This window comes from Anolis carolinensis, unplaced genomic scaffold (assembly GCF_035594765.1).
Source record: "Anolis carolinensis isolate JA03-04 unplaced genomic scaffold, rAnoCar3.1.pri scaffold_7, whole genome shotgun sequence".
Classification (NCBI taxonomy): domain Eukaryota; kingdom Metazoa; phylum Chordata; class Lepidosauria; order Squamata; family Dactyloidae; genus Anolis; species Anolis carolinensis.
Genome location: NW_026943818.1, coordinates 4,853,030 through 4,997,208, shown reverse-complemented (window position 1 = coordinate 4,997,208; position 144,179 = coordinate 4,853,030). Strand labels below are relative to the sequence as shown.

The window sequence follows — 144,179 nt, the reverse complement described above, 5'->3', positions numbered from 1 at the left end:
TGAGATCTTGCATTGCCATAACTACGGTGTTAGAGCTCCACCATTGTAGTTATGACTAATGATGCATCCATCCCCAGCACATCCACTCTTGCTATGCTGTAAGAACCCATGCAACAAGGCAATGCTTTTGTTGTAGTTGGGCCAGGGGGCAATGATACTATTACTAGTAGAATTGCTAGTAGGAGGAAAAGAGCTAATGGTCAGTAGGTGTTTGATGAGGAACAGCAAACAAAGCGGCTCCGGGAAATACTTATGGCTCCTTCTGAGGAAGAAACGTTTGAAGTGTTCTCTAGCAATGAGGAGTCAATGCTAGAAGAAGATGGATAACAGAGAGTACAGGAACTAAAAGGACAACTCGAGAGCAAGAGTCAGATGAGGAAAGGGAAAGGAAGAAGATCCGGGATTTACTCACTGCTCCCACGGAAGATGAAACATTTGAGGGCTATTCTGGGAATGATGGGTCTGGGAGTGAGATGGAAAGTGTTGCAGATTGGACTCAAGTAAATGTGGATGCAGAACCAGATTCTGGGGGTGCATCTAGGGATTGGTTACTGATACACCAGGGACATGGGGAGATCTAAGTCTTGAACAGAGATGGAGGGACTGGAGGGATGATGGGCGAGGTTCATGTGTGAGATCAAGATCAGCTGTGGATAATGATGACAGTGCGGAGGCCTCATCATCAGATAACGATGCATGTTAAAAGTGGATTTGGAAGTAAAGACTCCTTGCAGAAGGCAGTGTCATTTTGGACATTAGGTTGTCGCTGCCTATTCTTCTGTTGGGCTTGTGTCCTGGCTGTACAGCTTCGTGTTCCTGAATCCAGTTTGGCTCTTGATGATGGCATAACTCGCTCCTGGTTTGGTGTTTCCTGCCTTCCTCTTGGTTCCTGAATTCGGCATTGCTACTCCCGGTTGGTTTTCCTGGGTCCCTGAATTCGGCTTGGCTCCTGACGACGGCATCGCTTTTCCCGGTTGGTATTCCTTTGGTTCCTGAATTCGGCTTGGCTCCAGATGATGGCATCGCTACTCCCAGTTGGTTTTCCTTCAGCTCCTGAATTCGGCTTGGCTTTTGGACATTGGCGTCGCTTGCTTTCAATACGGATGTGTGTTTGGCTCTCTCTTGGCATCCCGTAACATAGTTGGGGGTGACCACAGTTTCAGTGACTCTTGGCTGAAGTTAAGACGGATTGTCAAGCAAGATAATCCAGATTATTTTTCTGTTCCCACATTTCTTGCGTTTCTTGAAGCAAAAGACTTTTACTAGAAACACTGAAGTTAAGTGTTCCTAGGTTCAGAATATCATTTATTGAACATTTGTTGTTCATACTCCTTGTGTGTGGCTCTTTCAAGGGGGTCTGTGTCCTGACAGCTTTTGAGTACAGAGATGTGTACAAATTGGCCTGGAATAGACATGTGCATTTGGAGGAAACCTTGTTCCATTTCGTCTCCCGGATTTCATTGGGGGCTCTGATCCATTTTTGTAAGCCTCCCAAAATTGGGAGGGTTGTTTTTGGTTCTTTAGTTTCAGGGCCCAAAAGTTGGACCATTATGGGGGCAGCTTTCCACCCCCTGGCTCCCCTTCTTATCTGGAACCTGCTATTTCTACTCTAGAATAAGAGGCGCTTGGCTGGAGTAATGATGCAATAAGATACATTCAACTGAAATAAACACAACACCATGGAAAGGATCTTCATTTTATTTCCTTATCATATTCTACATCCTAAAGCTATCTCTGACAAAATGCCACTAAATCAACCCCTTTTAGGACCTCATGCTTCGAAAATAACCTCCTAAGAAGTCCCACCCCTTGCTGAATTTGTCATCATGCCGAAAGTTCAGTAGTGTCCCTCAGGATATTAGAAGATGAATGGTTGAAAGGATGGTATGACTTTCTACAGGACAGGGGGAGGGGGAAGAAACCCCTCATGGTATGATGCCATACCAGGAAAAATTAATGCGAAACATTAAAAATGTTACTTTGAAACAGGAAATCCATTTTTTACCCACAATGAGACCATTTTGGCGGGCGTCATGGTGTTGATTAATGCACGTTGAAGGTATTTAACTTCACCTCATGCCTGGCTTTTCCCTAAGGGCATGCATTAATCACGTTGGCCCGGTACTTTGTCATGTCCCTTTGCTTAAATAATACCCATAACTGAGCATGAGTAATACAGTCACTCAGATGTAAATGGGTATTTTGTATTTCTTCAAACAAGAAAGTTGGCATGAAGGTGAGGGTTTGGTGGAAGGAGAACCAAAATAACCTTTGAGCTGTAATGTATTTTGTGCAGGGCATCCATTTTCATCAGAACCATAGGTTGGGACTTCTTCCAGGATATGGTGATGGAGGACACATGCGACAGGTAGCTATGGATTCCACCTCTTAGACTCATGAGTTGAAACATTTGTAGACTGAGCTTTAAAAGCGAGAGTTCTGTTTTGGGTTTATTGCTTTTGACATAGATTCAACTCATGATGGGCCCCAACTATTTCCCATCATGTCTATCTACAGTGCTGGGCAACCTTGCCTACAATGATGGCCAAAGATTGCCTATCATGTCAACAAAGGTTTCCCATGGATATCCAAACATTGTCCATCATGCCAACAAAGATTTCCCATAGATCTCCAAAGATTGCCATCATGCCAACCAAGGCTTCCCATGGATCTCCAAAGATTGACTATCATACAAAGGTTTGTCATGAAAATCCAAAGATTGCCACCATGCCAACCAAGGTTTCCCATGGATCTCCAAAGATTGGCTATCATGCCTCAAAGGTTTGTCATGAAAATCCAAAGATTGCCACCATGCCAACCAAGGATTTACATGGATCTCCAAAGATTGACTATCATACAAAGGTTTGTCATGAAAATCCGAAGATTGCCACCATGCCAACCAAGGTTTTCCATGGATCTCCAAAGATTGACTATCATACAAAGGTTTGTAATGAAAATACAAAGATTGCCACCATGCCAACCAAGGTTTCCCATGGATCTCCAAAGATTGACTATCATACAAAGGTTTGTAATGAAAATCCAAAGATTTCCACCATGCCAACCAAGGTTTTCCATGGATCTCCAAAGATTGACTATCATACAAAGGTTTGTCATGAAAATACAAAGATTGCCACCATGCCAACCAAGGCTTCCCATGGATCTCCAAAGATTGACTATCATATAAAGGTTAGCCATGAAAATCCAAAGATTTCCATCGTGCCAACAATGACCTCTCCAAATACAGGTCTGCCTTGGCCTGCCATGATCTCCCCTAATACAAGTTTGCCATAAGTAAGCTTTGGGCTTCAAGTATTCCATTTATCTGAGCCAATGTCGGGCCAGACATCTGAAACTTTCAGGAGATTGTCCTTTGATGGTCCCACCACCTTCACTTGGCAGGGATGCAAGATAGGACTTTCTTGGTGCCTACTTCTGGAACTCCTCTTTGGGAAAAGTAGAATAAGACTTCCCTACTCCCTTTCCATTGGCAAGTGTGGTTGTTGTTATTTTATTATGACACAGCAAACAAGATAGATACGCTGGATTTCGTATCACAAAATCACAAGTCGAACACTTCCCAAGTGTCTAGGACTGTGTGATGTATTTTCGGATGATGCGTGCAGATCCCAGTCAGGTGGCCTTTTGCAGTTGGCAGATCGTAATTTTGTCAATGCCTATTGTTTCCAAATGCCGGCTGAGATCTTTTGGCACGGCACCCAGTGTGCCCATCACCACCGGGACCACCTGCACTGGTTTCTGCCAGAGTCTTTGAAGTTCAATTTTGAGGTCCTGATAGAGGCTGAGTTTTTCCTGTTGTTTTTCGTCAATGCGACTGTCACCTGGGATGGCGACATCAATGATCCAACCTTTTTCTTTTCCACAACTGTGATGTCTGGTGTTTTGTGTTCCAGAACTTTGTCAGTCTGGATTTGGAAGTCCCACAGTATCTTTGCATGCTCATTTTCCAATACTTTTGCAGGTTTGTGATCCCACCAGTTCTTTACTGCAGGGAGGTGGTACTAGAGGCATAAGTTCCAATGAATCATTTGGGCCACATAGTTGTGCCTCTGTTTGTAGTCTGTCTGTGCGATTTTCTTACAGCAGCTGAGGATATGATCAATGCTTTCAGCAGCTTCCTTGCACAGTCTGCATTTTGGGTCATCAGCTGATTTTTCGATCTTGGCCTTAATTGCCTTTGTTCTGATGGCTTGCTCCTGGGCTGCAAGGATCAGGCCTTCTGTCTCCTTCTTCAGGGTCCCATTCATGAGCCAGAGCCAGGTCTTCTCCTTATCAGCTTTTCCTTCAGTTTTGTCAAGGAACTTTCCATGCAATGTTTTGTTGTGCCTATTATTATTATTATTATTATTATTATTATTATTATTATTATTATTATCCTGATCTTTGAGGATGTTTTGTAAAGATAGGGCACATAATAGGGTGTTCCTCTTCCTCACTAGGATGACCACCATAGTTTCCTCCTGAGAACTTTCACCAGACATATGTTGCACTATAGTGGCTGAACACTAGTACACAACATGCTAGAATATTATGATACATTGGGATGGGATATACTATATCAGGGCAGCATCTCACTATGATAGCAGAGCATTTTGCTATGCCAGTTTTCAACACGATCTCAGCCAAAGGTGGCTCATATTACATTCCTCAAGTCTTCAGGATCAAGCAAAGAAGGTATCTGAATACCCTTTTGAAAACACATTCATTAGCGTTTAGTACCTTGGCAGCTATTACCAGACTTGAAAGACCTCCTTTGTGACTTTTCAAGGTAAAACATGCAATATAGTATTGCAATTAACTGAGCATCCTTTGGCCTACTGAACTTGCCAATCTCCCAAAACCAGCCTTTAAAGCTGCCAAATGGCCTGCCAGGGATGACCTTCCGTTGACACCAATTTCCCATTTCAATGTTAGTGTTATTATTATTTAAGAAATACACACTTTTATTTTATTTTGCGCCGGTTGGCTGGCAGGCAGTCGGAAGAGTGAAAAACAGCCACGCACCAGTCACGGCTAAGTGCAAGACCTAATTAAACAAGTATAAGAAAGCCGGAAAAAGGTCAGCTTGTCAAAAATCATTGCCGTATCTTTACCGGCTTGTATTTAGAGACTGATTGCGGCAAAGAAAATAACTCAATAAAGGGAATGAGAGCAGAATAACAAAAAAGCCAGCGTTGGGAACAGGTTCATTTGTTAGCCACCAAAAGGACTGGCAGATAAAAAAACAAACACAGGCGATGAAAATTGTGTGTGTGGGTGTTCGGCATGGACGAATTAATCAGAATCATCATTAATCATAATAAATTTGTTAATCGTAATAAATCCGAACGGGGTTCCGAGGTGGTTTGGCACTTCGAATTTTACCTTCCAATTTGAAGTGCTATAGCCCATGCCTCGGAATAGCCACCAAAAGGACTGGCAGATAAAAAAACAAACACAGGGGATGAAAATTGTGTGTGTGGGTGTTCGGCATGGACGAATTAATCAAATCATCATTAATCGTAATAAATTCGTTAATTGTAATAAATCTGAACGGGGTTCCGAGGTGGTTTGGCACTTTGAATTTAACCTTCCAATTTGAAGTGTTAGCGCCCATGCCTTAGGGTTGAATTAAAACATTTTCTCAGATATATGAGAAAATGTTTTAATTCAACCAATCTCCTGGCTTTGTGTGTGTGTGTAGGGATATTCATGTTGGGGTTATGGGAAGGGGCACAATATAGAGTAAACATCAAGCATTAATATGGAAACAAGGATTGAACTGCCCGAGTTCAAACAGGCACTCTACAGAAAGTAAAGGACGGATCTTGGCTCAGACGGAAGGAGATAAAAACTGGGAACTGAGAAAACAAATTAAGGGGAAGGAAACGAGAGGCCAAAAGTGCGAGGAATTAAAACAACCGCCACACCAGTGACTCAGGGATATAAACAGAAATGAGAAGAAGGCAAAGAAGGATGATCCTTAGCTGGGAACAGAGTGGGTTTTAATTACCTGTTGCCAACCTTGGAGCATTATTACTTACAGTCCCTTTCAAACTGAGCAGAAATAATACACATACTGGGCAGAAGATATTTGGGCTTTGAATTCATTGGAGCCTGCTCACCTAGTTCCGACCTCTACACGCAAACTTGGGCCCCATCTACACTACCATATAATGCAATTTTGAGTTGCATTAAATAATTAGTGTGTAGACTCATATAATGCGGTTCAATGCAGTTAATGCAGTAGATGGGGGTCTTGGTTTGCTCTGACTTTGGAGTTGAGCCATAAATTTGTTTATTACTTATTTATTTACAGTATTTATATTCCATCCTTCTTTTTCACCCCGAAGGGGACTCGGGGAGGATCACAATACATGGCAAACGTTCAATGCCATAAGACATACATTTAATGTTATATTGATATGTTTTTAATTCTACATTTTAATGTTAAATGATGTGGTTTTATGATTTGATCGATTCTTTTATATTACTATTATTGTGTTAGGTCTTTGTATGTAAGCCATTTAATATTGGCATAATTATGTTGGAATGAGGGTATGCTCAATTCCGGCCACAGGGGGAGCTGCTGTTTCATCATTCACTGTGACACTGAGTCCTTGATGGGAGTACTTCTTCATCTTCCACACACATGCTGCTGGACATTTTTATGGTGACGTAAATAAATTTTTATATATAAGTAATTAATAATTATAATAAAGAATTAAATAAATTAGCCTCCCCACATTTGGGCCACATAGTTGTGCCTCTGTTTGTAGTCTGTTTGTGCGATTTTCTTACAGCAGCTGAGGATATGATCAATGGTTTCATTGGTTCCTTGCACAGTGCATTTTGGGTCATTATTATTATTATTATTATTATTAAATAACAGTTTGAAACCAGGAACAGAATTTTTTTCAAATTTTGTTACATAGCGTAAAGAACGATTTAATCTAGTGATTCTCGACCTATATCTCCCAGAATTGCATTTGTTTTCGGCCTCTGTGAGTTGGAGTCCAGTATGGATAGAGGTTCAAACAGAACTCTAGGCAGACCGGAAACAGTCTGGAAACACTGATTTAGTGAGCCAATATCTCATTCTGATTTCTGCGAATTTATAAGTCACTTAAGTATTATCCCACAATTCAGTAAAAACTAGAACCTTGATATTGGCCCAGCATCTGAACCAGTCACCACGTGGACCCTTTGGCTTCAGCAAAAGTATAACAGCTGCTGCCTTTCAGTGTAAACAACACCAACCTAAATGGCTTTGGAAAACATGCCCACAGTCGCATGCAAGCCATTACCAGCAAGACTGCCATTTGTGCCCATTCCTGCCCTGATGCCACTGTTTATTTTGCAAATTGGTGCATCTCTGGTAAGCCCGATGTCACATTATGAGCGTTTGATCCCAAACCTTTGTTTCATAACAGGAAGCATAATTAGCGCTCAGGCAACGCTTGAGCTGTGATGTCAGAGGCAACGCACGGAGGCTGAAAAGATGTTATTAGTGCCAATCCATGGCAAGTCGTCTCACAGAGGGTGTCTCTCTCTCTCCCTGCTCCTAATTTGTCTCTTTGGGATTTTAGTTAAATGGAGCCAAATAACGCAGAGATTGAAAGCGGAAAGACAGCAAGACAGAACTGAATTGCAGCAGGAGAACTCCCTGTTTATTTTCCTAACGTGTAATGCTCCCTTTCTAGTTGAAAAGACAAGTTGCCTTATAGCTTGGGAACCCGGCGATGCCCGGGTTATTTGATAAAGGCATTATTTGTCTTTGTTTGTTAGGTATTCTCAGTTTGGAGTGGGTGAACTACAATCCCCAGAATCATGGGTCAATCCTCCCCAAACCCTGCCAGTATTCAAAGTTGGCCATTTTGGTTCTGTGTACCAAGTGTCGTCCAGATCTGTCGTTGGCTGGTCATCGGCTGGCTGCAGCGCTCTCTGAATGGGAGTGAAGTACTACAAGTCCCAGATTCCCAGTGCAATTGTCCCAAAACATCTGTCAGTATCCACAGCAGGCTATGTTGAGTCTGTTAATGTGGGATTTGTGTATTAATAGTAGCATATGATATGGTCAAAAGTGACTAATCAATAAATTATTGTATTGTATTGTATTGTATTAATAGTGTTTAAATGCAATTTGTGCCATGCTTGTATTGCAACTGATTGCATCATCTAGAAAGTTACAATACAAAGAAAGGATTCCCTGAAATGCACAGGCAAGAGGCCACTATAGCTAGAAATGTAATCCAATAATCCAATAATATGAACTATAAAACAGTAATTAAACCATTCCCTGTAGGTCCACTCCGTCATTGATAATGACATATTGAAATTATATACTTAAAGAACGAAATTGACTACTCTAGGTTCTCCATACCTGCATAACCACCACCTGAGGAAGACTACACAGTCGAAACCGGTCGTGGATGGTGACTAACCTTGGACTTGTTTAAAACTTTGGATTTCATAAAAGGATTCACTTACTTGGACATTTAAATTTGGACTCACAATTAGTGACATACAGTCCTCCATGTGGAACATGAACTCTGGTGGGCATTGGACTCACAAACTCTGAATATAGAGTTTTACTTTCTATGAATGTATGTGTGTTGGTAACACATGGATTATATTTTGGTTTAATTACTGTTTTATAGTTCATATTATTGGATTACATTTCTAGCTATAGTGGCCTCTTGCCTGTATCATCCAGAATGTACCATAATGTGGAAAGAGTTAATTGCCAAGAAGCTATGATGACCTTGATGTGTGGCTGGAACTAGGGAGTACCCAGACACAAGTGTCTGTGCATAACGATTGCATCAGTTCAGTTCAGTTCAGTTGAGTTCTGTCTGCCTAGAGTTCGAGTCAAGTTCTGTTGGAGAACAGCAGTCCTGTGTTCATCTGTTGTCTGCAAGTCTGTTTGTGTCGATTACTGCTGCATACAGTAAAACTTTGTAAATAGTTTTACCAATGTCTCTGTCTCTTCGTTCTGCGCTCCACTGCTTCCATCCAACTACTTCTGCGCTGCGAATACTCTGACAGAGTCTGTGCGCCAAGTTTGATCCAGATCCGTTGTTGACTGGGTTCGGTGCTCTTTGGATGCAGGTGAACTACAACTCCCAAAATCAAGGCCTATTCCCACAAACCCCTGCAGTATGTTCAGTTGGTCATGAGGCTTCTCTGTGCAAAGTTTGGTCATGGTCCATTGTCGGTGGGGGTCACTGTTTCTCTGGATGCAGGTGAACTATAACCCTTTCCCCCAAACTTGTCCAATATGCTATTTTGGTTATGAGGGTTCTGTATGCCAAGTGTGGTCCTGGTCCATCATCGGAGGGGTTCAGAGTGCTCATTAATTGCAGGTGAACTATAAATCCCAGTACCTACTACTCCTAAATGTCCAGGCCAATTCCCCACAAACACACCAGTATTCAAATCTTGTCAAGTCCGATCAATGAAAAAAATGTTTCAATTCTCGTTCCTAAAGTAGGGGGCGCTGGCACTTCAATATAGAAAGTATTTCCAATTTTTTCACCCAAAAAATTCGGATATTTCCGAAAATTCGTAATGATTCTAAATGTTTCTAAAATGGCGGACGCGCATGCTCAATCGCTACACACCGGGCTTGTATGGCAATCTTCCATGTGGACGCAGAGGACGTTAGCCCCCACCTTTGCGTCCATCGTGGAAGCTTCAAGGTAGGTTGCAGAAACAATTTTTTAAAATATTTTTAAATATATATTTTTAAAAATTGGGAGGGGGATTAACAAAACATTAAGAGACAATTAGAGAATGGGCCAACAATGGTTCAAATTACATTGCTGGTTGCGCTGTGAGACAAAGTCTTTGAATGCGTATCAAAAAGCGAGAACAATCCGAAATAATTCCGATATATGATTCAAAACGATTTTTTGGACATGTCTACTGGTCATATCAGGTCTGCATGGCAATTTTGGCCCAGAGCCATCATTGATTGGGTTCATAGCATTCTGGATGTAGGTGAACTACAACTCCTCTACATTCCCCAGCCTTAATCCAAATTCAATGTTTTGAAGACACTGAGCAGCTTGTTTCCCTTTCTCAAGTGCCCAATAGGCTTTCAAAAAGCAGTCAAAAAAGGCAGAATTCCAACTTGTATTTCTTTCCTTTTCTTCCTCTCCATGCAAGGCATGCGAACAATATCATAAATGTCCACCGCATTGCGTATTTACACCACAGCACATAATCGTTAATGTTAAGGACAGTGAATCGAGGGAAAGCTCAGCACACAATGAAATACGAGGTGCCACAAACTGCTAATGTTGGCTTTCTGATGAGACAAAATAGAACTTCACAATCAGTTTGGGAAGGCCAGCTTAATGCGATTATATTATCTCTATCATAGCATCACAATCTCTGTTGGTTTTCCAAACTATATAGCTATGAACACCATAGATCACGTTCCAATTTCTTGACTCACTATCAGGTAGATTTTTTTTTCTACCTTCTTCCTACTCAAACACATGACAAGGAAGACTGAAAGCGTTATCACACAAGTCTGTATGCAAAAAGGATTTAAATCACAAATATACGAAGGATGAATGAAAAGTAATGTCTCCACCTTCATTACTTCGGTTTCGATGGGGATATTTTAATAAATCAAACACAGAAACAATCCTTAGAATGTGCTCTTTAACTATCACTATTCGCTTTTCCACATCATCACCAGACAATTGGATACATTTCTGCCAATGATGAACAAGTTTTCTGAAGCGTCACGGAAGAAGTCGACACTCTGTTTACGCAACCAGTGTCTCACAGGACCCATCATGCATAGATCTTCTGATAGCCAAGCAAAGCAATAATGTGACCCACACGTTTTTGTGAAATGCCGATCATCATCATCATCATCATTTAATTACTTATTAATCGCCCTCTATCCAAGATGCTCTAGGCTATTTACAAGCTAAATTGTAAAGGATAAAAATACTAGGAATTAGGAAAATAAAAATACTAGGAATAAAAATACTAGGAATTTCTCTCTGAGTGATACGACAATCATCCTGAATCAATCTGTCAACCTTTTGCTTGTGAATTTCGGTGGTTGCTATCACAGGACGTCCAACTCTTTGTTTGTCATGCAAGTCAGATGTTCCCACCTCAACGTCTTTAAACTTACTCGCCCAACGGCGCACAGAAATCACATCAACACAATCACCATAAACAGCTTGCATTCTCTGAGGAATCTCCTTTGGGAATCTCCAGTGAATCTCCAATAACTGCACGTTGCTTACGTCACATTGACTGACCATCTGCGCAGGGTTCCATACTTCGCACTTTAACAACACAACTGTTCAGTGCTAAGGCTTCCCCGTCTGCACAGGGTTCCATACTTCACGCTTTAACAACACAACCGTTCAATGCTAAGGCTTCCCCGTCTGTGCGGGGTTCCATATTTCACACTTTAACAACACAACCGTTCAATGCTAAGGCTTCCCCGTCTGCACAGGGTTCCATACTTCGCATGTTAACAACACAACCGTTCAATGCTAAGGCTTCCCCGCCTGCGCAGGGTTCCATACTTCACACTTTAACAACACAACTGTTCAATGCTAAGGCTTCCCCGTCTGCGCAGGGTTCCATACTTCGCACTTTAACAACACAACCGTTCAATGCTAAGGCTTCCCCGTCTGTACAGGGTTCCATACTTCGCACTTTAACAACACAGCCGTTCAATGCTAAGGCTTCCCTGTCTGCGCAGGATTCCATACTTCGCACTTTAACAACACAACCGTTCAATGCTAAGGCTTCCCACCAAATGGAACTGTAGAGGAGAGTCTACTGAGCAAGCCAGTACCTGTAGCATACCAGGACTGCCATCTGTTGCGTTATGAAGGTGAAGGCATTACTTTTCATTCAACTCTCATATGTCTGTGTGTGTGTGTGTGTGTGTGGTTTGTTGCAAACCATGTATGTTTTCATTGGTGAAGAATCCTTACAGCCACCAAGTCAGAACAAACCCAGTATTTATTGGATTGATGAGTATAGCCTCGATTCATGTTTGCTCAACTGAACCCAATCCACAAAATGCTGTCCAGTCCGCTCTCTCTTGCTGTTTCTGCTGGTGTAGGGAAAGAAATAGTTAATACTTCATTCCCCAAAATGTAACAGATGAAGTTAGGAAGGTGGGTGGCTGGGGAAGGATTCTGCCTTCTGTGTCATCAATAAACCCATCAATTAGCTCCTAATTGCCAAATCTTTATTGCCAAGGATGATATATAAGAGGGAGCCCGATTCGATTAGAAGTTTCCAAGTAAAGGCTGCAAAGAAATAAATAAATAAAAGCAAAACGTTGCTTACAATAAATAAAAGAGGCAAAATGGGAACTTCTAAGGGTGTGTAAAGCTGAACAAATCAATCACTTTGCTAAATCAGATTAAGGTGCATGTATTCAATTCCAGAAAGAGCTCGAACTCTGACCTTTGCCCCACCATCGGTTCCCAGCACTTGGAATTCAATGGTGCACCTCTGAAGAAGATGCAGAGTCCATTAAGGTACGTCCATTGTGATATTTTTGGACTGTAACTTCCATCAGGTTCAGCAATGATGCATAGCGGTGAGGAGTGCTAAGAGTTGGAATGCAATAACATTTAGAAGCCATGGTTTTAATGTTTTGATACTTTGTTCTCTAGTCCTCGGGATAAGGAGAAGTTTCAGGGTGCACTCCTTTGAAAGTGGATATATATCCTCCTTATTTAGAATTCTCATTATTTAAATTTATTTATTTGTTTACAGTATTTATTAGGCATGTCCGATCGATGAAAAAAAATTTCAGTTCTAAAGTAGGGGGCGCTGGCGCTTCGATATAGAAAGTATTTCTGAATTTTTCACCCAAAAATTTCGGATATTTCCGAAAATTCGTAATGATTCTAAATGTTTCTAAAATGGCAGACGCGCATGCGCAATCACCAAAAAAAGGGAACCTGGGGGGGCATTTACAGGGCTCTCCCACCCTCATTTCTTGAGCTATCCTCATCAAATTTGGTACAGTGGGAGAACATATTCAACACTCTTAGCTCAACAAATTGCAGAACATTCGCCGTCTCCTATGATTTTTGGCGAATTTTCATAACTTTTTATAATACACTGGACCAGTGACCACGCCAAGCAATGCCCTGGCAAGGAGTGCAAAGATACTTTGAAAACTATAAATTCTCTTGCTATATTTGTAAGCAGAGCTGGCCCTAGGTATTTTTCAAGTGTTGGCGAACAGAATTTTGGCGCCCCCCCAAACCAATCACTGAAAAATAAAAGCGTTGGATAAGCGAAAATGTTGGATAATAAGGAAGTATAAAGGAAAAGCCTATAAAACATCAAATTACATTATGATTTTAAAAAATTAAGCACCAAAACATCATGTTTTACAACAAATCAATAGAAAAAGCAGTTCAATACATGGTAATGTTATGTAGGAATTACTATATTTGCAAATTTAGCACTAAACATTGAACAGGGATATAGGGCAGTGTGAACTTAGATAACCCAGATAGCCCAAAGTATTAAAAAAACCCTCTAAAATCAGGACAATAAATAAAGAACAACACTCTGAAAACAGAAGAAATCCAGACAGTAAACAATCAGGGACAGCTAACACTTCCCAAAAAAAGATTCTCCCAGGCAAGAAGAAGCCAGGCCTTGAAGCCACAGGGCCATTAAATGCTAATCAAGGTGATTAATTACAACATTCACACCTGCTTCAAAGAAAAGTTCTTTCTCCCACCCTGGACCTTCTACAGATATATAAACCCCACATACCTAGCTTCCAAGTTCCTACAGACCTCACAATCTCTGAAGGCCCCAAAGGTGGGCTTGCGTGGTGCGAAGGTGGGTCTGCGCTGGCCAGAAGGCCCAGCGCGGCCGCTGGAAGGCCCGAAAGAGAAGGAGGTGGAGAGTGGTGCCCTCCTCCCAGGACGATGGTGCCCCCGGGACGATGGCGCCACAGGCAAATGCCTATTTTGCCTTATGGTTGGACCGCCTCTGTTTGTAAGCAAAAACTATTTAAAAGCCGGCTGGCACTTATATATATGGCACAATCAAGACAAAAAGGAGAAGAAAACCTTTGGAAACCATATAATAAGAACTTCACTAAACAAGATTTAGGAAAAATACAGGATCAGGATGTTTCTGAAAACTCCAATGTGGCTATCACCACTAGAAGTAATCCAGAAGAAACTCCAAAGAAATATCGTCTGGCCAACATATAAAGATATCTTGATAAGACAAGAAAACGAATATATCTTTAAAACACAAAAACAATAGTTTAGCCTTCTGTGCTAAGCCCAGCCCATAATGACGTATTCTGAGCAACCTAGTGATCTTTCTGAATGATGATACCAATGTTCACCTTCTATGATTTCGCCACTACTACATCTCAAGTAAAGACTTTGAAACTAAGCCCCAACCAAGACATTTTGTGACCTGTGATCTAAATTCCACTAGATAATATAATCTAGGAAGCTAAGCATCTAGTGTTTAGAAGAAGACCATCAATCTATATCAGATGCTCAAGGTCCTATGTCAGAAGATGTCACTGGCGAAACCACCTCTGATTTTCCTTGCCTCAAGAAAATGTGATGAAACATGGTTTCACCATAAGTCAAAAGATGAACTGAAGGAACACAAACAAATATGGATTCCTAGCAGTATTCCAATGTCCTCCACCAGTGGAAAATGTGAGAAGAAAGCAAGTGGTGGTACCATTCCTATAGTTATCTAGGATCAGTAGTGTAGAAGATAGGCAAGTCAAAAGTAAGCGAACCCCAAAGTCCCAAAATATTGAACCTCAACCCTTCTCAAATCAGTCATTTTTTATTTTTATTTTATTCCCTCTATGACTCGCCGGGCTCAGTTTCAAGTGTTGGAAAATCTTACAATGGTGGATCTCACCTAGTTCCTTCCAAGTCCTAGACTTTTTCTGTCTCCATTTTGGCCACCAAGGTTAGCCTCCTCTAACAGGAAGCTTTGTGGCTCGCTTTTTCTTGAACTTCTAGACTTTGTGTATCAAACTAGAAAAAAGGCTGATTGCCTCGAGTAAACTGACTTTGTCAAACACTTCTCCAATCACTTCCTGCAATGTTACTTGCCCATGCATGAAATATAGGAGAAACTTAACGCCGCCTGCAAATGGGATGGAGAATTTTGAGTCCCCATTTTCACTTAGCTCTGATTTGCTCATCTCACATTGCCTTACTTAAGAAAACCTTATTTTAAGAACTGGAATGCAGAGCATCAAAGTCAATAGTGGCATATTAAATAATGCATTTGAAGGAGTTTAACTATAGGGGAGGTGGGAGGACATTGGCTGGCAAATACGAATTCGTCTGCCCAAATAAAGTTTTCCCTCGGTCCCCAAATTCTGCACATTATGGAGAGTGAGATACTGAAAATAATTTGCACATCGAACTCTTATATTTGCTGTATTGCCCTGTGTAAATTTGCCTGCCCCTATTCTTGGGATCCGTCATGTGCTTCAAAGTCTTACTCACGAGCACCAAAGAACTTTGCTCAAGTCCAACCTAGGTTTAGTATAGGGCAGTGTTTCTCAACCTGGGGGTTGGGACCCCTGGGGGGTCGCGAGGGGGGTGTCAGAGAGGGTCGCCAAAGACCATCAGAAAACACATATTTCTGATCGTCTTAGGAACGCCTTTGGCAGAGATGGCTGAAGATCTCTCTGCTTGTCATGGAGGTTTTGTGTGGGAAGTTAGGCCCAATTCTATCATTGGTGGGGTTCAGAATGCTCTCTGATTGCATGTGAACTATAAATCCCAGCAACTACAACTCCCACAAAATCAATCCACCCCCAACCCCATCAGTAATTCAAATTTGGGCCTATTGGATATTTGTGCCAAGTTTGGTCCAGTGAATCTTCACAAAAGTCAACATTGACACTGAAATACAATACTGCCTGAGCTCTGCGAGTGCAGCATTTTTCCAAATGAAGCAGAGAGTGTTTGATGATCGGGACATCCGTAGAGATACAAAGGTGCTTGTTTAGAAAGCCATCGTCCTCCCAACCCTGCTCTATGCCTGCGAAACTTGGACGGTCTACAGACGTCACACTCCTGGAGCGTTTCCATCAGCGTTGCCTCAGAAAAATCCTGCAAATCTCTTGGGAAGACAGGCGGACAAATGCCAGCGTGCTTGAGGAAGCAAAGACCCAGATTGAAGTAATGCTCCTACGCCATCAACTCCGCTGGACTGGCCACGTTGTCTGAATGCCTGATCACCGTCTCCCAAAGCAGCTACTCTACTCCCAACTCAAGAACGGGAAACATAATGTTGGTGGGCAGGAAAAGAGATTTAAAAATGGGCTGAAAGCCAACCTTAAAAACTGTGGCATAGACACTGAGAACTGGGAAGCCCTGGCCCTTGAGTGCTCTAATTGGAGGTCAGCTGTGACCAGCAGTGCTGTGGAGTTCGAAGAGGCACGAATGGAGGGCTTAAAGGAGAAACGTGTCTAGAGGAAGGCCCATCAAGCCAACCCTGACCGGGACCGCCTTCCACCTGGAAACCCAAGTCCTCACTGCAGGAGAACATGCGGATCAAGAATAGTTCTCTTCAGCCACCTAAGAACTTATCCTCAAGACTCCATGACTAGAAGACCATCATCCTCGAACTACAAGGGATCACCTGAGTAAGTAAGTAAGGTCCAGTGAATGAAAATACATCCTGCATATCAGATATTTACATTACGATTCATAACACTTATGAAGTAGCAACAAAAATAATTTTATGGTTGGGGGGTCACCACAACATGAGGAACTGAAGGAGTTGTGGCATTGGGAAGGTTGAGAACCACTGGTATAGGGTTTAGGGTTTAGCTTTAAGGGAATGACTGAAGGTAATGAATGTTCCCCAAAATTGCTCCAGGATCTTGAATAAATCCTTTAAAATTCTGAGTAAAATCCACAGAGGATTCGCCACCTCCCTCTCTTTTGGGCCACTTGCCACCAGTATAGAAAAGATCTAGGATGCCTTCTCTTGCAAGCTATTTAGCAAAAGAGTGGATACGCAACTACTTTGGAATATAGAGCAGTGTGTCATAGAGGGAGCATGTTGTGCTGCAGTGTCCTCAGGGCCCCTCCAGCTGCATGACAGTTCTGTGTCCTCGGTTTCTTTCCCCAGCTTTGATTGAGAGCTCAGTCGAGACAGGTAATTGTTTACTTTAAAGACCATTGGCAAAAAAAAGAGAGACTTGGAAAAGAGAGCAGTTGGTGAGATTCCTTGGTGGGTTAGTTAGAAGCATGCTTCGTTAATCTTACAAGGCAGTTTAGTTAAATAAATTTTGCAGTGTGTTTTGGATTCCATCTGCCCCAGCCTAACAAGAGAGAGAAAGAATTCCTTTTATGAAATAATTTGGCAAGTGCCTGCATCGCGGGGAAAGAGAATTCTTCTTATCTAAATGGGCCCGATTCCAAGAGGCTCAACCCACGGCATTGTTGCAGTTGTTGTCTCCTGTCAAGCCTTATGGCCACCTTTATGAAGGAGAGATCTCCAAGAGCCCTAATTTCCACCTGTCCTGTTCTGTCTTACAAATTCAGGGTAATTATGCCTTCCTTAATTGAAACCATCCACCTGTAGCGCAATTTCTTTCTTGGCCTATTCTCAATCAGACTACCACAGCATCGTTCTTAAGTAGTTTCCAACTCCTTAGTAGTTTCCCCAAAGAGATAAGGCAAGCCCTTTCACTATCCTCCTTCCTCAGGGACCTGAAAACCTGGTGGTTCTGACAGGCCTTTGAAAATGATTAGCTCCAGATTCTACCCTGGCCACTGGCTAGGACACTGCTTGCACTTTGCCCACTTCCCAGTCCTACCACACATCGTTGGACTAGTCTAACCCTCTTATAGCTGCTCAACAGGATGTGAGACCGAGAAACCCAGTTTGCAACTTGAATGCATTCACCTCCTCTGAGGTCTAAACAAGACATCTGCTCCCATTGAAGTCCAAAGATACTGAACACAAAATGGAGTCTTGAGCCTGCACATGCTCAGTATAATCACATATATAACTCCTCCCACACCAAAGAGTCAAATAAACCGGCAAATCAACATACACATAGAATACTAAGAGGAAACATTATAGCCATGTCTAATATTTGGAATGATATCCTATTGTTTTCTGTTCCGTATAGACAAGGATGTGGAACAATGGATTCCAAGTGCAGGAAAAAGAGATTCCACCTAAGCATTAGAAAGAACATTCAGACTGTTTAGCAATGGGCTATGCTGAGTCCAACGCAGTCACTATCTAAAGGCTGGATGGTTATCTATTTGGAATACTTGGACTGTGCCTTCCTGCCTGGCAGGATGGAGCTGAGCTGGATGGCCTTATAGTCTCTTCCAACTCTTCCAACAATTCTATGATCCTATGCCTCTGCTTTTTAACACCTTTCAGTTAGATCTTGGCTGCAATCTGTGTGCTAATGGGAAAGACGGCACCCAGAGCATGGATGTGTCCCAGGCAATGTCAAATGTGCTTCCCCCACACAATTCCCAACACCTTCAGAAAGAAGTGGTTGTGCTTCATGCTAATTTGCAAAGTAACAAATTCAGCATCCAGAGCAGATGCAAATGGCTTGTTTATACCAATGCCAGGAAATGTGGAAAGTCAGGAACAAAAATGTGTTGATTTCCCCCTGCTACCACCACATTTCATCCTAATGCTTTCTGCTTTGATGCTTTCTCTCTCGGCCCTGTTTGCTATAGCATTGGGGCCGATCTCCCCTTCTCTCCCTCCCTGGATCAGACATTCACTTGAAAAGCCTTGTCAAAAAAAAAACTTGGAGGGGATATGTTTTTAAGCATTCGGCATGCATTCTGCTGTGAAGAAAACCACACGTTCTAATGAGCACCGGCGAGTGTGGTGCGGAGCCAAAACTGTTTTCTAAGATCTGTCACAAATGATTTAGTTTCATTAGTTTTAATAGCCTTTAGCTACAGGCGAGCCATATAAGTGAAAATTAAGATATTTTTCACGCGACAGAAATGTGGCTTCGGTCAGAGGAAAAGAGAGAGGCTTTCTTTTCTTTCCTTGCTTTGTCTCATGCTTTCTCTACACCCCTCCTTTCCTTGGTTTTGTTCTTGATGACAGATCATCCTTGTACGAGAAAATTGCCCTGTGATGTTCTGTGGAGGAGGCATAAGGCCTGCTTACATCAGAGGCCATTTTCCCCACTGCACATAGCATTAAGCTGACATCATTCAGCTTCTTTCCATGCAAAAACAGTCCATGGATACGGGCTGGATCAGGAATGGGCAAACTTCGGCCCTCCAACCATTGTACCATCTTCATTGAACGGCACCGTATCCATTAACGCCAGTCCTTTAAAAACAAAACAAAACATGAATGGGAATGTCCCATTTGGCATTCAGATTCACTTACGAGCTACAAGAATGGAAGAATATTTAAACATTATCACCCCCAAAAACTGGTTAAAAGGTGTTCCTTGAGTGTCAGGAAATCCGGACGAGGAAAATCCCAAATTGATGTGAATCTTTGCCATTCAGGATGCATTCTACACAAGTTTCTTGCTTTATTTGCACAGGAAACCTGTTTTTTTCTGTATAAAAGGCTGTTTTCTGCACAGAAATACGACATGTGAATTTTGCACAAAATTTTTTTGAAATTCCGAATATTCTGAAATAATTCCCAAATTCTCAGATTTTGAGAATCTGAAATTCTGAATGCTCTGACATTCTCAAAATGGGAAGAAGACTACCAGAACTACTCATTTCTTCCATTGAGAAGGAAATTAGGGACGATTCTGAGCTATAACGTGGTGGCATTGCATGACCGTGTTTATTTGAGAGTCAATGTATTTTATTGGTTTGAGTGTCATACCAGGATTCTCAGTTTGAATCCTTGCTAATTAGCCTTGAGCAGGTCACACTCTCTCATTATTATTATTATTATTATTATTATTATTATTATTATTATTAGTATTCTGCCCTATCTCCTCGAGTGGACACAGAGCCGATTACACCATACACAAACACAAAGGCAAACATTCAATGCCTAGAAATGACCATAACATAGATAAAGGTAAAGGCTTCCCCTTCCAGTTCTGAGGGATGGTGCTCATCCATGTCTAAGCCGAAGAGCCGGCGTTGTCCGTAGTCATCTCCTAGGTCATGAGGCTGGTATGACTGCATGGAGCGCCGTTACCTTCCCGCCAAGACAGTACGTATTGGTCTACTCCATAAATAACAAGACCAGAAATGCGGTGACCGAGAGGAAGGTGGAAGGAGGGAGTCCTGATGGCTCTTCATCATAGAGAATGAAGCAACAGCATCCCTTTGAATCTGAGCACAACCTCAACCTCCAAGGCACCAAAAAACTGGACTTCAAGACTACATACCTAATTCTGTCTGTCGTATTTTGTTCTATCCTGTCTCCAAACGGCATTGAATGTTTGCTGCGTATGTGTACTGTGATCCACCCTGAGTCCCCTTGAGGAGATAGGGTCAAATATAAATAGTTGTTGTTGTTGTTGTTGTTGTTGTTGTTATGACACAGCAAACAAGATAGACATGCTGGATTTCCCAAGTGTCTAGGACTGTGTGATGTATTTTCGGATGATGCGAAATAATAATAATAATAATTATTATAATTAATAAATATTATTATTATTATTATGACTCATATTTGCATATTTTTGAACTGCTAGGTTGGCAGAAGATGGAGCTAACAGCAGGAGCTCACCTTGTCTTGTGGATTTGAGCCGACAACCTTCTGGTTAGCAAGTTCAGCAGCTCAGCGATTTAACCTGTTGTGCCACAATGACCCCTATATTTTCAGAAAATACATATAACAATTGTGGTTGGAATAAATCTTGCGAATTAAACCCTAGAATAAGGTTTACCCTCAAGCCAGAGTACAGTGAAAGCACGTAGCAACAACAAACCCTTTCTTTGTATATGGATAACTGAAATAGAAGCTCTGCTCAAAGGAAATTTATTCCCTGGTTTTTAGTCCTGAGTGTTGTTTGTTCCCGGATTTCTCATCTCACTAATCCATTCATATTAGACTCCCTTCTGCTTCTCTCCTTGTTTCTTAGTCTCTCACTAGCTCTGTATTTGTCTTCATGGTCCTTGACACCAGACAAGTGATTTCTTCAGGGTGAAATGGGAGATTGAAATGGTACACAAGTATGGATATAGCCCATTATCCACTCCCCCTCCCTCGCCTACCTTTTTCGTTCACTGCAGCTGTTCTCTCACCTCCTGTTTTGTTTTGTTTTTTCATGGCCACGAGTTGAAATAAATTAAACTTCCCAGAGGCAAAACGGCTCTGAGATCAAATTGGAATATATTGATTAGGCTCTTTGAGGGCTGATGGATCGGCCTCGCTAGCTTTATAAACACATTTAACACACACACACATACAGAAAGCAGTTACATAGGCATGGAAAAGAGATTGTGTTTGTCTAAAACTGTGACACACCTGTAACATTTGCAGTGTCCAATGGTGCAATGTCAGCCAATGGCTCTTCCATTGTTAGGACAGTGGATAAAATCTGGGTTTTAATCCAAACAGATTGTAGTAGCTGGTGGTTCCTACGACAGTGGGCAATGAATCTGCTCGAGATTTTAATGTGAAAGGACCAAACCTATTTTAAAAAAGAGTTCAACAATTTGGGTATCTCCTCTAAAGTTCAGTCTAAAACCCAGAGCAAATGATATCTAAGCCACCAGAAGCCACAAAGATGGCCTTGCACCACCTGATTGGTGGTAACTAACAAATAAGACTTTGGGGACATCTACACTGTCAGATTAACACCAATTGTCTTGGCTCAATGCTATGCAATCATAAGAGTTGTAATATTGCCTTCTCCTCCAAAGAGTGTTGACGCTTCACCAAACTACACCTCCCAGGATTCCATAGCACTGAGCTACAGAGATCAAAGTGGTATCATCTGTATTAATTCTACAGTGTAGATGGACCCTATTTTTTTTACATAGCACCAAAGGACGATTCAAGGTTGGTGAATGGATGAAATTCAACCTAATCGAGCAACACCTTGCAAATATCTTAACTTCATGCTGTCATTGAGTTGGTTGGAAAGGGGATGGAAGCAGTGAAGACAAAAGGCAGCAAACAGAGCTGGGAAAGGAATCCCAGCAATGGCTCAGGGTATATTATTATTATTATTATTATTATTATTATTATTATTATTATTATTCCCGTCCCCTTGATCTGGTCATGTAAGTGTGATTTATTGTTATAATTGTATTATTTTACTTTGTTTAATAATGTGTATTACATTGTTATGTAATGTTTGTGTTGCTTTTATGACTGTAAACCGCCCTGAGTCCCATCCAGGAGATAGGGCGGTATATAAATAAAGTATTATTATTATTATTATTATTATTATTATTATTATTATTATTACAGTATTTGTATCCCACCCTTCTCGCCCAATAGAAGACTCAGGGCGGCTTACAATAAAAGCACATATATAAAAATAACAAAATACATTACGAATCAATTAAAATCAAATACATTAAACATTCATAAAAATATAAATATTCAGATAAGCGCATTCCGAGTCTGTAATTAAGTTCCATGTGGTCCATGTGTTGTCCATTGCTTCCATGTATGTCACCTCTTGCTAATTTTGCCTGTCTCAAATTTCATTGGCTGGTCACTCTGTCAGAGAAGCTTCAATGTTCTTCAGATAGTCTGTTAGGACAGCTTTCCTGCCTCCCACCCTAATTCAACTAGTTCAGTGGTCCCCAACCTGTAATCCGTAGACCACCAGTGGCCCCCAAGAGCTAAAATATAGTCCTCGGCCTCACTGTTACTACACCGTTACAATGAGAGCAACTGGTCTCACAAAGCCCTCTGATAGTGCCAAGGAAATGGGGATGTTGGGAGGGGAGAGACTGACTACCAACTAAAGGTGTAACAACAAGCCTCCTGACTGCTGCTTCTCCTCCTCCTCCCTCCCCTCTATTTATCCATGAACCCCCAAACCTGCCCTCAACTTATACATACATGAGGTCAATTTATATATGTCTGTACAAAAACAAGCATCCTGACTGCTGCTTCTCCTCCTCCTTTCTCCCCCTCTGTTTATCCATGGGCCCCAAACTTGCCCTCGACTTATACGTACATGAGGTTGATTTATACATGAATATACAACAACAAGCCTCCTCTGCTGCTTCTCCTCCTCCTCTCCCCCCTCTATTTATCCATGGGCCCCCAAACCTGCCCTCGACTTATACATACATGAGGTAAATTTATACATTAATATACAATAACAAGCCTCCTGACTGCTGCTTCTCCTCCTCCTCTCTCCCCCTCTATCTATCCATGGGGCCCCAAACCTGCCCTCAACTTATACGTACATGAGGTCAATTTATACATGAATATACAACAACAAGCCTCCTGACTGCTGCTTCTCCTCCTCCTCCCTCTCCCTCTGTTTATCCATGGGCCCCCAAACCTGCCCTCGACTTATACATACATGAGGTAGATTTATACATTAATATACAACAACAAGCCTCCTGACTGCTGCTTCTCCTCCTCCTCACTCCCCCTCTGTTTATCCATTGGCCCCCAAACCTGCCCTCGACTTGAAATCGATTTATACATGAGTATATACTTCTTCCTCTTGCTTTCTTTTTGGCACCAAACTTATTTGAAAAGCTAGCAACATATCTCCTAATTGAGGAAGGCTAGAAATGAGTTATCTTCCTCATCAGGGAGGAGGGGCAATAGTTCTGTTCACATCCCATTATAAGCAACAAAACACGCTGGATATCAAAGGGAAATTTATGTAATGTATTCCTGCATTGTTGAGGGCGCACCATCATGTTTTATGCAAGTGGAAGCAGCAAGGAGCTTTTCACCCTCTCTACTTTAATAGGAAGCAAAGCAACAATAAAACAACAAATGGGGAAACTGGCAGAGGATAAACCCTTTATGGGGAGCTGGACTGCAGCGCTTGTTAAGGGAGGCCAACATCGACAGAGCAGTTTTGAAGCAGAAAAAGCAAAACGGAGTTTGAACAGCAATTAATTTACCATTTGGAAATCCCTTCTCAAGCCTGGGGTTGTGCCGGAAACCTTCTGATCTATAATGCTACCTCTGTATCAGCTGGACTTTTACACGTGGCTGACAAATTCCTCTTTCTTTATATACTTTCTAAGTCTTACAGGTGATTTTATGGTATGCTTTCACTAGATGTTGACTGTGGATCATGATGGAGGACCTAGTGATATTTAATGGTCCTCTCTAGGCATTTCCTAGGTCCTCCAGCATGACTCTATGGTAAGCTTCCACTGGAAGTTGTGTGTCCATTTACCATGGTTTTTTGGCAGAGCTCTTTCCCAGCATTCTTCCATATCTTCTTGCGTAGCACTGTGCTGAAAGATTTCTTGGTGTCTAAACTCCGGTGGCTCAGTGTGTTAAAGCGCTGAGCTGCTGAACTTGCTGACCGAACGGTCCCAGGTTCAAATCCGGGGAGCGGAGTGAGCGCCTGCTGTTAAGCTCCAGCTTCTGCCAACCTAGCAGTTCGAAAACATACAAATGTGAGTAGATCAATAGGTACCGCTCCAGTGGGAATGTAACGGCATTCCATGCAGTCATGCCAGCCACATGACCTTGGAGGTATCTACGGACAATGCTGGCTCTTTGGCTTAGAAATGGAGATGAGCACCAATTCCCAGAGTCGGACACGACTGTACTTAATGTCAGGGAAAACCTTTACCTTTACCTAAACTATCAGAAATAATCAGACAGATGTTATGGTTGAGCCTCATGGCTCTGCTACTGGGAGACGTGGGCGTAAGACTCCTCGAGAGTCAGATACTCTCGAGGAGCGAGAAAGAAAGCGGCTGCGAGATATCTTTGCAGAACCATCTGACGAGGATTATTTTGAAGGGTTTACTGAGAGAATGGAGGAAGAGATGGTTAGCTCGGAAGAGGATGACATGGAATGGACTCGTGTAAGGGAGGATTTGGGTGCCACTGGCAATAATAGTATGGAAGGCGATTGGGGACCTTCAGGATTAGATCCATGGGCAAGCTGGAGGGATGGGACGGGATCCACAGCTGGGGATGCTGTGGGGCGTAGTCAGAGGTGTTCCAGTTCTGATGAGGAAAGTGATGAGGAAACGCCCGGGCTAAGGAGGGCAGCTGATAGTGATGAGGACTTGTAACTGGCATAAAATGGGGTTTGGGAGCAATAGCAAATTGCGTTGGGCAAGGTAATCTGGACGAACGCTTGGGATCTGTGTGGGAAGTTTTCCTGAAGACGGGTGTGATTCGTTTGCTGACTACGTAAGTTATCTCGGACATTGGGCTCAGACGGCGGGAGGAATTGTGTGGGGTTTTGTTGTGCAACCTCTGCTTAATCTTAATAGCTTTGACCTTCCGTCGTCTTCTTGACGGACGCCATCTGCTTGTACTGGACATACGGACTGCTTGACTACGGCTTCGGATACTCCTACCTGTATTGGACCTGGTGAACTACAAACGTCTGCATCTACCTTACGACCTTCGGAACGGATTGGGACCTCACTGACTGCTTAAGCCCTCGTCTGCTGTGTTTGTATTGGGAATCTGCCTGCTGTGTGGAGGAGTAACCTTTAAAGTTACTCAAAACATAGTTTTGGCAGCAGAGAAGCATCTGCTGCCAATTAGTTGCATTCCTTTGAACTCTTTGTTCACCAGCTTCTGTTTTGTTTATTCCCAGGCTGAAGCAAGCTGTTTTGATTTTACCCGGATTAAACTCCGGTTTAATCCGGTTTATCTTTTGAACGTTTTTCTTGCCTCCTTTTACTTTTAAGGCCAGTGTTTGCCTAGCCCTTGTCTTTTACGGGCATTTTGAGTGCTGTAACTCCAATAAACTCTGTTATCTTTTATCTTGTGGCGTTCTGTCCTTGACAACAGATGTCAAGCTATTTAACTACAGCAGACTGAAAGCCAAAACTAAGGTCACAACATCTGTTATAGAATTCCAATATGCCGATGATAAAGTATTCTGTGCTCATTCAGAAGGAGGATTACACCAGTGATTGGAACTGTTGATCGTTGACTTATCTGTACAATCAGGAACCCATGAATGTGGCAGATATGTTCTACAACTTTCCATGGATATATAAAACAATAAGCAATAGTTCAATTCAAACTAGGTTGAATTGGTTGAGACTCGATCAGATATTCACTAAAAAAGGCTATAGCAAAATATGCTGTGGGATGTCCCCTCTGCAAAGACTAAGTTTTTGCAGTTTAATATACTTTCTCCATGTTTTTATGATAGAACCAATTAGGACATGACATTTATAACCCAGGAGCAAAAACCATATGAAATAGTGTAATCAAATCTGCAAAGGTTTTATTTATTTATTTATTTTATTTGCAGTATTTATATTCCGCCCTTCTCACCCCGAAGGGGACTCAGTGCGGATTACAATGAACACATATATGGCAAACATTCAATGCCAACAGACAAACAACATACAGTGTAGACAGACTCAGAGGCATTTAACATTTTTCCAGCTTTACGATTCCGGCTACAGGGGGAGCTGTTGCTTCACCGTCCACTAGTGGCTGTGCTTCCTCATTCCTTTCCTTGTGTTTTGCTGGCAGTTTTATGGTGTTGTAAATTAGTTAAATTAGCCTCCCGCATAAAGTGTACTTAAATTTCCCTACTTGACAGATGCAACTGTCTTTCGGGGCTGCATAGGTCAACAGCAAGCTGGGCTATTTAATGGTCGGGGGCTTAACCCGACCCGGGCTTTGATCTCATGACCTCTCGGTCAGTAGTGATTTATTGCAGCTGGTTACTAGCCAGCTGCGCCACAGCCCGGCCCTATTATTATTACATACTTTGCACATAACTTGATCTAAACATCTGTGGATTTTGGGATGGATGTCCTGGAATCAACTCCAGTGGATACTGTGAGTACCCTGTATATAAAAGAAGAAAAAACATTGTGAGAGAGGATATAAAAATCATCAAGAACTTAGTTCTATTTGTTTTGAACCTCTTCTTGAAGCAGAGTGTTCATTTAGAGTTTGACAAAAAATATTTTTTTTTTGCTCTTTCACCAATTTAGGGAACCACTCTGCTTGCTAAGAGAACAACAGGGATCACCTTCATGCTGAGAAGTTTAGGTATTCTTTTTTCCATGAGTGGATCGTAAGTGCTTTTATTTTTTGAACGTGGTTCTCGTTTTGATTCCTTATTGTGTGCAAGGGGTGCTACACAGAAGTGGCGCCACTACACCTGTTATTATTTCCTGCCAATCTAAACCATCACCCACCACACAAAAAAAAGCACACGTGGAATTAGAGACAAAGGGGTTCCATTTTGTACCAATGATTGCTGCATCTGAAAACCATGGTGACGGCATCATGCTTCTTCCTATTGAGTGATGAATTTCCCCCAAGAAGCCCTTGAACCCTCTTTCCTCTTGTTGCTTAGAAGCTGCTATAAAAAAAGAGGAGAAAGGAAAGAAAGTAAGTCACAACTGAGTGCTTAGAAAGAGGGAGCGTATTGGCTTTAAAGTGCACATTTGGCAGACCTGGAATGGCCCTGTGGAATTGGCAGTGGGCCGGCTCCTTCTCTGCTTCGAATTGCATGGCAGGAGCTGAAAACGGGAGAAAAGCAAAGGCAAAAGGAAGGGGTGGAAGGAATCATGTGATGCAGGTGGCATTGGTAAATAATGGTCCCAGTAAGTGGCATGTGTGAGGCCACCATTTAGTGCACAGTGGATGGCGTAGTAGCAGGACTCTGTGTTAACACACCAACACCTAATGAGGGAATAAGCCTCTCACCCACCCGCTAAACCTGCTTTCTTTTCTCTCCTTTGCACACAGCAAGACTGCATTAGAAGGGCCTCGGCACCAGCATTTCTAATTTGAGAGTAAATGACCTAATTAGGATTTCTGGAGAGAGTCAGAAAGAGAGAGAAAAGCCATTGTGCACCATAGGCACGGATAACACCGACCAATACACATTTCGATACCTCAAACGTTAGCAGCTTCAGGGTATATTTGACCTGCTGATTCTGAAATTGGCAGTTTTCCCCTCACTAGTTTTTGAGATACAGAATATATGCCATCTAACAGGTTGCCATCTCCACACCCATAGAAAAAACATTGAATCATGATAACACCCCACTGCAGAATATTTATAGGACTCCACAAGAAATACAGCAGAGTCTCACTTATCCAAGCCTCGCTTATCCAAGCCTCTGGATTATTCAAGCCATTTTTGTAGTCAATGTTTTCAATATATCATGATATTTTGGTGCTAAATTCGTAAATACAGTAATTACAACATAACATTGCTGCACATTGAACTGCTTTTTCTGTCAAATTTGTTGTATAACATGATGTTTTGGTGCTCAATTTGTAAAATCATAACCTAATTTGATGTTTAATAGGCTCTCCCTTAATCTCTCCTTATTATCCAAGATAGTCGCTTCTCCAAGTGTCTGCCGGCCCGTTTAGCCTGGATAAGTGAGACTCTACTGTATATAATCCCCCCCTTGTTTCAAGTTTCAAGTTTGAGGCACCAGGAGACAAGGAGTGGACCAGCGGCATCTTCCCACCTACCCCTAAGACTCTATTGTTTCCAATCTTTTAATACATTGCATCCTTTCTTTATAGTTTTCTATATAATTTGTATCTTTCTGTCTACTGTATCTATTTCATATATATATCTATATATATAAAAGGGTAATGAAATTTCCTAGACAAAACAACAAAACTACACATCCCAGAAACACTAAACTTGGCAACACAACTCCTCATCCATGCCTCTGCGTTCATACAACAAAAAGAAAAGAAAAATAAAGTCCTAATTAGAGGGAGAGGAATATTTGTTTTTATCCAATTGCTGTCAGTTAGAAGGCTAGGCTCCACCCACTTGGTCTCCTAGCAACCTACTCAGCCCAACAGATGGCCACCCAGCCTCATAATAATAATAATAATAATAATAATAATAATAATAATAATAATAATAATAATAATAATAATAATACAATCCTAAGGTTAGCAGATACCCCTAAGGATCATCCAGTTCAACTTCCTTATATCATGCAGGAGGACACAATCCAACCACTCCTCACAGATGGCCATCCAATATCTGCACAATAATAATACACATCGAATCATAGCATCAGACAGTTAGGAGACACCCCTAAAGGCCATCCAGTCCAACCCAATTCTGCCATGCAGGACACAATCCAAGCACTACCAACAGATGGCCACCCAGCCTCTCAATACTACTACTACTACTACTACTACTACTACTACTACTAATAACAACATCATCATACAATCCTAAGGTTTGGAGTGACCCCTAAGGATCATCCAGATCAACTTCCTTCTACCATGCAGGAGGACACAATCCAAGCACTCCTGACAGATGGCCATCCAGCCTCAACAAGTTCTCACCAACACCACCAGACAACGCCACAGCAACGCGTGGCTGGGCACAGCTAGTAATGTATAAATTGTCCTATAAAATGTACTTACATTCCTTTGGGCAGAAATTAATGTGGCTTGTCTTCAACCAGGTGAGTTGTTTCTCTATCCTGGCCCATTCAGTTTAGCATATGCTTGCCAGGCATGGACCTTCTTATCCATGGTACAAGTTTATCCCACTAATATTATTATAATTATACCTAAGAAACCAGGGCTGATGTGATCTATCTAATGCATTTTTATGAATCAACACTCCAAATAAACCCAGGAACAGACCTAGAAATGAAGACACCAAGATTTTGTTGTTGTTAGTGGACTATGTAATGCACAAGGCAATGGAGAGAAGCTGTTCATCTCACTCAGGAACAGAGATCGCCATGAAGCAGTAGGGGAAAGAGTGGAATCTCCCCTGTCTATAGTAAAGCTGAAATTTCCAAAATCTTTACAAAATAAGATCCAGAAAAGAGAATTGGAGCTTATCAGTGCTGCCAAATAAGGAGGCCTCCTTGACATACGTTTTCTGCCCCATAATTGACACATCCACCCCATCTCCCATCTCCTGCTGCGATGTCCCTACTCACAAAAGCCATAAAAATAAAACCTCCTGGATATGTCTCTTTACTGCTTCGTTTTCTCCCAAATCTGTCAGCTTTCTCCCTCAGGCAATCTGCAGCCTCTGACAAGTCTTGTCCTCTTCCGTTGCAGCGAACGCAGCAGCCCCCCCATCTCATAACCTGCTTCTCATTGCTGTGTTTCCACCTGTCCTCATGGAAATTATTATTGCATTAGCCGCACACTCAAGGTACAGAGCTCCCCGGGAAGGGACAGGGAACGCCTTAACTTGAATTCTTTTGCAAAGTTGTCATCTCTCCTTTTATTGTTGGGTAGCATTGCAGTTTGGCCCACTCTTAGAAATGTTAGGTGTCTTCAAATTTTTGTGCATTATTTCGTTCAGTAACCAGCATTGTTCACTTGAGAAGACATTTATGGATTGAATTATTCATCAAACACTCTGTTGGATGCAGGGCCAGCCCTAGGTAATTTTCAAGTGTAAGCTAACAGAATTTTGGCACCCCCCAAACCAATCACTGAAAAATAAAAGTGTTGGATAAGTGAAAATGTTGGATAATGAGGAGGGATTAAGTAAAAGCCCTCTATTCCTCGCCAGCGCTGGGAGCAAGCTGCGGCCACCACGCCCGAACTTGAGTGGCCTCCTCCTCAGGCCACGTCCCCAGGGAGGAAACTTCAACTCCCAACAGCCTCACTGCTTTGGCTGATGCTCGGGGTTGGTGGGAACTGGAATCCAAAACATCTGGGTCACTGCCGAAGCTTGGTAAGCACTTGAAGGAAGTGATTCTGCGCCTCTGTTTTAAAGTGAAGGCACCTCAGCGCCACTTTTAACTGCCATGGCGGCCCAGCCGCCGTGGAGGTTAGGCCAGGCCGTGGCTACAGAGGCAGGAAGGCCACACCTGGGCGGAGAAGCCTCAACGGTGCCCCCTAGGCTCCCCCTAGAGAATGATGCCTTCAGCAACCACATACTTCGCCTAAAGGTTGAACCGCCCCTGGTTGGATGGGATTTGAAAAAAACGAATTCTTCTCAAGTGAACGGGGATTTGAGCCCTGGTTTCCTAAAGTTCTAGCACAACAATGGGACCACCAACAATGCCGCCTCTTGGTACCTTAGGAGAGGCATTCAAACCAATTTTTAATGGCAATGAGGAAGCAATATAAATTAGGAAACAGATATTCGGGAAAGACTCAACCAGAGGAAGCAGAGAAAATTGCAAAGAACATAGAAATCTATCTCTAATGCATCTCTCTTCATTGGTGAGATATGTAGCACCCTTGATTGAGGACCATCCTGCTTCTGTTTCAATGCCTTCGTCGAATTCTAGTGTTCATACAAATTAGAGAAAGATCCTTCTCTCCTTCCTTTCTCCATGTTACAAATAGTTTTGTAAACCTATAGCATCTCTAACCTCAGTTGCAGTCTTCAAAATGAAGAAATACATGTATTTTGGGAGGAAACGTGGAGAGCGCTACTAAAAAAGGGAACATCTTGCCAAGTTGCAATGTCCTTCTCCCAAAGCTCAGGGAGCCTGGTATATTTATCCACGGCACACACTCTTCTCTGAGATGTGCTCTGTATCTCCCACCTGGTGCTCCATGATCTTCAAACGTTTGGCATCGCACACTCGGTTCTTTAATTCATGGTGAGTACCAACCGTTTGCCAAATAAATGGATCAAAAATTGGGAAAAACATGAAACACAAATACAACAGGGAGTCCAGCTTTATTCTTGATCTGACTTTAGATTGTTCTCCTTCCCTTCCTCCCTTGTTTTTTTTCAAGTTTGTCCTTTTTTTGGTGAGTTAATCATTCATGTGTGGAATTCTTTAATCTTCTGACTCCCCAGCTCCAGACTTTGCCAGGGTTTGAAGTCAAGGAGGAGTGGGATTTAGGAGAGGCAAGTGTTGTGGAAAATATACCTTTCAACATCCATTAATTGATTTTTTTTAAAAACAAAACACCTACCCTTAATTTCTATGAAAGAGAGAATCATATCCACAAAGGTGGGAGGAAACAAATATAGCTCCCATACGTCCCGTTTCTATGCTTCTCCATAAGCAAATATATAGACCTTAGTGTAAGCAACATTCTGCAGGTGGAACTATCTCCTCATACTTCAGATTCACTGTTTGGCCTCTGCCACCTCCAATGGGTATTCATTGGAAAGCATGGAGATTGGGGAAGGGTCTGGGTATCACTCCAAAACATGTGGGATTATCCACTGAGACCTCTTGGTGTCCTCAGGAGGTCCCATACACATGTATGGGACATAGCCAGGTGCCTTTCCATCTTCCTTTACTATCATACTGAAGCGCTGGCTCCTGTCTTGGTCATTGTGGATGGATAAAGAATCATAGAATCATAGAATCATAGAATAGTAGAGTTGGAAGAGACCTCATGGGCCATCTAGTCCAACCCCCCGTTAAGAAGCAGGAAATCGCATTCAAACTCCATTGACACCCTTCCGTTGTGTGTGGCTGTATGAAGTCCTCATGCTTACGTATCACGCTAACACGATACCAGACTTCTGTGTTCTTCACAACGAGAGGGACACACTTCTGAAGAAAAGAGAAGCCGAAGCCCAAGAAAATGTAATTTTGGCTAAGCTAGTAATATATGGGCCAGACAATGCTACTGTTTGGTAGATTGGGGATTGGTTAACTAGCAGAAACCAAAGGGTACTTCCCAACGGTTCCTCTTTGTCCTGGATAGAATTGGCTTTTTTGGTGTCGTAAATTAGTTAAATTAGCGGTACCTAGATTTTCTACCCAATAGATGCAACTGTCTTTCGAGCTGCTTAGGTCAACAGCAAGCTAGGCTATTAAATGGTCAGGAGCTCAATCCGACCCAGGCTTCGATCTTATGACTTCTCAGTCAGTAGTGATTTATTGCAGCTAGCTACTAACCAACTGTGCCACAGCCTGGCCCCAACACAGGATTACACCCCAGGCCATCATTTTTGTTGATATTCCACTTAACCAATTGATACCATCCTCTTTCTTGTGAATGATGGTACTATTTTAGTGTTTTTTGTAAGAAGATTGACCCACATTTGAAGAAGAAATCAGCTATTATGGGAAACTGTGCATCTTTACTGTAAAGACCTATGCTTTAGAGCCATTTCATGCACTGTCTTTGCTAGTCTGAACGTTGTGCAAACTGGATGTTGTGCAGCAGGAGGGGGAAGAAACCAGGCTGCCCGGAGACTCATTTTTCAATGCAAAGTGGAACAGAACATCTAAGGGAAATGATGCTCAATTCATAATGCATTAGTACATTATGAGCCAGACAAATTCATTTTCTGAATCAGGTGATTACGAACATGGGCAACTGCTCTAATTCCCTTCCCTCTGTTTCAGTGATAAAATGGATTGTAAGGGGAAAGTAATTTAGTACTGAAGTACAACTTAGTCAGGGAAAATCAACGGATATATTTCACTTTAATGTTGTTCTCGAGATGCAAACCTTCCTAACTTCCATTCCTGCAATCAACAGCTAGTAATTGTGTTACTTTAATCCCCATTGAGAGATCTGAGAACATCCAAAAAACTGGAGCCCATTCATGAGCCAAAACCTATTCCAGGTAAAAAAAAGTTACAGCCAGTTTCCAAGTTACAAACAAGAGGGGTTCTATGTGTTGTCGAAGTCTTTCATGGCTGGGATCACAGGGTTGTTGTATGTTTTCCGGACTGTATGGCCATGTTCTAGAAATATTCTCTCCAGACATTTCGCACACATCTATGGCAGGCATCCTCAGAGGTTGTGAGATTGTCATAGCTCACAACCTCTGAGGATGCCTGCCATAGATATGGGCGAAATGTCAGGAGAGAATACTTCTAGAACATGGACATACAGCCCGGAAAACATACAACCAGTGAGGTTCTGTAGGTTTGTTCTTAAGATGAATGTATATATAAGCTGGAACAAGTACATTTTTAAGTGTAACTCCAGCCAAAATAATACATTATTTAGTTTTGGGTTACATAGGGAAGAGTCTGTGACCCTGTTCAGATTTCACCTCACTTTCAGTCTCTGTGGTCATTGGATGTTGAAAAAGATTGGCTTGTTGTGGGAACAAGAGTTGGTGATAAAGCCTCAGTTGAGATATCTCTTCCGCACAACCCTAATAGCAATTAGGGTTGTGTAAAACTTTGTTTGCAATTAGTTTTCATTCGTAATTCATTGGATTCGTACATACGAAGTGAATCTTACATATGTAAGATTCAAAACACTGACCCATGAGATTTGGATGAGTTATGTAAGTCTCGTAAATGGCACCGAGTCTCCATTGAGGACCAAAACAGCTGGGTTTGGTTCCCTTTAACATACATATTTTGTATGCAATTGTCCCTTAATATACATGTGTGTGTGTGTGTGTTTGTGTATATATATATACATACACATATACATTGGGAACCAACAATTGCATTGCAAGATTTGCCTAAGTGTGCATTCCACGATCAACATATGAGAAATCAAAATTGGGTCTGTTCACTTCAAAATGTGGATCAAACAAAAATCCATCTCTGTCTAAAAAAAAAATCCCTGGTGAAAAATGTGCCCATCAGACACATTTCTTCCTTTACATATATTTTGCTTGTAAGTAACAAAGTTATCTTTATTAGCCAGCCAGGATCCCTGTGCTGGGTATTAGCCCTGCCTCCTTCTTTCTGCCCTAGAGGAGAGATTTAGCTGCTGACAACACATACATAGCAACACATAAACAACCCTTCCATGTTCCATATATATATATATATATATATATATATATATATATAAAGCTGTTGACATCTTAGGTGTGATTGTGATATTTTTGTTCATTGTTCCCTGCCAAAATCAGAGGTGCCTGTAGCCTGTAGCAGGTAACACAAGACACTGTTGTTGTGTTTGTGTATATGGGGGGAGGGAAGAGAGAATTTCAGCTCGAGATAAGCAAGCTTGACCAAATTATGGATGTTTTTAAAACCCAGTGGCTAAAACTCTTATATGGGGCGTAGGAAGAAACATCATGGACCCAACCAGGGTCTATTTCTCAGGGTTGCAAAGGCCATTGATCCCCCATATTGGTTCCACTCTCTATATCTTCATGAAATGTGCTTTGGATACCTAGAATCATCAAGTTGGAAGCAGTAATCAAATTGGAAGCCATGCAGGAACACACAACAAAGCACTCCTGACAGATGACTGCCCAGCTTCTGCTTATCAACCTTTAGAGAAAAATATTCCACTGAATTCCGAGGGAGTATATTCCACTGTTGAACAGCTTTTACCACCAGGAAGTTATTCCTAATGTTTAGATGAAATCTATCTTTTTTCTGCAAGTTGAATTCATTGCTCTACATCAGTGATTCCCAACCTGTGGTCCATGGACCATCAGTGGTCCTCAAGAACTAAAATATGGTCTGGAGCCTTATCATTGCTACTATGGATAATATCTCAATCACTCCTGAAGGCCATCTTAGAGAAGACTTATCATGGTGGTGGGATCTGAAAAGACCTGCCCTTCAGATCCAAAGCTGGGTCAATCTATTAAGGGAGTATTTTTTCCTAGATAATTAGGACCCAAGTGATCATAAACAACATTTCAATCACTCCTGAAGGCCATCATGGTGGTGGGATCTGGAAAGACCTGCCCTTCAGATCCAAAGCTGGGTCAAGGGAGTATTTTTTCCTAGATAGCCAGGACCCAAGTGGTGTATCACTGGTGATAGACAACATCTCAATCACTCCTGAAGGCCATCATGGTGGTGGGATCTGGAAATACCTGCCCTGCAGATTCAAAGCTGGGTCAATCTGTGAAGGGAGTATTTTTTCCTAAATATCTAGGACCCATAGACAACATCTCAATCACTCCTGAAGGCCATCTTAGAGAAGACTTATCCCAAAGCTCTTTGCTCCACCACTTTGCTACCAGTTACCCCATTTGACCCAAGCAGTAAGAAAAGCTCCAACTTCAATGATAACAGATGACTCTAAGGTCCCATCCATTCGTCTGAGACTAATAAGGCCTCCGATGCTGCTCTTCTTTCTCCTTTCTCACCTTCAGCTCCTTCAGCATCTGAGTCCCTCTTTGCTATTCTTTGCAGCAGAGAACTTGAGCAACACCTGACTTTTAATAAACCAGGACAATGCACTATCAGCTGTAGGCACTATAGATCAACTTTGTGTGGATAACTGACTCAATTTCTGGGGATGATGAATCACGGGGGAAGCGCAGATATGAAAATCCTTTCAGTCCATACAAATAAAAAGAAGATGTGATTTTTAAAGTGCCGTGTTTGGGATGTATGAGCCACACTCGTGTAATCAATCATCCTAAATAAACCAGTTTTATTTAGCAACAACGTGACAGCACAGAAGACCAATATGTGGGGGAATTTACACAGTGCAGAGAATGGCGTTTCTCACTCACTCCACTCCGCCTCTCAGCTATCTTTATTTTTATTTTATTTCAGGGTTGGGTGGGATGGGTTGGGTTGGGTTGGAATGGGAGGATGATTCCCTAGGAAGATATCATTTTCCCCATCAAAAGCTTGACAGAACAGTAGGAGAAAATCAAGGTAATAACCAGAATGCCAGTTGCTCTTTATTACTATATATTTTATGACTACTTCTATTTTAATGTTTATTTGCATCTGGTTTGAACTCATACATTTGTTACAGTTTTTTAGTGTTAGCTGCTTTGAATCTCCTTTGGTAGAGAAAAAGCAGATTATAGATATATTGTCATCATAATCAGAATGCCAGTTGCTATTTCTTAATATCTTTCTATGTTAAATTTTATTTTAATGTTTATATGTGTTTGGTTTTAATTCACACAAGGTTAAATTTTTTAGTGTTAGCTGCTTTGAGTGTCCTTCCAGGGTCAGAGGAGCAGATGGCGAAAACAGAAGAATGGCCAGCAATGTTCAACATTTACTCAAATGACCATAGATTAAACCAGAGAATTTAATCTATGCTGATGATCATGCTATCACCGCTCAAGCAGGAAGTTTTCAAATGATTGAATAGAAGCTTTCTGAAGCTGTAGGTGCTCTTACTGCCTATTACAGGGAAACCGACTGATTTGTAATCCGTCTAAAATACAGTCATGTGTTGCTGTGAGCCTTTCGGGCTGTATGGCCATGTTCCGGAACATGGCCATACAGCCTGAAAGACTCACAGCAAGCCATGAAAGCCTTCAACAATACAGTTATGTGCTTTTCATCTTAAGAACAGACAAGCATCTCGAGCTCTGAGGATGACCTGGGAAGGAATCCCACAGGAGCATTGCAGCACATCAAAATACCTGGAAGTCATTCTGGGCCATGCTCTGACTTACAAGAAGCACTATCAAGCAAAAAAATGGTTGCTAGAGATAATATTATACAAAAGCTGACAGGCACAATGTGGGGATCACAACAAGACACAGTGAAGGCATCTGGGCAACCTGGAAGGCGCTGAACAGACTGCTCTGGCACCATGAGATGCAGAGCTAACCTTAAGAAATGGGGCTACAAAGTGGAGTCCACAACATGTGAGTGTGGAAAATAGCAAACCACAGACCACTGACAGCAATGCAGCTGGAGCCCTGCCACATGCACAATGGAGGACCTTCTTACAGTGACACCAACTTCTGGTCAAAGGAAATCTAGTACAATGCCAAGTTTTTAACTTTGTTTGTGTTTTTAAATACTCTAACTGTATCCTCAATTCACTTCTGACATGATAAATAAATAAATTATAAGGATGATGATGATGATGATGATGATAATAACGTGTTGTCGAAGGCTTTCGTGGCCAGGATCACAGGGTTGTTGTATGTTTTCCCGGCTTTATGGCCATGTTCTAGAAGTATTTTCTCCTGACGTTTAGCCCACATCTATGGCAGGCATCCTCAGAGGTTGTGAGGTATATGGAGAAACTAAGCAAGGAAAGTTTATATATACAGTAGAGTCTCACTTATCCAACATTCTGGATTATCCAACGTTTTTTTGTGTTTTCAATACATCATGCTATTTTGGTGCCAAGTTCGTAAATACAGTAATTTCTACATAGTATTACTGTTTATTGAACTACTTTTTCTGTCAAATTTGTGGTATAATAGGATGTTTTGGTGCTTATTTGCAAAATCATAACCAAATTGACGTTTAATAAGCTTTTCCTTAATCCCTTCTTATTATCCAACATATTCGCTTATCCAATGTTCTGCCGGCCCGTTTATGTTGGATAAGTGAGACTCTACTGTATCTGTGGAAAGTTCAGGGTGAGAGAAGCAGAGCACTTGATGAACCAACCTGGACACAGTATATTGTTTGACGACACAGAAATGCTTCACCACTCCAACAACTATCATGTCAGACTCCACAGAGAAGCATGTGGACAACTTCAACAGAAAGGAGGAAACTATGAAAGTGAACAAAATCTGGCTACCAGTATTAAAAAAACTCAAAAATCTGAACAGTAAATAAGAAGCAACACTCTGAAAACAGAGGAGTTCCAGACATGAATCAACCAGGGGCAGCTAACGACTCTGAATAAAGGATGCCCCCAAGCAGGAAGAAGCCAGGAGATGAAGCTATTCAATGCTAATTAAGGCAATTAACTACAACATTCACACTGGCCTCCAACTTACAAGAGCTCTTCTCTCACCCTGGACTTTCCACAGATATATAAACCTTCCTTGCTTAATTTCTCCATACTTCACAACTCGTAGATGTGGGCGAAATGTCAGGAGAGAATACTTCTGGAACATGGCCGTATAGCCCGGAAAACATACAACAACACAATAATAATAATAACAATATCAACAACAACAACAACAATAATAATCAGAATGTCGGTTGCCATTTCTTAAATAAGGTATTTTCCTCACACTGATTCAAGTGCATCTCTACCCATTTTTCAGACATGCCTTTTTTATTTTCGCCCACTGCAATTTCTTCTTGTATCGTTCGAGAGGGAAAAAAAAGGATCTGGGGGAGAATTGGATATTTGCCCTGATAGCAAGAAACCGAGAGATGTGCAGGTGCTTTCATTATGAGTCTCCCAGATCACAGATCAGCTAAAAGTGTTTGAAAAGTAGACGTCTGTGCAAATTTCTTTGCCATCCGTAAATGCGGATGAAGCAAAATGTCTTTCCAAACGTCGGCAGTAGGAATCTTGGGGCAGGAATCTCCCTCTCTTACCGCTAGATGGTATCAGAGTATCTCTTTCACACTGCTTTGATCCCTCCCCAAACCAAGGGGGAAAGCACACATATTTTTCCCACACAAGGAAAAAAATAAAATCAAATCATAACCCTGTTGTGCTAAGGTCCCTTTGCACACTCGCAACCAATGTGTGCCACAAGTGATTTCTACTAAGCGGATACCTTGCCATTCTCTGAAGAATAGGGACAGGAATGAGGCAAAACATAAGTCACAACATGTATAAGACTCCTGTTGGGGAGGTCTAATATAAATGAATATTAGTCATCAAATCACAATGTATTTGTCTCAAATTCTGTGGTTGTCTCACACAAGCATAAATTCCCCTATGAAAGGGGTTGTGCCATTTCTTTGGATGCATTACACCAGAGTCTCCAAACTAAGGCCCGGGGGCCGGATGCGGCCGATTGAAGCCATTTATCTGGCCCCACATGGCACAAGGGCAGAAGGGGGTTGGGCTAAATGACCTAAGGGGTCTCTTCTTCTCTTACAACCATATTATTATTATTATTATTATTATTATTATTATTATTATTATTATTATTATTATTATTATGACACAGCAAACTAGATAGATATGCTGGATTTCGTTTCACAAAATCACAAGTCGAACACTTCCCAAGTGTCTAGGACTGTGTGATGTATTTTCGGATGATGCGTGCAGATCCCAGTAGGGTGGCCTTTTGCAGTTGGCAGATCATAATTTTGTCAATTATTATTATTATTATTTGAAACGCAACAAGATGAGTCCACAGCAGACATTCTGCTGGCTGTTGTATTGGATCACATGTTGGACACTTCCCAAGTGTCTAGGACTGTGTAATGTATTGTTGAATAATGCGAGCAGATCCAAGTAAGGTGGCCTTCTGCAGCTGACAGATGGTAATTTTGTCAGTGCCGATGTGTTTAAGTTCAGGCCAAGGTCTTTAGGCACTGCAGCCAGTATGCCAATCACCACTGGAACCACCGTGATTGGCTTTGCAGTTCAATCTTTAAATCCTCATATTGTGGATTGTCAGCTTTTCAAAATTGTTTCTCCTCAATCCTGCTGTCCCCTGAGATTGCAACATCGACAATCCATACTTTGTCTTTTAATTGGGAATTATTATTATTATTATTATTATTATTATTATTATTAACATTGAGGCTGGGTGGCCATCTGTCAGGGATGCTTTGCTTGTGCTTTTGATGCACGAGGCTGAAGGGGGTTGGACTAAATGGCCCAAGAGGTCTCTCCCAACCCTCAGTATTATTATTATTATTATTATTATTATTATTATTATTATTATTATTATTAACATTGAGGCTGGGTGGCCATCTGTCAGGGGTGCTTTGCTTGTGCTTTCGGTGCACAGAAGGGTGCGCAGAAGGGGATTGGACTCAATGGCCCAAAGGGTCTCTTCCAACCCTCTTTTTATTGTTTTTGTTGTTGTTATTATTATTATTATTAATTATTATTATTTTTTCTTCGACCACTATAGTCCGGCCCTCCAACAGTCCGAAGGATCATGAACTGGCCCCCTGTTTAAAAGGTTTGGGGACCCCTGCATTACACAATGCTCATATTTGATCCAAGGTCTCCGAAATGAGGTTGCCCATGTGGCGTTATTGCACATCGTTGTGTATACACATTGTATATTAAGGTCCACTTTTATGCAGGAGTGAAACAAATTGGTTTCTGAAAAGTTGCACAACCATAGCTCCATGCCACTCTGTCTCTTTTGTGTAGGAGCTGGGTTTAGGTGCAAACTCAGCTGTGAACCAGCTATACAATAAAGTTTTTCAACAGCTCATCCTGTTCTGAATACTGACTACTGTCCTCATGTGGGTCTACATCTCTCTTACATAAGTGTATTATTTCATTTACATAGTGTAACTTTATATGTGAGAGGCCAAAAGGGAAAAAAATGGGTAGGTTATGGGTGGAGTATTAACGGGAAAATGATGATGAAACCATCCTTTTCCTTGTGGACACTTCTATCACTTGTTTGCTATAAGTCTGATGGGCAAGAATTCTTGCTTTCAGTCCTAAAGTACTTACTATGGACTTCATCACATGGAAACTTTCCTCCATTTTCTCTCCGTTTTAACATTCTGGCAAGATGGAGTCCAACGGAGGCCATGGCATGAGGCCACTTCCAATGGTCAACCATTTTCAGAGTTTTAGTACACTGGCAAGACAGATTCCCATGGTCGACCATTGGAAGAAACCATGTGTCATGGTCTCTGATGGACTCCATTTTGTCAGCATGCTAAAACAGAATGAAAACGAAGGAAAACTTCTATGTGATTAAGACCATAACACTGTAAGACTCAAAGCAAGAAGTCTTACCCATCAGAGTTACAGCAAACAAGTCGTATAAGTGTTCACAAGGAAAAGGGTGGTTTCATATTCATTGGAACAAACTTTAGATAGAGCTAGTTTGTAGATGAGTGGTTTGAATCAGGGGAGCGGAGTGAGCTCCCGCTGTTAGCCCCGGCTTCTGCCAACCTAGCAGTTTGAAAATATGCAAACATGAGTAGATCAATAGGTACTGCTCCTGCGGGAAGGTAACGGTGGTCCATGCCGTCATGCCAGCCACATGACCTTGGAGACATCTATGGACAACGTCGGCTCTTCAACTTAGAAAAGGAGGTGAGCACCAACCCCTTGGACTTAATGTCAGGGGTAAATCTTTACCTTTACTTACACATCTTAAGTTATCTCTCCAAGGTGCTGAATGTATTTGCGGAAGAGCATGGAGAACCTTAGAGAGCTTGAAATGGGAAGATAGACCAAAACATGACGATTACTTATTTCCTAGATTTTTATGTATGCTTTAACATGCAGATATCACATCCTCCTTTGGATCAGGCAGGAAGCTGTATATCTATTTTGTTGTGGTAATCTCTGAGCAGTTAGACTCAATTCAACCCTCTCTGGGGGAGATTCCACCAAAAATCAGCAGAGTAGCAAAAGCAAAAGCTTTCAAATGCAGCAGTTACTTACACGGGGTGAGCAAGAGAAGCCTTTGACCACTTAGGATTGCAATGGACTGCAGAGTCTCAGTAAAAGTTCAAAAAGTAAAAAGAACTCCATTGTAGATAGAAAGGCTTGGGAGCTGTCTGGTCTACTCTAGACTGGTTTCTAAGGAAAAATAAGAAAGGAAAAATAACAAACATCTAAATAGTTACATCTTGCCAGGAAGATGGTGAGATGCTTCTTGTTAGCTAGAAGAACAAAGGGAGAAGAGAGAACAAAAATGGTTCCAACCTCATGGTCCAGTTTATTGGGGCCATAAAAGACATTCTGGCCAATGAGAAGTTAGTGTCCCTAAAGATTCACATTTCTACTAACTTCAAAGTAAGGGATGTGACGTAAACAGGATAGAGTGAAACGCAGTAAAGCCTGTCTAAGCATGCTTTGGAAACAGGGAAAGGATTCCCTCAATCTAACTCTATCATCTATCTGACTACATTTAGACTTGAGTAGTCCAGGATGATTCCCAACATATTTACACTGCCTTCCACTGCACATGTTTACATAGGAAGAAACCCACACACATATCAGACTCGAGCTTGCTTTTATGCTGGTTCCTCTCTCAACATCTTTTCCCTGACAGCCAAAATCATTTGGGAGAGGAAACAAATGGAAAATGGAGACTCAAAATGCCAGGAATCCCTTCTTTTTTCTTGGACCCGCTCACGATGGCACTTGGCAGCGGTGTGACGCTCTCCGACATGAAGCATCAAGTGTCCCATTGGCAGCAGTGTGTCCAGGCTCATTTGCATTCCTCTCGTGTCACTCTCCTTTCTCAAAGGAAAGACAACAAAATGAGATGTCTTCTTGCCCTTGCCTGCTAGCTTGCTTTGTTTTCCTTTTATCCCACTTGTTGTGCAAAGGGATTGATTGGAAAGACATTAAAATTAAATTTGTATTTCCAATGATGATGATGATGAGGATGAAGGGACATAAATTAACTATATTTTTGCTCCTTCTGCTTTCTTCTTCTTCTCAAGGAGGTTGTATTACTATGCCAGGATGTGCCATGAATGGGCTTCAGAAACAATTAATGTTGGAGAGCAAAGATAACATTGAAAACAATGAGGTTTTGGCATACTAATGGGGAAGGGACTGCTGTGTGTTAGGCTGTGGAAAATTAAGAAATAAGACATTTCTTCTGAGGAAGCCACCAATGGCACCTGATGGGATGGTGAACCTACTCTTGGTTTCATGCTGAACTTTATGAGAGCAAAACCTTCTTCCTAAAAATGGAATTTTTCAGCATTTTCGATAGCAGTTTCCATGTCTGGACTAAAAAACAGAGTGGATTCAACGTGTTGTCGAAGGCTTTCATGGCCGGGATCACAGGGTTGATGTATGTCTTTCGGCCTGTGTGGCCATGTTCCAGAAGTATTCTCTTCTGACGTTTCGCCCACATCCATGGCAGGCATCCTCAGAGGTTGTGAGGCATGGATAAACTAGGCAAGGAAGGTAAATATATATCTGTGGAGAGTCCAGGGTGTGACAAGAGTCCTTTGTCAGTTGGAAGCCAGCGTGAAAGAGTGGATTCACATTCCGAAATGATGTAGGAGGTGGACGAGAATGGTGAAACTGGATAACTGAGAAGAAGAGCATCCAAAAATGGTCAATGTCTCTACCTTGAAGTAAACACAGGAATATGCCAGGTACCAAGTCAATTTAATGGCCCATCATCTTACTCCCACTTGTTTCTCAGAGTAGAATAATCCCAGCATTTGGGACTTTAAGTTCCAGAATTCCAAGACATTAGCCATGGTGAATTTTCATCTGCTGGTCTCCTTTATTTAGGACAATGGTTTCCAGTGTTTTTTTTTTTAACCAGGGACCACTTGACCAAGGACCACTTTGACCAGAGAACACTTTGACCAGGGACCACTCTCCAACATTAGTACCAAAAGAATTACTAATTAGTTTTTGTCCAACTTTAGGTTCAGTTTCATTATCTGGGGTGCTGATTCAGAAAATTGCATTGGATAGACCACATCAGCTCTAGTTTCTGATACAGAACATATGCCATCCAGTAGTCGCCATCTGCTTGCCCACCGAAAACCATATTTAATCATCTAGACCTGATGTGGTCTATCCAATGCCATTTTCTGAATCTGCACCCCAAATAACCCCAGGAACAGGCCTAAAAATGAAGACACCAAGGCTTCCAAGCGCCACATGGAAGGGCTCAGGGGACGGGAGGAGGAGGAGAAGCAGCAGTCAGGAGGCTTGTTGTCATGCCTTTCATGGGTAGTCAGCCTCTCCCTCCCGACATCCCTGTTGCCTTGGCACTATAAGCTGGTTTTGTGAAACTTTTGTTGCAACAGTGTAGTAACATGAGGCCACAGACCATATTTTAGTTCTTGGAGACCACTAATGGTCCATGGACCACAGGTTGGGAACCACTGATTTAGGAGCATCTGATGGGGCTTCCATGGCAATGGAGCAGCAAATCCTTTCTAACTTTTGGCTGAAACTTCAAAGGCACTTTACAAAGTGCTGACAATATTTGGGGATAGATTTCAGAATCTAGGCTACTTCCTTTAATGGAAGACCTGGAGTGTATTTCCTGCCATGCTGAAATGGAAACCATGAGCTACTGCTATCTATTTTTTTTTAAAAAAAACTTGGCATGCATGTACAAATATATCAAGGCAACTTTTGCTCTGAACTTCTTCTCTAGTTCTTGCTGCTTGGTTTTCTAGTTGCCTAGGAAACCTCAGCTCTGGATGATTCCCTATGATGTGGCTCACCATTCAGATTCCAATCTTTAGAGCCACCCTCTTCTGATTTGAAAAATCATATGGCTATGCGTCAGTTCACTAGCTGATTAAAATTTCTACCCATTTCCACAAGCGAAGAAGTATTCATTCTGGCCTGAATCAGGTATCCATGCTTCAGTCCCACTGATTTCAATGGGCTTTAAATTAGCCACAACTAAATTATCCTATTGATCTTATTTAGAGGGGTCATCTTGGCATTTTGTTAGGAGCCCAACAAAGCTGTGGGATAGCAGCTTCTTTTGATACAATCTTAATTATGCTAAGTAACTCTTGTGCTGAAAGTCAAATCAAGATATTATATGTGGAAACGAATCAAAAACAAATGTCCATGCATGACCATGAGCAAGGCATTAAGCTTGTGCATGGATTCGGAGTGGTCAGTTTTCTTCAGCCAGTCCAGCTTTTTTGGCTTGGCCGAATGGCTGTAATGGCATCATGTTTTCCCATCTGTAACATGGCAGCGGATCACTGCTCCTCCTCCTATTTGGCATCACAGTTGCATCCTGGCTTCAATGTATTTTTTGCTTGGCTTCCAGCTTGGCCTCTCTCTTGAATCTTTTTGATTTTCCTTTCTTTTCTTGATTCCTTTTATTTAGTGGGATTGACTGGGAGTTGGGAATGTGTGGAACGCTCCCTGGACTCGAATTCTGACCTGTCAGTCAGCGAGTTCAGCAGCTCAGCGGTCTAACCCACTGCACCATGGGGGGCTCATAAGTAAACTTACATAATTGAACATACGAGGGCTATCCAGAAAGTACATTACGTTTTGGAATTAAACATGAACAAAGTATAGGAGAAAACATTTACCATATGCAGTTGAAAGTCAGACTTAAATGCCACTTCTCAACATAGTCCCCATTGAAATCTAGGCACTTCTCATAGCGATAAAAGAGTTTGGAAAGTCCACCAAAGTTTGCTGCTTGGCTTACGTCCTCAACCAGACGGGCATCCCTTCCTGCAGCTGCGCATGTGCATATCCTCAAATTTCTCCCACGCTCGTCCTGGATCACTCTTCTGTTTTGCAAATGCTTGCAATGAAGGTTATGGTGACCGTCTTTTGGGACAGGAAATGTGTGTTTCTTGCAAAACCTTAGAAAAGCGATCCAGGATGAGCGTGGGGGAAAGTTGAGCACATGCACATGCGCAGCATGGGAAGGGACGCCCGCCTGGTTGAGGACGCAAGCCAAGTGGCAAAGTTTGGTGGGGAAGGACTTTCCAAACTCTTTTATCGCTATGAGAAGTGCCTAGATTTGAATGGCGACTATGTTGAGAAGTGGTATTTGGGTCTGGCTTTCAACTGCATGTGGTAAATGTTTTCTCCTATACTTTGTTCATTTTTAATTCCAAAACGTTATGTACTTTTTGGATAGCCCTCGTATTTATGTTTAAGACACCAAAAGTCTGTTTCGCGATATGGTGTTGGTTTTACTCTGTTTTGTTTGAGGGAAAGCATAAATGAAACACAAAAAGCATTCCATGGATTGTGCAGCTCACAGGAGGCTGCTTCTCACACAGGAGACAAGGTGAAACAAAGCCAATCGGATCTCAGACAATGAAAGTGGTGGATCTTATTGCAATGGGACGCTGCGACACAAACATTTTTCTTTTGAACTAATAAGGAGGACAGGCCTTTTCCCACATCGAAAGACTGCCGATTCCAGAGTGGAACATTTTCGACGGAGATGACAGGACAAAGTACCAACAAAAGAAAGAGATATTCATTAAAAACTACTTTGATTGCCGTAGGCTGCAGGGTGGTCAGCTGTTCTGACTCTCTCTTTAGATAAAAGCTTCAGCGAGTGATCAAGAAATTAGATTGGTTTACAAAGCTCAGCTTCAATTGTGCAAAAGATAATAAGGAAAGGGGTTGGAGCCATTGAGTTGTCTTGCCCTCAAACATAAAGCCCAAACCGGCAGGACATCTCTCATCGTGAATCATTCTGGCATTAGTTAACTGTTTTAAATGTGTTTCCTTTCTCTCTCTCCTGCACAGGAGGCTTGCTGAATGTGATTTATTTAGATTCTCTTTCAATAAGCTTTCTATAAAGTGCCTCACGAGGAGCTATTAGGGGAAGCCTGGTAGGTTGTCCCAGGGCAAGAGGTGAGGTCCTTTCCAGATTAGAACAGAAAGAAACAAAAAAGACTTATTATATGATATGAACGGCAAAGCAAGAATTAAATGTCTCACTCCCTGCATGGTTAGTTATTAAAAGGAGGATAGTAAAGGGAAGGGGAACACCAATAGCCAGGTATCTATCCATCTGTCTCGCTATCTATTCACTGGGATGGCTGATTGGGAGCGAACTCTGTGATGCCAACCTTTCTCCAATGTTGTTTGAAGTCAAGAACCGTGGGCATTTGGTGAAGAGCCAGGGGTGGAAATGAGCAATCCATAGATAGAACGGCACCAAATAAAGCCAAAATGGCACATCCCAAATTAGACATAACCTTTGCAAGATACGTGTTGGTGGGGAGATGATGGCAAGAGCAAAAAAAGAGAGAGAGGAGAAGGGAGGGACATTTTAAAAAGGTGGAGACATTTCCCCAACAAGCCCTGGTTGTCAAAAAGATGGAATAAAACATCCCACTTTATAAAGGAGTCTAAGGTTGCGAAGGAAGAAAGGAAATATTAAACGGTGACATTTATAGAAATCAATGGCTCGTCTTCAGCGCGGAGCCTGAATTTCCTTACACGCGTCGGCCTCAAAAGGTCTGGGATAACAAACCAAATGTGCCCAAAAGCGAGGTAATGGTCCTAATTAGGGAAATGATGGATGGGAGGGGAGCACTTTATCCTTTTTTATTGCCAGTTTGTTCAGGATTTTTGCAGTAATAGGCTCCCAGGTGTTCGACGAGATGCTGGACTTCATCGCAATATTGCTTGAACTTGTGCATGATGCGATCGGATTATATGGGCAAGGAAAGGTTGAGAACAGGAACCAAGGAGGACCGACTATAATTGGAACCAACTGCATCAGCTGGAAAGGTTTCATTGCAAGCCTAAGGTTCGTTTGGATGAGGAAAGACTTAGGGATCTGGGCCAGGGCCGGTCCAACAATGAGGCGAATTTAGCGATCACTTCGGGCGCAAAACATACAGGGGCGCAGTCGAGTGCTTTTTCTGTTGATTTCTTGTAAAACATGATGTTTTGGTGCTTAATTTGTAAAATCTTAATGTAATTTGATGTTTAATAGGCTTTTCCTTAATCCCTCCTTATTATCCAACATTTTTGCTCATCCAACGCTTTTATTTTTCAGTGATTGGTTTGGGGGAGGCACCAAAATTCTGTTCGCCTACACTTGAAAATTACCTAGGGCCGGCTCTGATCTGGGCGTGCTTAGCTTGAAGAAGAAAGGGGGAAGAGGTGACATGATAGCCATCTTTTTTAATTGATTTCTATTGAAATAAAAATAAGAATTTTCTTTACATAAAAAGTGGGGGAACAATGGGGGTGTAGGGAAGTAGGAAAAAGAGGTTGAAGAAAAAAGAGGGGAAAAAAGAAAAAGAAAAGAAAAATATATAAAAAAGAAAAAAAATGTTGGTAGATTCCTTTTTTCATAATAGTGGTGTTTAATATTTACTTCTTATATATATATTTACTTTATATAAAGGAAAAATGATTCGTCGTCAAAACTTGTCTCAGTTCATTTCTCTTCTTGTTGTCATGAATTTGGTTTTTTTTGCCCTTTCCAATTATCAAATTAGTATCTTTATTTTGTTTTCTTTAAGCCAATCTTTGAAGAGAGTCCAGTCTGTCATTTTAACAATCTTTCCTTGTGATTTTGATAATAATGCTGTTCATATATCCATATTCATGATGTCCATCATTTTTTCTATCCTGTCCTTTTTGTCCGATATCTCTTTCTGTCTCCATAGCCTAGCAAAGACATTTCTGGCTGCTGTAGTAATATATAAAAAGAACTTATCAATACTTATATTCCAATTCGTATTTGTCATGCCTAGTAGGAAGATTTCAGGTAACCATCTTTAACTATCTGAAGGGATGTCATGTAGAAGATGGAATAAGGTTTTTAAGTTTGTTTTCTGCTACTCTAGAATGGTTCTCTAATGAATGAGAACCATCCAAATTGCAAGATGTTGGGGTTCAGCAGCCAGATGCTGGGGATTCCTGGGAGGACAAGGGGGATGATGGGTTTCCCATTGACGAGTATGTGTTTGATCAAGGTGATTTGCTGGCCTTTGATCAGAGAGAAATGTCAGCAGTTGCAGAGAAGACAGGGGATGTTTGGGATTCCAAATCGGAGAAAACTGTTTTTCTTGGGAATCGGCCTTCAGGGCTTTTTTCAGGTGCAGATGAGGAGTTTTCCCATGATATCAGATTAGGTCTGCGCATTGAGGTAGTCAAGGATAGATTAATTAGGCATTGTTGTATGTTTTCCAGGCTCTATGTCCATTTTCCAGAAGTATTATCTCCTGATGTTTCGCCCACATCTATGGCAGGCATCCTCAGAGGTTGTGAGGTCTGTTGGAAACTAATGGGTGCCTGCCATAGATGTGGGCAAAACGTCAGGAGAGAATACTTCTGGAACATGACCATACAGCCCAGAAAACATACAACAACCCTGTGATCCCGGCCATGAAAGCCTTCGACAACACATTGATTAATTAGGCATTCAGAAAGACTGTGAAAAGTCCTTGAGACCCAGGTCTCAAAGGCATGACTTCATGGCTTCTTGGTTGGGCCTGAGCTGAAATCAAGGGCTGTTTACTTGTGACTCCAGAGCAGAAAATGTTGCCATAGAATCAAGTTCCTATTTCAACTCTCCTGCTCATGATTCAAGACTCCTGTGTTTGTCTTCCTCCTGAATGAGTTTTTGCCTTGGAACATTTCCGGTTTTCATGCTTATGTTCTTGACTTGATGGATTTCATGTACCTTGCAATTTTGGACTGCTGATCTTTTGCCTATATTTATTTATTTATTTATTTACAGTATTTATATTCTGCCCTTCTCACCCCGAAGGGGACTCAGGGCGAATCACGTTACACATATAAGGCAAACATTCAATGCCTTAACATAGAACAAAGACAAAGACAAACGAGGTGCTCCGAGCTGGCCTCAAACTCATGACCTCTTGGTCAGAGTGATTTGTTGCAGCTGGTTGCTCAACAGCCTGCGTCACAGCCCGGGCCCCTGCGCCACAGCCCTATGGACTATTGCTATTTCATAGCACCTTTTCTACTGCTTTTGGGGAGATGCCCCTTTATTTCCTTTTGTACAGGCTTTGTAAATTGCCCCCACAAAGAAAATGCAATGGAAAAGGGAAGGGAAGCATGCTTGCAACTCTAGGCAACCTCCACCACTCCCTCCCTCTCATGCTCTTAGAACTTAATGGAGTTCTGAACTTCTTCCCTGCTGCATGTTCCCTCCACGCTCTTCAGAGTTTGTGGCAACAATGTTTCGAGACTTCAATTCGGCAGGACAAGCCATCCGTGACGGCTGCTTTCAAAGCCAGATTTCCTTGTATCTTCTGCCTAACAGAGGAAGGGAGAGATAGGGAGGGAAAGAGGGAGAGAATCAGCAGGGATGTATCAGCAGTAATTTTCAGTTCTGCCTGTGTCATCTGTTATGTCATTCTGATAGGCAGGTAGCCTGGAGGAAGAGCTCCAGCCCTGTTGGATGGCGGCTGCCCCATGCCCTCCCCTGCCTTTCCCTGTCAATCCGGGGAACAGCCGCTCCGTCTCTCCTTTTCTGTTCCCATCAGTCAGAGGTCAGTTTCCTTGTGGGCATGGCCCTGTTGAAGGAAATTGCACTGCGCCGTGTGCTTCAAAGCCAAGAGAAAGGCACACACTGAGAGGTGCGCCATGTCTGTGTCAGGTTGGGCCACAGGTAAAACCTGAACTCCATTTGAATGACAGGGTCTGGCAGGAAGGCCCAAACTTGGGGATCCACATGAGATTGTCCTTGGGGAGAAAACTAGGATATACAGGTGCCTGTGTTGGAGACTAGCCCGGAGGGGAAGTAAAGGAGAGAATTCCTGCTGCTGCTGCTCGGTCATTTAGTCATCTCCGACTCTTCGTGACCTCATGGACCAGTCCACGCCAGAGCTCCCTGTCGGCCGTCACTGCCCCCAGTTCCTTCAAGGTCAAGCCAGTCACTTCCATATATATCGCCCTTGGTCGGCCTCTCTTCCTTTTTCCTTCCATTTTCCCCAGCATCGTGATCTTCTCCAAGCTTTCCTGTCTCCTCATGATGTGGCCAAAATACTTCAACTTTACCTCTAATATCCTTCCCTCCAGTGAGCAGACATTGGGCATTATTTCCTGGAGGATGGACTGGTTGGATCTTCTTGCCAAGGTCCAAGGCACGCTCAGGATTTCCCTCCAGCATCAAAGTTCAAAGCGTCTCTCTTCCTTCGCTCAGCCTTCCTTATGGTCCAGCTCTCGCAGCCATAGGTTACTATGGGGAATACCATGGCTTTGACTATGCGGACCAACCTTGCCAGTGTGATGTCTCTGCTTTTCAGTATTTTGTCAAGGTTGGCCATTGCTCTCTTCCCAAGAAGGAAACGTCTTCTGATTTCCTGGCTGCAGTCTGCGTCTGCAGTGATCTTTGCGCCTAGAAATATAAAGTCTGTCACTGCCTTCACGTTTTCTCCTTCTATTTGCCAGTTATCAATAGGTGTAGTTGCCATGATTTTGGTTTTCTTGACGTTTAACTGCAACCCAGCTTTTGCACTTTCTTCTTTCACCTTGGTGATAAGGCTCTTCAGCTCCTCCTCGCTTTCGGCCATCAGAGTGGTATCATCTGCATACCTCAGGTTGTTAATGTTTCTTCCAGCAATTTTAACTCTGGCCTTGGATTCCTCAAGCCCCGCATGTTGCATGATGTGTTCTGCGTACAAGTTGAATAGGGAGGGTGAAAGTATGCAGGCCTGCCGCACTCCTTTCCTAATCTTGAACCAGTCTGTTCCGTGATATGTTCTTACAAAACAAGCCTTTTATTGTTATCACAGCTGATGATAAGGCAAAACAGCCGTAGGTACCCACTCTAGTGAGTCCGTACCATGCAAATGGCTGTCACAACATGTGCGTAGCAAACAAAGAATTTTATATCTCAGCTTATCTACAATTGACCAATGGCTGAAGGTCTTCCTCACCTTCCACACCCACTTTGGCATAAGTGAAACCAATGACCTAACTTGTTTACTCTGAGATTTCTTCTCTCTTTGGAACTTCCTGGAGAAAGGTACCAGCTCACAGGAAGGGAGGGGCATATGCACAGGCAAAGCTACATAAGCAATACCTCACAACCTCTGAGGATGCCTGCCATAGATGTGGGCGAAACGTCAGGAGAGAATACTTCTGGAACATGGCCCTACAGCCCAGAATACATACAACAACCCTGTGATCCCGGCCATGAAATCCTTTGACAACTACATAGGCAATAGTTTACTATTTTCTGGCTTATGGTCCCTACACCTGCGAGCTAGTATTGATAGCAAATTGCTCTTTTAAAAATAGTTTCATAGTGATCCCTATAGTCCCGTTTATTCTATCAAGAAGGCCAAACGCTTTTCTGAGGATTCAATGCTATGAAAAATGAGTGAGGAATCACTTCCACTTCCCTCTGTGATATAAATCCAATTACTAGATTGGCAACTAGAGCAGACTCATTACCTCTGCGGGAACGTGTTTAGGCAACACTTGTGAAAGTTTCATTGATCCAAGAGGTCTACTCTAGCCGAAACTAACAGTTTGATTTAGACTGGTATGACTTACTATTGAGTGAATATTTTTTGGGAGTGAACAGTATGTTGCTCCCGGTGGAATCGATGCAATTTTATTTTGTGGTTTGTTTTTAACTCGAGCAGGATCATACTACCGACAGCCTGTACAGATGAAATTAATACTTCGCCTTTGATACTGAGATAGGGTAGACACAAAGTCAATTAACTAAATCCAGTCTGCGGGGTGAAAATCTCCACTGGTGCAAAACAACATCATGGCAAAGTAGTTGTGAAATAAGTTGTGTAACTGGATGTGAAACAAGTCAAGTGGCCAAAGAGATGGAGTGGCTTTCTGGTTGCACAGACATTTTGGATATCACTACAGTGTTACCTCATTTATCGTGGGGGTTACGTTCCAGGACCACCCGCAATAAGTGAAAATCCGCAAAGTAGGGATGCTATATTTATTTTAATATTTATACATTATTTTAGTAGTCATACACTATTTTAAGTCTTTATCAACCAATCGTGTGTTGATAAATTGCCTCCTTCTCCTCCCGTTGCTGCTTGGGCTCCTTTTCTCTCCCTTTGGCTTCTCCTTCCTCCCTTCCTTAGGCTGTAAATTGTAATTTTTTATGATTTATAATAGTCTTTGAGAGTTTATTGAAAAACCGCAAAACAGTGAATCCACGAAAAGTGAACCGTGAAGTAGTGAGGGAACACTGTATTGTGCTAACTCTTTATAGGGGAAAACACTCATGCAACAGACCCATAACTAAAAGTTATGATACACATACTTTCACAAATACATCTTATGTAGTTCTTTCACAAATGCAGTTTTTCCTATAGGATTCTTTGGATTTTCTGCACTGGAAGACAAAGGGTAAAAGATTAGTGTCTATTTATGGTAACCAATTCCACTTCAAGCTACCATCAGCCGACTTCCATTGTCCGTCACTTGCTTGGAACTTCATGCAACCGCCTGATAAGAACCACACAAAAAGATCCACTCTAAAAAATTTGGCCATGTGCACCGTTCTTGGCAAGAAAACCTTTACCGCTGGCAAAACATTAGAGCTTTATCTCACTCATGGTCAATTGAATTGATCAGAAGAGACAGGGAAGGGCCAAGAGCACTGTTGGCTATGACACTTTGCCGGTTGCACAGGGCTTCTTTGGGAAGGAATTTATGCAGAGCTAGAATGGCAGTGTTGGACCAGGAGGGAGACAGAAGAATGTCCAAATTACAATGACCTTCAAGTGGAAAAAAAGAATAGAATCTTGTGTAAGAAAGCCAACAAACTCTCTCTTGCAATGTTGTTGTCTTTCTCCCAAATCCACCCATGTATCCATCCCACCTTTTGCTTATCTATATATATAAAAGCGTAATGAAATTTCGGACTAGGACAAAACATCAAAACTACACATCCCAGAAACACTAAACTTGGCAGCACAACCCCTCATCTATGCCTCTACGTTCATACAACAAAAAGAAAAGAAAAATAAAGTCCTAATTAGAGGGAGAGGAAGAATTGTTTTTATCCTATTGCTACCAGTTATTTGTTTATTTATTTTATTTATTTACAACATTTCTACCCCGCCCTTCTCACCCGAGGGGACTCAGGGCGGCTTACAACAACCGGCATCATTCAATGCCAAACAGATCAATAAAACAGCAACACATTTAACACCATTAACAACTATTCATAAAATACAACACATAAAATACATAAAATACATTAGTCAGCTAAAACATATAGTTACTTAAAACCACTTTTCCAAGGAACCATTGCACGTAAACCTAAGTGCAGACCTAAGTTAGAAGGCTAAGCTCCACCCACTTGGTCTCCTAGCAACCCACTCAGCCCAGGGGACAGGCAGAGTTAGGCCTCACTTAGGCCTCTTCCACACTGCCTATAAAATACAGATTATCTGATTTGAACTGGATTATATGGCAGTGTAGACTCAAGGCCCTTCCACACAGCTATATTACCCATTTATAATCTTATATTATCTGCTTTGAACTGGATTATCTTGACTCCACACTGCCATATAATCCACTTCAGAGTTCATTTTATACAGCTGTGTAGAAGGGGCCTCATATAATTCAGTTCTAAGCAGATAATACCCATACCATCATACGTCGCCACAGCAACGCGTGGCCGGGCACAGCTAGTAACATATAGTATCTACACTGAAACTTTCCCTGCTTACTTTTTAGTTTGATTCCTGTTCAGATTTATCTTCCCTACCTGTTGTATCTATTTGATGTATGTCCTGTTTGTAATAGACGCTCCCTAAATCAGTTTTGATTATCACCCAGATGTTATCCTATATTGGACCTTTAATGCCTGGATGATTGTTTAACATTTTAACTATGTCGATTTTAACTATGATTTGTTTAAATTGTTTTTAAATTGTGCTGTCTGATGTCTAAATTGTTATTTTATGATTTTATGTGATTCTATTGGGCTTGTTCCCCGTGTGAACCGCCCCGAGTCCCCTGCTGGGGAGATGGAGGCGGTATACAAAAATAAATTATTATTATTATTAGTATAATAATAATAAATAGTATAATAATAATAATAAAATAAATAATAAAAATAAATAATAATAATTATTATTAGTATAATAATAATAAATTAGTATAATAATAATAATAATAATAATAATAATAATAATAATAATAATACTTTATGTATACCCCGCCACTATCTTCCCGTGGGGAGATTTATTATTATTTCATAGATAATACAATAACCATGACAATCCCATTTCTGTAACACCTTGACAATTAAAATGTTTTTTTTACAGCATGAGCATAAGGTTTTGTGAACCATAAGACTATTTTATCAGATGCTTGGAGGGCTGTCTAGAATTTCAAACAAATATACAGAATCCTGACAAGACAGAGGCCCTCCTGGTCAGTCGCTCGTCGGATCGGGGTATTGGGTGGCAGCCTGTGCTGGACGGGGTTGCACTCCCCCTGAAATCACAGGTCCGCAGTTTGGGGGTCCTCCTGGATTCAGCGCTGACGCTTGAAGCACAGGTGTCGGCGGTGGCCGGGAGGGCTTTCACACAACTCAAACTTGTGCGCCAACTGCGACCATACCTCGTGAAGTCTGACTTGACCACGGTGGTCCATGCCTTAGTTACCTCTAGGCTGGACTACTGTAATGCGCTCTACGTGGGGCTTCCCTTGAAGACGACCTGGAAATTACAGCGCTCGGTGGCCAGATTAATAACGGGGGCGAGTTACAGGGAAAGATCTACTCCCTTGTTCAAGGAGCTCCACTGGCTGCCGTTCATTTTCCGGTCCCAATTCAAGGTGCAGATTATCACATATAAAGCCCTAAACGGTTTGGGACCCTCCTACCTTAGTGACCATATCTCCTATCATAAACCCGCCCGATCTCTTCGATCGTCAGGGGAGGCTCTCCTGTCGCCTCTGCCTATATCTCAGGCCCGCCTTGTGGGAACAAGGGAGAGGGCCTTCTCTGCTGTGGCCCCCCAACTGTGGAATTCACTGCCCATTGAGATTAGGCAGGCCCCCACTTTGCTAGCCTTTAAGAAAGACTTAAAAACATGGCTCTTCCGGTGTGCCTTTGGAGAGTAACTCATAGAATCATAGAATCATAGAATAGTAGAGTTGGAAGAGACCTCATGGGCCATCTAGTCCAACCCCCCGCTAAGAAGCAGGAAATTGCATTCAAAGCACCCCCGACAGATGGCCATCCAGCCTCTGTTTAAAAGCTTCCCAAGAAGGAGCCTCCACCACAGTCCGGGGGAGAGAGTTCCACTGCCAAACCGCCCTTCTCACAGTGAGGAAGTTCTTCCTGATGTTCAGGCGGAATCTCCTTTCCTGTAGTTTGAAGCCATTGTTCCGTGTCCTAGTCTGCAGGGCAGCAGAAAACAAGCTCCCTCCCTCCTCCCTATGACTTCCCCTCACATATTTGTACATGGCTATCATGTCTCCTCTCAGCCTTCTCTTCTGCAGGCTAAACATGCCCAGCTCTTTAAGCCGCTCCTCATAGGGCTTGTTCTCCAGACCCTTAATCATTTTAGTTGCCCTCCTCTGGACGCTTTCCAGCTTGTCAACGTCTCCCTTCAACTGTGGTGCCCAAAATTGGACACAGTATAGCAGGTGTGGTCTGACCAAGGCAGAATAGAGGGGAGCGGGACTTCCCTGGATCTAGACGCTATTCCCCTATTGATGCAGGCCAGAATCCCATTGGCTTTTTTCGCTGCCGCATCACATTGTTGGCTCATGTTCATCTTCCTCCCCACGAGGACTCCAAGGTCTTTTTTGCACACACTGCTGTCAAGCCAGGCATCGTCCCCCATTCTGTATCTTTGATTTCCTTTTTTTCTGCCGAAGTGAAGTATCTTGCATTTGTCCCTGTTGAACTTCATTTTGTTAGTTTTGGCCCATCTCTCTAGTCTGTCAAGATCGTTTTGAATTCTGCTCCTGTCTTCTGGAGTGTTAGCTATCCCTCCCAGTTTGGTGTCGTCTGCAAACTTGATGATCGTGCCTTCTAACCCTTCGTCTAAGTCGTTAATAAAGATGTTGAACAGAACCGGGCCAGGACGGAGCCCTGCTGATGGCACTCCACTCGTGACTTCTTTCCAAGATGAAGACGATGCATTGGTGAGAATCACCCTTTGGGTTCGTTCGCTTAGCCAACTGTCATATCTTTCTTTGGTTATTCCCTTGGGATATCTATCCTCTAGACTGTTCCACTATTTTATGTCCCTGCTCCCCGTGGTTTTATTCATATGTCTTTCTCACCGAGTTTTAACTTAGTGGTCATGTGGCCTGCCCTGGTTTTTATTGCTTTTTCTGAATTTTGGGTTGTAATGTATGTTATTATTTATTGTATTGTTAAATTGTGTTATGATATGTTGTTTTATATTCTGTCATATTGTATGGTTTTGGGCATGGCCCCATGTAAGCCGCCCTGAGTCCCCATTGGGGAGATGGTGGTGGGGTATAAATAAAGTTTTATTATTATTATTATTACAGAATACTCCCACAGTTAGCCCCAGCTCCTACCAGCCTAGCAGTTCGAAACATGCAAATTTGAGTCGATCAATAGGTATCACCTCAGTAGAAAGATAACAGTGCTCCATGCAGTCATGCCAATGTCCACATGGCCTTGGAGGTGTCTGAGGACAGTGCTGGCTCTTCGGTTTAGAAATGGAGATGAGCACCAACCCCCAGAGTCGGACACGACTAGACTTAATGCCAGGGGAAAACCTTTACCTTTACCTATACAAAACCCATTTCTGAGGGATGGTACTGTAGATGTGCTAGTCTTGCAGAACTCACAAGGCTCCTTTGCTGTTATTGTGAAATAGACTGGCACAGCAACTCCATGGAAAGTTTAATACCCTGTTTCCCCTAAAATAAGACATCCTCAGAAAATAAGACCTAGTAGAGATTTTGCTGAATTGCTAAATATAAGGCCTCCCCCGAAAGTAAGAGCTAGCACCGTTTGTGTTTGGAAGCATGCCCGCCAAACAGAACACCAGAGTATGCAGGTTTGGTAAATGTACGTACCATAGATTGTTGTACATGGAAGTAATGGTAGTAACAAGAAATTCTTGATAGGATTCACAGTTTGTCTGGTTATGCTTGTTTGTGATGACAACTACTGAACAGTATATAATAAATGTTCATTTTTTTGTTCAACAATAAATGTGAATTATTCTTCATGGAAAAATAAGACATCCCCTGAAAATAAGACCTAGAGCATATTTGGGAGCAAAAATTAATATAAGACACTGTCTTATTTTCGGGGAAACACGGTACTTGGTGGTTCCTGAAGACATCTCTCCATGGTGCTGAAATAGTATTGTACTAGAAGAAACAAATCACGGCTGGAGAAATTATACTGTTTAGCCGGTATTGCACCAACTGATATCCTCCACCAAGTAGCAGCCAGCAATGAAAGGACCAAGGCATTGACATCTCCAGCCCATCCTCTGTTTGGATGTCAATCAACATGCCAACCCATTCTATGCTACAAAGTGGAACTCCATTTTTGATCTAAGGCCTTGGGTGTAGCTAATCTCATCCCATACTCTTCGTGGAGAAACTCTTCTCAAGAACCAATACAACTTTGCAAAAAGAGGGTGAAAATGCACGTAGCGCATATGTCTTCTGGTGGCATTTTCCGACGGGAGAAAATTAGGAAAAAGGATGAGTGGCACAAGTGAGACAAACCCCCGCTGAGAGCAATTTCCATTTCTTTCCAGATACCCAGCTCACTTGCGAGGCAAAGGAGATTTGCCGCAGATTGCATGAATTAGGCCAATTCTCTCGCATTTCTGTTCAGGTTCACATGCCATCTTAACTAGTGATGTTGCGCATAAGAACGTCACCGCCATGGCAGTCACTTCCGCCATCATCTCCTTTCCATTTCGCTCTCCTTTAATTCCCTTATAGACTCTTTAAACCTCAAGAATATAATCAAATGTATGCTTGTACATTACATGGGTGTATCCTCTTAATCGTTCTCTCCTTTCTCCATTCCCGATGAGTTTTTATCCTTCTTAAGAAAATGAGTGAGCTTGTTGTTGAAATATTGAACTTGGCTTTCTTTCCTTTCTGTCATGACTCTTAGAAACAATGATAGAGATAGATTAAATCAGGGGTCCCCAAACTAAGGCCCGGGGGCCGGATGCGGCCCTCCAAGGTCATTTACCTGGCCCCCGCCCTCAGTTTTATAATATAATATTTTTATATCATTTTTATAATATATTGTATATACATATAATATTGATAATAATATTATAATGTTATACAATATAATATTAATAATACCATATAATAATATTAATTATATGTTATATATCTATATATATAAAAGAGTGATGGCATCAGGGCAGCGGACAAAACAACAAAACTACAGGCCCCCCAACCTCGAAATTTGACAACACAACCCATCATCCACGGCTCTAGGTTGATACAACAAAAGGGAAAGAAAAATAAAGTCCTAATTAGAGGGAGAGGAATAATTGTTTTTATCCAATTGCTGCCAATTACAAGGTTAAGTTCCGCCCACTTGGTCTCCTAGCAACCTACTCAGCCCAGGGGACAGGCAGGGTTAGGCCTCACTTAGGCCTCTTCCACACATTATCTAATTTGCACTGGATTATATGGCAATGTAGACTCAAGGCCCTTCCACACAGCTATATTACCCATTTATAATCTTATATTATCCTGACAGATGGCCATCCAGCCTCTACATAATAATGATGAAGAAGATAATAATAATAATAATAATAATAATAATAATAATAATAATAATAATATTAACAATAATAATAATAATAGAAGCATAGAATCCAAGAGTTTGGAGAGACCCCTAAGGGCCATCCAGCCCAACCCTTTCTACTATGCAGCAGGACACAATCCAAGCATTCACAACACATGGACAACGTATAAATACTATACAATACTACACAGGGACATAGACCCCCTCTACCCTCACCACTTTCACAGTACACAAACAACCCAATGCATACTAAACATAAAGACAACCATAAAACAGACACTCAATACCACGACTACCTCAACAAGTTCTCAACAACACCACCAGACAACCCCACAGCAACGCGTGGCCGGGCACAGCTAGTTACATATAATATTACAGTATAGTGGTATAGTTCAATATAGTAATATATAATGATAATATTGTGCTATGCTAATAATATAATATATTGTATGTACATACAGCTGCTCTGAGTCCCCTTCGGGGTGAGAAGGGTGGGATATAAATGTAATAAATAAATGTAGTAAATGAATAAATAAATAATTTTAGACTTAGGCTCACCCAAAGTCTGAAATGACTTGAAGGCACAACAACAACAATAATCCTAATTAACCTGACTATCTCATTGGCCAGAAGCAGGCCCACACTTCCCATTGAAATCCTGATAGGTTTATGCTGGTTACAATTGTTTTCATTTTTAAATATTGTATTGTTCTTTCATTGTTGTTGTTATTTTGCACTACAAATAAGACGTGTGCAGTGTGCATAGGAATTTGTTCGGGTTTTTTTTTCTTTTTCCAAATGATAATTCGGCCCCTCCACAGTCTGAAGGATTGTGGACCGGCCCTCTGCTTTAAAAGTTTGAGGACCCCTGGATTAGATAGATAGATAGATAGATAGAGATGATAGATAGATAGATAGATAGAGATAGATAGATAGATAGATGATAGATAGATAGATAGATAGATAGAGATAGATAGATAGATAGATGATAGATAGATAGATAGAGATGATAGATAGATAGATAGATAGATAGATAGATAGATAGAGATAGATGAATCATTTGAGGAAAGCAGAAGTTGAAAAGTCTTGTTCCTGAGGATGAGCAAGGATTCACATCTTGCCTTCCAAAGCATTAGAGAGACTTTTAATAGGCCTTTAACTGCCTCTCATGAGTTCAGCGGCTGATCCAAACAAAGATCTCTCTTTGAAAGGCTTAATCCCGTTTTAGTCCTGAAAGATCACTTTCTGCAAGAGCAGCTATCTCTCAGGATGGAGCTGAAAGTGGAAAAGAGCAGAATTGGAAAAGGCAAGAAATAAGAGCAAAAGGCAATATGAATTTCATTCAAAACGAAGTGTGTTTGTAGGCATCCAAATGTGTATTTGCATCCGTTGGAGCCTGAAGAGCGATAGCAAGGCTTTAGTCCAGTTGTTCATTCTAACTAGACCCACATAGGAGATAATTCATTACTCAAAGAAAGGAATGTGCAATTTTTTTAAAAATAATTTTTATTGCTTTTCAAGTGTTATTTTACAACTAAAGCGAGGAAAACAATTCCGCGGGGGGTGAGGTTAGGTAATGTGGGGAAAAGGGATGGGTAGAGAAGGTGTAGGAAAAAGGAGGGGAAAAATAGATAGAGGAAGAAAGGAAATAATAAATAAATAAATAAAAAACAAAAAACAAAAAAAGAAGAAGAAAGGAAGACTTCTTTTTGTCCTTTATATTTTCATGATTTATCTATATATATAAAAGAGTGTTGGCATCAGGGCAGCGGACAAAACAACAAAACTACAGGCCCCCCAACCTCGAAATTTGACAACACAACCCATCATTCACGGCTCTAGGTTGATACCACAAAAAGGAAAGAAAAATAAAGTCCTAATTACAGGGAGAGGAATAATAGTTTTTATCCAATTGCTGCCAGTTAGAAGGCTAAGCTCCACCCACTTGGTCTCTTAGCAACCTACTCAGCCCAGGGGACAGGCACAGTTAGGCCTCACTTAGGCCTCTTCCACAGATTATCAGATTTGAACTGGATTATATGGCAGTGTAGACTCAAGGCCCTTCCAAACAGCTATATAACCCATTTAGAATCTTATATTATCTACTTTGAACTGAATTATCTTGACTCCACACTGCCATATAATCCACTTCAGTGTGCATACTAAACATAAAGACAACCATATAACAATACCACCACTACCTCAACAATTTCTCACCAACACCACCAGACAACGCCACAGCAACGCGTGGCCGGGCACAGCTAGTTTAGTTATATTTTTGTGATTTCCAAAGTCCGTTTCAATGTCCAGTTGACCTTTTCATAGTTATTGTCTTCCATACCTCAGATAAACCAATTGTAAATATGTTTCCATTCTTATGTATAAAGTCTCTGAAGCTTGACCAATCTGTTTTTATCTTTGCATCTCTTAACTTCTGTGTTAAAATGTTCATTTGTATCAGATCTAGTAATTTCAAAATCCATTCATTTATGGAGGGTATCTTATTTTGTTTCCATACTTTAGTGAGGATTATCCTAGCAGCCTTTTGGCTAACATCAAGTGTAGAATCTGTTCTTATCATAAAGGAATGTGTAATTTTAGCCATTTTCTTCCTGCTGCGAAAAAGTCTTCACAATCCATGTGATTTCTGAAACATATTCTGTGCAAAATCGCAAATGGAGGTTCTGCGGACAATAGTATTTTCTCCATTGACGGCTGATTTTTTAAATTTCCTCTGTCTCAGTCATCAATGAGATGGATAGATTTTGTTTTCCTCCAACTCATGTGGGCTAAGACCACTTGCCTTGTTCTTTCACAGAGAAACTAGTCAGCAAAAGCCTACCTGGGAAATGGATTTTCTCCTCCCTCTCCTTCCCGCAAAACAACTAGAAAGTTGATTAGCCTTTTGTCCCTTTTCTATTACAGGAATTCAATTTCATCTTAGCAGGAAGATGGGGCTGGTATGTGCACATATATTGGAGGGGGCTCTGTTTGCTTAATGATATAGCCGCAAATGGAACAGCGTTGCTCATTCTAAGGCTAACCCAATGCACATCCTTGTTTTGCTCAGAAACAGCCAAAGATAAAGAAGGAATGGGCATCAGATTGCTAGAAGGGACCAACTATGTAACATAAATAAAGCTATGTGTAAGGTGGACCCCAAAGCCCATCTTTTCCTTTTCAATTCAAACATTGGGTCAGATCCCATGTTTAACCTTACATAGTGTCGACCTGCTGAATGCACTCTGATTGGCACAATTTTAAATTACTTTCCCATTGTCTGGTTTTTGATTGGTGAATGACGTAATATATTTTTTCGTCTTTTAAACATTATTATTATTATGGAAGGAACCAGTCATCCCGATTCAAGAAGAACGACTGATGAAGCCTGCTGAGATGGACAAACTAATGATGCCAACCAAGTGGAAATCTTGGATTTAGCCTTCAATTGCTGCTATTTTTTTATATTTGTACCATGTTTTTTTGTCTATGTATTTTATAGTGGTACATTTTGATATATGTATTCTGTTGAAGTTCCATTTCCCTTGAGAAAAGGCTTTTGGGCTGATGGGAAACTAGATTAGGCCTGAGAACACAAGGAGTGAAAAATAGACAAACGAGATATTCCCAGAGAATCTGAAATGAGACCGTGAAGACCAGGTGTCTTCGGCATGATTTCATGGGTGCCCGGATGAGCTTAACTTAATAATAATAATAATAATAATAATAATAATAATAATAATAAGGCCTGATCCTTGCAGCCCAGGAGCAAGCCATCAGAAAAAATGCAATTAAGGCCAAGATCGAAAAATCAGCTGATGACCCAAAATGCAGACTGTGCAAGGAAGCTGACGAAACCATTGATCATATCCTCAGCTGCTGTAAGAAAATCGCACAGACAGACTACAAACAGAGGCACAACTCTGTGGCCCAAATGATTCATTGGAACTTATGCCTCAAGTACCATCTCCCTGCAATAAAGAACTGGTGGGATCACAAACCTGCAAAAGTATTGGAGAATGAGCATGCAAAGATACTGTGGGACTTCCGAATCCAGACTGACAAAGTTCTGGAACACAACACACCAGCCATCACAGTGTGGAAAGGAAAAAGGTTTGGATCATTGATGTTGCCATCCCAGGTGATAGTCGCATTGACGAAAAACAACAGGAAAAACTCAGCCGCTCTCAGGACCTCAAGATTGAACTTCAAAGACTCTGGCAGTGCAGGTGGTCCCGGTGGTGATGGGTACACTGGGTGCCGTGCCAAAAGATCTCAGCCGGCATTTGAAAACAATAGACATTGACAAAATTACGATCTGTCAACTGCAAAAGGCCACCCTACTGGGATCTGCACGCATCATCTGAAAATACATCACACAGTCCTAGACACTTGGGAAGTGTTCGACTTGTGATTTTGTGAAACGAAATCCAGCATATCTATCTTGTTTGCTGTGTCATACAATAAAATAATAATAATAATAATAATAATAATAATAATAATAATAATAATAATAATTTTATTTTTATACCCTCGTGCTTGATAAGGCCAACTGGCCCGGGGCTGTGGCGCAGACGGGAGAGCAATGAGTCACTGACCAGGAGGTCATAAGTTCGAGGCCCGCTCGGAGCTATGTTTGTTTGTCTTTGTCCTGTGTTAAAAAGGCATTGAATGTTTGCCTAATATGTGTAATGAGATCCACCCTGAGTCCCCTTTGGAGTGAGAAGGGCGGAATATAAATGATGTAAATAAATAAATAAATAAATAATCAATAAATTGTTGTTGTTGTTGTTTATTTTTATACCCCACCTCCATCTCCCCAAGGGGACTCGGGGCGGCTTACAGATATAATACGAACATACAATAATATCAAATACAGAAAACTTAAGTGGTATGGACTTATACACAGTGAGATTTATAACTATCAATGAACATAAAAACAAAAAAACACACTTTTGAAAACTGAAATGGAATTAGTGTGTCTCTGTGTGTAAACAAGAGATGGCTATTCCCTTACACCTTTCTCCATTCAGTCACCTGGATTCCATCCAGCAAGGATTGTTGGAGCTCTGGAAAGAAAACAGCACATGAAGCAGCAGGTTGTATTGATCGGGATTCTCCGCTCTTCTTTCTCTTGTTGCATATCTTCTCCTGCCGCAGTATTAATTGCCAAGCCTCTGGCCCTGCCGTATCGTTTGTTATCCAAATATAACCATGCAGCAGACTGTCATTGGGGACCCATTTTTCATTAACACGAGTGACCAATCCCTTGATAAGCTGCCTTCCAGCTTTGGGATGACGTTCTGTTAAACACTGTCTCCTCGATCGTAAATCATTGCCATGTTATAGAAAATTTTCCTCCGCCGAGCAGCGGGGAGCCCAGCTCTGTCGGCAGGTTTTTAATTGAGTAAAACAAACAGAGATGAAACCCTCTTTAGATACTCTCAAGCCATTTCCACCGGATCAAACCGAAGCTGCGGTATTTGCAGGCCAAGCTGAAGAAGGAGTAATGCACTATGTTTTCTCTTTTTTCTTCAACAAGAACATAAGAATCTTGCTGGGACAACACAAACATTTTTCTATGCAATGTCTTGATTTCTAAAGTGACAGGCTAAAATCTCTTACACTATGTAGCACAATTTTTATTCCTAGGTTAGTGTGGTCCAACCTTTAGTTACTCGAGGGCCAATCAAACTTTATATTTTTAGGTATTTTTTTATTAATTTATCAATCAAAATGTATAAGTTTACATTCCTCATTTTACAATATCTTAAACATATATGATCTTATTTGTTTTATGACTTGCTTTATTGTTGATTGATTTGTTTTATTGTGTTTTATATTGTCTGTTTTGCCTGGGCTTGGCCCCATGTAAGCCGCCCCGAGTCCCCTTGGGGAGATGAGGTGGGGTATAATAATAAAATTATTATTATTGTTGTTGTTGTTGTTGTTGTATACAATTTGACAGTAAAAAAAATTTAAGAACATCTTTAAGCATATTTCTTATCAATTTTTAACTTTTCCATTACAACTTTACTACATATCTCTCTACTACACTTTTTTATCTACTTATACATGTATTATTATTATTATTATTGTTATTGTTATTATTATTGTTATTATTATTACTATTAATTTATGAATCAAAAAGTATAAGTATATATTCTTCTCATTTTACAGTATCTTAAACATATCATATTGTATCCGTCAATAAAGAAAAATCAAATCCAAAAACATTTTAAAGCATATTTCTTATCGGTTTTGGACTTTTCCGTTACAACTTTACTACATATCTCTCTACTACACCCAATCAAACTTTAGTATAGGAATGTGAGGCTTCAATATGGCTGTTATATGGCCATTTCTTAAAAACTTAAAGCAGTAAGAAGGGTAAATTATTTTTTTTCCAAATGTTAAATTAAAGTATTTTTCCAATAAGAAGAGCAAGGGACAACAAAAATGAATTGATGGGCTGCAAATGGCCCACGGGCCGTGGGTTGGACCATACTGTCCTAAGCTATAAATTTCATTTCCTGATGGGATCTATCATAAAAACATTTCATTTCCTGGTGGGATCTATCATAAAAACATAGGGAAAGTTTATTAAACTGCAGAAATAAAGGGAGGAAGTGAGGGAAGTATGAAAGGGTGGAAGGGAATGGAGGGAGGGAGGAAACAGAGAAGGAAGGAAAGACAAAAGGGAAGGAAGGAAGGAAGGAAGGAAGGAAGGCGATAAAGAGGGGGAAGGAGGGAGGATAGCGAGAATGAATGAAGGAAGGAAGGAAGGAAGGAAGGGCAAAATGGCTGAAGGGAAAGGGGGAGGGAGAAAGAGGGAGGTAAGGAAGGAAGGGAAGGATGGAAGGAAAGAGAAGGAAGGAAGGATAGGATGGCAAGAAGGAGAAAAAGAGGGGGGAAGGAGGGAGGAAAGTGAGAAAGAAGGAAGGACAAAATGGCGGAAGGGAAAGGGGGAAGGCGAAAGAGGGAGGTAAGGAAAGAAGGGAAGGATGGAAGGAGGAAGGAAAGAGAAGGAAGGAAGGATAGGATGGCGAGAAGGAGAAAAAGAGGGGGGAAGGAGGGAGGAAAGTGAGAAAGAAGGAAGGACAAAATGGTGGAAGGGAAAGGGGGAGGGAGAAAGAGGGCGGTAAGGAAAGAAGGGAAGGATGGAAGGAGGAAGGAAAGAGAAGGAAGGAAGGATAGGATGGCGAGAAGGAGAAAAAGAGGGGGGAAGGAGGGAGGAAAGCGGGAAGGAAGGAAGGAAGGAAGGAAGGAAGGAAGGAAGGAAGGAAGGAAGGAAGGAAGGAAGGACAAAATGGTGGAAGGGAAAGGGGGGGAGAAAGAGGGAGGTAAGGAAGAAAGGGAAGGATGGAAGGAGGAAGGAAAGAGAAGGAAGGAAGGATAGGATGGTGAGAAGGAGAAAAAGAGGGGGTGAAGGAGGGAGAAAAGCGAGAAGGAAGGAAGGAGGGAAGGAAGGACAAAATGGTGGAAGGGAAAGGGGGAGGGAGAAAAAGGGAGGTAAGGAAAGAAGGGAAGAATGGAAGGAGGAAGGAAAGAGAAGGAAGGAAGGATAAGATGGTGAGAGAGAGGAGGGCCGGAGAAAAGAGCTCACATGGCTTCATCTGCCCCCCAGGGCTTTTTTTACCCATACCTGGTCTATATTGACTATATTGTCTCTATCCACAAGCACTACAATCCAACTGGAAGCTGGATTGGAGTTGGGGTGTTTACAAAACATTCAACCTCGAATGCAACCTCCAACATGGATCCACCTGGAAACAAAAAGGCTCATCAGAAATTCTGGATTATACAATAAAATGCTCCAAAGTTGTTGATCACTGCAAAACATAAGAAAGCAGGGGTCCCTTCTGCAACTCAAGAAGGGATCAAGCCTATTGAAGGGCTGCCACGGTTCTCCGCTTTGCTCTCGTATCTCTGCCTCTCTCCGAAAACCTCTTTCCTTCTTTGCCGTAATCGAAACCTACATCTCTGAGAGGAGCGTAATGGAAGCCATGGCTAGGAACAGCAGTCCCCTTTCTGAAGTGTCATTCAGCAGCAAGAGATAACTATGGCTGGCTGCTATGACAGCCTCTTTCTTGCACAGGCAGGTAAACTACATAGCATTGTGCCGAGGCATCAGGAAAAGTCGGAACGAGCAGAAATACTATTAGAGGGGTGGGGAGAGAGAAACCACTTTTTCCCTCCTTTTTATGGCTCAACTCCCAGCTAAATCGTCCCATCTCATGCATTGTAAACCTGCCCAGAATGGTCATTGGTTCTAAGTGCTGTAATGGTTGCATATATGGACATTTCGAGGCATGTGTGTGTCCCCCCTCTTGCACCTTCCCTTGCCAAAGTGAGCCGCCCTTTGATTTTCTAGGACTCATGAAATGAGGAGGGATGAGCAGAAAGGACAGAGGTTTCTGGCTTCCATGGCATAAAAACAGCAGGTGACATGTTGTGACAGATGCCTTTTGTTGTGTTGTTTGTCCAACACAATGCCTTCCCTCGCTTGCTGTGTGTTTCCAAAACTGCGCACAAGCTTCCAGTACTAAAGAAGGAGGCTGCTTTTCAATTGGTGATGTTCCAAATGGGATACACAATAGAACCACAGAGGCGACATCCGGACCGGGTGAAGACTGCGGCCTGATTCTTTCTGGTGTGCACATCTGTTGGAAGAGAGACTGCTAAATCCGTAGTGATCCAGCTTCCAAAAAGACCCCTTGAACTCTGTGATTCCATAACATCATAAGCCCTTCCATAGAGACCCTTCCAGTTGTGGTGGCCCAATGGGTCAAACCCTTGTGCTGCTGAACTGCTGACCTGAATGTTGGCGATTCGAATTTGTGGGATGGGGTGCGCTTCCTCTGTTAGTTCTAGCCCAGTGATTCCCAAACGTATTTGGCCTGCCACCCCTTTTCTAGAAAAAATATTACTCAGCACCCCCTGGAAAGGGGGGCGTGGCTTAGAAGGGTGGGCGTGGCTCCTGCTCAAGAGGGCGGGGCTGAGCCTCACCCCTAGTCCAAGATGCAGGGCTGCGAGGGAAGGTGGGCGGGGCCACAAATGGGCAGCCAGGACCGGGATGGGCGGAGTTACGAGCTCTGAGGCAGGGCTGAGCTTCTATCCCTGTCCTGCGACGCCTGCCAGGACACAGGGGGTGGGGCTAGAGGAGAGGGCGGGGCCTCTTTCCAAGTGCCTGATGGGGCTCAACCTCTATACCCCGCCCCCATATTCTAACAAGTGCCTCACAGGAAGTATACAGAGGCTCAGCCCTGTCTCACACACTTGGGAAGAGGCCCCACCCCCACCCCTAGCCCTGCCCTTTAGTCCTAAAAGGCCTCTCAGGAGAGGTATAGAGGCTCAGCCCTGTCTTGGGCTCTTGGAAGGAGGCCCCGCCCCCTTCCCTAGCTCCGCCCTCTGTGCCCCAACAAGCGCCTCAGGAGAGGTATAGATTCTCTGCCCTATCTCGGGCTCTTGGAAAGAAGCCACGCCCCTCCCCTGGCCCCGCCCCATGTCCTAATAGGTGCCATCACTGCAGCGCACACCAGGGGGGTGGTAGTGCCCACTTTGGGAATCACTGTTCTAGCCGGAAATGAAAGGAGAAGCCTTTGCCTTTGTTTGCGTATGTGTATCTCATTGTAACAAGGCATTGAATGTTTGTCTGTGTTTGCTTATACTGTAATCCACTCTGAGTCGCCTAGGGGAGAAGGGCAGGATATAAATAAAGTGTATTATTATTATTTGAAACACAAGATGAGTCCACAGCAGACACTCTGCTGGCTGTTGTATTGGATCACACGTCAACATCGGACACTTCCCCAGTGTCTAGGACTGTGTGATGTATCAGTGAATAATGCGAGCAGATCCCAGTAAGGTGGTCTTCTGCAGCTGGCAGGTGGTAATTTTGTCAATGTCGATTGTGTTTTAAGTGCAGGCCAAGGTCTTTAGGCACTGCACCCAGTGTATTATTATTATTTGAAACACAACAAGATGAGTTCACAGCAGACACTCTGCTGGCTGTTGTATTGGATCACACATCGGACACTTCCCCAGTGTATTATTATTATTATTTTATTAAGACACAGCAAACAAAATAGATATGCTGGATTTCGTATCACAAAATCACAAGTCGAACACTTCCCAAGTGTCTAGGACTGTGTGATGTATTTTCGGATGATGAGTGCCGATCCCAGTAGGGTGGCCTTTTGCAGTTGGCAGATCGTAATTTTGTCAATGTCTATTGTTTCCAAATGCCGGCTGAGATCTTTTGACACAGCACCCAGTGTGCCCATCACCACCGGGACCACCTGCACTGGTTTCTGCCAGAGTCTTTGAAGTTCAATCTTGAGGTCCTGATAGCGGCTGAGTTTTTCCTGTTGTTTTTCGTCAATGCGATTGTCACCTGGGATGGCAACATCAATGATCCAAAACTTTTTCTTTTCCACAACTTTGATGTCTGGTGTGTTGTGTTCCAGAACTTTGTCAGTCTGGATTCGGAAGTCCCACAGTATCTTTGCGTGCTCATTTTCCATTACCTTTGCAGATTTGTGATTCCACCAGTTCTTTGCTGCTGGGAGGTGGTACTTGAGGCATAAGTTCCAATGAATCATTTGGGCCACATAGTTGTGCCTCTGTTTGTAGTCTGTCTGTGCGATTTTCTTACAGCAGCTGAGGATATGATCAATGGTTTCGTCAGCTTCTTTGCACAGTCTGCATTTTGGGTTATCAGCTGATATTATTATTATTATTATTATTATTATTATTATTATTATTATTATTATTATTATTATGGATGGCCCTTGAGGGACTCTTCCAACTCTGTCATTGTCTGATTTTATGTCATCTTCTTTTCTTTTATCTAGAGATAGTAAAGAACGAATCTCTCAGAGCTTAGCTTATGCTACCAGGAAATGTAACCTAAGCAAAGACTGTGTTGTATATCACCGAGTGAGAGGACAAGAGAGCAAGCCCATGTAAGATCCATTTAGACATGTAGAGAAGCAGCAGCTTGCTTTGAGTAAATGCGATATATGCCCAAGACCTATGCCAAATTAATCAGCAGCATCATGATCGGCTCCAGCAAAAAAACAATTTTTTTTTTAAAAAGGTAATAAAAATCATGGAGTATATTACTCAAAGCAACCTGAGTAATACATTCATCAAATCCTGCTCAATGAACTCTAGTGCCTGGACTTATTTCTGTTTTCTCATCTAATTTCCTCAACAGGAAGGCTGCCAAAAGTGGTAAATGATGCTATTAAACAAGAGTGGGGAAATAGGAAGGTGTTGTTGGGGTGGTGGCCATATGGATGAAGGGAAACCAAAGCATCTACAACATCAATGTGTAGTCGCTTAGTCGAAAGTTGAATCCAAGAATTTGCTTTTGTTTTGTTTGATTTGTTTTTTTCCATCCAGGAAATGATGGTGTTAGATTGGGATGGGGGGAAAGGGCTTTGGCAAAGGGTGGGCCTCGGCCTCATTAAGACGGATGGATGGGAGGTGGCAGCTCCTGTATGCCGAGCGATTCAAAGCGAAAATGGGATAATTGCCACCGTTGCAACGCGGCTGATCAAGCTGAGAGAAACAAGGTTGAAATTGTACCAATCACTCCTAATCCGGCAGAGTTATTAACAGAGCTCTACCCTGGTGAGACGGCATCTGCTAACTTGAGATAATGATTTATATCACAATTTATGAAAGTCCCAATTTATCCTAATTCAATCAGGGAAGAGTCGGCAAATGCAGAGAGTTGGGAGAGGGGCAAAGATGGAGAAGATTCAGCCTCAACCTGGCCGCTCGCCTTCCAAATTCTCTGAAAAAGAGGAAGAAGGTCTCCATCGGATTCATTCTAGAATTCACCAATTTGTGTTGGAATGAAAGATCATTTGACTGCTTTGACAGGGATGGGATGCAAAACTCTGCTTTTAGGTCGTAGACGAAGACATTTAGGTTGGCATGCTCTTAGAATAACTACTGAGCTTGCTATGGATTTGTTGTTCCGATGTCAAGCCAAACAGCCATCACGGGCAACCAATTTTCTCCTAACGTAGGTTTCTGCATCTGTAGGAATAAAGTGCACAATTTGAAGGCTAAGTGAACTATGCTATCCGTTGACCCCCCCTCCCCCCCAAAAAAGTGCTCAATTTCCTTGCAAATATGTTGAAGACTAAACAAAATATGTCCTTGGTTGATCACCCAAATAGGGAGAGAATCATTTTACCTGTCTGTAGGAATGTGTGGAATTTACCCTGGAGGTGACTTTGTTCTCTTATTGGATTTACCCAGTTTACACTTCCTACAGAAGAACATACTTGCTGTAATCAGAAATGTGTAAATGGTGGGCATCCCATTAAAATGTATATTTACTTATTGTTTATCTCAATATGGGACTTAACACATCAAATTAATACAAATTCAAGCTGTTGGGATTCATCCTGGACTACTCAAGTCTAAATGTAGTCAGATAGATGATAGAGTTAGATTGAGGGAATCCTTTCCCCATTTCCAAAGCATGCCTAGATAGGATTCACCATTGTTTCCTGCTTCCCATCCTATTTAGGTCAGCCCACCCTTTGATGTTTCTAGAAATGTGATTTCTCCTAGGGCTTTGCACGTAACTTCCCCAATTTGGTCCTTTGGAATGTTTATGGCCCTAGAGAAGAAGAGACCCACAAGGTTGGTCGCCATTCCAGCTTCCTGCTTTGTTCCAGAGAGGACGCACCTCTATTAGTCAAGATATAGTTTATCTAGAGCTTTGTTATTTTAATCCGTCTATGTGTATTAGAACAGGATAGATTAGATAGTTAGCTCCAAACCTTTTCTATCTATCAATGGATTTCCTTTTACCTTAATAAATGCTTTTAAACTTTAAAGCTGACTTTGCATCCCTTTGCCTTCCTGATGACACAGAGGCCTTGCAAAACTCACACCGTGTAAGTCTCACGCTGCTGCAATTTTTACTCTGCTATTTTAATGGGAATTTACCTCATAAAGAGGGTGATTAGAGCTTAACAGTTCGTCCATTCCCAACACAAGCAAAATACAGTATGTCTCCTTGAGCACTTCCAGACAGGGCCCAAAATGCGGGCCCTGTTGGACTTTTACCGGAGGTAAAATATAATTAATTTAGGACAAAGCTCCCCCCCCCCCGCCTTATGGGTCCCTCTGGGGGAGAATATATATATATATATATATATATAGAGAGAGAGAGAGAGAGAGAGAGAGAGAGTCATTTCTATGCTCCAGGAGGCTTCCAGAGAAGTATCACTACCCGGTAAGTTTTTTCTTATTTTAAGGGTGTTCTTTTAGGGGGGGGAGTTGGGGTGACCCTATGCCATTGCAGTACTTACCACGAAGGCCACTTGGGAAAGCCAGGTTTTTGGGGAAGGTTCAGGGACAGAAATGCATGTCAAAGTGGATTTTTAAAACACGCTTTGGTGCGCATTTCTGTCAAGTTTGGAGGCACCCCTTGATAATATGTTCCAAGAGCTCCTGCAGATACCTGAGACTGTGATGATCCAATGACTATTCTTCAGCCCAAAGCACACCATCAAATCTCATCATTATACCACATCGGTTCCCAATGTAGAATACTATGTTAATTTAAAACAATGTTGAAAATCTGTTAATATGAAGATCTTCTGCATCAAAGGGTTAACATACAAAGCTCAGAGTAAACAGAAAGATGTTCCATTGCTGGTGGAAACAGAGTAGAGATGGCTCCAAAAGACTGTCTTCTATGTTGGGTTGTTGTATGTTTTCCAGGCTGTATGGTCATGTACCAGAAGCATTCTCTCCTGACGTTTTGCCGACATCTATGGTAGGCATCCTCAGAGGTGTGAAACATCAGGAGAGAATACTTCCGGAACACGGCCATACAGCCCGGAAAACAAACAACAACCCTGTGATCCCGGCCATGAAAGCCTTCGACAGCACATGTCTTCTGTGTCCTCACCAAACGTGTCTTTAATGGTACTGGGATCAAGATAAAATCTCAGGATCTCATAACGTGGTTAGGCTTATATTGGGAATTGTTGTCTTTCGGTTAGTCTAGGCTTGGGTTTTATATATAACACAAAACACTTTGGATTTTACCAGACTGAGGCTGTCTTCGGGATGCACCCATTTGGAAAGGCGGTACGAACCTACCTCTCTTTGCTACTCCCTTGAATATTATTTTTTCCCCTCTGGGTGACCGTAAGGTGTGTCTATCTAAACAAAACATATCTTTGATTGCACACCCTCTATCTTTGAACTGAACTGCGCCAAAGCCTTAACTTCCCAAGGTTCACGGAAGGTCTGCTGCTTTTTCTTTCCCTTGATAAGCCCTTCTTCCTCCCTTCCCACCTTCTCCTCTCAACTCTCTCTCCCGTTCAGTTCGAGATTTCATGTAATTGCTTCCAGTTCCTTGTGTGCCAGATGTCACCACTGTTAGACATTCAATCTGTAACAATGAGGGAGACATTAAAAAGAGAGAGAGAATGCTGAAAAAACCCTAGCAGCTATTAAATATTTATCAAGACTATCTTGCTGACCTTTATTTTTTTGCAACTGTTTGCACACTCGCAAGGTGCCAGCGAAAATAGAGTAAGGGAAAGAAAATGCCCCTGAACCTTATATCCATCTATTAAAGTCTCTTTCTCTCTTCCCAAATTTTCCATCCTCTTTTTTGTTTGCACATGGCTTATGTCCATCAGGCTACTCCATAGTTGCCATAGTTAGCGACGACAGAGCAGATGGAGCACTAAAGTTAAAAGAGCATTAATTACGACTATTACTTTTAGCGGTAACATATTGGAGGAGCAGAGCAAAGAGTCCTTTATAGCAGATCTCCATAGGGCTTCAAGGGAGAATGGGATAGTTGGTTAAGCAGAGCGAGGTTCCCCACATCTTCCAGATGTGTGTTTTTCCTTGGCATGCCCTTGAATAAAAATGCCTCCTCTTTCAGACCTATAGATAATTTTTTCTGACTCCCCTTTCCCACAGAGAGCGAGGACAGGAGATGTTTCAGTTGACCACCCCTAGTCTCCACTTCTGCCTGACCGTCATACTTCATTGAATTGCCTTCAGTCACTGCCTGACTTTGATGGCTGCTTTAAGAACATCACTGACAAAAAAACAAAGAACGACAGCTGGGTTTTGCAGATGATTCTAAACGAGGGGACAGGTCAATGCAAAAATGAGCTGGCGCTTGAAAATGACCAAAGCATAAGTTTGGTGCTCGTTTATACACAGATTGTCTTGTTACTGCTGTTGACACTCCCTCTTCCATCCCATCATGTCTGGTGGAGTGTTTACCTTCCTTTTTGGAAACCACTTCCCAACCATGCACTCCAGAATGCTGGTGTGTTTTTCAAACCAGCATGGAGCCTTTGCATGTTTGAGTGATGTTTTCTTTAAAAGCTATATGTTGGGAATCATCCTGGACTACTCAAGTCTAGATGTAGTTAGATAGACGATAGAGTTAGATTGAGGGAATCCTTTCCCTGTTTCCAAAGCATGCCTAGACAAGCTTTACTGTGTTCCACTCTATCCTGTTTACGTCACATCCCTTACTTTGAAGTTAGTAGAAATGTGAATCTCCAGGGACACTAACTTCCCATTGGTCAGAATGTCTTTTATGGCCCCAATAAACTGGACCATGAGGTTGGAACCATTTTGGTTCATTCTTCTCCCTTTGTTCTTTTAGCTAAAAAGAAGCATCTTGCCATCTCTCCTGGCAAGATGTAACTATTTAGATGTTTGTTATTTTTCTTTTCTTATTTTTCCTTAGAAACCAGTCTAGAGTAGACTAGACAGCTCCCAAGCCTTTCTATCTACAATGGAGTTCTTTTTACCTGAATAAATACTTTTTGAACTTTTGCTTAGACTCTGCAGTCCATTGCAATCCTAAATTTATTTATTTATTTATTTATTTATTTATTTTACAGTATTTATATTCCGCCCTTCTCACCCCGAAGGGGACTCAGGGCGGATCACATTACACATATAAGGCAAACATTCAATGCCTTTAACATAGAACAAAGACAAGACAAACGTAGGCTCCCAGCTGGCCTCAAACTCATGACCTCTTGGTAATTTATTACAGCTGGCTGCAGCTGGCTGGCTGCTCACCAGCCTGCGCCACAGCCCAGTCAAAGGCTTCTCTTGCTCACCCCGTGTAAGTAACTGTTGCATTCGAAAGTTTTTGCTTTTGCTACTCTGCTGATTTTTGGTGGAATCTCCCCCAGAGAGGGTTAAATTGAGTCTAACCACTCAGAGATTACCACAACACTATATATCAACATTCACACAAAATCCAGCATTCTCTTTGTGGAATAAAGTAATGTTGTGTAATGGTGGAAGATAATTCTTTAGTATTTCTTTATGGTAGGGTGTACTATTAGCACCTTCCCAGTGCTTCTACAAGAGAGGCACCATCAATAATGGTGATTAGGCTTGTGCAGTTTGGGTAAATAACTATTTGTTTCTGCTTGCCTTATACAAGAAGCCCTCCATATCAATTTCTTGTGATGATGAATAGGAAAAGAGGAGTTGAGATAGGCTCACACTTGCTTTGGTTGTGGGCTGGTTTTCATACCAGGAGGGCCGTTACTGTTATGTGCTCCCTAAGCTACTAGAAGTACCAAAGGAAAACACATCTGTGCACAACTCTAATGGGGATATGAGCTTGTCTAAAGGTGTCCTTTTTTTTTTTGCATTTTTTATTGTGAGATACACACACACACATAGAAACATACAATCATGATCTTCCACAATCAAAATACCAGTATATTTCCCCAATCCCGCCACCTCCCTATTATCACCCATGAACTTATCCTTACGTAGTACGAGGGTGCAAAAATACTATTGAATATTTATACCTAAGTATACCTGTCCATCCCTCCCTCCCTCCCTCCCTCTTCCCCCTGGGAACAGTTTATTACTCTTGCTATGCTTATTATAGTTGTTCAATCATGAGGATAATCTTATTTAATTCCTTATATTTATCTTTCCACTTTATCCTGGAAATGAGGTCCTCCAATTTTGCCTCCCAGGTCTTTCTGGTTTGGCCCAACTTATAGTAGCTTTTCCTTTCACTAATATAGTCTTGAAGTAGGTAGTCGGGTAAATATTTATACCAAGTTTTTGTATCCCATTTTTTTTTGGTCCTTCCATCCTAGGGCAATGGAAGCTTTAATTGCATCTAGCAAAGGTGTCCTGACTGACCTTAGGACCTTGGAATCAACCTGATCTTAGAACCTTAGAACCTGACTAATCTTAGAACCCAACCAGCCATGGTAAGCACTTGGATGAGGGACTCTCAGAGAAGAGTAGATTCTGTAGGCCACATTTCAAAGGGATAAGCTGGCAAAACCATATCTGAGTGTTTCTTGAAAACCTTGGGAGATATGTAGGGTCACCATAAATCAACAAGTGACTTGAAAGAACATGCGCACACACCACATAGCCTCAGTGTTCCAGACAGCTATTGGTATTCTGGGCCCCTCTCTTTTGCCTTTGATTCCTGTGGAATATAGTGCCTGAAAACTGTTGGGAATTGATGAGCCACTAAGCTCTAATCACCCCCTTTATGAGGTAAATTCCCATTAAAATAGCAGAGTAAAATGCAGCAGTGAGACTTACATGGTGTGAGTTTTGGAAGGCCTCTGTGTCTTCAGGAAGGCAAAGGAACGCAAAGTTAGCTTTAAAGTTTAAAAGCATTTATTGAGGTAAAAAGAAATCCATTGATGGATAGAAAAGGTTTGGAGCTAACTATCTAATCTAATCTGATCTAATACACATAGACGGATCAAAATAACAAAGATCTAGATAGCTACATCTTGAAAAATAGGAGCGGACAGAGTGCGTCCTCTCTCTGGATCAAAGCAGGAAGATGGAAAGGCGACCAAACCTCGTGGGTCACTTCTTCTCTAGGGCCATAAACATTCCAAAGGCCAAATTGGGGAAGTTACGTCAACCCTAGGAGAGATCACATTTCTAAAGCATGAAAGGGTGGGTTGACCTAAATAGGACAGGAAGGAGGAAACAATAGTAAAGCCGAATCAAAGTATGCATGGAACTGGGGAAGGTGTCCCTAACTCTTTTCTAAGCTTCCTATCTAACCATAGAGACTTAAGCAGTACAGGATGACTTTTTTCCAACAAAAACTTCTCTGGCCTTCTCTATTGACCTTGGGCTGAAAGCCTTGTTGTAATGTAGGCCTGGTAAACATGTATTCTTCCTGATGTTGTTGGACTGCAGTTCCTAGCAATCACTGAGGAATAATGAGTCAATTCATATGTAATTCCCATTGATTCAGTGGGTCTCCTTTTGCTGAGTTTGAGCAATAGGTATGTGTGTGTGTTATGATTATGATTTCATGTTGGCTATTCAACTGCCCAGCCGCTGAACTGGGCTCTGTCATCCGAAAACACTGCTGCTAAAATCAATTGCAAAAGCCATTATGCGTCTATGGTGAATACATAAATATATTTAAAGGAAGTATGCAGTGAACTCCCCGGCTAACCCCATCCATTCCCATTTTCCACAATAGCTTGTTCTATTGGCTCTGATCCTCCAGTTGGGACTCTATATCCGGAAGATCCATTGGCTGCAGCCAGGCATGACAAAACCAGTCACCTGTTAAATTTAGATTTCTTGAATCTGCCAACAGCCTGACACATTGATAAACAGCTGCAGTGTTTGGCAAAGGTTGGAAAAGCTCACTCATACTGCTGTTAATTGCTTTGTGGTACTGAACCATAAAAACGGCATTGACTCCATTCAGAGCCGTCTCCCCATAACAAGAGGGAATGTCTGCTGATCGTAATGGGAGGAAGGCCTCTCCATCACTCTCCAGAAGGTGGGCAACTGACCTCGCTCAAAGCAAAGGCAGCGTAGATTTACTGGCGGCCCAGCTGTTGTGTCACAGAAAAAGAGGAGCAATGGTGGGTAATGTTGACAAAAAAAAGACGTCCCAGATGGTGGCCACCAAACTGTGACCCATGACAAAAGAAAGGTGACTTCTACAATTCCTGCCACATGGATGAGGTTGTTAGAAGGAGAATCAGTCAAAAGCTTTGGGTAGCTGCATGCAGTCAAGATTAGGGAATTGTTCCCAATTTTTTTCATCTTTGGGGGGCTGGGATGGAGAGACTCTTTTCAAGACAACCTGCCCAAAGAAATGGGTTTTTTTTTTTATATGAAACATTCTGTTTTATACAAATACAATTTCATTTTCATCTTCACCAAATGTTACAAATGTTGGTAAAGTTCAACCGGAACTGCATTGAACCCATTTTTCCCAGCACAGACACCTTCTTCTAGCTCAGTGGTTCCCAACCTTTGGTCCTCCACTTGATCTGGACGTCAACTCCCAGAAATCCTAGCCAGCTTATCAGCTGTTAGGAATTGTGGGAGATGAAGTCCAAAACAACTAGAGGAGCAAAGGTTAGGAACCACTGTTCTAGCTGTATGCCAAAGCAATGGGGGGAATGAGAAACTTCTTGGGGGGGGGGGGGAATAAAATATTGGCAACTCTTATATAGACACTGTTGAACAAGTAAAAATTCAACTTGAGACCTGTTACTCAAGACCTGGGACTTGAGAAGGTTTTGGCTACGATAATTTTGCTTAACTAGAGTAGAACTATTTAAACAATGGTTGAACAATGAATAAACATATAGACAAATCCTATTGATTCCATCTTGTCTACTAAAGTTAGGGTGTTGGGCATATATTCGTACAAAATTTGGACATGGTTGACTTAGAAAAGAGCATTTTCAGTGAACAAAAAAACAGCTTTTTTCTGTACCATAAAATGAAACAAATTTTTCATTCCTTCCTAGCTCAGGTCCTGGTTTTCCTCTATTTTTCCTATGGTTATTGTAATATGGAGTTTGGTTGAGATGTACCTTGAGACTTGGGAAGTTTGACAGAGAACTATAAGGGAAAAAATTGCACTTAATATTCCTTCCTAGTCAGGTTTCACAGACTATTTAAAAAGCCCTGGATTAAGTTAGAGAGTCAATCATGCAATTCAGTTGATGATAAAGTACAATGAGACCTGGATGGACCATTTTTCAATGTGACACAGTCTTTCTGGATGGAAAAAAAGCAACAAGTGACAGGGAGAATGCAGCAAGTGACAATGGGCTGATTCATTGTCCCTCAGGGAGTTTGCCAAGGTTACTGCTCTTATTTGTGAAATTTAACCTCTATGAAGACATTTGGGGGCTGAGTGAGAAGATCAAGACCCTTCCACAATAACAACAATTAGAGATAATTTTAAAGGTAGTGTACACATAAGGGTCCAGCACACACTTTCCCTCCGTCATTCATCACACAAAGACTTTTCATGCATTGATTTACTGCCAAATCGCAAGGAAAGTTGATGGCTCAGTGGAAGAAGGTCTAGGTTTTGAATGCTAAAGCAGTTGTGTCCAATCTTTGATCCTCCGGGTGTCTGGGACTCCAACTTGTCCAATGGTCAAGAATTCTTGAAACTGAAGTCCAAAACACCTGGAGGATCAAAAGTTAGAAACCATTGTACTAAAGGTTCCCAATTCAAACATCAATAGCCATAGATAGATCTGGATTCCAAAGCAGGATTTTCTCCAAACAGGGGAGGTGTTCTGCCTCCACGCTATCCTAACTACTTGGAAGGTGAACTGGCTGTGCAGGGAAAAGATTGGAGACTATATAGTTGAATCAAACAAGAATTTATTAACTGACAAGAATTTTAGAATTTCTCTCCTCCTGGGTTTCAATACGAAGTCTTTATGATAAGAGGTAAAGTCTTTGAGAGATAGAACTAAGGCTCTTAAATCTTTATTTCTTATTATTATCTCTTTCTTGCATGGTGTTCGACTGTGTCTAAGATGGTCCCAAAATTGAAGGCACACAACAGCAATAATTGTTGTGACTCAGGAGCAGTTCTAGAGTGAAGATGAGGAAGGGGATTTTGGATTACAGATGCAGATGTCAGATGATGGGCTTTTATGATGAGTTTCAGGATGATGCTGTGGGGAATTATGGAATTCAGACACAGGCTGGTTCAGAAGTGCAGCCTGTTGATGAGTTCCAGATGCAGCCTGTCATGGATGAGAACCAAGGAAACATTCCCATGGGAAATAATGAGCTTGATCTGTCTCAGGCTCAGGTTCAGGTGTGAGATAATGATAATGGGGAGTTTGACTTTGATGGTCAGGACGAGTCTGAAGGCCCGTTGTTCTCTCGGGCTGATCGTTTACAATGGAAAGGAATGCCACGACAAAGTCTTAGATTAGCTGGGAAAAGGGAGGCCAGTGAAGGGAAAAAGAATGCATTTTTGGGTTGCTTTTAAAACAGTGTGTTGAAGAGCAAATCTTAGTCAAAGCAAATTCTCGCTTCATCAGGGTGGATGGTCTATGTTTTCATGCTACTTCTGCTTTGGATATATTCTTGTTCATGAATCCTTGTAACCTTTGGATTTGTGTATCTTTGGGAATTGACTATTGCTTCTTGTCTATGGATTATTGGATTTACTGACTCTATTTTGCATCTATATTTCTGCCTGCTTTGATAATATATATATTCTGCTTTTGCTCAATAAAATTACAAAAGACTATCTACTTTGTGCTGCCTGGTGTCTACAGCAAGGTGAACTAGTCTGAGGTGCGACAATAATAACAACAAATCCATTAATAGTATTCTGTTGTGTCCCTACAACAAAACCATGGATTTCTATGTGATGTAGTATCTCGGCCAGAGTTTTGCGGACAAAGAAGCCACTGCTGTGGAATGGAGCCATGGCAATGAAAGCACTATTCAACGGCTATAACTGTGCAATATGGCCAGAATCCAGGTCTTATTCAACCCTCTATAGTGCTTTTATCATTCTACATCTCTGGGAAATGTGCTGTACAGTTCTTCAAACAGTCTTCCTTTTCCATTCACCTCTCTGGCTTCTGTCACCTCCTTGGCACCAAGACCTATAATTCTACTTCTCTCCCTGCAATGATGGATGGCGTTTTAATCTCCCCTCTGTCCTCTCTGCCACTGTGCCAGGTCAAAGACTGTGTAAAGACCCCGGTAATTAAACCCGATAAATAAAATCACATTGCTTATAATTACTGGGGACAATTTGGCTTAATTAGATGTTAAGCTCGCTAGCCTTTCTCTTTTACGGCCCAAATAAATACCTGAGCCTCGCCTTGGAAGGAGAGCGCTTAGAAATGTAACGGCTTTGTTGCTCTTTGTGTAATTAATGACCATTATAACCACTAATTAGGCCGTAAGTTTTAAATAAGTTGCTCTAATTATCTCTGGGTACACGGTGTGCTGATCTGCTGTGGAGAAGTCCTTCAAAATATGAGGAATGCCATTCAGCACCTTTCAGGGTTATTTCAACTTCGTTATTTATAGGTTTCTAATGGGGTCCAGAAGGGCAGGGTTTGTGTTTGCTCTGAGAGGAGGAGTGTTTATGTATCTCACAAAGAAGAAAAATGCTAAGACATAGGATGTTATGGGCCAGGACTTCCTATTCATTCTCTACCAAGATGGAAGAGGTGTATGAATGGAGGAAAAGTTGGTATCTGACAGTTGGGAAGACACCAAATGATGGTGGCATGGAGAAGGTTGTCATCTCAGATGGACTGGGATGGTATGGAAACCAGATTCTACCAAAACTGAAGATTCCCCACCATGGCTAAAGTAAAAAGGAGCATGATAGAGGATAAAAATGGAAATTTTGGGGCCTCAGAAAGTGATATAGTTATAGGACCATCCTGGTCTGAAAGCAACTCAGGAAACTCTTCTTCCTCTCATAAGGAGCAGAGGAAGAAATTGCACCTATCTCTCAGGGCAGGACTACAGTTTGAAATGCTTCTTAGGAGAGTAAGAACCAATAATTTCACATTATTCTCGTTGCTGACACAAAGTTGTTGCAACTTGTTTCTGAACACTATTTTTGGATTTTAAAGAAAAGTGCTTTCTGCATGAAAAAAAAATCCCACATGCATATTTTGTACAGAATAGGCACTGAACTATGAAGATTCCTCCCTGTCCTATTGGGTTTTTTTTTTCTATACTTGATAAATCTATATTTTTCAACCATTTTTAAAAATTATTATCTGGCTTCCAAACAGTTTCTTTTTTTAGGTACCGTAGTCAAAAAAGTAACTTCCCCAAGTTCTGTCAGGAGCAGAGTTTTAGAAGATACCACAATTATCTTCCATAGTACTAAAGATCAATACCACTTGAGAGGTACACAAGTCAACAAGACTTTCTTTGACTCTGCCTCATTCCCTCCAGTAAACAAAGCAATCTGCACTGCCATATATTGTGTGTCTTTTCCAGGACACACAGTCAGAACATCCTTTTCTACCTTGGGACCACATTGGGTATTTCATTTTGGGAAGAAGCTGCTGCCAGGAGAGAAAATGGTTTTCAGAAAATCTCTCTGACCTTTCAGAGGGGTCCCTGGGAGCCAAAGATGTTTACAGGCGTGAGGAATTCAATTACTTGCGACGTGATACTTTCAGAAATAAGACTGTATCTCAAAGAAAAAGATTGTTCAAGCTCCTTTTTTTTAACCACAAAATTATATCATCACTTAAATCTCACTTGGAGGCTCCCAGCTGAGATCAAGACTATAACAACAACTGGATAAATGGTGAATTTTCCATAGATAAGATTGTGTAGTATGCGGGTAGGAGTGTATGTCATATATATATATATATACACACACACACACACACACACACACACACACACAAGGCTTATCCAGAAAGTAGATTACGTTTTGGAATGAAAAATGAACAAAGTACAGTAGAGTCTCACTTATCCAACACTCGCTTACCCAACGTTCTGGATTATCCAATGCATTTTTGTAGTCAATGTTTTCAATACATCATTATATTTTGGTGCTAAATTCATAAATACAGTAATTACTACATAGCATTAATGTGTAATGAACTACTTTTTCTGTCAAATTTGTTGTATAACATGATGTTTTGTAAAATTTGTAATTTGTAAAATCATAACCTAATTTGATGTTTAATAGCCTTGTCCTTAATCTCTCCTTATTATACAACATATTTGCTTATCCAACGTTCTGCCGGCCCGTTTATGTTGGATAAGTGAGACTCTACTGTATAGGAGAAAACATTTACCATATGCAGTTGAAAGCCACACCCAAATACCACTTCTCAACATAGTCGCCATTCAAATCTAGGCACTTATCATAGCGATGAATGAGCTTGGCAACTCCTTCCCCACAAAACTCTGCCGCTTGAGTCCTCAACGCAGGTTTTGGCAATGATGCGCAGCTGCGGGAAGGGGTGGCAGGCTGGTTGAGGACGCAAGCGGCAGAGTTTTGTGGGGAAGCAGTTGCCAAGCTCATTCATCGCTATGATAAGTGTCTAGATTTGAATGGCAACTATGTTGAAAAGTGGTATTTGGGTGTGGCTTTCAACTCCATATGGTAAACGTTTTCTCCTATACTTTGTTCATTTTTAATTCCAAAACATAATCTACTTTCTGGATAACCCTCGTATGTATATATATATGGATGTGATTCAGTAATTTGAGTGTTAGATTATAATTCTGGAGACCAGGGCTCAATTCTCTGCTCAGCTATGGAAACCCACTGGTTGACTTTCTGCTTCAAAACATCCCTTGATAGAGTCTCCATAAGTCAGAAACATGCTGAACTGGGGTCATGCTTTTTATTCTCAATGCTTGTTTGATGCATCACATCTAAAAGGGGGAACAGAACTAGTTTTTTTTCCCAATGTTGGGATTATATTTCAGCCCCATGGTTTTGGAAGTTTTTAAGATTATACTTCATGCAGATACCAATGTATGTCATTACGAGGGCTATGGAAAATTCTCGTTAGTCCCGTAAGTTGTTAGTAATTCGTTAGATTCGTGCAAATGCATTGCTATTAAAAAACATGCAAAAAAGGGGGGGATTAAGAATCAAAATATTCACCAATAATTTAAGATTCCGTAACATTCAGAAGCCTCCCAAAGTCAGTTTAATTTTCAGTATAAGCAATAAGCAACTTTGGTAAAGCCAAAGAAGCCATTGCTAGTTTCCTGATGAACAGCATGTCCTGATGCGGAACAGGATATTTTGCATGGTTCCTGTCATGCTCTTGAAGAAGTTAAGAAGCATGAAAGAAATCCAGTAATAATCTGAGGTCAAAAAGCCATAAATCAGAATGAAGTTCAATTAGAGAAGCCAGTGAGCAGTCAGAGGTTCATAAATCCAAGATGAACAACAACAGGTTGTTGTTCAGAGGTGAATTGGAGATGCTTCCCTGCTTTAAACAACACCCAACTCAACCCATCCCCAGCAGGATTTAGAGAATACACCTCACAGCTGTGGAATGTAGTCTTTTGCTGGATCTAAGTGGCTACATCTTCTTAAATATTTTTCACTCATGAAGGCTTTAGAGGTCTTTGTTCCAGCTCTACTTCTTGCTGATCTGTGGGGGGGTGGGGGGGGGGGGTGGGGTGGGGGGTTCTGCTGCTCATCAAGCAGAACTTCTGAAGAAAGACTTGACTGCTCTTAAGTCTACTTCATCTTAGGCATCATCACAATTCATTAGCAGGGTAGTGCATTGTGTCAGTCAGGCAGCTCTCTCACCATAAAACATCTGATCTGGGATCACTATCATACAGTTGAACAAGGTTTTGCATACCATGTCATGGAATGTGTTCCTCTTCAAGCTCTATTTGTAACAAAATTTGAAACATTTTCTGTTCCTAGTTTGACAGTGTTATTTCCCATTTAGTTGTGCAGTAATTACTAGGTATGTCAAAAAAATCATTTTGGATCTTATATCGGATTGATATCGGATTGTTCTCGCTTTTCGAGATGCATTCCGATACGTTGTCTCACGGCGCAACCGGCAATGTATTTTGAACCATCGTTGGCCCATTCTCTAATTGTCTCTCCTAACATGGCTGCTGTTCCCCGGGCAATCAGAAGCTTCCACGATGGACACAAAGGTGGGGGCTAGGGTCCTCTGCGTCCACATGGAAGATTGCCATAAAAGCCTGTTGTGTAGCCCAGGCAAGTGATTCTGGGCTGGGCTTTGTGCAGAGAGGGTGGTGGTCTGCAAATGGAGAGCAAGCAAGCCTCTTGAGGGAGAGAGAGGGTGAAGGGGCCCGGTCTGGCTGTTCCCACAGAGGGGTTTGGAGGAAAGGTTAGGGTTTTGTTGCTGGTTCCTTCTCTTAGCAAGGGAATTTCTAGTTTTCAAAGTAACTTTGCACACCTTGCCAGGGCATTGCTTGGCGTGGTGGTCACTGGTCCATTTTTAATTGAAGGCATTGGGTTGAGGCTTGTGGGATCACATAGCCAGAGACAGCATCGATTTCCAATGTCCTTCTTGCTTACAAATATAGCAAGGGAATTTCTAGTTTTCAAAGTATCTTTGCACAACTTGCAAGTGCATTGCAAATTTGATCAGGATAGCTCAAGAAATGAAGGCGGGAGAGCCCTGTAAAAGTCCCCCTCCCCAGGTTCCTTTTTTTTTTTTGCGATTGTGCATGCACGTCCGTCATTTTAGAACATTTAGAATCATTACTAATTTTCAGAAATATCCAAAAATTTTGGGTGAAAAATTCGGAAATACTTTCTATATCGAAACGCCAGCACCCCCCTACTTTAGAAATGAGAATTGAAACTTTTTTTCATCGATCGGACATGCCTAGAAATTACTTTGCAAGTAGTCGTTATACCCCATAGACTTCATTTTTGTGGCTGCCACAAACTAGGTTGAGTTGGATGTATTGCCGAAGGCTTTCATGGCAAGGATCACAGGGTTGTTGTATGTTTTCTGGACTGTATGACCATGTAGGTTGACTTGGTTGAGAACTAGAGCAAAATGTACCACGAAATGTCTGGCAAGAACAGTGTCGCAATGGGTTAAACTGTTGAACTGTTGAATCTGCTGACCTGAAGGTTGGTAGTTTGAAGCCTCAGGTCGGGGTGAGCTCCTGCTGATAGCGGTTTTGAACCTAGCAGTTCAAAAACATGCCAATGGGAGTAGATCAATAGGTAGGTGGGAAGGTAATAAAGGCGCCCATGCAGCTATATTGGCAACATGACTAGGAGGTGTGTACAGACAACAGGTGCCTTTGCTTGGAAATGGAACAAGAGCACCTCCCCATGGTCAGAGTTGAGCATTACCTCCAGAAATCCAGAAATGAAAGGAGAAGCCTTTACCTTTGTTCTGTGTATTTGTATGTTTTCATTATTCCACTGTATTCAAGGCATTGTATTTGCCTATCTCTGTATGTTGTAATCCACTCTGAATCCCCTCGGGGAGATAGAGCAGAATATTAATAAAGTATTTTTTTATTATTAAACTTTTTGCAGTTTAATGAACTTTCCCCATGTTTTTATGATAGAACTAATTAGAAAATGCAATTTATAACCCGGGAACAAACATTGTGTTAGATAGTGTAATATCACACAGAGGTCTCCCCTACCCCTTTGTTTGGTTATTCCCCCAATCAGGATGACATTATGATGGAAACTGACATTACAATGAGAGGTTAGGAAGGTAAATGCTAATCATATTTGAGTGCATATAATTATTTTGGTGTCTTTACACCGATTGCTTTAACTACTTGTTTAACAGGAGAGGGACCTTTCCTATCAAATATCAGCATCTATGTCACCTTTACTCATAAGCAGGGATGGATTATTCAGGCTTAATTCAGACTGAGACTGGGATTTATGAGCAAAAATTAGGATCATGCTTCTCCAGGGTTCTGGTTTGCTCATCAGATGCCCAGACACCCTTTGATTTCTCACTTTCATTTACAGAATGCAATGATCTGAACAGGAGCAGAGAAAGGGAGCCTTTGTTTCTATTCATCTATTTCAGAAGCACAAACAGATTTAAGGTGAATTAAATTCCAATGGAATGTAGGGAATCAAATGAAAGAAAACTGAAGCTTAGATTTTAAAAAAAGAGAGACTATAAATTGGAGTCGAGAAATGTTCTCAGAGGTGAGCTAAATCGAAGCCACTGAGAAGGATAGTGAGCATTCAAATCTGATTTTGTAAATTGGAATCTTTCTTCCTTATCGAATCTCTGGAAATCAAATCCACCTCCAAGATTTCCCTGCTTCCTTCAAACTGCTCACCCTGGCCTCCCCTCCGTGCACTCAATATATTTATTTTCCAGAAACAAAGTGTAACCGTTTCCAGTAAATTCCCTTAATTAGTTAATGCTTGCAAAGTGCGCTGATCAACTGCAGTGCAATATAATTGCAGAGCACTGCTAATATAATTGAGTGCAATTGTGTTGCTTCTTCGGCTTGCGTGGAGCTTCGGGGAGAAAAATACCTTTCAATATAAAATTTCATAGCAGATGGAAGAAGGACAACAAGGGGGGAACCTGTAAGACCCCAATATTAATTACATGGGTCAATATTTCCTGCTTAGGGATGTAAATAACTCTTGCAGATTTTCATATTCACTGTAGGGTAGACTTGTGCATTTCAGGTGAATTGCTATCCATTTCCATTTCCAGGCCCCCAAACATGTGTGCATTCACCCCACCACCATCTCTCAGGTTCCTAACTCTGTCAATCTCACTAAATGAAAAGAATCAGGTAAATAATGGAAACTCAAAAAGATTCAACTGTGATGCCAAATAGGGGAGGAGGAGCCGAAATTGTCTCCCGCTTGCTTTCGTATTGGACGGGTTTTCGTACCTTACCATTACGGGCTCCTGAAGTATCGAAGGTATCGAAAGAAACGTAGGAAACGAAAACCATGCACAAGTCTACTGTGGAGTATCTGGTTGGAAAAAAATTGTCAAGAACTCTGAGCTTTCATATTTTTTAAATTTTTTTATCTGCAGGAAAAAGACAATTTTCCATGCAACCAAAAGTTTTTATGCAACAAGCAACGATTAAGGATAAATTAATATCTTTAAAAGAAAAGTCTGAAAGGTGAAAAATCATTGAAAAACTGCCATTCAGTGTGGAGAAAACTTTTTAAATTCCTTCTTACATTAAAGAACAAAATAAGACTTGCATCCTTGGTCCCACTGGCTTCAATTATTTTGCTTTCCCAACAAGTTTACACAGTTATTGATTCATCTCATACCTCAGTCAAAGCTAGATATTGCATTTTACATAGCTCTTCTCTCTATATGTGTGACATCTCGCTGTTGCCTTCCTTGGGTGTCATGTGCAGAATATTCCCCCCTTTTCCTCCTGACCCAGCTGTTTAATCATTTAAGATCATTTTGAATTCTGATCATGTCTCCTGGAGTGTTCACTATCCTCCCAATTTGGTGGCATCCGCAAATTTGATATACGAGGGCTATCCAGAAAGTAGATTACGTTTTGGAATTAAAAATGAACAAAGTATATGAGAAAACATTTACCATATGCAGTTGAAAGCCAGACCCAAATACCACTTCTCAACATAGTCCCCATTGAAATCTAGGCACCTCATAGCGATAAAAGAGTTTGAAAAGTCCTTCCCCACCAAACTTTGCTGCTTGGCTTGCATCCTCAACCAGGCGGGCGATCCTTCCCGCAGCTGCGCATGTGCATGCACTCAACTTTCCTCCACGCTCGTCCTGGATTACTCTTCTGTTTTGCAAATGCTTGCAAGGAAGGTTATGGTGACCGTTTTTTGGGACAGAAAAGGTGTGCTTCTTGCAAAACCTTAGAAGAGCGATCCAGGACACCCGCCTGGTTGAGGACACAAGTCAAGCGGCAAAGTTTGGTGGGGAAGGACTTTCCAAACTCTTTTATTGCTATGAGAAGTGTCTAGATTTCAATGGGGACTATGTTCAGAAGTGGTATTTGGGCCTCACTTTCAACTACATATGGGAAATATTTTCTCCTATACTTTGTTCGTTTTTAAATCCAAAAAGTAATCTACTTTCTGGATAGCCCTCGTATATATTTTGTAGGATGCCTACATATAGGTCACATTTCCCCAAAATTGGTGCCCTTGGATGGTTTGGATTGTAATTCCAACTACCTCCAGCCAAGACAAAGATATTGGCTTTATAGTGTAAAGACCATTTTGTTGTTGTTGTTGTTGTTGTGTGCCTTAAAGCTGACCCTGAAGTAGATGGTCCATTCATAAGGTTTTCTTGGCCATTGTGTCCCAGTGATAACAAGAGAAGGAGACTTGTCCACACTCACTCAGTGGTAAGAATTTAAATATTATTGGAAAATACCCAAAAATATTTCCTCATAATTCGCTCATTGATTCTTACGTCAACGTCATTGAATATTACATCCCTGCACAGTGGGTTTCTCTTCTCTTTGAACCTTTCTTCCCTGGAGTCCTAGTCTAACACTCAAACCACCACAGACACAGTGACACTTGTTGCCAGTGACAAAACGGCTTCCTGTTCTATTACCTTCTGAAAAAGAAAGATGTCTAACAAGACTGCTATCCCGTTCCTGTTTGCTGAATATTAGCCGGAGCCTAGAATTAGCATGCCTTCGGCAGACCAGAAAGACATAATGAGGCCTTCAGGTATTAGGTGCAACCTTAGCCTATTAAATATTATATATGCATAATACAGACATGCTTCTTTGGTGTCGTTTCATTCTGGTAATGCTTATGTGGGGGAACGCAGCAAGAATCCACAATGAGCAGCAGCAAGCCGTGATGATGATGGAGAGGAAATCAAATTGCTCGCTCTCATTTCTGTTTCCCCCGTTGTTATCCAAACGGCAAATTCGAGTTATTAAAACAACCAACGCAAGTTTGAAACCACAGATGGCCCAAAGGGCTTTGGGGGAAAAAATCCTCACTTTTCTAAAGTTTTCAAACTTCTCCATTGACGTTGGAGACTCTGATAAACCTCACAAATGACCATGAGAAGGGAAATAGAGCAACAATGTGGTTTTGCAACATTTATACACAAGTGGAGTGGCCCGTAACTCAATTAATATTGAGTCTACTTTGTCTTTGCTCTCTAATGCAAGGCTTTGCTATTGACACATACAGTCTGTGTAGCTAAATATATACAGTAGAGTCTCACTTATCCAAGCTAAACGGTCCGGCAGAACCTTGGATAAGCGAATATCTTGGATAATAAGAAGGGATTAAGGAAAAGCCTATTAAACATCCAAGTAGGTTATGATTTTACAAAACATCATGTTATAGAACAAATTTGACAGAAAAAGTAGTTCAATACACAGTAATGTTATGTTGTAATTACTGTATTTACGAATTTAGCACCAAAATATCACGATATATTGAAAACATTGATTACAAAAAGGCATTGGATAATCCAGAACCTTGGATAAGCGAGTCTTGGTCAATTGAGACTCTACTGTAGTTTGTTTTCCGCCTAGAGTAAAATGTTGGAACCCATACTGGGCTGGTTGGAGTAAGCTCCGATTTCTTAAAAAATTTGAACTGTTTATGGCAATTTATTCCAATTTCAGGGGCCAATTAAGCTCCTGCTCCATGCGGGAACATGAGAAAAACCTTCCACAAGGATGGTAAAACCATCAAAACATCCGGGCGTCCCCTTGGCATTGTCCTTGTAGATGGCCAATTCTCTCACACCAGAAGCGACTTGTAGTTTTTCAAGTCATTCATGACACACACACAAAAATCCCAGCCACCCCATTCCAACCATAAATTCCAATTTCAGGAACCTATTTATATTTGAAATTGGAATAAATAGGCATAATTGAATACAGTGTTCCCTCATTTATTGCGGGGGTTAGATTCCAGGACCACCCGCAATAAGTGAAATTCCGCGAAGTAGGGACGCTATATTTATTTTAATATTTATACATTATTTTCGTAGTTATACACTATTTTAAGTCTATCAACCAATTGTGTGTTTATAAATCGCCTCCTTCTCCTCCCGTTGCCGCTTGGGCTCCTTTTCTCTCCCTTTGGCTTCTCCTTCCTCCCTTCCTTAGGCTGTAAATTGTAATCTTTTATCTTTATATATAAAAGGGTAATGAAATTTCGGCCTAGGACAAAACAACAAAACTACACATCCCAGAAACACTAAACTTGGCAGCACAACTCCTCATCCATGCCTCCACGTTCATACAACAAAAAGAAAACAAAAATAAAGTCCTAATTAGAGGGAGAGGAATAATTGTTTTTATTCAATTGCTGCCAGTTAGAAGGCTAAGCTCCGCCTACTTGGTCTCCTAGCAACCCACTCAGCCCAGGGGACAGGCAGAGTTAGGCCTCACTTAGGCCTCTTCCACACTGCCTATAAAATACAGAATATCTGATTTTAACTGGATTATATGGCAGTGTAGACTCAAGGCCCTTCCACACAGCTATATAACCCATTTATAATGGACGTAATGTAAGGTAAAACCTTTACCCTTTACCTTAACTACCACCTCAATATTTTATTTCCCATACCACCATACTTCACCACAGCAACACGTGGCCGGGCACAGCTAGTTATTTATAATAATCTTTTGGCATTTATTGAAAAACCACGGCACAGCGAATCCGCGAAAAGTGAACCGCGAAGTAGTGAGGGAACACTAGGCTCCTGAAAGGAATGGGAAGGCAAGTGCCTGAGAAATGATTTCATGGGAGGGATTCTGGTTTTATAAAAGTTGTTCATGCTGTTATAATCTTTGTGAGAGCGACACTGCATTCAGGTGACAATCTCTTGGTTTCATGGGCCTTGTAATTCATGTATTCAAGTTTGAAAGCTGTTTCTGTGTTCTGGTCTTGTGAGGCATAGTTTTGCCTGTATTGGATTCATGTACCATGTTTTGGAATGGTTTTAGAGACTTTCTTTGAATGGATTTTTGGACCTTTGGCTTTTATGGAAATAATCTGTTGAACTTTGATTCCCTTTTTGATATTTGCTTGCTCTTCATATATTGAGCTTTTGTTATACTTCGCTTTTAATAAACTCTTACATTGGATCACCTGGATCCAATGTGGTGAAAAGAGGCCCCAGGGCCCTAGTCCAACAATGGGCACATATCTGATTTGAAGAGATCTTTGTGGAGATTGGATTTCTCTTCCACCTTCCTCCATGACCAAAGTCCACCCTATTGACATACTTTAGTCTCCCGACCATTCCAGTGAGTGGAGGCATTAGAGAATATTTTAACTGAACAGCCACTTACATGTAGTTATTGGTCACCATGAAACTCATAGGCATATAGATGTACTTGGTGTTCTTCTGTGTCTCAAGTATTTTCCAACTTATGATGTCCTTATTATAGGGTTTTCTTGGGAAGACTTGTTCAGACAGAGTTTGCCTTTGCATTACTCTGAGGTTGAAAAAGTGTATCTTGGCTAAGATCATCATCAATGGGGTTCCATGGCTGATCCAGGGTTTGAACTCATGCCTCTTGGGAGTTGTAGTCCAATACTCAAACTATATCATGCTGGCTTCTGTATATAGACACACCCTGGGTGATTAAAAAAAAGATCCTGTAATATCATTTGCACCAACCTTCGGTTTTGTTGTCGGACAACTTAGTTCCACTCCAGCTCCTACATTTAAGCTGTTAAACAAATGAAAAGCCAAAAAAAGTCGCTTTCAAAGAGAGTCTGCTCATAATCACATTTTGAAATGGTCCTCTGTTGCAGGAAGACCCAGTTATGAGCATTATAATATTGAATTTTAAATAATATATTACATAAAACAGCTTCAAATTTGATTTGGGAGGGGGAATATATTTTCATGAATTATTGAAGACCTGATTATTGCAGAAGGCTCTCGCTATCAGGCACGGAGCCTGCCATTCTCCGATGCCCGTGATAGACGACTTGAGCTATCAATATTTAAAGCAACGGTCATGCCCATGAAAAGGGCTACAGACACAAAGAACTAATTACTCGTCTGGAGTGGATGCCAGGATGAGCTGCGAACAACTCGGGAAACTACAGCTCTCACCAGCAGAGAGGTAAATAACAATAGATTATGGGAGCTGTATTCCATAAGGAATATCCACCTGGTACACTTGAGCCAATATTACAGCCACCTTGTAAAGAACTGGAGATGATTCCCCCCCCCTTTAATGGCTGTGTAGAAGAGGAGGCAGCTCTTCAGTTTTCCTTCTGGCATACACACTTAGCTTCAGAAAACCTATAATAGTCCATCTTAGCCTCAGGACACCAATGATAGATCCACTTTAGCCTCAGAACACCTATGATAGGTCCATGTTAGCATCAGAATACCTATGATAGGTCCATCTTAACCTCAAGACACCAATGATAGATCCACTGTAGCCTCAGAACACCTATGATAGGTCCATGTTAGCATCAGAGTACCTATGATAGGTCCATCGTAGCCTCAGGACACCAATGATGAGCCCACCTTAGCCTCAGGACATCTATGATTGGTCCGCCTTAGCCCCAGGACACCTAGGATAGGTCTTTCATAGCCTCACAACACCTATAATAGTGTCATCTTAACCTCAGGACATCTATGATAGGTCCATCATACAACACCTATGATAGGTCCCTCATAGCCTCAGGACACCTAAGATAGGTCCATGTTAGTATCAAAACACTTATGATAGGTCCACATTAGCATCAAAACACCTATGATGTCCATCTTAGCCTCAGGACACTAATGATGAGCCCACCTTAGCCTCAGGACACCTATGATAGGTCTGTCATAGCCTCACAACACCTATAATAGTGTCATCCTAACCTCAGGACATCTGTGATAGGTCCATCATAGCCTCACAACACCTATGATAGGTCCCTCATAGCCTCAGGACACCAATGATGAGCTCCCCTTAGCCTCAAGACACCTATGATAGGTCCGCCTTAGCCCCAGGACACCTAGGATAGATCTTTCATAGCCTCACAACACCTATAATAGTGACATCTTAACCTCAGGACATGTATGATAAGTCCATCATAGCCTCACAACACCTATGATAGTCCATCAAAGCCTTATAACAACTATGGTGGGTTCATCTTATCTTCAGAACACCTATAATAGGTTCATCTTATGTGGTTGTCTGCCTTTTAATGGGAATTATCGGAACACCATATCCTGGGAACACAGAAATGTACCTCATATGGAAGAACCCATAACTGCTTAAATACTTTTAATATCAATTTGGGTGGAGCACCAGAATGGATCTGATATTGAAGATCCCATCCTTTCCTCTATCCCTCATTGCTGGAAAAGCAGCACCCATCAATTAAGTGCTTAACAACAGCTTGCCCTTTGAAAATGTCTGTGATAAGTTGCCTCAGGCTTTGCTCTGCCTAATAGCCGGGTTGGCCCTGGTGTACCTGAATGTGCATGAAGGTCAGAGAAAACACCTCCTGACCTACTCAACGGGGAAAGTGACTACTGTATAAACAAACCAAGCTCTTTCCTTCTCTTTCTGTCTTGCACACAGATACAGATATATATATATATATATATATACACACACACACACACACACACACACACACACATACACACACTCTCTCTCTTCCCCCACCTCCCTGGGTTTTTTCTTTTTTCTTTTCTGCTGACTCCACACCTTAGCACTAAGTTGCTTTTTCTCCCTCATTGCCGATTGAAGCTAAGTTCAGGAAAGTTTAAACGCATTGCAAAATGCCTTGGTTAATGACTCAGAAAACCGTGGAATGGACAGGATAGAAATGTGGCAAAGTAGGGCCTGGTTTGCCTTCTGCATAAATTCTGTGTCACTGCTCCTGCTTTGCGTCTCTCTCTCTCTCTCTCCCACAACTGCCACCCACCCTGCTTCGCCATCCTTTACTTATACATCAAGTGGATTTATTTTATGACTAAGGTCAACTCTGCCGGCTTAATTTGCTTGATTTGCATAAACCCATCGAGAGCCTGGGAGCCAGGGGGAGGGCTCCTTTTCTATTGCAATTTCTCAAATAATTCATACTGTTAGCTGTGAGTGGCCTTTGGGATGGGGTGGTGGGAGCGGAGGGGGTGGCAACCTTCCAGCTGACATACTATAATAATATGCACATAGCTTTAATGGTGAAAAATGCCGAGAGGTGGATTAATGTCATCACGTGGATCAGCGGCTCAGTCAATGGAACATGCCATCCCATGCTGACCTGAAATAAAGAGCGATGGCTAAAAAAATACCTTCTGTTAAAAAGACTATAATTTCTTTATTAACTCTTTGGGCAAACCACTTTATTCTGTGGATTCTTTTTCTGGGCAATTAAGATGCATCAAGGCTCTGCACCACATGTTCAGTTTCAAGGTGCAAATACATTGCCATTAGAGTTGTGCACAGATCCCATTTTCCTTTTTCCTTACTTTCGTTACCTTGGGGTTACATAACGGGAAGCCCCCTCCCGGTACGAAAATCAGCTCAACACAAAAGCAAGCAGGAGCCAATCCTGGCTCCTCACCTGCTTTTTGTGAGCAGCTTCCTTGCTTTGGAAAAAGAGTGTGTGTGTGGTATTCAGGCCCAGAAAGTGCCACTCCTGCCTGCAGCCAAGCGCCTCCTCTAGAGCAAGAAACAGAACTTGCCTCCTTGCCTTGGAGTGTGTGTGTGTGGTGTGCAGGCCCAGAAAGCATGCGTGCCTGCCTGCAGCAGAGTGCCTCTCCTCTAGAGTAGAGAAACAGGTAAACAGCCTCCTTAAGGCCTCCTGGTACGATCCCAGTTCCTCATCTGCTTTTTGTGAGCAGCCTCCTTGCTTTGGAAAGAGTGTGTATGAGTGGCATGCAGGCCCAGGAAGCGCTGCTCCTGCCTGCAGCCGAGTGATTCCTCTAGAGTAAGAAACAGAACTTGCCTCCTTGCCTTGGAGTGAGTTTGTGTGGCGTGCAGGCCAAGAAAGCATGTGTGCCTACCTTCAGCCGAGCGCCTCTCCTCTAGAGTAGAAAAATAGGTAATAAGCCTCCTTAAAGTACAGTAGAGTCTCACTTATCCAACATAAACGGGCCGGTAGAATGCTGGATAAGTCAATATGTTGGATAATGAGGAGGGATTAAGGAAAAGCCCATTAAACATCAAATTAGGTTATGATTTTACAAATTAAGCACCAAAACATCATGTTATACAACAAATTTGACAGAAAAAGTAGTTCAATACGCAGTAATGTTATGTTGTAATTACTGTATTTACAAATTTAGCACCAAAATATCACGATGTTTTAAAAACATTGACTACAAAAATGTGTTGGATAATCCAGAACATTGGATAAGTGGGTGTTGGATGAGACTCTACTGTGTATGCCTACCTGCAGTTGAGTGTCTCTCCCCTGGAGTAGAAACAGCTGAAACACCTATAATGGGAAGGGGAGCCTGGGACGCCCAATTTCAGGAGGATCCCAAAAATGGATTATGTCCCTCACTGAAAGTCAGAACATGAAATGGGTCAACGTTTACCCAAATTGCCACCAGGTAATAACAAAGCTAAGTTTCGCCTACCTCTAGAGCTGAGATGTCAAACACATTTGTTCCATCCTTTGACCTGAATGACCCACCATAATGGACAAAAACAAAGTCCAGTGACACGGTGGCAGCATATAGTTATTTCTGATCCTTACCAATAAAATTCAGTTGCAGCTGTTTTATGATGTGTTCTAGGGCAACCTAGGGTTTGAACTGTAACCCGAACCTCACCCTTATTGAAAGCATTGATAGAACTTCTCCATCTAATAATAATAATAAAAAGCATTCAAATCACTTCACATCATTCATCTGCAAATGGACTTGTAACCATAATACCTACCCAAGCTCTCCTATTGAAGGATTGTCTGGGGTTGAAAGGTTGAGAGCGGGCGGGAATGCCCTGTGCCATTAATTCTTAGTCACTCATTAATAGCCAGGAAATGATCCTGATCATTAATGTTTAAAGGATGTCAATCTCTTTAAAATGCCATAAAGATACATAAAGGCAAGGGACTAGCTAGCCAACCAATGTCTTTCCTTGAGCAGGAATTGAAAACATTAATGTTTTATACCATTACTTGAATAATGACTACAAAAAACCCAAAGTATCAACATATGTATGTAGAAGATCTCCAATGTGCTCCAAAAATTTCAGAATGTCATAGCTAGGTACCTAATATAGGGCATAACAGAAAGACCCAGAGGCTGAGAAATGAGCAAAAAAGAATACAGAGAAACGGGTAACACTTCCACCTAAGAGGTACGGCTTCCTTGAGACATCACGGTATAATATGTTAGTGTGTTTATGTTATTAGATTGAAATGTTATATGCTGTTGGGTGTTTGCAACTGTGTGTTTTCCAGCAAAGCATTCCAGCAGCGCAAGGGTTAAGCACAAGTCTGCTTGATTGATTGCCCACAGGACCAATAGGTCAGGGCTTCTGTTTTGAACTGTCTAGCCGGAACTCATGAACTCAGGAATGTGGGCGGTGCCAGCTTTGTAGAGATAACAGCCAAGCCGAGAGGAGAAGATGCACCATGTCTCCGGAGAGTTATGGCTCTGAGTAACTCTGTATATATGTAAAATAAAGTATTTAGACCTGCTGGGATCAGCAGTAAATTGACAACTCAACTGTAGTTTTGTTGGTGCCACTTTGCAGCTGCAAAAAGTGGTCCTTCGGGTGAGCAGGCAGAGAGAACTGACTCACCAAGTCAGTCAGGGTGATGGAGGAGAGATTCAACTCCCTAGCCCAGCATCCACACACTTCACTTCTTCACTTCACTTCACTTTATTTCTTAATTAGTCGCTCTCCACCAGAGTGCTCCGAGCGACTTACAATTTAAAATATCATTCCACAATATAAAAAACTTTCATCATAAAAACATTCAACATAAAAACATTCAACATAAAAACATTCAACCTAAAAACATTCAACAGTGACTATTTGGCAAATTAGATCTGATTTACTTAAATGCACAACCAAACAGCCAAGTCTTGAGCGCTTTTCCAAAAGGTCGCAACTCCGACATTGCTATAACATATGGAGGCAATGAGTTCCACAGAATTGGAGCATAGATCGAAAAGGCTCTACGCCTTGTAGCTTCCAGGGGTACCTCCCTAGGGCCCGGTACGTATAGGAGATTTTCCTGGGAGGGTCGAGGTGACCACTGATGGAAAAAAGGAATGAGGCGGTCCCTAAGATATAATGGTCCTTGGCCATTTCGAGCTTTAAATGTCAGGATCAGTATCTTGTAAGAGATCCGATGTTCTATTGGTAGCCAATGCAGTTGTTTCAGAATCGGTGTAATATGGGATCTTATAGATGATCCCGCTAGCAGCCTGGCCGCCGCATTTTGGACCATTCGGATCTTCTGGGTTTTTGTCTTCGGAAGGCCGGCATATAAGGCGTTACAATAATCCAACCTAGTGGTGACTGTTGCATGGATTATCGTTGCCAATGCTTCTGTCGAGAGGTAGGATGCCAATTTCCTTGCCTGGCGAAGATGAAAAAAGGCCTGCTTACTTACTTACTTACACCCTGATATAATGCCCCCAAGCTTGAGATTTCCATGTCATAACCCAGACCAGATCAATCATGTGATCAACCTTTTTCTCCCTTGTTCCTTTTTGTGGCACTTAAGTATGACTTTCTACCAAGCAAGGCATATCGGAAAACCAATTTGTTTTCTAAGGGGATCCTACATTCCAAGAAGAACCATCTCCAAGCAACCCTTGCACTCTAAGAAATGACCTCCGAGGAGTTTCCCTCCCCTTAATAAAGCAAAGTCTTGATCTTTTGGCGATGCTCATCTGGCAGGAGGCCCAAGCTCTTCCCTCTCCTCCTTCAAGAGGCGTCATCGTCGTGAAGGAGAGGCGGGCGCTTGACAGAGTGGAGTGGTTGAGTCAGATGCTGAACTTGGAGCTTTATTCACTGGCTAAGTACTGAGTGCGCCATCAATCCACCTCTTGTAGAAGCCTTGAGTTATTAATAAAGAGCCCAGTAATCTAACACCTGCTCTCAATCTTCCTTTCGGAGGGCATAAAAAGCCACAAGATCAGCCTCAGCAGTTTTGAGCATCTCCAGAACTTGTTAAATCTATTTCCCCTCGGCTACTCCTCCCCCTCCATTTTTATGTCCACCTCCCCAAATCTGAGCCGTTGATGCTTTATGCTCGGGATTGGAAATGAAGCCTGTTATTATCATCGAGGCAGTGTTTTTATGGCATAAATAATGAACCGGAGCAAGAAGAAGAACAGGCGTCACTTGGAATTACAGCCTGGTCCAGGCTGGAAATAATCAATATGGCCTCACTTACTGATCTCATCTGCATGTCGACTCCATCTCGCGGCCTGTCTCTCTACAAATTCATTTCGCAGGAGACCCAATAAACCATGTTACTGGCATTGATCGGGTTTATTCATAGCTGGGCATAGAAAATGCATCATTTGAAATTAATAGAAGGGCTTGTGTTTATCCCATGAAAAGTAACCTGCTCCCAGAGAGCTTAAGTGAATGGGTAAAGAATAAGAAGAAGGGAGGGGGAAAAGTTAGAAGGGCTATGCAAATACACACGGACGCATACAAGCAGGCACAAAAGTCATTGCTGAGTGCGGCACAATCTGAGTACATGGAAAGGGACATTATTTTTTATATATAATATATTTTTTATTTTATAGTGGAATGTAATACATTGAAAGTGGTAGAACAATATATCGATAGGAAAGTGGCGAATGCCAGGAAAAAAAAGAAGAAATCTTAGGGTTGTTGTATGTCTTTCGGGCTGTGTGGCCATGTTCCAGAAGTATTCTCTCCGGACGTTTCGCCCACATCTATGGCAGGCATCCTCAGAGGTTGTGAGGTATGGAAAAACTAAGTAAGGAAAGGAAAGAATATATATCTGTGTAGAGTCCAGGTGTGGCAAGAGTCCTTTGTCACTGGGAAGCCAGCATTAATGTTTCAGTTAATCACCCTAATTAGCATTGGAAAGGTTTTTGTCTCTTGCCTGGGGGCATCCTTTGTTCAGTCATTACCTGCCCTCTGCCCTCAGAGTGTTGGTTCCCATCTACTGTTTTGATTTTAGAGTTTTTTAATACTGGTAGCCATATTTTGTTCATTGACAAAGGACTCTTGTCACACCCTGGACTCTACACAGATATATATTCTTTCCTTTCCTTACTTAGTTTATCCATACCTCACAACCTCTGAGGATGCCTGCCATAGATGTGGGTGAAACGTCAGGAGAGAATACTTCTGGAACATGGCCACACAGCCCGAAAGACATACAACAACCCTGTGATCCCGGCCATGAAAGCCTTCGACAACACAGAAGAAATCTTAAAAGTAAATAAGGACAAACACAGGAAAAAGGAAAATAGTAATTAAAAAAAGGAGGTGCCATTTGACTTCCCATCTTGGCTTTGGAGTTTTCTCCTTTCGTTGACTATGTATTTGTGTTTTCTCTTTATCTCTTCTCGTTTGGTCCATTTCATATAATAGACAGGTTTATCGTGAAGTCCATTCTTCCTTTTATCAGAAATTTTGTAAAGTTTGTCCAGTCTGTTTTATTTTTTCCCTCTCTTATTTTTTGTGTTAGTTTGTCCATTTGTACTATGTCCAATATTCTGATTATCCATTCCTCGGGACTTGGGAGTCTTTTCCCTTTCCAGATTTTTGCTACTGTTAATCTTGCCGCTGTGCTTATGTAGAAAAATATTCTGTCTTCGTTTTTTTAAAACTTTGAGTTCGTAAAACTTGATAAGTACATTTTTGGTTCTAATCTGAATTTGATTCCTACAATTTCCTGTGTTATTTGATATATGATCTTCCAAAATCCCTCCAGCCTATTATGGGGGGGGGGGGTTCCCACAGACTTCCCTTCCATAGCCTTCATTAAGACCTGGCTTTAATAAAGCATCAGAGTTAATGCCACAAACTTTCTGGATTCTTTACCTTCTGTTTGTAGAGAAGGAGACTGGGTTTAATGTCTCTACTCTAGAGGAGAGGCAGGCACACACATTAGCACTGTCAGCATGCCATGCAACTTTAAAGGCATTTTAAGGAGGCCCAGGGAAGGACGAGCAATGACCTGGAACTCAGTGAAGCTATCCTTCCCAGACTACCTTAAAAAACCCCTCTGTTTTTTCTACTGCACCTGCAATCTCCTTTCTACTTAGTGTGATGTCTCAGAGACCCTCGAGTCATGACCCCGCAGCCATTATAGATCAGACTGAAGAGGATATGGGGTTTTCTCCAACTCAGCAAGATTCTGCTCCCTTCCAGATGTTCCCTGTTGACAGCTTGGGTCCAACGCTAATTACAAAAGCCCTTGAAACAGAGCCTGGATCCCCGGAAAGTGCTCCTTTTGATAGGAAATTGTTTCTCAAAACATTCCGCTCTGAGAAGGAGATTCGGAGACGAAGCGCGAGATTAGCGGAGAGAGAGGACGCTAATTAAACCATTTCGCTTGGGAGTTTTCAGGGCGTGTTGCATCTGGCAAAGTTGTTGTCTTCAGTCCGTTCCCCTTGGGAAAATGTGAACTCAGGCACCTGGTTTGGGGAAGATTTGAAGTTCCATAAAAGTTCTGGGCACAGCCTAGCCATCGCAGTGTCAACGTGTCAGTTGGAAGGTTAACATCAACTCTAGTTCCTATGGCGCTCTACTCTTGAGTAGACCGGGCGCTGCGTCTCGTCTCCCTGCCAAGACTGGACTGCGTTTCAGTTCCACCACGGCCAACTTTGCCTTGTCTTGCTTCCTTGCCTTGCCTTGTTTCCCTGCCTTGGACATTGAACTTGGAACTCTCTTGAAAGACCTTGCTTTATTCCCCACTCAAACTGGAAGTTTGAGTGTGTTTCGGTTTGGATCTAAAAATTTGAACTCTAATACTGGACATTAAACTTCATATTACTGGACTATATTTGACCTTTCCTAAAAGGACTATTGCTGAACTATATACTCTGCTTATTTTTGTTTGATTCTTTTATTGCTTTAATAAAGATATTAGATTGTTTATTGGCCTCCATGTTGGTTTCCAGTGCTCACGCAGCTTAGAAGCGTCACACTTAGGGTTTTGCTTCCTTAAAGCTGTTTCTACTTCTACTATTAGGCTTCTCTTTTTGTTTGCTGGGGTTACTCTTCTTAATAATTATTATTATCTTTTAAAAGTATTTTCTGAAAGAGAAGAAGGGAAGGAGAAAAAGAAGGTGAAAAGGTGACTCTCTGTCTCTAAGTCCCCAAACGTAGTCGTGCATACACCCACCGTCCCTCAGGTTCCCAACTCCCAGTCCCACTAAATTAAAAGAATTGGGAAAATGAACGAAAATCAAAATGATTCAACTGTGATGCCGAATAGGGGAGGAGGAGCCGAGATCGGCTTCCGCTTGCTTTAGTGTTGGGCAAGTTTTCATATCAGGAGGGCCCTTACCATTATGGGCTCCTGAAGTACTGAAGGTACCGAAGGAAACAGAGGAAACAGAAGAAACATAATCCATGCACAACTCTAATCTCCAGCTTAAATTCAAAGAGACCAGGACTCAAACCCCAGCTCAGCGAAGGAAACGGGGAAACGAATTCTGCACACAACCCTAATTATTAGCAAACAGATAGTAGGGCCACCCAATAGCAGTTGGTTGTAATGGTGAGGCAGGAAAACTCTCCTAGAATTCTGTAGTGGAGTCTTCAAGAAGTTGGAGCTGCATCATTTTGCACACTGTGCCATGAAACCAAACCAGTGCGCTTGGCATTAGCAGCCAACCTTTTGAACACTCTGCTTTTGGAAAGTCTCATTGAAACAATGCATTGAGGAAAGGAAGCCTCTTTTGTCTGAGACTGAGGGCTGCTTGCACATTGGCTTTAACAACCCAGGAGAGGGTAGTAAATAGCTGAGCCTTACCACACTAGTCAGGACTGAGTGGAGATAAATATACTGCCTGCTGATGGCGCATCCTTTCAGTATCTTTAAAGTTTAAGAGGTAAGCTTTGCTTCTGTTTACTGCCCTGGGCCTGCCGGCAGCTGGCTCTCAGTATCTGTTATTTATTCCTGGGCCTGGATTCCTAGGCTAGCCATCTTTCTTTGGGGAGCATTGCTTTCTTGGCAATGTTGAACCCTTTTCCTCGTTGTGTAAATTCTCTATGACAAGTGATATCGGCTATGATAGGTCAGGGTCCAATTTGCTGCCCTCTTCTGTGTCCACATGGAGGGCGAAAAGAGTCATTTAAAACAATGGAGAGGCTGGAAGACCATTGTTAATTTTGGAAACTACATGTATTTATTTTATGTTAAAGAACAAGAGTCAGTGTACTGTAGCGCTTTGAACTTTGGACCATCTCCTCTTAGTTGCAAAAGCCCACTGGGTGAAACACACTATCCCAAATAATAATAATAATAATAATAATAATAATAATAATAATAATAATAATAACAATAACAACAACAATAATGACAATAATAATAATGCCTAATGGCCAAACAATAAAGTGTCACCAGCCCGAGGCCTATAAATATCTGGGCATATTACAGCTGGACAATATCAAGCATGAACATGTGAAAACTGTGGTCAGTAAAGAATACACACAAAGGGTCAGAAAAATTCTCAAAAGCAAGCTCAATGGAGGCAACACCATCAAGGCCATAAACACCTGGGCCATACCTGTCATAAGATATACTGCTGGCATTATAAACTGGACACAGGTGGAACTGGACAATTTGGACAGAAAAACAAGAAAACTCATGACCATTCCTCATCCACTGCACCCTCGCAGTGATGTTGACCAGCTGTATCTTCCTAGAAGATCAGGGGGCAGAGGACTCTTACAAGTAAAACAAGCCGTCAAAGAGGAAGAACATGCCCTGGCAGAATATGTAAAGCAAAGTGAAGAACCTACTTTGATTTAAGTAAAAAATCAGAAACTTCTCAAAACACAGCAGACCAAAAAATCAGTACAAGAAACTACAAACTAGAGCTGACAGCTGGCACAACAAAACATTGCATGGAAAGTTCCTTGACAAAATTGAAGGAAAAGCTGATAAGGAGAAGACTTGGCTCTGGCTCACAAATGGGACCCTGAAGAAGGAGACAGAAGGCTTGATCCTTGCAGCCCAGGAGCAAGCCATCAGAACAAAAGCAATTAAGGCCAAGATTTAAAAATCAGCTGATGACCCAAAATGCAGACTGTGCAAGGAAGATGATGAAATCATTGATCATCTCCTCAGCTGCTGTAAGAAAATTGCACAGACAGACTACAAACAGAGGCACAACTATGTGGTCCAAATGATTCATTGGGACTTATGTCTCAAGTATCACATCCCAGCAGTCGGGAACTGGTGGGATCATAAACCTGCAAAAGTCTTGGAAAATGAACACGCAAAGATACTGTGGGACTTCCAAATCCAGACTGACAAAGTTCTGGAACACAGTTGTGGAAAAGAAAAAGGTTTGGATTATTGATGTCGCCATCCCAGGTGACAGTCGCATCGACGAAAAACAACAGGAAAAACTCAGCCGCTATCAGGACCTCAAGATTGAACTTCAAAGACTCTGGCAGAAACCAGTGCAGGTGGTCCCGGTGGTGATGGGCACACTGGGTGCTGTGCCAAAAGATCTAATCCGGCATTTGGAAAGAATAGACATTGACAAAATTACGATCTGCCAACTGTAAAAGGCCACCCAACTGGGATCTGCACGCATCATCCGAAAATACTTCACACAGTCCTAGACACTTGGGAAATGTTTGACTTGTGATTTGTTAAACGAAATCCAGCATATCTATCTTGTTTGCTGTGTCAAACTATGTCATTGTGTCAATAATAATAATAATAATAATAATAATAATAATCTGCCAACTGCAAAAGGCCATCCTGCTAGGATCTGCGCGCATCATCCGAAAATACATCACACAGTCCTAGACACTTGGGAAGTGTTCGACTTGTGATTTTGTGATATGAAATCCAGCATATCTATCTTGTTTGCTGTGTCGTAATAAAATAGTAATAATAATAGGCTATGGAGAACAGTGTTAGGATCTCCTCTTAGACACAAAAGCCCACTAGGTGACACAACACACACTCTATCTCAGATAATAATAATAATAATAATAATAATAATAATAATAATAATAATAATAATATACATCACACAGTCCTAGACACTTGGGAAGTGTTCGACTTGTGATTTTGTGATATGAAATCCAGCATATCTATCTTATTTGCTGTGTCATAATAAAATAATAATAATAATGGTGGTAATTTCTTACTCGCCTCTCCTCACAGCTCAAGGCAAGTTACAACATTGCTAACAGTGCCCAACAAAACACCACAATAGGTTCACCATAAGTTGGAAATGATTTGAAGATACGCAACCACATTGAAACAAGGAGTGTGGAAGCTATTTAGAAGATGGTTTGCATTACCTGGATGCTTCAAAGAAAAGCAATCCATCCTTTATCGCAAGGCCAGTCTTCGAAGTCTAGAGGGGACAATAAAACAGATGCCTGGTTTGCCTCCTACTATTCTTTGGCTTCTGTCTGTGACCTTTTAGAAAGCTCTTTAATACTACCTATGCACTGTCAAGCTTCTGTGGGTTTCTTGCACAATCGTTGCCTCTGCAAAAACAAGACAATTGTTTGTCAAATACATATGCTTGGGTTGTGTGTCTTCTGGGAGGATTTTCTCCGGCGCAAGCCCCAGAGAGATGCTCGCCCTTGAAGCATCCTCAGAATGATTGCTTGGGTTGAAAATTCACAATATTAACTTGACTGATGGCATGAGTTAAAAGAGAGTCCGTAAATGGACAATAAAAGAATCTAGCAATTGACAGCCCTGTTGCAGAAAGCACGAGAGAAAAGGAATCGTTATTTTAAGAGTTTTGACCATTTGCAGGAGAGAAGGTCAGGCAGAATGGGAACTAGATGTATGATTTACTGTTCTGAATGCAACCATCGAAAAGACCATGGATGGAAAAAATGAAGAAAAGGTCTCATAGGCAGGTTTATCATAGGATATTCCATCTATGTACTAGCATGGGATATCCTACAAAATTCATGAAGTTGTCATAAGTTGGCAGGAAACTTCAAGACACATAAAAACACACACACACATCAGAAACAGGTATCTGAAGTTGGGATAGGCAACCTTGCTGGACCCAGGAACCAGTTTTTTGAATAGGACCCATTGGGTCCACCTGGATTACCAAAAATTGTTGGGAAATCATCCTGGACTACTCAAGTCTAAATGTAGTTAGATAGATGATAGAGTTAGATTGAGGGAATCCTTTCCCTGTTTCCAAAGCATGCCTAGATAGGCTTTACTGTGTCTCACTCTCTCCTGTTTAAGTCACATCCCTTACTTTGAAGTTAGTAGAAATGTGACTCTTTAGGGACACTAACTTCTCATTGGTCAGAATGTCTTTTATGGACCCAATAAACTGGACCATGAGGTTGGAACCATTTTGGTTCCTTCTTCTCCCTTTGTTCTTCTAGCTAACAAGAAGACCATCTCTCCTGGCAAGATGTAACTATTTAGATGTTTGTTATTTTTCCTTTCTTATTTTTCCTTAGAAACCAGTCTAGAATAGTCTAGACAGCTCCCAAGCCTTTCTATCTACAATGGAGTTCTTTTTACCTGAATAAATACTTTTTGAGACTCTGCAGTCCATTGCAATCCTAAAGGCTTCTCTTTGCTCGCCCTGTGTAAGTAACTGTTGCATTTGAAACTTTGCTTTTGCTACTCTGCTGATTTTGGTGGACTCTCCCCCAGAGAGGGTTAAATTGAGTCTAACCGCTCAGAGATTACCACAACAAAAATAACCTTTAGGGTAAATGTAGTTTCTTGCCTAAGGATTTTTGTCCTTGTCATATTCTTAAGTAATGCTTCTGTGAGGCTTAAGGAGATCGAGATGAGTTACTTAATCAAATAGCTTGTGATAAAACAGGGACCATTATGTCCTGTTTAGAAAATTCTGCATCCCGTGCAAAACAACCACAGGCAAATTTTGCACAAAATAAGTCCCAAACTAAAAAAAAATCTCATTGGTCATTGATGCTTTTTATCGGGTTTTACAGCACTTATAAAACACTAGTTGTGCCCGGCCACGTGTTGCTGTGCTGTAATCCTAAGTGGGGTTTTCTTCATGGTATTCAAGGTGGCCTGACAGGATTCCCCTCGGTATGAAGCAGCCAGGCTTTGAAGCTGCAAGGATATTCAATGCTATTTAAGTTGGGTAACAATGGAGTCCCCTAGGTATGAAGCAGCCAGGCTTTGAAGCTGCGAGGTCACTCCTTGGAAAGTGATGTATTGTGGCCAAATTTGGTGTGATTTGGTCCAGTGGTTTTGTTGTTAACTCAGTCCTAATTATACACATGACATTTTATATAGATAGATTTTGGGCCATTTTCTGAATATTTCTTCTCTCTGTAATTCTTTCTGATCTCTCTCTGACTTTGCCGGACTGGACTGCTCTAGGCTACAAGGCTGATTTGTTGTACCCAAAAGAACATGTTCTGCACTTGCAAGACTGAATGGCTTGGTCTGACTTCCTGAGTTCTTTTCAAGCTCCCATAAAACTTTTAGGTCAGAACGAAACGCACACCAGGGAAGTCCGTGACGAATGCTTTGCACACAATATCCCAAATGATATCCGGACATGAAAACCGCAAGGCAAGAGGGAACAAGAGCAAACAAAAAGGAGGTCATGGCTGTGAGATCCAAATGATTTTTTAAAAGGACTTATTATTATTATAGTTGAAGGCATGTCAGATAGCATCTATACAGTATGTGGTGGAGTCACTTAAAGGGCAGCTCACCCAATGGATGCCACGAGAATGTCTCCTCTTCCAGCCACTTAAGGCAGGCAAATGATGGATAAGTCCATTAAGAGGAGCCAAGACCCTGTTTGTGGAAAGCCAACTGCACTTAGTTGGCTTCCAATGTTCTGTATCATTCAAATTAAGGAAGAAGAGGAAAGGCTACAGAGAGCTTTCGTCTGGTCTGGTAGACTGTTTAGTCCAACTGTTTCTTGTTTTGTTTTGTTTACAAAGCTCTTATTGAAAGGGAAGAGTCATCGCAAGGTGACTTCCTCCATCAGTGCTGCTACAGTGGATCATAATGTAGTCTCTTTCTCTCCAGGTTTTAAGCCGAGCCTGGATTGCCATCTGTCAGGAGTAGGGTTGTGCTTTCGGGGTGAACCTTGACTCATTTCATGCCCCAGTTTTTTGTGGGAGCCACGAACCATTTTTTGGCAGCCTCCCAAAATCGAGAGGGCAGATATCTGTTTTCACTCTGGGGTGCTGAAAGGTGCGTTTTCTATTCGCACATTATGGAGGGGGCTTCCCAGAATCCCCTTCTTGTCATTTTAGGCATTGAAGCTCTTTTACTCTAGAGTAGAGGCGCTCAGCTGCAGGCAGGCATGCACTCTAAGGAGGCTTCTTACCTGTTTCTGCTCTAGAGGTGAGGTGCTCAGCTGCAGGCAGGCATGCACTCTAAAGAGGCTTCCTACCTGTTCCTACTCTAGAGGAGAGGCGCTCAGCTGCAGGCAGGCATGCACTCTAAAGAGGCTTCCTACCTGTTCCTACTCTAGAGGAGAGGCGCTCAGCTGCAGGCAGGCATGCACTCTAAAGAGGCTTCCTACCTGTTCCTACTCTAGAGGAGAGGCACTCAGCTGCAGGCAGGCATGCACTCTAAAGAGGCTTCTTACCTGTTCCTACTCTAGAGGAGAGGCGCTCAGCTGCAGGCAGGCATGCACTTAAAGGAGGCTTCTTATCTGTTCCTACTCTAGAAGAGAGGCGCCCAGCTGCAGGCAGGCATGCACTCTAAGGAGGCTTCTTACCTGTTTCTATTCTAGAGGAGAGGTGCTAAGCTGCAGGCAGGCGTGGGCGCTTTCTGGGCCTGCATGCCACACACACACACACTCTTTCCAAGGCGAGGAGGCATGGAGCACCACGTGCGCATTAAAAGCAACCAAGGTGCTGGGATCAGCTCCTACTTGCGTTTGTGTTGAGCTGATTTTCATACGGGGAGGAGCCTTCCCCTTAAGTGCTCCCGAAGGTAACGAAAGTAACGAAAAATGGATGAAACAAAGGAAAACAGTTGCGTGCACAACTCTAATCAGGTCTGCTTTGACTGTATTTCCCTGCTTTTCCATATGGGGTTGGATTGGATGGCCATTATGGTCCCTTCTAACTCTATAAGCAGAGCAGCTGCAGGATGCTCACAGCATCATGTGAAAAGGTTTACATGTGTTGTGTAAAAAAGTCTGTTACAACATTAAAAGCACAACACCATGCAGCCTGTTTCAGTTATAAAAGCGCGTGTACATGCATAAGAAAACCAGGCCTTGAGTTCCTTTAACAAAGTCGATGGGTGAATCTGAAAAGCCCTCTTCCTTTTGGCTTTATTCTTATTGTGTTCAGTATGGATGAAGAGGGAATTGAGAGTGTTTTCTCTTTGAGAGTGTTTTCTCTTTCTCTTTTCTCTCATCCCTGGAGCTCATTGGCGGTATTAAGAAAAGCTCTTCTTGCAAATATGTTTGAAAAGGAAACCATTGCATGCATGTTTTTCAGCTTCTAGTTATGCATGCTCCGGGTGGCGTTATTGCTCTCTGAACTTCTGCTAATGTCGGATGGAATTAGGCATTCTTGCCGAGGTCACCTGCTCTTTCCACTTTTCAGAACCCGATTGCTTCATTGCCTCCCTTTTTCCGACAATGGAATCTGGATTCCGTCAGCATTTCTTCTGACGAATGTTTTCCTTGCTGGTGAGATCAGGCGAGAAGCCTTAATTGTTGAGCGGGGCTCTTTAGGAGCTCATTTACAATGCTACAAATTCAAATAATATGCAAAAGTGAAATTAAAAAGTGTATCAATTAACATACAAAAGCCGAAGTGTGCCAACCCGTTGGTTAAGCAGCTCCACAGAGGATACAGCAGGCAATGGAAGGAAATTGGTGTTAAGCAGGCGAAGCAAAACACTCCCTTGAGGGAAAGCGGGCAGGAGTGGCCCAAAAGAGGAAAACAAATGGAGGACTCCAACTAGAGGTTCAAAACAGCGTTTCTCAAAACAAAAAATTAAAAAAAATAAAAATCAGTTGGACTTCCCATCTTGGCTTTGGAGTTGTCTCTTTCCTTAATTGTGTCTTTATGTATTCCCTTTGCCTTTTTCCATTTGGTCCGCTTCATATATCAGACAGGTCTATCATAAAATCCATTCGTCTTTTTGTTAGAAATTTTGTAAAGTTTGTCCAGTCTGTTTTGTTTTTCCCTTCTCTTCTTTTTTGTGTTAATTTGTCCATTTGTACTACAGTAGAGTCTCACTTACCCAACATAAATGGGCCGGCAGAATGTTGGATAAGCGAATATCTTGGATAATAAGGAAGGATTAAGGAAAAGCCTATTAAACATCAAATTAGGTTATGATTTTACAGATTAAGCACCAAAACATCATGTTTTACAACAAATTTGACAGAAAAAGTAGTTCAATACAAATGTAATGCTATGTAGTAATTACTGTATTTACAAATTTAGCACCAAAATATCATGACGTATTGAAAACATTGACTGCAAAAATGCATTGGATAATCCAGAACAAGGATCCCCAAACTATGGCCCATGGGCCAGATGCGGCCCTCCAAGGTCGTTTACCTGGCCCCTGCCCTAAACTTTAGACTTAGGGTTTGTTGGCTGTTGTAGTGTAAATAAATAGAAGCTTTACCATGGCTTCTGAACCAAAGTTTACCCTGCATTGTAATAATGTGCCACTCAGGTTTGTGAAATAAGTAACAGTAATGTTACTTCAGTTCAATAGTTCTAACAGAGCAACAATATATACAGTAGTCTCTCTAACTTCTTACAGAGAACAGAAGGAATAAACAGTCCTTTTAAAATAGCCTTTAAATATGCCTTATTGCCTTAAAAATTATCAGGCTTCAGAGAGTCGGTAGCCATTAATTCCATAGCTGTTACCTCTTTGCTCTCTGAGGTAAAAGTGCCTGCTCAAATTGTTTCCCTCATCAGCAAGCCAGAGACAGTAGCCAATCAGAATGTTTGAACCCTGGCACATTTAGCCAATCAGCTGCTGACACATGTCTTTCCAGTCAACCCATTTCATCATGGTGCCGTTTACAAATCCCCAATTGTTGACCTAAGTCTGAAATGACTTGAAGGCACACAACAACAACAATTCTAATTTTGTACTATTTAACCATAGTCTGGCCCCCCAACAGTCTGAGGGACTGTGATCTGGCCCTCCACTTGAAAAGTTTGAGGACCCCTGATCCAGAACGTTGGATAAGTGAGTGTTGGATAAGTGAGACTCTTCAATGTAAATGTGCTTATGTATCCTTTTAATAATGATAGAGTAAAATAATACATGTAATAATAATAATAATTAATAATAAATACAGGAAAATAATACATGTAATAATAAATAGAGTAAAATAATAAATGCAATAATAATAATAATAATAAGAGCAGAGTGAAATAATAAATGTAATAATAATAATAGTAATAACAATAATAGAGTAAAATAAATGTAATAGTAGCAACAATAATAGAGAAAAATAATAAATGTAATAATACCAATAATAATAGAGAAAAATAATAAATTTAATAATACTAATAATAATAGAGAAAAATAATAAACGTACGAATACCAATAATAATAGAGAAAAATAATAAATTTAATAATACCAATAATAATAGAGAAAAATAATAAATGTACTATATATTCTCGAGTATAAGCTGACCCAAATATAAGCCAACCCTCACCCGAGTATAAGCCGAGGGGGGCTTTTGCAGTCTTAAAAAAAGGGCTGAAAAACTAGGCTTATACTCGAGTATATACAGTACATTACTGTTCATAACAGTAGCAAAATTATAGTTATGAAGTAGCAACTAAAACTAAAATGTTTTGGGGTCACCACCACATGAGGAACTGTATTGAAGAGTCGAGGCATTAGGAAGGTTGGGAAATACTGTCCAAAAAGCAAATGGCTTTTCTTTAACATATAGCTCCTCAAGAGCACAATGTGGGAGCAACCCAACGGGTTTCTAAACAACCTACTGGAAAACGAATTTGGAGATTAGCAAGATATTGTGGGTATAAATGCTGCAGAAAGAAACTATAAATCAGATATGTGACAATCATCACCATTTATTCCCCCAATGGAGTTTTGAAAAAAAAAAAAGAAGAAATATGGAAGGACAGGAATGAATGGCAGGAAAGGAAGGGAGTCCCACACTGTTTTGATTCTTTGTGGAGGGCAGGGAGGGAGGCATAAAGAGAGTGCTTTCTCCTTGCCAATTTTCTCAAATCCTCCTGATGAATGTCTCCTTTGAGCCTTCCCTTCATACCCAAATTGGTCATTGTGAGCACCCAACTGGATGCTGAGACAGTGAGCCCATTCTTCTTCTCATGCACATTTCTGCTTTGGGAGGGAGAACCTGGCGTCAAGATGGTGTCAAAGCTTACCAGGGTCATTGGCAAATGGTTCGGTTCTCCAAAGGAGGCATAGACCACATTTGAATGCAATGAGTGAGAATCCAAAACAACAGAGGTAAGAAATATAGTAGAAGGTGGCTCCAGTTCCTGCACTGGAATCATGGAAATAGCCTTCTGGATAATTGCAAACAGAAGAATTCAGCACTTCTGTCCATCTATTGCTCTGAGGGACAACAGAGCATGTTGGGAATCATCCTGGATTACTCAAGTTTAAATGTAGTTAGATAGATGATAGAGTTAGATTGAGGGAATCCTTTCCCTGTTTCCAAAGCATGCCTAGACAGGCTTTACTGGGTTTCACTCTATCCTGTGTACGTCACATCCCTTACTTTGAAGTTAGTAGAAATGTGAATCTTTATGGACACTAACTTCTCATTGGTCAGAATGTCTTTTATGGACCCAATAAACTGGACCATGAGGTTGGAACCATTTTTGGTTCTCTCTTCTCCCTTTGTTCTTCTAGCTAACAAGAAGCATCTTGCCATCTCTCCTGGCAAGATGTAACTATTTAGACGTTTGCTATTTTTCCTTTCTTATTTTTCCTTAGAAACCAGTCTAGAGTAGACTAGACAGCTCCCAAGCCTTTCTATCTACAATGGAGTTCTTTTTACCTGAATAAATATTTTTGAACTTTTATTGAGACTCTGCAGTCCATTGCAATACTAAATGATCAAAGGCTTCTCTTGCTCGCCCCGTGTAAATAACTGTTGTATTTGAAAGCTTTTGCTTTTGCTACTCTGCTGTTTTTTGGTGGAATTAAATTGAGTCTAACCGCTCAGAGATTACCACAACAGAGCAGTGGTTCTCAACCTGGGATCCCCAGATGTTTTCGGCTTTCAATTCCCAGAAATCCTAACAGCTGGTAAACTGGCTGGGATTTCTGGGAGTTGTAGGCCAAATACATCTGGGGACCACAGGTTGAGAACCACTGGTGTAGAGTGAACTTGGGTGGGCAGAACTGTCCATGGTGTTGATCTAGGCCAGTGATTCCCAAAGTGGGCCCTACCACCCCTTGGTGGGCGCTGCAGCAAAAGGTGGTGATGGCATCTATTAGGACATGGGGGCAGAGCTAGAATAGCGGACATGGCTTCTTCCCAAGAGCCCGAGACAGGGCTGAGAATCTATACTTCTCCTGAGGTGTTTGTTGGGACACAGAGGGCGAAGCTAGGGAAGGGGGTGGGGCCTCCTTCCAAGAGTCTGAGATAGGGCTGAGCCTCTATACCTCTCTTGAGATGCCTTTTAGAGCTAAAAGGCGGGGCTAGGGGTGGGGGCGGGTCCTCTTCCCAAGAGCACGAGACAGGGCTAAGCCTCTATACCTCCCCTGAGGTGCTTGTGAGAACACAGGGGTGGGGTATAGAGGTTCAGCCCCATCAGGCACTTGAGAAGAGGCCCTGCCCCCTTCTCTAGCCCCGCACCATGTGTCCTGGCAGGTGCTGCAGGACAGGGATAGAAGCTCAGCCCTGCCTCAGAGCTCATAACTTCGCCCATCCCAGTCCTGGCTGCCCATTTGTGGCCCTGCTCACCTCCCCTCGCAGCCCTGCATCTTGGAATAGGGGAGAGGCTCAGCCCTGCCCTCTTGAGCAGGAGCCACACCCACCCCTCTAAGCCACGCCCCCCTTTCTAGGGGGCACTGAGTAATATTTTTTCTGGAAAGGGGGCGGGAGGCCAAATAAGTTGTCCTTCAACTGCCAGAAACCCCAGCCAGTTTACCAGCTGTCTGGATTTTTGGGAGTTGAAGACCAAAAACATCTGGGGATCCCAGGCTGAGAACCACTGATCTAGACCCTGTTCAAGTGAGTATGAACTTCCACCGTTACAAGACTGTGAACCTGAGATGGACAGCTGAAGAAAGTAATTTTCGCACTGGACTTAGGCAATTATGCAGATTGGAACTGGCAATTTCTCTTTTGGCTGCGAGAAGCTCATTTGCTTGCTGAATCATACATCTTGTGCCTTGAGATGGAGAGGTGAATGCTGCAGAGGACAGAAGCACCTGGGATGGAATGAAGTACCTGAGGCAAAAAGGTATTTATAGATCTGCTCATTCAGCCACTATGTAAAATTTGGGGACTCAAACTATTGAGCAACAAAAATCAGTCCAAAACATTTTTATCTTCTACTCTTTTTCAACTTGTGACAACCTTGTCGTTTGTTTTCCTTGACCCTATTGAATCCCTCTGCATTTCGAAATATATTTCAGACAGCGTGACTTGGAGAAGTGAAGTCCCTGTCAAAAATGAATTAACCACTGCCCTTGTTTTATTCCTAATCTATACCTGGCATCTTCTGTCCTGTTGGAGCGAATTCTCATTCCCAAACTAGAGAAGAAATTAAGACGGGGAGTGATGATTGATTCATTATGAACCCTTACAGTACAAGTAAGAAACACATATATTTCAAACCAGGCAATTATGAATTTCAGTTAGATCGATAGTTGTTGGATTCCATGACTATTTCAGTCAAGCCATCTTACAAAATATCAGAATTTATATACTTGGTGTTGTCAGCTTCACAAGTTGACAAGGAGGATGGAAATATCACCTGTAGAACCCATTTCTGTTTACAGTGACTCTAGATCAGTGGTTCCCAAACTTATTTGGCCTGCTGCCCCCTTTCCAGAAAAATATTACTCAGTGCCCCCTGGAAAGGGGGTGTGGCTTAGAGGGGTGGGTGCGGCTCCTGCTCAAGAGGGCGGGGCTGAGCCTCTCCCCTAGTCCATGATGCAGGGCTGTGAAGGGAGGTGGGCAGGGCCACAAATGGGTGGCCAGGACTGGGATGGGCGGAGTTACGAGCTCTGAGACAGGGCTGAGCTTCTATCCCATTCCTGAACACAGGGGGCGGGGTTAGAGGAGGGGTGGGGCCTCTTCCCAAGTGCCTGACGGGGCTGAACCTCTATACCCCGCCCCCGTGTTTTCACAAGGGCCTCAGGGGAGGTATACAGAGGCTCAGCCCTGTCTTGTGCTCTTGGGAAGAGGCCCTGCCCCTAGCCCCACCCTTTAGTCCTAAAAGGCCTCTCAGAAGAGGTATAGAGCCTCAGCCCTGTCTCAGGCTCTTGGGAAGAGGCCCCGCCCCTCCTCTGGCCCCGCCCCGTTTCCTAATAGGTGCCATCACCGCCCCCCTTGATCGCTGCAGCACCCACCAGGGGGCGGTAACGGCCACTTTGGGAATCTCTGGTTTATAGTGACTCTAGATCAACCATGGAAGTATTAATTGGACCTCCAGACCAATTTCTAAATAGACTCCCCTGATAGCATCTGGGAGTAGAAGCCCGACATTTTAATTGATTTTTGGTTTTTCCCCTCTCCTGTGCTATTTAACATTTAAAATGTCCATTTTTCAAAACTAGAGGTGATTTCTGCCTACTTCCTGTTTTTTTAAAATTCACCTTTTGATCATCTGTGTAGCCCCAGAAGTATCCAACTGGCAAGAAATTGGCCTCTAGTTCACCACCGCTGAACCGTCCCTGCCATAAAAGAAAGCATGTTGTCATTTGAAAGAATAAAACATACACACCGTAAATGATATCTCCGTGTGCTTATGGAGAAATGTCTGTCTAATAACTGCTAATAAGGAGCCTGTACGAGCATTCTGCCTGAAAGCCTGCCGTTCCTTCTGTACTATTTCTAGAAACCGTTGGCTCTGCATTTTCTCTTAGCTTTGATTGTTTGCACAAAGGCACATGTTGGCACAGTTTTGTGCATGACTGGGATAGCTTTTCTCTGTGCTTCCAAATGTGTCCTCTGACCTCTACTTAATATAAATTCTTGGGTGTTTTGTTGTTGACTTTTCTCAGCCATTGCTAAAGAGGGATTTCGGAATGATTTCCGAAATTGCCAAATGAGAGGTTAGCAGCAAATCTGATTCTGTTTAGTAGGATTCAGGGTAAACCTCGACCCATTTTGTGTCCTGCCTTTCAGTGGGGGCCCCAATCCATTTTTTGGGAGCCTCCCGAAATTTTTGGGAGGTCAGATTCTGTTTTTGCTCTGGGGTGTCGAAAGATCCATTTTCTTTCAACCAATTATTGGATAAATTCTTACTCTAGAGGAGGTGATCAGCTGCAGGAACTGGCAGGCACCCACGTTTTCTCTCCCAGGCTTCACCATGCCAGCCAGCCACTCTTTCCATTCCAAGGCATTTTAAGAAGGCTTCCCACTTCCAGATAAAGAAGAGTGATGCCCTCCTGGAAGAGGAGAGTAGTTTTCAGGGAATGAGGGTTTACTTTTTGTTTGCTGTGGGATTAATTAAAAATATTAAACTGTGATGCCAAAAAGCAAGCGTGGAGCTGGGATAAGCTCCCGCTTGCTTTTGTGGCAAGCTGATTTTCATACCGGGAGGATGATTCTCATTATGTGCTCCCAAAGTACCGAAAGTAACGAAAGAAATGAAGGAAATGTGAGAAACGAATTCCATGTACAACTTTACTGTTTAGTAGCTAAGATCAAGGTTTGTTTTTCTATCATGGGTGTTAAGTCAACAGAGTAAAACCAGAGTAAAAAACCCCTAAATTTTAAAAAAGCTTTAGTTTCAAAAAAGTGGAGATAAAATAAGAGAACCCTATATCACCATCTACTAATATACGAGGGCTATCCAGAAAGTAGATTATGTTTTGGAATTAATGTTAGAGATGTCATCCTGCACTGCTCAAGTCTCTATCATTAGATAGCAAGCATAGAATAGACTGAGGGACACCTCTCTATAGTCCCATGCATGCCAGATAGGCTTTATTGTTTTTCTTCTTCTTCTTCTTCCTGTTCTGTTTAGATCCACCCATTTACTTGTTGATTTAGCAATGTGATCTCTACTAAGGATGTACAGGATGACATTTTTCAACAGTAACTTCCTCAATTTAGATTGGAATTTTTATGGCCCTGAGCAAAAAGGCACAGACCATGCGGTTTGGTGGCCATTCTGATCCTGATTCTCCTTTTGATCCCTTTGTTTCATCAAAAGGGATGCATTTTGCCTCTTCTCATAGGCAAAATGTGACTATCTAGATTTGTTTATTATTTTCACCAGCTTACCTATCTTAGACCTAGCTAAGATAAGCTAGTTAGCTCCAAACTCTTTCCTATCTCCAATGGATTTCTTTTTACCTCAATAAATGCTTTTGAATCTTTAAGCTGACTTTGAGATCCTTTGCCATCCTGAAGACAAAGGCTTTCCTGAAACTCACTTCACATAAGTTTCCTGCTGTTTTGGAAAGCATACTTCCGTACTCTGCTTTTTTCCTGGGAATCTACTTCTCAAAGGTGGGTGATTTTGAACCTATCTGCTCGCAGATTCTCAACAATTAAAAATGAACAACGTATAGGAGAAAGCATTTATCATATGCAGTTGAAAGCCAGACCCAAATACCACTTCTCAACATAGTCCCCATTGAAATCTAGGCACTTCTCACAGCGATAAAAGAGTTTGGAAAGTCTTTTCCCACCAAACTTTGCCGCTTGGCTTGCATCCTCAACCAGGCGGGCATCCCTTCCCGCAGCTGCGCATGTGCATGCACTCAACTTTCCCTCACGCTTGTCCTGGATCGCTCTTCTGTTTTGCAAATGCTTGCAAGGAAGGTTATGGCGACCATTTTTTGGGACAGGAAAGGTGTGCTTCTTGCAAAACCTTAGAAGAGCAATCCAGGACGAGCAAGCCGAGCGGCAAAGTTTGGTGGGGAAGGACTTTCCGAACTCTTTTATCGCTATGAGAAGTGCCTAGATTTCAATGGGGACTATGTTGAGAAGAGGTATTTGGGTCTGGCTTTCGACTGCATATGGTAAATGTTTTCTCCTATACTTTGTTCATTTTTAATTCCAAAATGTAATCTACTTTCTGGATAGCCCTTGTACTACTACTTAGCTATGTAAAAGAGATGCTTAAGAAACTTTTTAATTGAATTTCGAAGAGGCAAAAGTGACCCTTGCACATTGGTGATGTGATGTGCATTAGGGATGATGCAATGTGCATCAGTCTCATTACGAAAACGTCACTTTGTCAACTAACCTTCACTGGATAAGAATGCTAGGGAACAGTCTGACTGTAATGGTCACAAAGTTGTATCTACTATCTTCCAACAGCCCAACGTGTCTGTTCTCATGGGCTGAAAATTGCCCAAAGTTGTGACTTAGATGGATTTAACTTAGGACAGATATCTCTGCTCTTAGTAATTTCCCCAGTTAAACGAGAAAGAAGAAGCAAGGGAAGGAGAAAGCAATATAAATGGAAACTGATTACTATGTACGTAATTATAGCACTATGGGGGATGAAATCACATAGTATAATATTTGTCACAGGAGTGGAATTGCATGAATTTCATTCCAACGGCAGAAACAAACTAGCACCAGTGCTCTTGGGATCGTTTTACAGTTATCCTGGGGTTAGGTAAGCAAATTGTGGGATAATAAGTACTACAGGATGGTAACATACACATAGAGTTGGCTGTTATCCTAAAGACATTTCTCAGCAACTACAACTCCCAAATGTCAAGGTCTAGTTTCCCTAGTGTTCACATTCGGGCATATTGAGTATTCATGCCAAGCTTGGTCCAGATCCATCATTGTTTGAATCCGCAGTACTCTCTCAGTGTGGGTGAACTACAACTCCCAAACTCAAGGACAATTCCCACCAAACCCTTCAAGTATTTTCAGTTGGTCATGGGAGTTCTATGTGCCAAGTTTGGTTCAATTCCATCATTGGTGGAGTTCCGAATGCTCTTTAATTGTAGGTGAACTATAAATCCCAACAACAATGACAAAAGCATTTTCCCCTCAACCCCATTAGTATTCAAATTTGGGGTATTTGTGCCAAGTTTGGTCCAGTGAATGAAAATACATCCTGCATATCAGATATTTACATTATGACTCGTAACGGTAGCAAAACAACAGTTATGAAGTAGCGAAGAAAATAATTTTATGATTGGGGGGTCAACATAACATGGAGAACTATATTAAGGGGTCACGGCATTAGAAAGGTTGAGAACCACTGGGCTAGATGGTCATGGGGCCGGGCTGTGATGTAGGCTGGTTAGCAGCCAGCTGCAATAAATCACTCTGATGAAGAGGTCATGAGTTCGAGGCCAGCCCATGTCGGGGTGAGCACCCGACAATTAAAAATAAAATATAGCCCCTGCTCGTTGCTGACCTAAGCAACCCGAAAGATAGTTGCATCTATCAAGTAGGAAATTTAGGTACCACTTACATGTGGGGAGGCTGATTTATGATACCATAAAAATCATCCAGCCGCCGTTGGAATGAGGAAGTTGCCGTCGCAGTGGATGATGAAGCAACTGCTCCCCCTGTGGCCGGAATCAAGCATACCCTCAGGAAGCTGGAAGCTGGAGAAGGTTTAAATTGCCTCTGCGTCTGTCTCTGTTCTATGTTATATTGAATGTTTGCCTTATATGTGTACAATGTAATCCGCCCTGAGTCCCCTTTGGGGTGAGAAGGGTGGAATATAAATACTGTAAATAAAATAAATAAATGCATAAATAAATAAATAAATAGTGGTCTTTCCCAAACCATTGATTTATTAAACCACTGCAAACCGTTGACAGGCAAAGAGAATGCAAGCAGGGATGGAGGAACGTGCAAAAAGAAATGGAGTCTTCCAACATGAGAGATATTATTTATTTCAGACCTCAACCATTACCTAATACCCAGCTTTTGTAAATACAGTGCAATTAATATTGATTTTAATATGCGATGAATTTTCTTCCTGCTCTAATTGACCTTCTGGGCGCAACGGCGGAGACGTTGTGTTTGCAGAAAGTTCTGCAGCCGCGGAGTTTGGCGAAGAGGTGGGGGTGGGAATCCGTTGTTTGCATTGCCAACTGTTTGACTAGGATCTCTTTTGGAGCAGGGAGGAAACCATTTTGAGATCATTAAAAACAGAAACGCCATCTATTTTCTCAACCTACTTCCTGACCAGGAATGTACTATTTCAGGGAGCTCAGCATGGCTGCGGAGACATCAATGGGATGATAAATGGAGCACAGAAGAGGCAATTTTCACCGGAATCTCTAATGAGATCGTCTCTTTGCTTGCATCAACAACAGCAACAACCAAATGCCATAGAGAAGCACAAACACACAGCCACTGAGAGCTCTGTGCTGTCAAAGGCTTCCATAGCCGGAATCATTGGGTTGCTGTGAGTTTTCCGGGCTGTATAGCCATGTTCCAGAAGCATTCCCTCCTGATGTTTCACCCACATCTATGGCAGGCATCCTCAGAGGTTATGAAGTCTGTGGGAAACTAGGCAATGTTGTGGTAATCTCTGAGCGGTTAGACTCAATTTAACCCTCTCTGGGGAGATTACACCAAAATCAGCAGAGTAGCAAAATCACAGAATCATAGAATAATAGAATAGTAGAGTTGGAAGAGAGCTCATGGGCCATCCAGTCCAACCCCCCGTTAAGAAGCAGGAAATCGCATTCAAAGCACCCCCGACAGATGGCCATCCAGCCTCTGCTTAAAAGCCTCCAAAGAAGGAGCCTCCACCACGGCCTGGGGGAGAGAGTTCCACTGCCGAACATCCCTCACAGTGAGGAAGTTCTTCCTGATGTTCAGGTGGAATCTGCTTTCCTGTAGTTTGAAGCCATTGTTCCGAGTCCTGGTCTCCAGGGCATCAGAAAACAAGCTTGCTCCCTCCTCCCTATGACTTCCCCTCACATATTTGTACATGGCGATCATGTCTCCTCTCAGCCTTCTCTTCTGCAGGCTAAACATGCCCAGCTCTTTAAGCCGCTCCTCATAGGGCTTGTCCTCCAGACCCTTAATCATTTTAGTCGCCCTCCTCTGGACGCTTTCCAGCTTTCCAGCTTGTCAACATCTCCCTTCAACTGTGGTGCCCAGAATTGGACACAGTATTCCAGGTGTGGTCTGACCAAGGCAGAATAGAGGGGGAGCAGGACTTCCCTGGATCTAGACGCTATTCCCCTATTGATGCAGGCCAGAATCCCGTTGGCTTTCTTAGAAGCCGCATCACATTGTTGGCTCATGTTTAACTTGTTGTCCACGATGACTCCAAGTTCTTTTTCGCACACACTGCGGAAAAGACCTTGGAGTCCTCGTGGACAACAAGTTAAACATGAAAGCAAAGCTTTCAAATGCAACAGTTAATTACACGGGGCGAGCAAGAGAAGCCTTTGTCTACTTAGGATTGCAATGGACTGCAGAGACTCAATAAAAGTTCAAAAAGTAAAAAGAACTCCATTGTAGATAGAAAGGCTTGGGAGCTGTCTTGTCTACTCTAGACTGGTTTCTAAGGAAAAATAAGAAAGGAAAAATAACAAACATCTAAATAGTTACATCTTGCCAGGAGAGATGGCGAGATGCTTCTTGTTAGCTAGAAGAACAAAGGGAGAAGAGAGAACAAAAATGGTTCCAACCTCATGGTCCAGTTTATTGGGGCCATAAAAGACATTCTGACCAATGGGAAGTTAGTGTCCCTAAAGAGTCACATTTCTACTAACTTCAAAGTAAGGGATGTGACGTACACAGGATAGAGTGAAACACAGTAAAGCCTGTCTAGGCATGCTTTGGAAACAGGGAAAGGATTCCCTCAATCTAACTCTATCATCTATCTAACTACATCTAGACTTGAGTAGTCCAGGATGATTCCCAACAGGCAAGTGAGGTTTACGTCCTTGATGGAGGATCTCGATCAATTGTGTTTCTCCTTGGTGCTTGCAGAGGGCATGAAATGTGAAGAAAATATCTTGAGACAGTGTGCATATGTGTGGTTATGAGGACTGTTGTGCTGGACCCTGCTGGTGTGCGAAGAAAGGCAAGAGGAAGTCATCGGTGTTTCTAAGGCTGTACAATTTGACCTGGAGGAAAACAGAACAGAGATGTTGGGATGAGGAAGGTGACAGAACAATGGCAGGTGTGAAAATCGTTTCCTGAAGTAAGTGTTTGTTTTCTCAAGCTTGTCAAAAATCAACACACATTGCAGGTACGAATGAATTAACACACGAAGACACACACAGAGAACACAAAAGCGAGTCCCCACTGCAATAAAGGGTTTATTAACAGGTCACTGCTGCTGTGGCGGCTCAACACACAACTTGAGCTGAGCTGGCGAAGTGTGACATTTGATTAATTAACGCTTCTGCGGCACTAACGAAAACATGAGCAAAGCGCTAAACTCCATTAGATCAGGAGGAAGATGATATTTATATCCTCTCCCATTGCTGGCTTAGGGACATCAAAAGGTGTTTCATTGGCTTCCACCAATAAGATTCATGCTCGACCTTAAGGAAATTTTCCAAGGCGATGGAGCCCTTTTCCAGACTATGTTGAGCATCCTTAAAAGTCTTGAGCAGTGATTCTCCAACTCTAGTCTTCCAGGACCTTGACTCCCAGAAGCCTCAGCTGCCTTGTAGGGGAAAGCAACTCAAGGACTCCCAAACCATTGACTCTTTTGCTCATAATTCCAATCTCTTCTATGATTCTATTATTCTTCCCTTGTTTTTGTTTATTTGTTTAGTCACTTCCTGTTGCACCTCAGGTTAGCTTCACCTTGCTAAAGACACCAGGCTGCACACAGAACGTAGTCTTTTATAGTTTATTAGGAAATAGGGAAAAGAAAGTTCATAAAAGGTAAAAGTTCAGTTCCAAAAGATGGTTACAAAAACAAGACTGTAGCATAAATCCATGGAAACATTAGGCATGAAACAAGGTCCGTAAAACGAAGCCAAAGTCCCAGAAACAAGGATACAACCAGGCTACAAGATAATACAGGAGAGCAGACTTGGTTTTTGAGTCAAGCGAGGAAATTGCTTTGACGAAGATTTCCCTCTCAGCAGACCGTTTTAATAGCATAACATAAAGGCATTTCTTTGCCCTTTGTACTCTCTCATATTTGCTATTCTGAGACTTCTGCGCAACCCACGAAATTCCAAACGACTAGCCCGATCTAGAGAAATGGCCTCATCGCTTTCAAGGCCACAGGACTTGTTAGTGTTATCAGGCTGAGGATGGGAGCTGCTCTCCCTTTCTGCTTCTTGCACCTGAAAACCATCATCAGAAACAACATCATTTCTTCCCGTGGGAAAGTCTCCCTGCTCCTCATCTCCCACAGCAGGAACACTCTGCACCTGAATCCCATAATTCCCATCAAAGTCATCTTGAAACTCATCCTGAACCTGAATCCCATCATCCTGAAACTGCATCCCAGAATCCTCATCAGAGTTACACAAAGGCTGAGCCACAACACTTCTGACACTTTGTGACCTCATGGACCAGCCCACGCCAGAGCTCCCTGTCGGCCGTCACCTCCCCCAGTTCCTTCAAGGTCAAGCCATTCCCTTCAAGGATACCGTCCATCCATCTCGCCCTTGGTCGGCCTCTCTTTCCTTCCCTTTTCCCCAGCATCGTGATCTTCTCCAAACTTTTCTGTCTTCTCATGATGTGACCAAAGTACTTCAACTTTGTCTCTAGTATCCTTCCTTCCAGTGAGCAGCCGGGCATTATTTCCTGGAGGATGGACTGGTTGGATCTTCTTGTGGTCCAAGGCACTCTCAGAATTTTCCTCCGACATCACAGTTCAAAAGCGTCTCTCTTCCTTCGCTCAGCCTTCCTTATGGTCCAGCTCTCGCATCCATAGGTTACTACGGGGAATACCATTGCTTTTACTATGCGGACCTTTGTTGTCAGTGTGATGTCTCTGCTCTTTCCTAGAATATTCTATATTGCATGTTCTGTTTTTTGACATGCAGCCATAAATGTCACCAATATAGAAAGCCCACATATTAAATCTGCATGCTGTAAACCTCTCCACGGCCCCTCAAAGCAGAAACACTGGACGCCAGAGGCCCAGCCTACCAGGATAAGCAGTTATACCCACTTGTGCTACCTTTTGCCATCTATCTTCATTTAAAGCTATTGGCCCCTGCACTTTCCCCGCACAAGACTGACTAGGCCTGTCATATCCACCTGCTGTTTGTGTAAAAACAATAATAATAAAAAAGGAGGTTAGGAACAGTTCACTGGCTCCGGTTGCTGATAGCAGCAAGGAAGCTGGTGCTGTAGCAGCATCAGAGAGGCACGTTGCTGAGTGGAATTGTTGGTCTCAGATCAGGTATTCATCTACCAGCAAGGGGTCACACCCAGCAATTTCAAGGCAAGCAAAAAGAGAGATCAGATTCAGCCGTAGGAACAGGGTTAACTTGCTACTTTTGCCTACTTTGTCTTTCAAACCCACAACCAAAAATGTAGATGTCAGATTTGGGAATGGATATGTTGGAATATACACTGGCAACAAAGGTCCACATAGTGAAAGCAATGGTATTTCTCATAGTAACCTATGGATCTGAGAGCTGGATCATAAGGAAGGCTGTCGAAGGAAGAGACATGCTTTTGAACTTTGGAACTGAAGGAAAATCCTGAGAGTGCTTTGGACCGCAAGAAGATCCAACCAGTCCATCCTCCAGGAAATAATGCCCAACCACTCACTGAAGGGCAAAGCTGAAGTATTTTGGCCACATCATGAGGAGAAAGGAAAGCTTGGAAAAGATCATGATGCTGGGGAAAATGGAAGGAAAAAGGAAGAGAGGCCAACCAAGGGCGAGATGGATGGATAGTATCCTTGAAGGAACTGGCTTGACTTTGAAGGAACTGGGGGAGGTGACGGCCGACAGGAAGCTCTGGCATGGGCTGATCCATGAGGTCACGAAGAGTCGGAAATGACTGAACGAATAAACAACAACAATAACATGTTGGCTTTGGGCACAGAAGTAAGTCCCTAACATTGGCTGTCTACTCAAATAAATAATATCAACTCAGTCCATGATTCTGTTGATGTCCTACAAATGGGTCTCCACTCAACAGTGGCCATTGAGGTGAAACCAAGGTGCTGGACAAACAGAACAGTTGTGCCACCCAATGGATGTAGATGTGGTCACAGATCAATACCCGTTGTCTAAGCACCAGCAACCCAAAATCTGATATATGTTAGTATAACATGTTAGTATAATGAAACTGATCAAACATACAAGCGATAAGCTCTGGACCTTGATCTGCCCAGTGCTTGAAGCTTGGTAGAATCGTAGCCCAAGGCTGCTGCTATTGAGGCAGCACCTATACGAATGGAATGAGTTCGAAATTTTTTACCTTGTGATGTAGATCTTTGATGTAGACCTTTTCCACACTAAGGACAGAGGTGTCCAGCAACTGATAGCAACCCTTCCAGAATTAAAACCATCATCTTCATCTTGAGTCCTCCACTGGTTTGTGAAATCCTATGCAGCCATCATTGTGTGTCAATGCTTCCGAGAAGTTGTCCTTGATTCCCTCTGGAATTGTTCAAAATAGAGGATCAGCCAGTCATCAAAAGAAAGCGAGCTACAATGGAACCGAAAGAAGCCAGTTCTACATACTGGGGCGTGAAATATATACAGAACAGTTCAAAAGGAGGCTGCACAACATGAAGAGGCTCGGAAACAGATGGCGCAGAAAAGATAAGGGGTTTTGCCACCTCTCTGGGTGGTGAGATGTTAAAAGAGGGGAAGGACAACATCAGAACACAGATCTGCTTTCCCCCCCTCTCCATTTAAAACTATTTCCCTTGAGGGAAGGTTTTATATAGAGGTGATGGAGTTTTTTAAAAAAATGCTGCAAACTGATTTACAAATTCCTAGTTCTTTCCTCATCTCTCTTTTAGGTACATAACAGAAAAAAATAAGCAATTCCATCCTACATACCACAGGTCACCAACCATTAGCCCAGACAATCCTCAGGCAATGTCTATGTACAGTACAAGTGAGAAAACATCCATCCTACAGCTATTGCAGTTCCAGTGTCCATAATTTCAACAAACATAAATGTAAGTTATATATTCTCTTCACAGGAAGCAGGCTTCAAATGTGGGGTGGAGGTATCTTGCCATTTCTAAAGCCTCCATAAAATGATGCCTTAAACCCAGGTGCTATTGAAGAATATAAGGGGAAAGGATTCCAGAAAAAGTGATTTCTTAACTCTGATGCCTTAAACCCAGGTCTTATGGAAGGATCTGAGGAGAAACGATGCCAGAAAAGGTGGTTTCTTAAGTCCGATGCCTTAAACCCAGGTCTTATGGAAGGATCTGAGGAGAAACGATGACAGAAAAGGTGGTTTCTTCAGTTTGATGCCTTAAACCAAGGTGCTATTGAAGGATATAAGGATCCCAGAAAGGGTGGTTTCTTCTGATGCCTTAAACTGAGGATAAACGATGCCAGAAAAGGTGGTTTCTTAACTCGGATATCTTAAACCCAGGTGTTATTGAAGGATATGATGGAAAAAGATCCCAGAAAGGGTGGCTTCTTAAATCCGATACCCTAAAAATGCTGGAAAGATCTGGCGCGTTGCCGCCAATGGGCCAGATCTTCCCAGAGCAAAAATAGAGCTTTCAGCTGCTTGATTGAAAAATGGATTTTGCCCACCATAATTCAGGAGGTTCCTGAAAAACCAGATCACCGAAAATGGCACAAGGTTTAGCCGTATTGCACACCCCAATAGGCACCAACATGTGTTATATATGTATATACTAAATGAAAGGGATTTATCACCCCTCAACTAGGCAGGGCACTTTTACTTCATATATCCATTTTCTGTTTCTACTGTGCCTCATCACCTAAACTTCCATCAGCCTTGGAAAGGCTTCTGTGTTATTGCTCATTGCTCTTTTGCTGGCAACCCACAGGCTCCAGGCATCATGCTCTCTCCCTCAGATGTCTCTCAGCATTGTTTTAACCTCCATTTCAGACAGATGCCTTGCTGTTAATGGCTCCCTGCTGTCCCTTACAAGAGGGGATTTGTATTCAAGTGGTACATTTGGCAACTGTACTTTTAACGGCTCTTGGATCTTTGTCATCAGAGCTCACCTGACCTGACTAAATTTGGCAAGAGGAGCTTAGCGGGAACGGCTTTACTGCATTCAGTTGCCTTTCCCTGGAGGAAAAGAACTGGCCACCGGCCCCTTGGTGACAGATGCACTCGCTTGGGTTGATTCACCAAGCTTGTCATGTGTCGTATTAATGTTTGCTGTTACCTACATTAGGAGGGAGCACATGATTCACTGAAGCAATGAACAGAAGCTGCCATGAGAAGTGAGGCATTCTCAAAGTTAGGTGTGTATTGGGTAGTGCTTTAGTGTTTTATATATTTTTTTACATATGAAAGAGTTAAAGAACGGACATTATTGAGAACATTATGATTTTCCTAAAGTCACCCATTGGGTTTCTATGGCCAAATAGGGGTTCAAATCTGTTGTATGTCATCCTGGATTGCACAAGTCTCAACTAGTTATGTAGTGGATAGGATTAAACTGAGGGAACCCTCTCTGTATTCCCAAGCATGCCTAGATAGGCCTTTGCTGTTTTCCCTCTCTTCCTTTCCTGTTTACATCCACTTCCTCACCTTGTTGTTATAATAATGTGAACCCTTTAGGGATGAGGCAACTTCCTCTATCTAATTGGAATGTTAATTGTCCCAAAGGCTTGGACCATGCGGTCAGCCATCTCTCTTCCTCCTTTTCGACCTGAGAAGGTTGCATTTTGCCTCTCTCCTGGGAAAATGTAGCTATTTAGATATTTTGTTCTTTTTACCTACTTACCTTCCTTAGTAGCTAGCCTAGAGAGCTAGTTAGCTCCAAGAACCTTTTCTATCTACAATGGATTTCTTTTTACCTCAATAAATGTTTTTGAACTTTCAAGGAGACTTTGTAATTCTTTGCCATCCTGAGAAACAAAGGCTTCTCCAAGCTCACCACACGTAAGTTTCTGCTGCTTATGAAACGTGGTTCTGCCACTCTGCTGTATTTTTGAGGAATCACCCCCAAAAGAAGGTTATTTTTGAGTCTAACCGCTCAATAGATTCCCAACAAAATCATGGTCTCCAGAGTCATAGTAGTAGACCTTTCTCTTCTCAAATCTCATGGCTTCTGATCACCCTTAGTCTTTGATGTCCATTCATAAACTTATCTTCCTTGATTAATTTCATGATCCAGATTAATTTGTGGGTTCACATGCTGTTTTCTGTGGCCATCCTTTCTATATCTATCATATGGGAGAGAAATTCCTAGATATTCCTATTTTCAATCAGATGCTCCAGGAGTCTTTGGGGCCTGCAGCTTGCTTGTTTATCGCTACTCCACTGAGAACAAAATATTTGCACTGAGCATCTGATTTCTGAGCCGTGTCTGACAATGGACTAATTCTCCTCTCGCTATTCAAGCATAAGCTTTTTCGGCAACACTGGGAATCTGTATTCCATTAAGGATGTCAGAAAATAAACCTCCATGATTGCACTGCTTCCACCCTTTCCTTTCTTGTCCATCAGCTGCTGAGCAAGCATGACCTTGTTTTCATTAGAACAGAAACACCTTGAGAGCTAGTAGAGCAGCTGGGTGGAGATGCATGGAGGTGAGGGCAAGGAATTCATTAGCTAGCCCAGGGTCTGGGTTTGCTCTCCAGGGAGCAGCTAGTCACAATTAGGGATGCTTGAGGGATCCTAGCATTATAAATTACAGGGCAAACTGACCTGATCCACACCTCTGGGACTAAGGTATGGCTTGGAACTTAGCTATCTCCTGGGCTTTGCAGTATGAGCTGAAAGAAAAATATAGAAGAATACATTGTGAGGAAACATACTTCCAGGGTCATGCCAGTGCAGTGTTAAGTGGAGAGAGATGCAGCAAATCCAAGGCCTCATTTTCTACTCATGAAATCACATGAGTCACATCTTTTCAGAATCATAGAATAGTAGAGTTGGAAGAGACCTCATGGGCCATCCAGTCCAAAAGAAGAGAACCTTTACTCTCTTTGGCCCGTCTAAGATGTCCGATGGGGTTGAGGGCCACAAAGACAACCCTTAAGGCCACACCTTGCCTACTTCTGGTGTGAAGGAAGAAAAGAACACTCCTTCCTCTCATAATACTCCAACAGCTTTCTTCCATTTCTTCAATTTCAGTGCCAGGGGATAGCTGAGAGGGATAGCTAACCCCCTCAAGGAACACACAAGCAAAGCACCCACAAAAGATGGCCATCCAGCCTTTCAATGAAGAAGATGAGTAATTGGGTCAAGGCATGATGGAGCAGTGCCTGGCTGCTCTTCCCTTCCTCAGAGACCATGCAGTGGCATTAGGACTTGTAAATATTAGGCTTGAACGATCCATGAAAAAATTGATTCTAAACTCGTTTCAAAAGTAGGGGGCGCTAGCGTTTCGTTTCTGATGTCATTTCTGAATTTTGCCCTCTAAAAACTTGAAATTTAATGAAAATTCGTTAGTTTCAAAAGTAATTCGTTAATGGCGGATGCGCATGCGCAGTGGCCCAAAACAGCCCGGGGGGGGGCTTTTACGGGGCTCTCCTGCACTCATTTTTTCAGCTATCCTGATCAAATTTGGTACAGTGGTAGAACACAATCCACCCTGCTTGCTCACCAAACTGCAGAGTGTCTGCCCTTTCCGCAGATATATTGCGCAATTTCATAGTTTATATAAAAAATGTGCACTGCAAGAAAATAAAAGGCAGAAATACAGCCTCCCTTTTTGATCAAGTTCTATTTCTGTGGATTATGGGTGCTGCTGCACCGTTTGCCTGACTTTACAAGCGTTGATAGGAGAAAGATACCCAAAGTGCAGTGCAATAAAATAAAAAGGAAAAATACAGCCTCCCTTTTGTCCAAGTTGTATTTGTGTGGATTATGGGAGATGCAATGAAAAGATTCCTAATAAAAAACCCCAAAAAGCTGCTGAATTAGTAATCCTTTTGCCACCAGCAGAAAAATTGCAGTGCTGGTGGGAAAATGGCAAACGCCAAGCTGGTGGGGGAAAAAAGCCCACATACAGGCCCTTTTTAAAAACACCCTCCTTCCTCCAGAAAAACCCACCCTTCTTTCCCTCCTCACCCACCCTTTCCCCTGGTCTTCTTTGGATCAAGCTTAGCTCAGCCAAGGAAGCTGTGACACAGCACTGAAATCTTGCTGGAATCTCAGCAATGTCTTTTTTGTAGTCCACCAATGAAACTCGATAGCTTCACACAGAAGTCAAGGATAGTCCTTAAAACAAGAGCCAAGAATCAAACACTGCAAAACTGCAATGTAATCCACATGGAGAGTCCCGTCGCAGGACCGGGAAAGCAAGGTAAACAAAGCAAAGTCAGTCTCGACTCAGGAACAAGGGAAGCAAGATAACAAGGCAAAGTCTACTCGGGAGTCACGGCATGGGACAGCTTGCATGGAACTGGGAACCTGGCACAGTTTCCAGGCAGGAGACAAGGCTAGGAGCTGGATACTGGAACCTCTTCCGAGGAAAGGCAAAGTTGACACTGCAATGAGCACACAGCGAGGGGCACTTTTAAGGGAATCCCAAGGTTGCAAGATTAAGGAGTACAAAACTTCACATGGAAAAGTTAGTCATTATCCAGTTTGAGGGCCAATCTTTTACTTCTTCTCACACCCTCCCTTCTGCTCCTATCTCTCGCAATGAAGTCTCTTGATTAAAAAGCTCATCTTTGCCCAAGTCAACACCATCTGGTGTAGGTGCCATGGATAAGACATCGGAATCTTTGCCAATTAACGGAGCCTCTGGTTCAGCAACATTCGGCAGCTGCAAGGCCAAGGGGCCGCTGTCTGGGTCAGGAATGTCTCCGAAATCTGCAGCATAATCTGTTTCCAAATCCAGCTCTGGATGAAATGTAGGCCATGATGGCTGAGCTACAACACCATACAATGGAAGTTGGGACATGTAAAGTCATATCCTTAGCATCCATTGGGTGAGGCCATTATGGAGCTGTGCCTGGTTGCTCTTCTTCCTTTCAGAGGACATAGTAGTAGCAGTTGGATCGTGGAAAGAGATCCCTTTACCAGACACTGGGTCAAGGGATGATGGAGCTGATTGCTCTTCACTCCTCCAGAAGCCCTTCAGAGGCAGTTCAGACATGGAAAGAGGTACTAGGCATGTCTGATTGATGAAAAAAATGTTTCAATTCTTTTTTCTAAAGTAGGGGGCGCTGGCGCTTTGATATAGAAAGTATTTTCGATTTTTTCACCCAAAAATTTCGGATATTTCTGAAAATTCGTAATGATTCTAAATGTTTTTAAAATGGCGGATGCGCCGAGGGGGGGGGGGGGACTTTTACAGGGCTCTCCCACCCTCATTTCTTGAGCTATCCTCATCAAATTTGCAATGCCCTTGCAAGTTGTGCAAAGATACTTTAAAAACTAGAAATTTGTAAGCAAGAAGGACACTAGAAATCAATGGTGTCTCTGGCTATGTAATCCCACAAGCCTCAACCCAATGCCTTCAATTAGAAATGGACCAGTGACCACTACGCCAAGGAATGCCCTGGTAAGGAGTGCAAAGATACTTTGAAAACTAGAAATTCCCTTGCTAAGAGAAAGAACCAGCAACAAAACCCTAACCCTTTCTCCAAACCCCTCTGTGGGAACAGCCAGACTGGGCCCCTTCACCCTCTCTCTCCCTCTCCGCTCTCCGTTTGCAGACCACCACCTTCTCCGCACAAAGCCCAGCCCAGAATGGCTCACCCGGGCTACACAACGGGCTTTTATGGCAATCTTCCACATGGATGCAGAGGACCCTAGCCCCCAGCTTTGCATCCATCGTGGAAGCTTCTGATTGGCTGGGGAGCAGCAGCCATGTTAGGCTGCTCTAAGCTCCCATTCAAGGTAGGTTGCAGAAACAATTAAAAAATATTTTAAAAAATATATTTAATTTTTTTTTTTGGGGGGGGGGAAGAAATTAATGAAACATTAAGAGACAATTAGAGAATGGGCCAACAATGGTTCGAATTACATTCCTGGTTGCACTGTGAGACAATGTCTCGGAATGCGTATCAAAAAGCGAGAACAATCCGAAATAAATCCGATATACGATTCAAAATGATTTTTTGGACATGTCTAAGAGGTACCCTTACCAGAGACCATAGAAGTGGCCATTGGAATAGCAGGAGAACATCTCACCTTGTTGATAACATCTCTCAGGCCTGAAGAAGTCCTGGTTCGTCCTGCCCCCAGAAAAGCCCAACGTCTGTATTAAGGTTTTAGGTGCCCCAGAGAATTGGATTTTCTGGACTCACTGCTATTGTAGTGCTCAATTATTTTAGAGACATCATGAGCAGAACAAGTTTGTGTTCCAAATTAGACAGCTACAAACTTTGGCAAAGTCATTACTTATCTATGCTACGGTTGGCCAGCAATGGCTGCTTTCCTAAATGTGCATTAAGGGAGGAAAATTAGCCCAACACATTTGGTGAAGCACATGCGTAAAGCCACTTGCAGTCTGCCTGCAATCAAATCCAAAACCCATGCTGGGAATTTTTTTACAATGGGAAGATATTAGATTCTACTCCCCAGGGCATCCTCCAACTTGTGAGATCCAGCAAAGCCCATTTTGCTTAGTTCTGAGGACATTTCAGACGTGCAGTGTCAAAAGCAGCCCACTGAGCAGATACTGGGGACGGATCAAGGGGCATTTGCATTTAATAAATAGAGATGTTATCGCAGAGAATTAATGTCCTTTGATATAAATCTTGGCAGTGGAGAGGTGGGGGAGTTAGGTGCTGTTCCTCATTATCTTGTAGAGGTTGCAGGGTGAAGCTGGGACAAGGAGGAGTGATTTATGCGTTCCCTTTGTCACAGCAATGAGAATATGTAACGGAAATAATGTCTTGCGGGGACCATTAGTGAAACTCTCTCAGGATCTCAAAGGCAGGCATTATGCTGGGTTTCCTTTCCTTTCTTTGGTACCCTGATTGGCATCCATGTCCCTTATTTCACTACTCCATCCCATGTCCTTCGATCTCTATTCTCTCCCTCGAGTTTATTTTTCATGTGTCCTACATGGCTGGCCTTCCCTTGCAGTCTCCCATGGCGCATGATTAGCAATTAACATTCAAGAGTTGTGGCAGTCACAAAACTAAGACAGACTTGGAAAAGGATCTTTTTGTAAAGTAAATTGACAGAGTGGGGAAATCATTGCTTATAACTTACTCCTGACTTGTTTCCATATTGATAACATCACTGGTCAGAGTCATAGCAAGTTGATGGGGTTTAGGGTAGAGTGGTCAGTCCCTTCTGACCTCCGCTGGGAAAATCCTCGCAAGAATCCTTGCAAACCGCCTTCTCCCTGTTTCAGAAGACACCCTCCCAGAATCCCAGAATGGCTTCCGCCCCTCCAGAGGAACAGTGGACATGATCTTCACTGCATGACAGCTCCAAGAAGAATGCAGGGAACAAAACCAACCTCCGTACATGGCATTCATTGACCTTGCAAAGGCATTCGACACAGTAAATCGCAGCGCTCTCTGGACCATCCTCCAAAAAATCGGGTGCCCTGACAAATTTGTGAACATTCTGTGGCTCCTCCATGATGACATGATGGCAACAGTCTTGGACAGCAACAGCTCCCAAAGTGACCCATTTAAGGTGGAATCGGGTGTCAAGCAGGGATGTGTTATTGTCCCGACCTTATTTTCCATCTTCATCGCTATGATACTTCACCTTGTTGATGGTAAGCTTCCCACCGGAGTGGAAATTATCTATCGGACAGATGGCAAGCTATTTAACCTCAGCAGACTGAAAGCCAAAACCAAGGTCACCACAACATCTGTTATAGAACTCCAATATGCTGATGACAACATAGTCTGTGCGCATTCAGAAGAAGACCTACAAGCCACTCTAAACAACTTCGCAGAAGCATACGAGAAGCTCGGCCTCTCATTGAACATCGAGAAAACCAAAGTGCTCTTCCAACAGGCACCAACCAGCTACTCCCTCTGCAATGCCAGGAATACAGCTTAGTGGTTTGTTTTTTTTCGTGTCAGGAGCAACCGGAGTTGCTTCTGGAGTGAGAGAATTGGCCGTCTGCAAGGACGTTGCCCAGGGGACGCCCGGATGTTTTGATGTTTTACCATCCTTGTGGGAGGCTTCTCTCACGTCCCCGCATGGAGCTGAAGCTGATAGAGGGAGCTCATCAGCGCTCTCCCCGGGTGGGATTCAAACCTGGCAGGCTTCAGGTTAGCAACCCAACCTTCAAGTCACAAGGCTTTTATACCATAGGCCACCGGAGGCTTCTCAACATTAGGAAATGTTGACCATTTTCACTCCCTTGGCAGCCACCTCTCCACAAAGGTCAACATCGACACTAAAATACAACACCGCCTGAGCTCTGCGAGTGCAGCATTTTTCCGAATGAATCAGAGAGTGTTTGATGACTGGGACATCCGTAGAGATACCAAGGTGCTTGTTTACAAAGCCATTGTCCTCCCAACCCTGCTCTACGCCTGCAAAACGTGGACGGTCTATAGACATCATACTCAACTCATTGAACGTTTCCATCAGCGTTGCCTCAGAAAAATCCTGCAAATCTCTTGGGAAGACAGGCGGATAAATGTCAGCGTGCTGGAAGAAGCAAAGACCACCAGCATTGAAGCGATGCTCCGACACCATCAACTCCGTTGGACTGGCCACGTTGTTCGAATGCCCGATCACTGTCTCCCAAAGCAGTTGCTCTACTCCAAACTCAAGAACGGGAAACGAAGTGTTGGTGGGCAGGAAAAGAGATTTAAAGATGGGCTGAAAGCCAACCTTAAAAACTGTGGCATAGACACTGAGAACTGGGAAGCCCTGGCCCTTGAGCGCTCTAATTGGAGGTCAGCTGTGACCAGCAGTGCTGCGGAGTTCGAAGAGGCAAGAATGGAGGGCTTAAGGGAGAAGCGTGTCAAGAGAAAGGAGTGTCAAGCCAACCCTGACAGGGACCGCCTTCCACCTGGAAACCGATGTCCTCACTGCGGGAGAACATGTAGATCAAGAATAGGTCTCTTCAGACACCTACGGACACACCCCCAAGACTCCAGAAACGGAGAACCATCATCCTCGGCCTACCAGGGATCGCCTAAGTAAGGTCAGTCATGAGGTCCTCCTTAATGACTCATACACAGGGGTTGTTAATGGCTGCCATGTAGACAAATGGTCAAAACAAAACAACAGCACGAAGGAAACGAAGGAAAAATTTTCGTGCACATCTCTACTGGCTACCCATGCTTCCTAGCAAACCCTACAAAGATTAGCAAGGAACACACAGCAGTGGATAGTATCGACATATGGCGGTGCAGAAAGTAGCACTGCTCAAGTTTCATTTGATTCAGCTATTCAAAGTAGCCTTTTCACACCTTTCAAGACTCGTTGTGAGAAGAAACGCCAGAGGGATTCACACATTTATGAAGTTTACAGGCTCTTTCAAAGGAATCAACTGGTTAGAGAACAACACAGGGAATTCAAAATGTGAACAGCTGAAAATATGTACATCATAAAAAAAGAGATACAGTTAGTCAACGGAGAACATGTGGACATTAAGTAAACACGTGCTTAATACATTAGGGAAAATGTGTTAAAATGTGTTAAAATGGGTGTAAATTTTGACTTTGAAATAAAAAGAAAAAAGAATAACTAAGGATGGAATCCGGTTGATATTTTACACATGTAAAAGGAAATGAGTGGATAATTTTTAAAAATGTAATGTCGAATATCCCTATTTATTTTAAGACTGGAAAAAGAGGTACACGTGTGTAGTAGTCATTTGTGTGTGTGTGTGTGTGTGTATGTAGATATATGTGTGTGTGTGTGTGTGTGTATGTCAAAGGGAGAAAAGAGAAGAGCCTATATGATATTCTATATCATAATTTTATTAATCATACCTACACTGCATAAATATAACAAAATCTCGTGGTTACTGCATTATGAAGATATGCTTTGAGCACTTGCAAAATGCATCAGGGACTCCCATTGTGCTCTAGCAATTTCTTGCCAATGTTGGATCCACCTCGGGAATGTAAAGTGGTACACACAGCACATTGGTCATGGCACATCAGTGTCTTCATCATTGCACGATGGATGCCCATACGTTATAATGTCATGCTCTATTCAATTTTGTACTACCGTGTTTCCCCAAAAATAAGACAGTATCTTATATTAATTTTTGCTCCCAAAGATGCTCTAGGTCTTATTTTCAGGGGATGTCTTATTTTTCCATGAAGAAGAATTCACATTTATTGTTGAACAAAAAAAAATGAACATTTATTATATACTGTACAATAGTTGTCATCACAAACCAGACAAACTGCATCCTATCAAGAATTTCTTGTTGCTACCATTATTTCCATGTACAACAATCTATGGTACATACATTTACCAAACCTGCATGCTCTGGTGTTCTGTTCGGCGGGCATGCTTCCAAACACAAACAGTGCTAGGTCTTACTTTCGGGGGAGGCCTTATATTTAGCAATTCAGCAAAAACTCTACTAGGTCTTATTTTCTGGGGATGTCTTATTTTAGGGGAAACAGGGTAGCATACAACCATCAATGGTCTACATTCCAAAATAAAAAAAAAATCCGGAAACTAGGGTTTTTCATTTGGGGTAAACCTTGATTCGTTTAGTGTCCTGATTATTAGTGGGGGCTGATCCGAGTTTTTTTTTTTGGGAGCCCCCCTAAATCAAGAGGGCAGATATCTGTTTTTGCTCTTTGGTGCCAAAAGCTGCATTTTTAATCGGCCCATTATTATTATTATTATTTGGGGGGGGGGGCTTCCCACCCAGTCTCCATTTCCCAGTGCACATTTTAAGGAGCTTCTTCTTACCTGCTGTTGCTACTCTAAAGTAAGAGGCGCTCGGCTGCAAGCAGTGGCAGGCATGGACACTTTCCATGCCTCCTTGGAAAGTGTGTGTGTGTGGCATGTAGGCCCAGAGTGCCCGTGCCATGAGTGTCTACAGTCGAGCGCCTCTTATTCTAGACCAAGAGGCGCTCGGCTGCAGGCACTGGCAGGCACGGACACTTTCTGGGCCTCCTTGGAAAGTGTGTGCGGCATGTTGGAGGTCTCTTCCAACTCTACTATTCTATGATTCTACTACTGAGCGCCTCTTACTCTAGACTAAGAGGCGCTCGGCTGCAGGTACTAGCAGGCGCCGACACTTTCCGAGCCTCCTTGGAAAGAGAGTGTGTGTGTGGCATGTAGGCCCAGAGTGCCCGTGCCACGAGTGTCTACAGCCAAGCGCCTCTTACTCTAGACTAAGAGGCGCTCGGCTGCAGGCACTGGCAGCCGCGGACACTTTCCGGGACTCCTTGGAAATAGTGTGTGTATGTGGCATATAGGCCCAGAGTGCCCATGCCATGAGTGTCTACAGCCAAGCGCCTCTTACTCTAGACTAAGAGGCGCTCGGCTGCAGGCACTAACAAGAGTTTCTGCACGCCACACATGCACTCTTCTTGGAAAGAGTGCTTGTGTGTGGCGTGCAGGCTCAGAAAGCACCAGTGCCTGCCAGTGGCTCCAGATGAGCGCTCTTACTCTGTGATGCTGAAAAGCAGGCCAAGAGCCAGGACCTGGGCCTGCCTGCTTTCATATCAAGCAGAATTTCATCCAGGGAGGGGCCATCCTGTTCCATGCTCCCAAAGACACAAAAGAAATGAAGGAAATGGGAGAAACGAATTCCACACACATCTGTTTACCAGTACTACACTGTTCTTAGGAAGTACTAGAATATTGTGCAAATATCCTTTTACGTCTTTGGTTAAATGGTATTTGGAGATCTTTCTCCCTGATCCTAGCCTGATACATTACCCAGTGAAGCCTCCTCCTTCTCCATTATAATCCAAGCTAGTCCAAATTAGATGTTATACCCAAAATAAATTCTGAAATGTGCCATCCGCTCCCATTTTGTCTTCCCAAATTGATTTTGGCTGGGCATCGGGTCACAAAGAGGTAGAGGCCAAAAAGTGGGGGGGAAGAGGCAATTGCAATGCATGAGATACCGAGGAGATCGTCAATGAAGCAGAGGCCTTTAAACTTTCTCTGAAGTTAATAGAGCACAAGTGGACATTAAGGAAACACCTCTAATGCTTGCCTTCCTCTGAAAGGTTTGCATCAGTGCAGCTCTCTTGCACCCAATCTCATTACTTTAATTACAGTGTAGAAATCAGGGAGGGCAGTAAGTACAGGGGAAAAAAATGGGGAATGACAGGTGGAGGTTGAAAGCATAATGAAGAGTGCAAGGCATATCAGCTGTTCCCAGCTCTAGAGTCATGCTGTTACGGATAGGGATTTAGCAGCTCTGTTCCTCAAATGAGTGCTTCTCATCATATGATTTGCCCAAATTTGCATTGGTGATTATGCTGCATGCTAGGACTAAGTGCTCCCAAGAATGCACAGCACTGGGATTGAAGCCAGAATGGAAGACTCCATGGAAGCTCATGGCCACCATGTCAGCAGGGGGTTGAATCTGCTCCAGGTTTTAGATTGGTTGGCTGACATCCTTTAGCAATGGATGCAGGAAATTGTCCAACTCACACCTGAACATGTTTTCTTCACTACTTCCTCAGACAATGATCCTCACTCTCTTCAATATTCCTTTTCTTCCTGCAAGGACCTCCAATGGCTCAGCAGCTGGTGGAGAACAGGGAATGTCACCCCCCCCCCCCCAGTTCCTTCAAGGTCAAGCCATTCATTTCAAGGATACCATCCATCCATCTCACCCTTGGTCGGCCTCTCTTCCTTTTTCTTCCATTTTCCCCAGCATCGTGATCTTCTCCAAGCTTTCCTGTCTCCTCATGATGTGGCCAAAATACTTCAGCTTTGCCTCTACTATCCTTCCCTCCAGTGAGCAGCCATTGGGCATTATTTCCTGGAGGATGGACTGGTTGGATCTTCTTGCCAAGGTCCAAAGCACTCTCGGGATTTTCCTCCAGCCCAAGAGTCCAAAAGCGTCTCTCTTCCTTCGCTCAGCCTTCCTTATGGTCCAGCTCTTGCATCCATAGGTTACTCTGGGGAATACCATGGCTTTGACTATGCAGACCTTCGTTGCCAGTGTGATGTCTCTGCTCTTCACTATTTTGTCCAGGTTGGCCATTGCTCTCCTCCCAAGAAGTAAACGTCTTCTGATTTCCTGGCTGCCGTCTGCATCTGCAGTGATCTTCGCGCCTAGAAATATAAAGTCTGTCACTGCCTCCACGTTTTCTCCCTCTATTTGCCAGTTGTCAATCGGTCTGGTTGCCATCATCTTGGTTTTCTTGATGTTTAACCGCAACCCAGCTTTTGCACTTTCTTCTTTCACCTTGGTGAGAAGGCTCCTCAGCTCTTCCTCACTTTCGGCCATCAGAGTGGTATCATCTGCATACCTAAGGTGGTTAATGTTTCCTCCAGCAATTTTAACTCTGGCCTTGGATTCCCCAAGCCCCGCATGTCTCATACACAGCTTCACAATTCATTAAGAGGGTTTCACTGTGCTTCTAAAATATTTGTAAAGTTATGATTAATCGACTCATTTCTTGGTCGTTTTCACCTAAAAGCTTTCCTTGATGTTCCTTAATGCCTGACTGCAGAGCGCCCTCCACATTGCAAGCTTCCAGTTCGATTGTGGAGGAACTACTTCCAATGATACTGAACAAGCTACACGTGAATGGTCTATAGAGAGATCTGAAGGATAATCATATTCATTTGACACCCCTCCCTCCACTCCCTGGTATCCATGGCATAAGGAGACAAAGTGGATTCTGGAAGCCAAATGGCTTCATCACTTCCATCCCAATGATGGCATAATAGCCATTATGAGATAAACACAGAGAACATTTTTTGGCAGGGGATATCGACAGAAGGTCTGATCTGCTACAGAGGCCAAGGTGTACCATATCTGGAGTCCTACCATTCCCCTATTTCTCCCTGAGGGTTGGAATTTGCTATGCAGTGAAAGAATCACCCCGAGAGCCATACAGCTGTTCAAGAAGGCATTACAAATGGCTAATAACTCCCATTGAGGGACCGAACCTATTCTTCCTCAGCTTTCTGTGACTCCTTGCCCATCACCAATTATGTCTGCATTTCTACAAATTAGGTGCCTTTGATACACTGCCAATATTTTTTAAATAAGGGATCCTGGCAGAGTGTTCTCCCTCTGGCTGCTGGCAGACCTTCATATTTCTGGGGAGATGCACTCTCCCTGAAAAGAAGGGAATAGATTAATTTACAGTTTCATTTAGATGTATTGACAGTTGGTGTATTTCTCCTCCATTTATTTCACTTTTTGCAATGGAATGTGCAACAATTGCACAAGTCACTACGATCCTTTGGGGACAATAGAATCTGTAAACCTGTTGATGTTATACACAAACTCCTTTATAAATGTGATTGTACTTTTGATCATTGTCCAAACAGATATATACATTAGGGTTGTGCAATACAGGTAACCCTTGACCTGTTTCGTGTCCTGGTTTTTGGTAGCGGCCCCGATTAGTTTTTTGGGAGACTCATTCTTATCAATAGTTCACTCATTCTTTTTTAATATATAGTTATTTTATTTATTTTCTAATGGTGTGATAACAACGAAAGTGGGGGAACATACTGAGTATAGTATAGGAGGAAGAAGAAGAAAAATGTAAGGAGAGAGATAGAGTAAAAATAAAGAGATATAGAAAAAAAAAACCAAGTGCAGTTTGACTTCCCATCTTGGGTTTGAATTTCTGTTATTTGTAAAATTATTTGTCCGATTTCCTCACCTCCTTTTGATTGCATTATTATGATTTTATATATAGGATAAGTCTATTGTGAGATCCATTCTTCTTTTTCTCATGAACTTTACACAGTTTGTCCAATCCGTTTTATTTTTTCCTTCTCTTATTTTATATGTTAGGTTGTCCATTTGTATTATGTCTAGTATTTCTGAAAGCCATTCCTCAGCAGTTGGTATTCTTTTCTCTTTCCAGACTTTTGCTAGTGTAATTCTCACCACTGTGCTTAAGTGAAAAAATATTTTATCTTCATTTTTGTTTAATTTTGAATTTGTGAAACATAATAAGTACATTTCTGGTTCCATTTTGAATTTCACATCTGTAATTTCTTGTGTCATTAGGTGTATTGTCTTCCAATATTTTTTTACTTTTTCGCAAGTCCACCATTGGTGATAGAAATTCCCTATTTTCTTTCCACATTTTCAACATAGATTTGAATTGCTTTTGTAAATTTTTGCCAATTTTTCAGGGGTGTAATACCATCTATATTGCATCTTATACCAGTTCTCTTTTAATTCTATTTCAGTTTTTCCCCCACATTTCTTCCCACTGATCCAAGTTTAAGCTGTTCACTCATTCTTATCAATAATTTTCTATTTCTGTGGTAAGTTCTGGAATGTATCTCCCTTGGACACAGGAGTTGTATCGTACAGTTGATGTAAACTGTAGACTTTTTAAAAGTCTAACCATTTCACATGGCCTTAATCTTAATTTCAGTCCCAACTAGAGTAGAATCAATTGGATTTACCTATGTGTTGAATAAAAGGTTTACTATTGGCTGGAACAAAACAGCCAGAGTCCATCTATACAGTTGTGCCTTCTTGGATATAACATAACTATTCGTCAGTGCCTTGCTAGTGACAACAAAACTAGCAAATAATTTGATTCCTACTGCATTTCTTATTTATCTGTTCTGTTGCTTGTTAAGAGTAAAATGATACAGGTTTTGGTTCACTTCATTTCCTCTAATATTGCTTTTTCCACTGTTTATGTTGGTCTCTTCCAACTCTACTATTCTATGATTCTATGATTATGATCAGCAGCTTGAAGATAAGCTATTCCGTCCCACCGCCATCATTGCAACAAGGTTAAAGTCATCCTATGTCTTGAAGGTCTTCTGCTCTTGATGAATCTCCAGAATATAATAAATCTCAAATCCTACCCATTCGAGGGCACTTTTTACTTTACCACTGGGGAATGACAGATAAAAGTCACCTTGGGATGACTGAACCATGTCAAAAAGAAATACGAGAAGCAGAGTCTAGAAATAAATCCACATGGGTTCATTTTCTTTCATTGAGATTTCTAATTGAGTGAACTCGTCAAACCAAAATTACTTGTTTTTTGTCAACGGGGACATGCTGGATCTCATAATTAGCCCACCCAGGGAAAAGAAATCTCACTTGTCCATGATTCCAGAATATATACAAGGCGATAGTTCTGAAATGGATGTTCACCATGAGAAATGAGGTTATTTAAAAGTTTGTTTCAACTTGAAATTTAAGTGAATGGGATGAAACTGGTTTAGGCTGAACCAAAGTTGGAGTCATATCTACCACCTTTCTACTTGGAGTTTTGCTTCCTTAAAGCTGTTTCTATATTCTATTCTAGAGAGGGGGAGTAGGCTTCTATTTTTGTTTGCTGGGATTACTATTATTAATAATAATTATTATTATCTTTCAGAAGTAATTTCTGAAGAAGATGATGGGAGGAAGAAAAAGAAGCTACAGTAAAAGGGTGACCCTCCAAGCTCCCAAATGTGCACGTGCATACCCTCAGGTCCCCAACTCCCAGTCAGTCCTACTAAATAAAAAGAATCAGAAAAATAAAGGAAAATCAAAAATATTCTACTGTGATGCCGAATAGGGGAGGAGGAACCAGGATCGGCTCCTTCTTGCTTTTTTGTACCAGGAGGGCCCTTCATGTTATGTGCTCCCGAAGTACCAAAGGAAACGAAGAAAATGGAAGAAACAAGATCCATGCACAACTCTAATCTCCATCTTAAATGCAAAGAGACCAGGGCTCAAATCCCTGCTCAGCTATGGAAAGCCACTGGAAGTTTCTCTCTCTCAGCTCAACAGGAAAACATTTCTAAATATATATCATTAAGAAAACACTACCTGAAGGTCACCTTAGGTCAGAGTCTACTTGAGGGCACATGGCGATGAACAACACATCTCAGCCAACATCAGTCCAGGACCTGAAGAAAGCAGCTACCTGCATTTCCGTGATTGACTTCATTGGAAACCTGCAAAGAGCTCCAACCTCTCCTAAGGTAATTGAATCTCACCTTAGTTTTCCTTAGCTGACAACAGAAACATTGCAAGTTGAAGCTAAAGCCAATC

The 144,179-nt window shown here is 42.1% G+C and overlaps 1 long non-coding RNA gene across 1 annotated transcript; it reads left to right on the top strand.

The window, feature by feature from the left end:
- Positions 1-22,927: 22,927 nt before the first annotated feature.
- LOC134293255 (uncharacterized) lies at positions 22,928-25,910 on the top strand. The gene is made up of 2 exons (XR_010000277.1): positions 22,928-25,326; positions 25,410-25,910. It is a non-coding gene; the product is annotated as an uncharacterized LOC134293255 (long non-coding RNA).
- Positions 25,911-144,179: the final 118,269 nt, after the last annotated feature.